General features: G+C 43.0%; 4 long non-coding RNA genes across 5 annotated transcripts; 1 reads left to right on the top strand and 3 right to left on the bottom strand.

Annotated features, from left to right (window-relative positions):
• Positions 1-36,415: 36,415 nt before the first annotated feature.
• LOC111094570 lies at positions 36,416-39,214 on the bottom strand. Its single transcript, XR_005354975.1, has 3 exons — positions 38,782-39,214; positions 37,227-37,353; positions 36,416-36,651 (listed from the first exon to the last, which is right to left on the bottom strand). It is a non-coding gene; the product is annotated as an uncharacterized LOC111094570 (long non-coding RNA).
• A 10,067-nt stretch (positions 39,215-49,281) lies between these two features.
• On the bottom strand, positions 49,282-55,458 carry LOC111091729. Its single transcript, XR_005355404.1, has 3 exons — positions 54,611-55,458; positions 51,155-53,204; positions 49,282-49,479 (listed from the first exon to the last, which is right to left on the bottom strand). It is a non-coding gene; the product is annotated as an uncharacterized LOC111091729 (long non-coding RNA).
• Positions 55,459-66,421: 10,963 nt separating this feature from the next.
• Positions 66,422-83,342, bottom strand: LOC102157161. Of its 2 annotated transcripts, none has more exons than XR_005355401.1 (7): positions 83,208-83,342; positions 78,734-78,796; positions 72,342-72,479; positions 71,873-71,989; positions 70,900-71,170; positions 67,051-67,146; positions 66,422-66,638 (listed from the first exon to the last, which is right to left on the bottom strand). It is a non-coding gene; the product is annotated as an uncharacterized LOC102157161 (long non-coding RNA). The 2 variants fall into 2 exon arrangements; XR_005355402.1 differs by having other exon boundaries at positions 72,379-72,479.
• Positions 83,343-83,363: 21 nt separating this feature from the next.
• On the top strand, positions 83,364-115,653 carry LOC111091728. The gene is made up of 4 exons (XR_005355403.1): positions 83,364-84,006; positions 99,675-99,917; positions 107,445-107,632; positions 114,531-115,653. It is a non-coding gene; the product is annotated as an uncharacterized LOC111091728 (long non-coding RNA).
• The last annotated feature ends 28,526 nt before the right edge of the window (positions 115,654-144,179 follow it).

The raw sequence follows: 144,179 nt of genomic DNA, 5'->3' as shown, positions 1-144,179 counted from the left end.
CCTGATGAGATCACGACCTGAGCTGAAACCAAGAGTCAGATGCTTAACCACATCTCTACCTGGGAGCCCTACTATTTTTAGTTTTAAAAATTATGAATTTGGGATCCCTGGGTGGCACAGCGGTTTGGCGCCTGCCTTTGGCCCAGGGCGCGATCCTGGAGACCTGGGATCGAATCCCACATCGGGCATCCCGGTGCATGGAGCCTGCTTATCCCTCTGCCTGTGTCTCTGCCTCTCTCTCTCTCTCTCTCTCTCTATCATAAATAAATGAAAATTGAAGAAAAAAAATAAAAAAAAAACGTTTAAAATTATGAATTTGAAGAATACGTGAAAGGATTGCTTTACCTCTCAGAAGCTCAAGGCAGATTTTTGGCCTAGAATTTAAGTGCACATAGATTATAATCCATCGGCAGGCGTCTCTGGGCCCTTGGAGTTCTGGTTAGCATTCCTTGACCCATGCTATGATTTCTTGGCTTCAGAGGAGGAGAAATCTGCCTCGTAGGCTATGATGTCATCCCTGTACTGCATAGAGGCTGAGAGGTTGGTTTTCTCAGGGCACTTACTTTCTAGCAGCACATGGAGAAGATAGGGAGATAGGGGGAAGCTTGCAAGATTGCTATCTTCACGTAGCAAACATGCATTGTGTGTTGCCGAAACATAAGTAAGTGAAGAAACAACCTGAATGGGGATCCAGAGTCTGAAATAGCCTGTTTACAAGCGATTTAATAATAATAGCCTGTAAAATAATAATTATTTTATTATTTTTAATAATAAAAGGCTTTTATTATTCAGCACATAACATCTTATTTCTCTCTTATGTTGCTGAGCTTCCCTTCATCCTCTTGGCAAAGAAGGAAGGATGTTCCTTATGTTGTCACCCTTGTAAAGACACATACAAACACACACTTGGAGACAATGCTGTTGTCACAGCCAAATGATAAGGAAATAATCCACGGAGACTTAGAGAGGACACTTTGTGAAGAAATAATTAAAATAAATTATTTTTCAAATAATAATATTAAATCTCTTTCCCTACAACCCACCTCAGATCCTTCAATTTTACATTAACTTGATTAGAATGGAACAGAGGTTGACAGTCCAAGGTTTTGAGAAAAACTAATATGTTTTAAGTGCAATGAGAGTGTTTAGTAATTTCTTAGGATTTCAGAAGCTTTAAATCATCAGGGATTCTTATTCTTGAAAAAGCTATTTATTTAAATGGTTTTCCAAATCATCTGTATGGATACTCAGAGGAAAGTATGTATTTCATTTTCAAGGAAGACATGAAAGACTCAATCCTCATGGCACGTGTGTGTGTGTGTGTGTGTGCGCGCACGCACACACACGGACATGCGTGTGAATGTGTGTGTGTTACAACAAGAACCTTTTGTGAACTTTGAGTATTTAGTTCAGCTTCCACATGAGCAAAGATAGGAAACTTTTCTTTAATTTGTAAAAACTTTCAAATTAATTAACCTGTGAGATGTCGTCAAGAAGATCAAGTGAACCTGGCATTTTGTAGATAATAAGAGGATGAGTGGATTAAACCCTAAGTCTATCAGATTCTCTGAATGATTAATTGAAGATTAAACAGATTTGGGGAAATATTGCTTTTTAGGTTAAAATGTAACATGAGATTGATTTGGCAATATACTTTCATTAGAGCAGAGAATCTGTACATGCTTAATTGTGTTTACACGAGATCAGGTTGCTTCTATTCTCCTTTCAACTCTTCAAGTGTCACAGAAACGCGGCAAGAAACAGAAGTTGCATTTATAAAGCAGATTACAAGGTCGGTAGACCAGGCCAAGAAACAGTCAGTCTTGGCACTGAGGGTAAAGCAAGGGGAAACGGAATATCATTAGCCTCAAATATCCGCCGAGGGCCAGGCATGGCTAAGACCTGATTCTTACTTCTATGCACTGCAAGGGATTCTTCTTTTAGAAAGTGGATTTCAATTAGATGTGGCTAAATAAAATGTTGTTTCCCCATAATAAACTGACTGTTTAAAAGATTTTTCATCACTTTCATAAGAGTAGTTCAATTACACAAATAAGTTTTGCCCTAATAGAGCTAATGGCTTAAAAGGTAATTCTGGATATTTAATTATTGATGAGAATTTAATATTGACCAAACTTCACAGCCCTATTATTGGACACTTAGCTCTCACTTTAAAACAAAAGGTGTGAGTATGTTTGAATTTATATGTAGGTATAATGAGTGCAAATATGTATATGTTTATATATATTTGAGTGCAGATATTTTATATATTAATGTATTTAATATATTTATATATATGTATATATATTTGTGCACATGGATGTGACAGGCTCATGAGTGTTTCCTATAAGTTGCTTTGATGGAATCATTTTATTATTAATCTTTCTATCATGTGTTCTTTTCCTGGGCTCTTAGTAAACTTAGCTAGCAATCTAATTATAATTTATAGTATTGATATCTATAAATATACACTGCTGCAGTCCCACGGTCCCTTATCTCTTATTCCCCAATCTAACATCTTTGACAACTGGAAGGTTTGTCTTAATTCACTGGGACACTCACTGGCTGAACTCAATGAGGCTGTTTATGAATATCTTTCTGTACCCACTGAGTGCCAATATCTGCATATTTCCCTGCAGAGATGTTAATGTGTTTGGTTCCAAGCCTTACATGGTATCTGTTTCAAGTACCATATCATCATTCTAAAACATCCTAAATTCTGAGCTTCTGAAGTCATCTGACTCCCAGGGTTTTATAGAAGGAATTATGTGTATAAACCAGATTCTCCATCAGTACAAATATTCCTGTTCAATAAGAAACAAAACAAATTATTCTCTCTGATTTTAAAAAAGAAAGAAATAACTGTCACACCAGAAAGGACAAATAGACAAATCCACCAAGCGTTTATTTGAACACTTTGACACTCCTCTCTCAGGAATCAAACAGCAGATGAAAAATCAGCAAGTATTAAGAGTATCTGAACAAAAACATCAACCAATTAACGTTTATACAACACTCAGACCCCAAACAATAGAAAGCACATTATTTTTATTTACACACAGAACATTCACCAAATTAGGTCATATTGTGAGCCACCGAAAAATCCATAGCAACTTCTAAATAATTGAAATTATATAAAGTATTTTCTCTGGCAAGAAAAATGAAGAAGTAAAACAGAAGGTATCTGAGAAACCCGCAAATATTTGGAAATTTAAAAATCTAATTCTAAATAGCCTGAGGGTCAAAGAGAAGGATTCAAAGAAAATTTTAAAATACTTTGTGTTAGGTAAAAATGAAAACTCATACACATCACAAACAAGTCTAAGATGTCTGTTTCATCACTCTTACTCAGGTTTGTGACAGAAGTTCAAGGTAGTACAATAAGGCAAGAAACAAGATACGAAGTTTACATAATCTGGTGAAGAAGTAACAAAACTTTTATTTTCAAACAACATAATTGACTCCATAGTACATACCAAAGAATTTACAAACTCTTGTAGATGCAAAAAATAATTTTACAAAGATATAGGATACAAAGCCAATATCCAGAAACCAGTATATGAACAATGAGAAATTAGAAAAATCAAATAAAATTAAAACCACAGTATCATTTACAATAGCACCAACCCCCTGAAGCTTAGATAATAATCCCACAAAGTATACACATCACCCCTATGTTGAGAATTGACTGGGTACATGGATAGATGTCATGTTTATGGATTGGAAGACTCAATATTGTTAAGATATTAATTCTGTCTAGATTGATGTATTGGTTCAAAGCAATACCAATCAAAATTCCAGTGGGATTGTTGAGTAGATGCTGAAAGGCCGATTCTAAAATGCAGACAGAAGAAAATCAAAAGAATAGAACAGTCATAAGAATTTTGAAAAGCAAGAACAAATGTGTAGATCATTAGTACTTTGTTTCGAGATTTACTATTTAAGCCACAGTTATCAAGAGAATGTGATATTATGATATTGACCAAAGCAGAGACACAAAGATCAATGGGTATCTGCGTGTGTTTATATGTTTATTCAATTGATTTACAACAAAGATACATAGGTAATTTAATCAAGGAAGGATAGTGTTTTCAACGAATGGTGTGGGACAATTGACTAACCACCTGCAAAAAAAAAAAAAAAAAAGAGTGAACTTTACAACATACCTTCCACAATATTAAAACAAATCACAAAATACTAAAAACAAAACAAAACCTTTAAATCTTTGAGAAGGAAACACAACAACATTTTTGTGACCTTCGATTTGGCAAAAATCTCTGTGATATAACACAAAAAGCATGACCCATATCTGAAAAACAAGGATAAGTTAATGGAGGAAATGAATGCTAAGAGTTGATTGGAAATAGTGAGTTATTTATTCTTCTAAAAGATATTTATTGAGTGTTTCCTATAGATTAGGCAGCGTTCTAACCATACAGGATTTCACCAACATTAAAAACTTTGGCTCTTGAAAGATAGAGTGAACCACATGAAAATACACACTTCACCATATACACAGAGCTACAAACTGGGAGAGAGCCCTGATAGAATGTGTATCCGAAGAAGGTCTTGGGGAGGAAGAACACGGAGATCTCTGAATATACAACCACAATGGGCGACCCAGTAAAGTAGGGCAAAAAATTCAGACATAAGACCGAAGAAGAGAATTGGGTGGCAAATAAGCGCTGGAAAAGGTGCTTATCTTTGCCAGTCATTAGGGACTCACAAAGAAAGCCACAATGCGATACCACTGTATACCCGGGCAGATGGCCAACAGAATACAACACTCCTGACAATACTGAGTGTGAATGCCCCAAGGAGGTGGCACGATTGGCTCTCTCCCATGCTGCCGTGGGACTGCAGAGGAGCGCGACTGAGATGGAACACGGTTGGGGGACCTGTTGCCAGGGTAGGCATGGATTGACTTATGGGAGTCAGCAAACCCTTCATCATCACCTTTACTGTTGGTCTGAAGAGTGCCTCCTCAGAAGAAGCTTCTCTGGGCACACAACCTCTGTTAGCTCGTATGAGCCATTTCTCTTGTTCTTGGGGGTAGGTGTGTCTGCGTGTGTGGAATTAGTTGGCTTATTGGTTGGTTCGTTGGATTTCTTTGCTCTCAGGATCTAAGGCTGAGTCTTCTACGCCATTCCCATCAAATGAAGCAGGATGTGATCGAAGGAAGACGGGACAAAGCCGGGATGAATGTCACATGGAGGGCGAATCACAGATCATTCGACGTTTTCGCCGTCAACAGGAAGAGTGTTTGGGTTTCATTGCTGCACACTGGTGGCCTGTGCTACTGCTGGCTTTGGAGGCTCAGTGGTCCCAGCCTTCCTGGGGAGCTTAGCAAGTGTTGTGGGTCTTTGCCATTTGCTTTCGTTGGTTCAAGACACAAATGTGCCATTCAGCAAATTATCCCTGGTGCAGCCGCTGGATGACAGCAGGCTAGAAAAAAAATATAAAAATAATGGGTTCCCCTTGGTCCCTAATCAGAAATCCAAGAGGATCCCTCTTAATCAAGAATAATTGGAGCCATACACTGAAACTCATCTGTTGACTCTAGAATGCTTTATCACACAACTGAACTCATATCATCACTCCTCATCACAGATTCTATAAAACCCTGCAAGTCTTTTTCTTACAATCTGTGAATAATTTGGCGATCTGAATCTCGACATATGTAGTCAATTGAACAGTTATCTGGGAAGTTGCACAGCACTGGAAAAAACCCACAATGTCCCAACACGAATACGCTATCCCAGCGCCCGAAAGAATTTCAGCTACAAGAGCTTTTAATTCCTCCAACTGACCTCTCGTTTTTTGTATCAGATGAATGATTCCTCTATGTGGAACATCGATCTATTTTTAAAAAGACAAGAAAATCTGGTAAATGGAGAGCATGTGCTGGATTGCAGCAAGTGTAGGATAGAAAAAGGGATGAGAGGGAGTTTATAGGGTGAGGGAGGTGGGGGAGCCAGACCCTGAGCCCTGCCTGCAGGCCCTCAGGTAACAGCAGGTGTCTGTGATAACCTACGGCGGTCACAGAGAGTTCCTGAAGTCGCACGGAGAACTGATGACACTGCTCATTTTTGAAATGAAAGGGAGTTTTATCTTCATAATCATCAACTGGTCAGCTTAAAGCTTCTATCGTTGGGAAGGAATTGGAAACAAACTGTCAAGGAATCAATTTGCAATCACCTGGAGGAGAGCAAGGTGGTGGAGAACAGTCAGCTGCGCTTTGTGAGGGACGAACGACGCCAATCCCGTTTAATTTCCTTCCGTCGCAGACGACAGGCCTTTGGACAGGAGAGACAGTAAATGTAATCTGTGCTTGAGAAAGGCTTTCCACTGTGTGCACAGGAAACCCGCAGGGCGGGGGGGGCAGGGTGTCTGGCGGTGGCGGGTGATTACGGAGGAGGTCAGAAGGGGGGGGGGGCGGGGAGGGACACAGGCCAGGAAGGGCTGAGCCGGTGTGCACGTCTCTGAAAGATGGCACGAGATGGCCATCAGATGCACCTCTTCGACGTTCCCGAGGACTGGAGTAGACTCCAGGAAGGGGGCTGACATTGACTTAAGCTCACGAAAAAAGTAGCCAAAATATCCTTCCCAGTTTATAAGAAGACACTGCATCATCTACGTAAGTCTATAGTTCCAAGTCGGGATCAACATACATGAAATAAATTAACTTAATAAGATATTATTAAAAGGGTGTGTAACGTCATCCCTACAGTTTTATGTCATAGTACTGGCGTTTTTGGTCGCTTGTTTCAATGTACGTTGAATTAGCATCATTTTTGCAAAACTCTACTGTGAGAGATTTACCTACAGACCTTGCCAATACCTCAATTCGTGATCAGAAAAGGACCTAAAGGGGATCCCTGGGTGACTCAGTGGTTTAGCGCTGCCTTCAGCCCAGGGCGTGATCCTGGAGACCTGGGATCGACCCACGTCGGGCTCCCTGCAGGGAGCAAAGGTGCCTCAGTGGGGCTGAGGCCAAGGAGGGGCCAAGGAAAGGGAGGAGGAGCAGGAGGCCCACACGGGGCCCCCACTCCCTGGGCGGCACGTCCCCCTGAGGGGTGCTCTGTCCCTCCGGGGGTCCCTGGAATCTGCTGTGCAGCTCCACCCAGGGCTGGCCCCAGCCTCAAACAGATATGTAATTTGGAAATACTGAGAGAGCCGCCCACACCCTGGAGATCGTCCTCCTGGGACGAGGCTCTCCTCTTGAGGGGCTCGGGGCTGCAGGTGAGCGAGCACCTGAACCGTGCAGGTGAGGCTCAGCCCCAGAAGGAAGGCAATCTCCTCGGGGCCCAGCGGGCACAGCGGGCACCCAGGGGGCATCCCGAGTTACCCATCGCTCAGCGCAGCCCGACCCACTGACACCAGAGCACCTCCCAGGAAGGAGAATACGGATGAAGCATGAGCATATGGATGAAGCCCAGAACTCGTACTGATTCCTTGTGCTGGATCTCTTCCCATGACTTACATTACAAACGGACAATCAGGAGTGTTGTTTCCTATCTCTGGCGTCAACATGGGGTTGCGGGGGGGGGGGCGTGTGGCGGGATAATTTGCAGCCACCACTTGGAAGTGTTGAGCGCAGCCTCTAACACGGAGCTTGGTGCTGGAGGGCGTTGTGCTCCCCACGCTGACGACCGCCTGAAACAGCATTCCCAGCATCGTGGGGCAGCTTCCCGGGAACGCTTAAGGATCACGGTCTCTTTTGCGTACATTTATATTAGGATAATATGGTTCATGCTACATACAGGAGGTCCTGTAACATTGTTCTTCTGCGACGTGCATCTGGCTGGGCCTTGTAGAAGTCCCGGTTTCTTGGAGACTCACACATTTTGGAAAACAACTTTTCAAGTGAAATGGATGAAGTCTTAATCAAAGACACTCTTGGGACTCTGGGGTGGCTCAGTGGGTTGATCTCGGCCCAGGTCTTGATCTCAGGGAGGTGAGTTCAAGCCCCATGTTGGGCTCCATGGTGGGTGTAGAGTCTACTTAAAGAAATAAATGCATAAACTAAAACAGAGAGGCACTCTGTCCTCCAGCTTTCCAGAAACCCCCTTTTATTTTAACTAGTATCTTGAGTTTGGTGTGTTTTTCAACAAAACATCATAGGAAGCTTTGCATAAGATGATGTTTTCATCTGTATGTTGATTCAAGCATGACTTAGAAAATCCTGAATACTATCCCACTTTTCAGGCCTAAAATGCATTTGTAATGAGTGTGTTGGAAGCTGCAGAGAACAAGTTTGTGAGTAGAGGGTTCAGACGACTCAGCGTAGAGTGCGACGTCCAGACTCCTTTAACTCTTTGGTTTGCGACGGAGTGCCTGTGTGACCTGGGAGGGCCACTAAACCTCATTTCTAGCATGAGATTGAGAATCTCATTATTTATTATCATCCCGCATTGTATTCTTATTATTCATTAAAAGAAATATACCAAATTGGGGCTCCTGGGTAGTGCAGTCCCTTAAGCATCCAACTCTGGTTTCGGCTCAGGCCACGATCTCAGGGTCGCGATATCGAGCCCCGTGTTGGGCTCCATGCTCAGCGGGCAGCCTACTTGAGATTCTCTCTCTCTCTCCTGCTCCTCCTTCCCCTGCAGTGCCTCTCTCTTTCTCTCTTTCAGTCTCTCTGTAAAATAAATAAATAAATCTTAAAAAAAAGCAATCACAAATCTATGTAGAATTGGATGTATTGACCTTGAAGATCTTGTGATTTAGTGAAGCAGACAGAGATACTAAAAATCGAATATTTCAAAAGAGTCGCCAAAGACGATGTCTAGTTGACACTCAAGTGGCTGGAGACCCCATGACCGTCTGAGACTCACTGTAGAGGACGCACTGTGCTTGTGTTTGCTTACTTACCTGTGACTTGTCCTCCCACTGCGTCAGCCACGGCCCCCAGTGTTTGCAGTCACCTCAGAAGGCAGTCCCACCCCTTGTTCTGTGCTAAAGGAGCATGAGACAGAGATGCCACGGGCACCACGGGCTGACTTCGCCACACAGCTCAGAGCTTTGTCAGGGCCAGAGCAAGCCGACTGCACAGCCACCACCCGCTCCGAGCAATGACTTCACTTCGTTCCTAATCAGGATGGTCCCCCCCTTCCGCCGCAACCCCGCCCCGGTCTGAGGGACGAGCACAGCAGAGACATGCCCATGAAGGCAGGAGCGTGTGTGAATCCCAAGAAGCCCGGGCCTGGTGCCATGGTTCATCACTGCCTCCCCTGGAGCCCTTCGCAAATTACTTAGCCTTCTGAGCCTCGGTTCATCTGACTGCACATGGAAGATAATGACGCCTGTCCTGCTGGCTGTCGGGGGGGACACCACACCGGGATTTGACGTGCCGCGCGTGGGCCCATCGAGAGCAGTCAGCGCCATGTCCCTCCAATCATTTGAAAGATGACCCTGCAAGAAAATGCTACTCATGAGGAATAATACTCAGGCATTTGACCAAAATTATATCAAAGGACCTCTCCTGATGCATAAAAAGAGGGGGATTGTGGACATAGAAGACGGCACCGTGGGACCCCGCAGTGAACGCCAGAGAAGCTCTCATGCGGTTTCTAAATCTTTGCAAAAACATTTCAATTTATGTTTGTTTATTTATTTATTTACAGGGCAGGATGTATGTCTATCTCAATCTATGCTTCTGGAAAATGAATAGACCTTTTAAAATTAACATCTGAAACAAACAAAAGTACATGATGAAAAATTGTGAGATTCTGGTAAAGGATCACTCAAACTGAAACACCAGGAAGGGGCATATTTACTCCATGTCGTTTTGTTGATTAAACTGTTCCCATTCTGGAGTAGAGAACTATTTTACCAGGCCCTAAAATCCAACCATCACTTTATGTTCCCCTAGGGCGCACTTTCTATAATATTAACCCGCCGATCAGTACTTAGATTGAAATTTTTGAGATGAGAGATGGCCATTTACCAGACTAGCACCAAATGAACTCAGATTGCAGGCTATAATGCCTTTTAAATGAAATTGCAGTGTAAGCCACAAAATTTGTAGCATTCACGGTTATGAGGAGAAAATAAATTGTTAGCTTGTGCAAAGACTGGCAATTTGACACAATGCAAATATTTTTTGAATGCTTTTAGCCCCTGCCTATAATATTTCTAACCTGTTTCCTTATAGTGGGTGTAAACAGAAAACCTAATGAGGCTGAACAAGAAGCCGCGGACTGATGGGCAATCACGAGCAAGACGCTCACACTTAACGCCAATTAAGGATAATGAACATTTATCCACAGTAGAAAAAGAAAAGCATCTTCTCTGAATGTCAAGAAATCTGACAAGCTCTTTCAAATTGAAAAATCAGGGGCACAAATCATACTGAAAGCCATGGCTCTCAGGTTCTTGGTTCAGCTTTTGGACGATTATCTGTGGAGAGCTTGATTACAATTATTATTTACTCGCGGTTCAAAAGTCCTCCACGTGAGGGGAACATTCTAGGCCTGACACCCGATCTCCTGGGAGAGTGTGTGCACTTTACCCGTTCCCAGAAGGAGGGTAAATTGTAAAACTGAGAAAATGCCATTTGGTTCCAGCATTAACGTTTTTGTTGAGACAGAAGACAAGGTTAAGCAGATTTTAACTGGTGACTTAGCATCTAGAATTAGAGAGAATAGGACATGAAACTGTGATCCTATAAAACACCTCAAACCAGAACGCTTTACCAAAAACTGGATTCTTTGCATGAGGCAATGTCTGCCTCTTTGCCTTTGCAATTCATATTCGCAATAAAAATCAAGTATTTCAATGACATCAAATGATTAAGGATAATGGCCATTGAATTTATACTTACTATGTTTTTACATTTTTTTTAACACACTTAGTTTTTTAGAGCAGCTTTAGGTTCACAAAAAAATTGACTGTAAAGTATAGAGAATTTCTAAATACCCCCTGTTCCCACACAGACACAGCCTCCCCATTATCAACATCCTGTGCCACAGTGAACTACTTGTTACAATGATGAACCTAACATTGACATATGGTCATCATCACCCAAAGTCCGTACTTGACATTAGGTTAGGCTTCTGGTGGTGGATGTTCTATATGTTTGGGCAAATGTATAATGACGTATCCACCATTACAGTGTCACACTGAGTCATTGAATCTCCTAAAAAATCCCCTCTGCTGACCCATTCATCCCCCCTCCTTCCAACCTCTGGCAACCACTGATCATTTCCTGTCTCCATAGTTTTTCCTTCTCCATAATGTCATAGAGTTGCAATCCTACAGTGTGGGATCTTTCAAATTGGCATCTTTCACTGAGTAATACATATTTAAGGTCTTTCTATGTCTCTTCATTGCTTCAGGACTCATTTCGTTTTAGTGCTAAGTCTCTATTGTCTGGATGGACCATAGTTGACCCACTCACCTACTGAAGGACATCCTGATTACTTCCTAGTTTTGGAAATCATGAATGAAATTGCCACACATCTGTGTGCAGGTTTTGTGTGAACCTGTTTTCAACTCCTTTAAGTGAATACCAAGGAGCAAGGTTACAGGATATTATGGTATTGATGGTTAGTTTTCAAGAGACCACAAACTTGTCTTGCAAACTGTCTGGACCAATTTGAATTCCCACCATTGATAACTGAGAGTTTCTACTGCTTTACATCCTATGAGCATTTGGCATTTTCAGCGTTCTGGATGCTGACCTTTCTAATACGTGTGTAGGAGAATCTCATCGTTGATTTAATTTGCTTTTCCTCTGCTTATTTTCCATCTGAGAATCTTCTCTGGTGAGGTGTCTTTTCAGATCAGTTGCCCATTTTTAAATCAGGTTGTTTTCTGGTTGCTGGATTTTAAGAGTTCTTGGTGTGTTTTATCAGATATGTCTTTTCCAAAAATTTTCTCCCCATCTGTGGCTTATTTCCTCATGTTTTGACTGACTCTTTTGCAGAGTAGAAGACTTCAATTTTATCACTTATCTCATAGATCCTGTCTTCGGTGCTGTATCAAAAAAGTCATCCAAACTCAAGGTCATCCAGCCTTTCTCGTACCTCAACCACTAGACATTTTAGATTTACATTTATAACCCATTTTGACTTCATTTTTGTGAAGGGTGTATAGTCTGCATCTAGATTGTTTTGTTTTGTTTTGGTTTTTGCATGTGGATGTCCAGTTGTTCCAGCGCCGTTTAAGGAAAAGACTATTTTTGCTCTCTTGCCTCTGCTCCTTGGTCAGGATTAGTTTACTCTATTTGTGGATCTGCACTGTTCCATTGATCTGTTTGTCTCTTTGTTGACCAATACCACATTGTCTTGATGTTGACAAGGCAACTTAGTTCTGCCTCTTCAGTTGTGTTGGCTACTTTGGTTCATTTGCATGTCCCTCTAAGCTTGAGAGTTAGTTTACTGGTATTCACACAATAACATGCTGAGATTGTGATTGGGGATTGTGTGGAACCTACAAATCAAGGTAGAAGAACTGATCTCTTGACAAAGTTGAGTCTTCCTGCACAGACATGGAATCCCTCTCCATTTATGTAGTTATTTGATTCCATTCACCAGAGGTGTTGTCCTCATACAACTCGTTAAATTCATACCTAAGTATTTCATTTCTGGGGTGCTAATGTAAATGGTATTGTAATTTTTTTTATTTTAAATTCCATTTGTTCATTGCTGTATGTAAAAAAGTGATTGACACTTGTATATGAGACATATGTATATGAATTTTGTGTTCTGCATCCTTGCTATAATATCTCATTACTTCCAGAAAGCTTTTTTTTTTTTTCCTTTTCAGGTCTTACTAACTTTCTGCAAATGTATTCCATCAGCCTGTGACACTCTTTAGAATAACAAAGACATTTAAATTAAGAGAATTATGAAATTTTCACCAAGAGGTGAATGACTGTCCCAAGTTCAAGTTAATGTCATTTCATCAGTGTATCACCATAGGTGTTTTTCTAGTTCCTTTGATGCTAAAAGACCCCGCTATTGAATTCTTTGTATCACCGCCAGCAGTTCTTTATAAGCAGAGTAATCATCCCTGCATTGCATTCAGATGGTCATGCTAACTCAGCATGAGGCACGCTAACATCATGGCATGCCTAGAGATCTCCCCCGTGGTGGGAATGAAGCCAGCTGACACTATCTCCTTTGTCTTCACATTCACATCATGAAATAGTTTTCTCAGGATTCACTTCTCATAACTTGCACCAAAAATAATTTTTTTTGGTTTGAAAACTGAACTTCACCAAAAAATTAGGCTTTAAGCATCCATGATTTGGTCAGATGCATGAGTGTAGGATTTGTGGGGGCGCATGAGGCCCCTCATCCACAACAGCTTGACCTTAGTTTATGTCCTGTGGGAACTATCTAAAAATTGTTAACATGCCGTGAGCAGGGGACTCTGCCTTTTCATCTTGCATTGGGGGTCAGAAATCATGTAACCAGTCCTGCATTAAATCAATTGTTGGTAAAATACGTGGGTTTGTCGGAGGGCTCCTTAAATTTTTTTTTTCAAAAATTCTCAGATTTTTCACGGACTATTTTGCTTAATGTGGGACTTTATTCTGGGTTATTCAGAATTCTAGAAGACATGAAGCAAATATAACCTGTATTCCAAATTCCCTGAAATGCAACTTAGTAATCTTTTTGATTAAAGTAAGAACATACACGCTGCCTTAAATCATCTGTTAATAATATATAAAGATACTAGGGTGAAAGGAAACAGAATAAAAGAGGAAAGTGAGTTTGTAGAAATAAGCGCTGTAAAATCCTACAGGATTGCTACGGCAGGCCTGTAAGAGGTCTGAGACTTCCTCACAGCCAAGGCATGGCTAGAAATGCATCAGTTTTAGATTTCAAAATGCCCTGAGTCCACAAGGTCAGCCCCCAAAAAGTGAAATGCATGGAATCAAAGATGGGTATTCTGTGAAGAAGAAGGCTTTCATCTGTTTTGTCTAGGATGAGGTCCCCCATCTAACAGTAGTTTCTGCTCCCACCTGCATCCAATAAGGACATGTCGAAACAAAGAGTGTCTATGAGACAAGAGGGACACGTTGCTCAGAGGAAGAACAGGGTCACAGCTGTCTCTGGTACTCCACTGTGAGACACAATTCTCTTTTTGTAGTCACACTGTGGATAGAACTTCGTGAAGCAAAAGGCCCACACAATAAATGTAGTGGTTACACTGACGGGATCATTGCATGAAGTCCTGCATTTAAGGTTCATGATGGACTACAGGACCAAAATACAATTCAGTGAAAGGGATTTTATGACCCCAAATGACAACATCTATATTTTTCTAATCTTTGAGGACCCGTGAAAGGCATGGAGTGTCTCCCAAGAAAAGAGCAATTCAATATACCCAAAATGTATAGATCATTTCAGGGGACCATGGTTCTGGCCTAAAGCAGATACCTGAATCTGATTACCTTCTGGTAATCTGTGATCCAAATGAGCAGTCCCTGAGTGAGACAAATAGATTTCAAGTGTTTTAAGAAAGTCCCCATAGATAGCATTTCCCACAACCTAGGCTCTGATAAGTATAGTACAGTGTGGATATGAATATCACATTTTCTAGCAAGATCGCCATGTGTAGGTAACTCAGGCTTTTGATTAAGAGAACTGACACTGACAATTTTAGCACACAGATTTTTTCCTCAACAAAACTGTAAATTATAAATAGTAAAATTCTTTGAAGTATTTTTTGTATTTAATATATATGCATATCATATATATTATATATAATAATATATATTCATATAGTGAATATATGTATTTGTCAGTGTAATGGCTCCAAATTTAGTAGTAATCGGAGTAAAGATACTGGTATCTCGGCAATGAAAAGAAGAAAAAAATCCTACCTGATGATAATGCTATAACCGTTATTTTTCAGAAGAATTTGTATGATTAGCTCAAATCCAGAGGTTGGAACCCAGTCTCCTCAGTGTTGGTCCTACATTTGTATAAAAGTGCTAGGAGGTACCTCCAAATAGATGCAAATACCCTTACAACAGTATTTATTCTAAATGCTGTCATCATCTCTTTTCCTGAAAGAAAAGAGATATAATGCGGAACTGCACTATATCTCATCAAAAGCATCATACATGTAAATATTAAAACAAGTTAGGTTTTTTGACTAAAAAAAGGTGGAACTATTTTAACCAGTAACCTTTGCTTTTTAAAATTAGTATTTTCTAACATGCTAATTTTAATGTAATAACTGAAAATATAACGATTCCTTTGTAAGAGCTCCCAATAAAGAATTATATTTTCTACTTTATACCTAGCGTAAAAAGTTTAAAATGGATTACATTTATAATGTCTTCAATTTCTAAAGTGATATTAAGCCATTTTACCAGGTCAGAAAATTGATTTGGCCCTCTACTTTTCCTCAGCCTCAATCATGAAAAATAGGGATTCTGATATATTCAATTCTCATGCCCTACCAGCATTATTCTGCTTGACTGTGGTGAAAATATCTTATTCTAGCAGAATACTGTGGGTTTTGCCAGTGGGTTCCAATAAGTCAAGGCATTCATGGTGATGGATAAGTAACTCTAAGTGTGGCAATTGGATTTAAGTCCCCCTAAATCCCATGCCCTCGTTCATGTCATCGTTATGTACTGTCAACTTCGTCCAGGAAGGATAAGCAGAGATTCATCTACTAGGTAGTACACATGTTTCCTATTAATGGTATCTATTCAGTAATGACTTGAATGTTTTGGTCTGTTCTTCTTAATACTCAACATGGTCCAGATCACACTGATGACCAATTAAAGTCAACAAAATAGGATTTCAGATGTCAAAGTGACAGTAGACTCCTAATGTCTATTTTTTAGTCTGGATACAAATATATGTTACTTAATAAAGCAATCTTTTTATAAAAAGAATCGTGGATTTGGAGTCAGAATGCATATGTTCAAGACCTCCCTCTGACACTGTCTATTCATCAACAACTGATTTAACCTTCTTGACCTTATTTCTCATTATTAATGGAGGTAATAATTTCAGCCGGGAAGACTTGTTTGTGAGACCCAACTGAGATCATTTTTATCCATACAAAGGAAAGTTATTTTTCTTTCAAGCAGCAAGAATCCCAGAAGAAAAGAAAATATTTCTCACTTCAGATCTCTGTAGACAAAGGGCGCAGGACACCTTTCATTCCAGTTGCAAATAAAGGTCCTCGGTTGACCTGACTTTATGGCAGCTTATTAAATTTACTTATCAATTCTTCTGGTCGTTGTGGGAGTACAGTTGATATGCAATGTCATGTTACTTTCAGGTATAAAATGTAGTGAATTGACAATTCTATACATTGTGCCATGCTCACTTCAGTAAGTGTAATTACCATCTGTCACCTTCCAAAACTCAATCATATTTCTACAAATTGCTATGGATAAATTAAGAAAAAGTATGTAATACCAAATAAATCTGCAGATTCACAGTAACCCCAATCAGCATAGCAGCATGTTTATTGTGAACACTGACAAGCTTATTCTAAAATTTGTGTGGAAATGGGACATGCCATAATTTCCTATGACAATCTTGAAAAAAGAACAACACTGGAAAACCTAAACTGGGTTTTAAGACTTGTTTTAAAGCTATAATGATCAAATCTGTGTGATAAGCATGAGCTTTGACCACGTGACCCAAGTAGTCAATGACAAAACTTTCAGAAACAAACTTGCATGATGTATGACAAAGTCATCATCATAAGGAAATGGACAGAATATAGACTTCAGAAAGAGGCACAGGCTCATATGAGAGGAGAAAAAAAATAAATCCTGAGGAGAATGAATACCTAACACAAAATGTTCAATACCAGATGGATGATATCTCTAAATGAGAACGGTAATACGTTAATGTTTTCAGAATAATAAAAAAGTACATGCTTCGATTGTGTAATAGAGTCTCAACAAGTTAGACTTCGACACAAGATTGCATCTGTTTTCAGATATAAACTTACCTCCTATTTTCTCAAAAATTCAGAAGTAGGAGTAACTCGCCCTGGACAGAGGGATGACTAAGTTGTATTCCACTCCTACCTAATTGTACTGTCCCTGCTCATCCTAAGGAGTTTCCGCCTGGTAAATGTTTTGCTTATATTTAGAACAAGCTGTATGTTCTAGAGAATGGCAGCAGCAGTCAGGGACAACTGCTCAGAATGTGGATCACAGATTCAGCCGTATGTTCCAGAAAACCCAAATCACCAGGATTTTCTCTCTTACGTAGAGAAGTCAGGAAGACTAGCCATGGACGAATGGCAATCCCGTGACGTCCTAAACATCTGCCCGGAGCACCATCTTTGTTATGTCTGGTCTTGGCCCATCGTCCTTGTGAGCCATGACGACTCATAGATCTCCAGGGACTGCATGTGCTTCTCGGCAGCAGGACGCTAGAGCGGCAGGGAAGGGTGGCTCCCTGAACGGGCCAACACATGCTCTGAGGAGACCGTGGTGGGTGAAGAGGCACGTGTCATGGCAGCTGGTGGAGCGTGGCATCTAGAAGCCAGGGGCAAGACCAGGACTAGTTGCTGGCACTGGATTTGGCTCATTTGTGACCCTGGGAAGAGCAGCTTCATGGCCGTGATGTGGGCCAAGCCCTCATGTCAATGGACTCTATAGAAAACAGGAGCAGGGAAACTGGAGATGAGACGTAGAGGGAACTCTTCAGAGGTTTTGCTCTAAGAGAAGAAGTGAGGCTGAGTGCTAGCTGCGGGGAAACTGGAGTCAGGGTTTTCTTGTCTGTCTGTCTGTCTGGCCCATGGGAGGAGAGGAGTGTGTCTATGCACTGATGAGTGGCACCGAGGTCCTGGGTGTGTGTGGGGGGGTCGGGGGGTGGCGCTCAGATCAATGCTCTGCTGAACCATCTTGAATTCTGAATAACTCGTGTATGAACTTGGTTTAGGAAGTGAGGTCCCGTGGATGACGAGTGTGCTTGGGGCTGAGGAGACCGGTGTCCCTGTGCTTGTCTGTGGTGCACCCCAGCTTCCCCATCTGCATTCACACTCGGAGTGTCCCAGGAGCACCAGTGGTGCCTGCAAGCTCCACAAGGCCCACGGGGAGAGCAGGCTGCTGGGTCACTGTAGGAATCGGTAAGGTCGCTGTCAGCCAGGCCCCCAAACACACTTACCTTTAGGACACGCTGGCACTGGGTGAAGGAGAAAGGGGCTGCGTTCTCAAACACAAGCAACCCGGGGGCCATTCCTGTCTTTCTTGCTCCTGCTACTTGCCTCCCTCAGCCAAACACGTAGGCTGCCCATGATGCCAGTGACGGAAATGGAGGGGTGGGGAGTCCTCCTTGCTTGTCTGCCTTCTTTTCTTCTTTTTTTAAGATTTTATTTATTTATCCATGAGAGATACAGATAGGCAGAGACACAGGCAGAGGGAGAAGCAGGCTCCATGCAGGGAGCCCGATGTGAGACTCGATCCCAAGACCCCGGGGTCACGCCCTGAGCCAGAGGTAGACACTCAACCGCTGAGCCACCCAGGCGCCCCTGTTGCCTTCTTCTCTTACTCATCAGTGAGACCAAAGGAGACAGTTGGTACCACACGCCTGCCAGGAAGTGAAGTAAAAACAGTGGGAATCCTTTGTGTGATGTTTCCAACATGCTGCTAAGAATGAAAAACATAATGCACTCACATGCTGTGAAAATACAGATTTTTAACCATTTCGTGTGTAATCTGATAGAAGGTGAAACACTTGGGTCCTGTCCACAGGGGCCAACATCATGAGGAGATTGAAAATCACTTCCAATTTCCTAGCAGAGAGCATTGTAAATGCACTTAAAGAGAGTGCTGGGCGCTCTGACATGCCCCTGGCAGCACCATTGGGACCATGCGACACGTACACATTAATGAAATGATGATCTTGAAACATCTGGCTTGGGGCATGTGGGTGGTTTACTGGGTTAAGTGTCTGCCTTTGGCCCAGGTCATGATCCCGGGGTCCTGGATCGAGTCCCACACAGGGCTCCCTGCTCAGCTGGGAGTCTGCTCCTCCTTCTACCCTCTGCCTCCCGCAACCCCCACCCCCGCTCCTGCAAGCGCTCAATAAATAAATAAAATCTTAAAAAAAAAAAAAAAACACAACTTAATGAAAGTTGAATTGGGAGGGAAAAAGATGGAGCTTTGATTTTTCGGGCATGCTCCACGAGCTCGCTTGCATCAGGTGGAGATTCTCTTTGACGCGGTTTTGGCTTGGAGTTCATCAGGTCCCCTGCATCTCACGCCTGTGACAGCCCGAGCCCACCCGACCAACTCCTGGCCTTGCTGCTGGGCCCGGGAATCGCTTTCCTCCTTTTCCAGGCTGCAGTTACCGCATCTTTGCTCTGCATCACGTCCCTCTGTGACTCACACTATTTGGAAAACAAAATCACAGGCACGCGTCTCTGGACCTTCTGTCGGAGGCACCGGCCGCCGTCGTCAATTTCCCTGTCGCCTTTGAGACACGTTTGCCCCCAAGTGCTTCTCCTGGTGCTGATTTTTAATTGTTGTTATTTTGCGGTGTAAAATATTGATGACACTGGTCAAAAAGATTGACAGTGGCTTGAATTGTTATTAACCAGACTGTCGGCTGCTGCTTACATTTCAATACCGCGAAGAGGAAGCACGAGCCCGGGGGAGCCGCTCTCTCGTTCTCCTCCAAAGAGGCACAGGTTAACCCTTTCGGAAGTTCCTTGGCAGTTTCCCTTTATTTTCCTTTTCTTTTGAGCAATTAGAGTGCCACTTATTGATTTCTACCAGGTGGCATGAAAGGACTCATTATTTATCAGGTCGGAGGCTGGCAAGCGTCCAGCAAGCTCCAAATAACCGAAGAGGAGTCGAGGGTCCTCCAAAGACCAAGGGCAGGAGCACAGTAGACGGGGAGGGAGCGACGTCTAGGCCTTGGGTCTAGTTCGACCTTGGGAAGAGGTGGACAGCAGAGGGCGGAGGAGGGGGGCACAGCAAAGAGGCGGCTCCACCGCCCGCGGACACCCAGGTAGGTCGTGTAGTCCACCCCGGGGAATCATTCGTCCCTCCGCGTCCCCGTGCAGCTGATGGGCTCTGGCTGCAGAGCCTTCTTCGAAGGGTCGTGGCGTCTACGGCTCTTCCAGAAGCTTGGCCCATGTGACATGGACCGTATGGGTCACCCCTGCCTGCCAGTGGTCATCACCATCAGTGCTGCTCCTTCCCACACGACGACGACGGCAGAGCGGCTGCGGAGTGGGAGACTAATCAGCCCCACCACGCCGTTGGCGCCCTTCCTGGACCCAGCCTTGCCCACAGGAAACACCAGAGACTCGGTCGCCCTGGAGGGCTGTGTCTGCAGACGGCTCGCTCCAGGCGGTGGCCACCTGACGGGGTCGTGGAAGCCGCCACTTCTCACCAACGCTGACTTCGGGTGCAGGGACAGCTGTGGGGAGGGGACACGGGCACGGTCGCCCTATAGCTGTGAAAGCGGGGCACCCCAAAGTGGGCCACAGGGCAGATTCCAGACAGAGTCGAGGAAGCAACAAGCAGGTGGGGCCAGAGGACCTCCCATCTCTCCAGGATTCTCCGGATGATCCTGGGGCGGAGGCGGGGGAAGCCCATCCTGACTTTGAGGCCGCACCCCAGTTCTGACCCTTTTCTCAGTAATTAGCAACGTCATGTTCAGAATCCTTGCACCTTCTAGCTCTGGTTTTTAAGGAAAACCAGAACATCACAGAATACAGGGGGTACGCAGTGACGCCCACACCTGCGGGGGTGTCCCCACCACTGACCCAGCCCCCGGGGCCGGCCTCCTGGAGGTTCCGCAGGTGGCCCGCCACCTGTGCACGTGGGCTGATTTTGTGACTCAATTCTATTTATAGGTTTCTTTCTCTGGTTGACGAAAATGCAGCTGGCCCACACCTCTTGCTGTCTTCTCTCTCTTGCACTCCTCACGGCATCACCATATAATTGCTTTCAGTTGTTCATATGTGATCTGTTCATAATGTATAATATATTCTTAAACCTCCACCTCTTATTTCACAAACTTCACACAATGGCTCTCGTTCCCAACTTAGTACGACGAGAGTGCTATCGACGTTTCCCTCCTTCTCACCTTCCCCTCTCCGCTGAATTTTATTTTTTCTTTTACTTTCACAAAATTATTTCCATTTATATTATTTTTATAGTAAAAGAGAGATTTTTCTATGTCTATAGATTAATTTCAAAAGAAAATATCAATAGACAGCGTGTCTATTATTAGCACAGCCTAAGCTCTGGCCGCCAGTCTGGCTTCCAGTGTCGCCCTCTGCATGCCACCCCCGAGAGACGCTTCAAATACCCTTTTCTGTGGCTGCTCAAACCAGCACCAGAGCGCAGTTTGCTCCATCTGTGAACCATAGGTCTTTAGAAAAGTTATTGTTCTTGGGGTTTCCGGTCCATCCTACCATCTATATCTGATCGCCTGTATCTCATAATCACGCACCACTTACCTGCTTCACTTGACCTAATACGTTTTTACTCGATGTGTAAAAGTAAACATCATCAACAACAACAACAACAAAAGTAAATTAGTAATGCTAAACTCATTCTATTGCTATGATTTTATTCTACATTTTCACCTGAACTCCGGTGGCTTCGTCCCCTACCTTGGGTCAGATATGTCACAGGTGGCTGGACTATGACCTTTACTAATGCACAATTTAAGCTTTATTCGACTCTAAAAGCCGCATGCTGTGCACTTAGTATAACCTCATTTTTTTAAAACATCAACTATACTAGATTTTTGGAAAGTCCCCTCATTTATTTTATAACTCCTTCTAGAAGCTTCTGCCTCAGTCCCCAGCTATGTCACAGACCCACCGTGTGTGCACACCCACCTGGCCATGTGTCCCTGCTTGCCTTTGACTTGGGAACGGAGGGCACGTATGTCAACACAAAGCTCAAGTGTCCTGCTGTGTCATGAGCAACAATATCTTTGATCCAGGAGTTTTGTGTCTGCTGTGGTCTGTGTCCCCCAAATTCTTATGTTGAAACCTACCTCTCAATCCGTGGTAGGAGGTGAAGCCTCTCAGAGGTGCTTAGACCATGAGGGGGATCCTCATTCATGGGACTAGTGCCCTTCATGGGACCTTCATGGACCTTCATGGGACCCCAGACACCCCCTTGCCCGTCGGCACATCCCACAGTCCACAGGCCGGAAGTCTGAGGTCAGGGGGCCACTCGGTCAGGGTCCCCTAAGCGCTCTCCAGGTGTGGATGGCCATCCCCCAACACTGAGGACAGAAGGCATCTATTATTTACTAGTCACCCAGACTCTGGGCTGTGGTTGTAGCCACCCGGGCAGACCATGGTAATGCCATGCCATTGTCACTCAAGAAACTCGTGCGAGCCACACGCCAGCTTGCCATCGGGACAGAGTCTCGGCTCCGCATGTCCCTGACTTTATAGCACTTAAATGCTGTCTGCATCTCCCATAGGCAGCACAGCAAACCACGCAGGTGTCAGGCTCCAGCTGGCCATGGACTTTCGCTGTTGTTGTTTTAACTTAATCCTGACTTGATATTCAGGAGACTCTCTTATAAAGAGTTCCATGTTGAAAATACTCACAAAATGCGAGAACACGTTTATAGTGTCTCATGCTATAGCCATTGCTGCTGAGAGTGTGACCAGGCCTCTTTCCCTGATGTTCCTGTTATTTGCTTGCTGATGCTTCAGACACTATTCATGGGCGCCTCCGGCGTCTCTTTTATACCTGGTCTTACAGCCCCATGGGATGGTATGTCCTGGCACGGTATCCACGGCCAGATCGGATCCTTGCAAGCCCCCAGCCCTCGTCCAGGAGCTAAGGTGGCCCATCATGTTGGGACGGCTACCAATGGGTGGCACTGGGGTGGGGCACGTGTTGGCGCTGGGAGGTTCCGGGGGCATTTCCTGGGTGATGCGGGATAAACGCATGACCAGGAGGTTCCAACATTCTCGTGGCCTGGCAGGACCCAGACCCCGTCCTGAACGCATAGGAGGAGCGCCCTAGGGAACTCCCAGCAGGTGGGGACGCAGCACCCGGACACAGCACCAGGCCCGTGCGACCTTGATTGAACTGTCCTTTGCCCTTGCTCATACAGATGTGCTCCTTCCGTAAGCTCAGCGGATGCTGGGCCCGCTTCGGGCAGCTGGCACGGTCGCTTCTGCTGGCCTGTCACCTGCGTGCGGGTCTTCTCGCCATTGTCCTCCTGGCCGGCTGAGCTGTCTACACCCACATCTTCTCCTGGCTCTTCGGTTTTGAAGCATGAGTACAATCTCCACTTTGAAATCTGTGCTTTTTATGAAAGGTCCTTGAATCATACAGCTGGGGACTGTCCCTTCGTCATCGGGTTCGATCGATGCAATTTCCAGAGCCCGAGCTCGGTGCGGAGCTGGAGTTGATCAGGAGCGTGGGCCATGGGGTGTCCTGTCTCTGCTCGAGCCGCTGTTGGCGTAAACAGCAGGCGTATCATCACCCGCCAGGAAGAGTCACCAAGTCATTTACTTAAATGACGGTGACAGTGGTACTTTCCCCATTTCCTGTGTCTCTAGTAATTTCACCTCCGGCACTTCATTCATGACATGTAATCAATACATGCAAATCACTTCGGGGACCTCTTCCATCCTGGATTCATTAATCTACTTGGGCGAGAGACAAGCATACACGAAGGTCTCTTGGTTGAGGTCACGCGGAGGGTGTGTAGTAGAATGTTCCACCAGCAGCCGTCCTTTGGACACTGTCATGGCCCAAACAGTAAGTGGCCCTTATCGGCTTGTGTTTGTAATTCAAACATTTTCCAGTTGGATATATTTTGCACAAATGTGGTATCGTTTTATCATTTGGTAGTTATTATAATTACCATCAATATTATCACTACTGTCCATTTTCTACATAGTAGTTTCTGATTAAAAAAAAGTACACACAAAGCATATTGGTTTCTTTCAGAAGACAAGATGCTTTATTCGCTGTGGAATAAGGGTTGAAAATAATGCAGTAAAATATCACCTGTACAATCATCAATAGGAATTTGGTTTATGGTGGCACAAAAAGAAACCAATGAGATCAGGTGTTCTATTATGATACATCATAAAATATCCCTTAATCCTTAGGCTTTTGCTTAGAGCTGATTTATTCAAGGTCTGAAATAGATACAAATTAGGTTTAATACAATGCAATGCAGGCCAATCAGACTACTATTACATTAAATTGACATAAATCAAATCATTTTTTATGAAATGAGCATGCCACAGTGTTTCTGAGTTCTTATTATTATTCATAGCAGAGAACAACGAGACATTTTATGACTTTTCAGTTATTTTTATTCCTTTGTTGCATAGTCCATCTGCTAGACTATTTTTGAATTGTATGAGTTTATTGGCATTATTAGGAGTTTCATTAATAAGTAAATCTGAAATGAGAATGTTCACAAGTACATCTACAGTGTCTGCATCTGACTTTTCACAGCACACATCGGAGTGATTGGACGCCAATACCTCACACGTGTTGTGAGGCAACCCCGTGCATTGGAGGAATCACTGATACCACATCTCTAACTAAGTGGCATTAATTTAATGGCATATCCAAAGACATAGAGCCCTACCAGTATGGACTAGCTAATGCCTCTCTAGTGAGGGCCTAGTAGGAACTGGCTCGCTTGGATGAATTAATTCTCATCAACACATGCTTGTCTCTGGAGGAACAAGGATGATCTCTATGCACCAATACGGAGAGATGTCCAGTCTATCTTCTTGAGAAAAGCAGAGAACAGTGAACAATGAGCTCTCACATACACCGCTGTGTATCGTGCACATATACAAAAAAGGAAAAATACAAATTAACATATATTTGTATTTGTTTATATCTGGAATGAGAAAAAACTCAATAAGTAGACACATTAAACACTCAAAACCAAATAGGATGGGTGGGGAAAGGGGGATCAGTGAGGCTCAGGAGTGCGTCTCTTTGACAACCTGTTGGCTCCGTGACCAAACACAACACACAGTGACATGCATAGAAGATGCTATTGGTGACCTGCTCCGATATCTTTAAGGAGCTGGTGACCTCAGACCCTCAGCTTGCAGCCCGTGTAGGGTGCTCATTGCCCCACAGCCACATGCTTTCCCAGAAAGTTGCCTTCACCCCAGCCTCGACTGCCTCCCCAGAGATGCCTGGGAAGGTCCCATCAGGTCCATCCTACATCCATGCTGAACTGATAGGCGATGTACCAGGCCACTTGTCTCAGAGGGGACAGTGGTGCTCCATGGGCACCCCAGGGGTCCCTGTGGGCTTAGGCAGAGGCTGACTAACCGTGGTGTGAGTATTTCCTTCCTCTGCTCTCCCCTGCTCCCCTAACCCCTGTGGGTTCCCCTGAGAGCACACTCTCATGTATGACTCACATAAACATCTCCACTGCAGACTTGGCCTCTCAGGACCCTGTCCTCAGCCAAATTCTGTGGAGCTAAAAAAGTCGGAGAGTGCAGTGAAACAGCCTTAACATTGAAGGACCTCTACTGGACTCAAACTATGAAGCCATGCCTGGGGATGGTGGGATGCCATTGTCTCTGGGTCTCCTCCTCACCCATTTTATGGATGATCACCTAACGGGAGTAAAGTATATGTGGGTCGAATCAGGTCACCAATATCTCCTTCTTCACAATGAGTAAAATGATGATTTTGAGTGGATCTTTGTAAGGTCCATGGGTTTTTATTTACCTTCACTATGGTATTCAATTATACTGAAACTAATTTCATTCAGTGCTTACATTGTGGATTTAATGATCATTATCCAGCAATGAGAACTTTACTGAAAAATTTAGGATTTGTTTAATCCTAAAACATTAACTCAAATTAAGCAACTTCGCTGAGTAAATGAAACCATCAGCTCTCAACAGTGATCATCTTGAGGGTATTCGAGGGTGTTCAAGGTCGACAGCTTCATTGCTTACAGTTGTATCAAGGAGATAAAATTGCTCAAAATTTGGGCAGAATTGAAATGTAGTGATTATTAAACCAATAAAAGAGATGGAGAACCAGAAAGAATGTAAGGCACCACCCTCGGATGTGGCTTCAGGGTCAGAAAATGGCCAGCAGTATGCACAAGGGCCGATCACCTCTGCAGGGAGAAACCTAATCTTGCTGCTCAATCTCAGGTCTGCTGAAGCTCGTCCTTTGCACTCGTGTTTTTGAAAAAGAAATAACGTGGCTTCTGATTCTCTTCCATCTCGACACTTCGTGCACACTTTCATTGGTGGGAGAGAACCACAAGCTCAGCTCGCAGAGGCTGCAGGGAAAGTAGCTGCCATTCCTTGAACCCTTGCACCAGAGGGGGCAGCAGAAAAAAGGGGCGCAGGCACCGTGGACAATCGGAGCCATTAGTCCACCCATGGGCTGAGAGCATCTCTCACAGATGGAGAAAAAACAGTGTGGCTCTTGGAAATAGAAATCGCCGGGAGAAATGGAAGACCCACAACCACACCATCTCGGCATTTGAGTGGAGATGTGCGTGCGGTGCCTAACAGACCGGTCTTCAAGTTTAGCAGTTTACTGATATGTGTTCTTGAGTCTGATTTGATTGCATTTAGTAGCGTGGGATTTGTTCTGATGACACTACGACAGCTTTTTAAAAATGTACTTAACATTTTCCCTCTGCATTGAGTGCTTCGCACATTCAAATCAAGCCCTGCGCTGCCTGTTTCCCATGTAAAATGCTTATCGATTTAATTTTCTTTTAGTTCAGATGGTTATGTGATCTGTTATCGTGAAGATGGGGTCCTACATACCAAATACCCTGGAACTGCCAGCTGGATACTGCTACACATGAATGGGGGATAGTTTTAGGGCCATTAGGAAGATTCATGTCTCAAAATATCTCTAAACAGGTGCCACAGTGATGGAAGTCCTCTGAAGGAGGGACGTGTTTGTACTGCTGTCTGCGGCTCGTGACCATGAGCTATCCAAATGTTTCAGTTACAAAATAAATATGTTTTTATCCTTTTTAAAAGATACTTATTTTTTTATTTGAGAGAGAGAGCATGAGCAAGAGGGCAGAGGGAGAGGAGAGACTCTCAAGCAGACCCCCAGGTGAGCACAGAGCCCAGTGCCAGGCTCTGTCTCATGACCATGAGATCACATCCCGAGCTGAAACCAAGAGTCCAGTGCTTAACCCGCTGCCCCCTCCAGGTGCTCTGTCAGTATGGTTTTCTTCTGGCAAGAGAATCCCAAATAAGCAACATGAATAAAATTAAATAAAATATAATAAAATAAATAAAGTATGACCAAATCAATCATGAAAACTGAGATAGGAATACGGTACTCCGGGGATCCCTGGGTGGCACAGCGGTTTGGCGCCTGCCTTTGGCCCAGGGCGCGATCCTGGAGACCCGGGATCGAATCCCACGTCGGGCTCCCTGTGCATGGAGCCTGCTTTTCCCTCTGCCTGTGTCTCTGCCTCTCTCTCTCTCTCTGTATGACTATCATAAATAAATAAAAAAAAAAAAAAAAAAAAAAAAGGAATACGGTACTCCAAAAGAGGTGGGGAGGTTAAAGAAGGTGAGATGTCTACAAAGCAAACTTCGATGGCTATGTGGTTTAGGGTAAGGAGTTGATGGAGCAGAATCAAAAGATTCAAGTCTGAATCCTGTGACTCTGGGTGAATAAACCAACCCCTTTAAATGTGAAATGGGATAAGAGCAACCTTGCATACTCCCCTACTTCCTCGTGGATTAAATGCAGTAGTATCTCTGCAAGTCTTGGTGCGGTGTGTGTTGCCAGCAGAGTCTCTTCCCGGGCCTGCCCCGCGAGCTGGTGCAGGGTTCCTCTCCTGTCAGCCACGGAGCGACTGGGCAGGGGCACAAATGTCTGCTGTCTTTTGGGGGTGTTCCTTTCTGTGAGACCTGGTCAAAGTTCCAGTTGTAGACCTTGCACCCTCCCCGGGGACTTGCACCCTTCCCTGGGACTTTGCATTATTACATCATAAGCCAGAATTTTAAAAAATGTATTAGTATCACAAGAACATAGACACTTCTGGGAAAAACTTTTGTGATTTCCATTCTCTGCGTTTCTTTTATGGTTGTGAGAATCAGCAAGGTGCTGTAATAGAATGCTCAGCATCTAAGAGACACAGTTTCCATGAAAACCAAGGTGTCTCATACCATAATTTTGATCCAGTCCGTGGGAGAAAAAACTCCGCTTCAAACACGACCGTGTTCTCTGTATGATAATTGCTGAATTAACTTTTCCCCAAATAGAATTCCTATGAATAAAGCTGCCCGTGGGACAGATGCAGGATGAGATTAGACTATAAAATTCTCTGGATTGTTGGAGGACATGACAAAATGAGTGTATTTGTTTTACTAAGTAAAGTCGTGTTACCTCAGATAGATGGAGAGCTATAACGTTGAGTGGAATGTGTTGCCTTTAAACAAAGGTGTTCTGTAGAGTTAGCCACGTCGTGGCGTGAAGGACCCAGCCCTCCAGACACCCAGCCCACTGGATGCCCGACCATAATGCCAAGTGTGGGTTTTCCCACAACCACCCTCAGGCTCACTGACCTGCTGGTGAGATTCACAGAACTCAGTGAAAACTCTTATAATTATCTTGTGTTTGTTACAGGGAAAGAACACAGATTAGCCACAGAAAGACACAGAGACAACGGATCTAGAAGGGTCCCAAACGTGAAAGTTGTGTGGTTCTCACAATATATTCCGTCCACATTCTCCTCCCAGCATCCCTGTTGGATATGTGACAACGTGCCGGGAGTATTGACAACCCAGGAGGCTCACCAGTCTTTGAGTCCAGAGCTTGCATCGGGGCTTCATTATGTAGACATGATTGATGGATGGTCCAAGGGGTTGAACTCAGTCTCTGGGGTGATTTATACCCTACGACCCCAAGTCCCAACACTAAATCATATGGGGTCTTTCTGGCACAGCTACCCCCCAACCTTGAGTCTCCTCTTACATCAGACTCATAGAGGGGGTCCGAGGGCCCCTCATAAATAACAAAAACCATTCTGTCATCAGGAAACTCCAGGGGGTTAGAAGCTACCTCCCAGGAGCCAGAGACAAAGACCCTATCTTTCTGGGTAAGGCCAAATTCCCCATCACAGTTATTTAAAAGTATGGAATCTCGGAAGTATAGTAGAGATTTAAGAAGTAATTACATTGAAGTGAATTATTGTCTGCTACGAGACACGTGGATTACATCTCATCTTTAACGTGACTAGTGCAGGTTGACCAGAGGTTCATCTAAATACTATTTCGTCCCCTTGTATTGGTTTGAATGTTGACATGGTCTCTGCATGACCTTGGTTTATCAAAGGAAAAAGGAGAATTTCACTGTGGAGAAGGTCACAAGGGCCAGATAGAAGGTCACAAGTACCAGGAGAGATGCCTGTCCTGTTGGTACAAGACAAGGTGGAGGGTGAGTTCTCCTGGGGAAGCATCTCCACGAGGACTCTGGAACGGATGGAGAAACAGAGGATGGACTCAGATGAAGGGTCGGATTTCCCATTTTTCCCGGACATACTCACGAATGGAGTGGCTCAGGCCCTGAGCTTTCCACAGCCCTTTGGTAAACGTTGGATTCACACGGAGCCTCTAGCCACTCACTTTGCTCCGCTCCACATGTGCCAAAGGTATCCTCCTCATCACTGAACACCCTTGCTATTCATCTCTTTACCGTCCAATTCAGGATACACATAAAAGTACTGTTGATTTAAATCTTATAAAACCATGTAAAAATCCCCCAAATGTATCAGTCTATTTTGCCAGCAATTCCTATGAGGAAATCCATGTTGTATTTCTATTTTCCACCCCACCCTATTCTAATTCTAAATGTAGGCTTTAATTTTTTTTTTATTTATTTATGATAGTCACAGAGAGAGAGAGAGAGAGAGAGGCAGAGACACAGGCAGAGGGAGAAGCAGGCTCCATGCACCGGGAGCCCGACGTGGGATTCGATCCCGGGTCTCCAGGATCGCGCCCTGGGCCAAAGGCAGGCGCTAAACCGCTGCGCCAGCCAGGGATCCCCTAAATGTAGGCTTTAATGATCCAGTGTAAAGTATGAAATTTGGGATCTTCCAACCTCAGATTATCTCCTGGATTTTTCATAATTTTCATTGATTTTTTTCCATTAAAAATGAATATCCTGTGTCATAATTGCCATATTTTGATTTCCTTCAAAAAATATATGCCACAAAACTGAGGGATCTGATTAGTTGGTTTACAATTAATCCAGGTTTTTTAAAAAATGTTTATTGACCCATCCACTCAGAGGGGAATGTCGAAAGCCTATACTGTTATGCATCTTACAGATTCTGGTGAGGAGGTACTCAGGGTCAACTATGTGGATACTTGTGTTCTAAATATGTGATTAGGGCTAAAACCAATCATTGGTACGTCTTCTCAATGTACTTCTACATATTTCACATATATTAAAGGCTGGTGGGTAGGCACCTAAGAGTCACAAGGCTGTTAGTAAGATTTTAAATTGCTGCACACATCTCTAAATACTTTATCAGCACAGCTGGCCATGAAAAAGTATCACATTTCCTTTCACTTAATCCATGGCAATATCCATTATAGGCTTGTTTCAATGAAGGACTGTGCTTGGCTGTGAGAAGCAGAATCAATTAAGCAAATCTGGCTCTGTTTTAAAATTTTAACGTCAAGAAATCTGCAAGTAGATTGTTGTTTATATCATTTTATCAACTCACGCCTGAAACCTCTTGTATTACCTTTCGCCTCGTTCTGAAAATGGCCTCTAGAGCGCTGGCCCTCGCAGCTGAGCCAGAGAAGGGAAGATGCACGATGTAAAAGGCAGGGCAACCTTTATGTCCAGGAAGCAACCCTTTTCTCAGCAATTCTAGCAAGTTCTACGTATGTCTCTTTATCTAGAGGTGGGTTAAATGATGAACAGTAACTTCAAGAGAATCTAGGGAATATAAATGTTTAGCTAGCCACCTTGCTGCCAGGGATGAAATTGGGATCTTGTAAGGCAGGAGAAGAAGGAGGATATTCAGGAGGCAGCTGAGGGGATCCTCCGCAGACATAGCACAGGACCGTAGCTGGGACTGTGGGTTGTACTTTGGCCTGTCAGGGGAATCTCTGGTCTGAAAGAAGAGAAAATGGGACCTGGTCTGTTTTCTTTGGCAAGGCCTTGTTTTATTCCACCCTCTCATCTTTGCCTTTAAAAACATCTATTCATTTGACAAGGAAAAATTAATATGCCATCGCCTTCAATAAATTTTTCCTTAACCCCAGCTGTAAAAAATAATTTATTTTTATGTACCTCTGTAACGGTTTACATTTTTATTAGGACAATTATTTGTATACTAGACTACTGAACACTTACTTTTCCCCAGACAATATTCTGGACTCTGGAAAGCATACCAAGATGAATGAGATGTTTGAACAAATAACTAAGTGACTCAGTCCCGAAAAATCAAGGATGCTCCATAAGAGGGGTGTGTGTGTGTTATGACTACCTCTGGAATAGGAGAGAAGCTTGCAGTGGCTGGGAAATGGCCATGACAAAGGTGGTAGGGTACGAGGACGTGGCTATAGCAGAGTGCATACATGTGCATCATCCTGAAGCTGGTACAGACACTGGAGGTTGACAATCAGGAGGAAGGCAAGATGAGATTTGTGTTCTTAAATTCTTGCAGATAATTAGAAGAGGGCAAGGATTTCAACACAGATCAGCTGGGAAGTCCTAGCAATGTCCTCAGCAGGAATGATGAACACGTTCACTAAAATTGTGATAGATACACTCACGAGAAGATGCATTCAAGAAGGACAAGGAGTCACTTGCATTGCCTTGCATTGGTGTTGTCTGCCTGCAAGTCTGTCTTCTTCACAAGATAATAAGGGGCCAGCGGCAGAAGAAGGGTTTATTTTTTTTACTCTGTAACATATACACAAAATATGCTTGGTATTTGGTTGAGTTTACTCTGAATTCTTTTCTTTTACGTGACATGAATAACTTCCATCAGAACCACAGGTAAACAAATCTACTTCATCAGGTTCTAAACTGTGATGCACTTCAGACTGTAAGTCGACGACTTGAGGGTGGTCAGGGACTCAGATGCAACTCACATCATATCAAAACCGTCTAAATTGAATGTAACAGCAGAGTGGCCTGGCTTTATTCCACTTCTTTGTCCAGATGGTTTGTTCGTATGCAGGTACAGATAGGAAATGAAAAGCGATTATCCTGCTAGACTGGTCTCTCTATGCCAAAGAGAATTATTTCCAAATTTGTTTGAGATTCATAAAGAACATAACCATCCAAAGGAGAAAACCATTGAAAAGATTGTACATGTGACTTGGCTGAAAACAACCCTAGACCAATATCAAAAAGAAAAAAACAGGGATCCCTGGGTGGCTCCATGGTTTAGCCCCTGCCTTCGGCCCAGGGTGTGATCCTGGGGATCTGGGATCGAGTCCCACATTGGGCTCCCTGCATGGAGCCTGCTTCTCCCTCTGCCTATGTCTCTGCCTCTCTCTGTGTGTCTTTCATGAATAAATAAATAAAATCTTGAAAAGAAAAGAGAAAAGAAAAGAAAAAAGAAGAAAAGAAAAAAAAAGAAAAGAAAAGAAAGATAAGAAAAGAAAGAAAAGAAAGAAAAGAAAAGAAAAGAAAGAAAGAAAGAAAAGAAAAGAAAGAAAAGAAAAGAAAAAAAGAAAAGAAAAAAGAAAAGAAAAGAAAAGAGAAAAGAAAAGAAAAGAAAAGAAAAGAAAAAAGAAAAGAAAAGAAAGAAAAAAAAGAAAAGAAAGAAAGAAAAGAAAAGAAAAGAAAAGAAAAGAAAAGAAAAGAAAAGAAAAGAAAAGAAAAGAAAAGAAAAAACCTGGGGCATCTGAGTGGCTCAGTCAGTTGGGCATCCAACTCTTAGTTTCAGCTCAGTTCATGATCTTAGGGTCGTGAGATAGAGCCCTGAAACAGACTCTGTGCTCAACATCTATCTGCTTTTCTTCCTCTCCCTCACCTTTTGTTCTTTGCCCCACTCTCACTCATGCTCTCTCTCTTTCCCAAATAAATTAATAAATCATTAAAAGTATAAATAAAGGGGAAAAAAAAACCCTCACTCCCCTTTGGATTCTTTCTATAAATGACTCCTGCAAATCAACAATCCAAATGTCCAAATGGCTCTCAGCCTTGGGATGCCCTTCCATAAACTGTCATGTATATATATATATATTTTTTTTTCTATTTATATATCTGGCTCAGAATAAAATAGTTTCTGACGAGATCGGGTGCGTTCAGGGTGGTATGGCCGTAGACTCAGAATAAAATAGTTTCTGTTAAACTAAAACAAAAAAATTAAATGTGCACTGGTAGTCACTGTTGAAAGAAATAGAAAAAGAAGAGAGAAAGCTTTTGTCCTAGCCAAGGCCTGGAATCCCATTAATATCGAATATGTCATGGGGAAATGTTTGGTTCCATATACCACTAACCAACTCATGCTACAAGGTTAATATGTTTGTTTAACTTAGTGTTTTCAGGCTCATTAGACAGTGTTTAGACATTATATATTATAATTATTAATCATATCTCAATGGAAGGAAGAACTATATTCTACCAAATATCCCCAAATTAGTATTCATTTTAGTCCCTATTAATTTTGCAAATGGAAAAATGTACTATAAAGGATTGTGTATTTGATGTTATTCATCTAAATCCACATCTATATAAGGTTTTTAAAATCATTTTTCCAAGTAGCTTAAAGATAAAAAGCACTTATATTTATTTAATTATCAAGTTCTAGCTAGAAATTACAATAAGAACTGGATACAGTGTGAAAGTATTGATTTTGTGCTTTCTTTTATCCGGTAACCATAGAATATCATAAAAATTCAATGCAGCCTTATTTTTTCAGCTTGAATTTAAAGATTCACAGACTTTAAAGAATATTCATCATCTGTCTTCTTGAGCATTTATGTTCCAATCTATAGCAGTATAATCTCCTTAGGAGTTTGGACTCATAATTTTCTCTTAGAACTTTCACTGAAGCGGGCTTGCTTTATCATCAAGCTTGAATCTTAAACAGTTTCTCTTTCAAATAGTAACCATGGGTTATTAATTTAAATGTTCCCTTTGTGGTTCCATCAATGAAGCCTTATAGGTATGATTTTTAATTATATCATTAGGTTGTTAATGCTTTTATTTGAGAAATACAATAAAATAAAATAACCCAAGCTTCACCTCTTAGATTTAATGTAAAACGTCAGTGGGGAAGGTAATGTTTTCATCACTCAAATTTATTTTTATTTTAAATCAAACTTGTAAAGGAAAAATGTAAGTATATTTAAGGCATAATCTTTTAGTAAAAGAATATGTTTAGATATTAGAGTGATAGGTTGGTGTCTTCAAATCATTTCATAAATGATTCCCTGGGTAATCATTTTCATAAATCATTTTCTTTTTCTAAATTATACTTTTCTTTCCTTTATGTTGGAATAATACCCAAATATGCATCTTTTGAATGAGACCTACATAAAAATCCATGTATACATCATATGTATTTTTATATGTAAACCCAGCATTGTAAAGTGTGCATAGGTGATAATAAAAATTAGCACTCTCATATATAAAGTCTAGAGAAGATAGACATAATTTATTTGCAATATAAATACAACTAGATTAATTTTGGTTATATATTCCATAGAAAGAAATAGCCTTGTCAAAGTTTTGACTCATAATACATCTCACATTTAATTTTTTATTCTAAAGGAAATAGCACTACCTATCTCAGGTTACATTTTCTGCATTTTATTATATGCTACATAATCATTTTAAGTTAGAATTACATCCACAATGTTCGACCATCAGAAATGCACGAATGGGAGTCTACCGGCTAAGATGAGGCAGCGGTGGCTGGATTTACCCTTTTGCCTGAAATGAGTAATAAACAAATAGACAAAATGTACGAAGCAAGAGGATTCAAGTTTTTGGCCATCAGGCAGTGAAGGAACAGTGGACCCTGAAAGATGGGAAGGAAAGAGGTGAGCCCATGCTCGTCCAGACTTAGTGCTGAGAGAGCGTTTACAGATGGGGTGCAGTGAGGGGATTCAGGAGTCAGGGGGAGGCGAGCTGATGGGGTCCACACAGCCTAGTGCTGGAGAAGAGAACGTGCGCACTGAGCTGTGATTTGCAGTCTCCTCTCTGCGTCCTCACCCAGGGACAGATCCGTGTGGGCGAGGCAGCAGACACACGGCGAGAGAACCGCTCAAATGGGTTTTCGAGGAACAATAGGCTGCAAATCACATTCTACCAGCAAGACTGGAAAATCTTCTATTTCAAGGAGAATTGAGGAGAGTTGTGTTAGGCGGTAGGGAAAATTAGCCCTAGACTTACCACTGCCCTGGTCTCACCTGCCAAAACTTATAAGCAGAACCCGATGGGGTCAGTTTCTAAATCATTGCACTGCATCCTAGACCAAGACTGTAGGAGATTTTGTAGGAACACAAGCATATCTAACACTCCACAGGTAAAATTCACAGTGTCCCACAAGCAATTAAAATTTACCAGGCATGTGCCAAGGCAGGGCCATATAACCCACAATAAAAAGAATGATCAAAAAATAAATAAATAAATAAATAAATAAATAAATAAATAAATAAATAAATAAATAAAATAAAATAAAATAAAAAAAATAAAAAGAATGATCAATCACTGGAAAGCCACCCAGAAATGGCATCGATCATAGAATTGGCAACTAAAGACGTTGACATTGTTTCCATAACTGTATTTAACATGTGCAGACACCCAGAGAAAGACTGAGCGTGTGGAGACACGGAAACTCTACAACAACCCAGAGCAATCTCTACAGATGCAAACTAACATCTAAGGTAAAAAGATACTGGATGATTAGTCAGTACAGAAGGGGTTGAGGGACTTAAAGACTTGGTAACAGGAACCATGGGGTCAGGGGCTCCTCCACGAACCCCAAGCGATGTCTCTATCCCTGTGGGGTCGTTCACTCATGTCGCGGAAAGTGGGGCCCCCACCCCAGAACAGAGGCTGAGTCGGGTTTTGTCTTGGTGTGGTGGTGCCCCACACAGGGCCTGGGAGATGGGCCTCACAGGTAAGCTTCGAAGGGAAGAATGAGTATCAATTCATGGGTGAACCAATGAAAAAACACAAATGAACAAATGGCTATTTTGAAGAAAATGCTAAATGTATTCCATAGTTACTGTTTTAGACTCGCTTGTCAAACACATCCCATCCCTCACTCTGACTCCATGTGCCCCACTGTCTGGGGTTCACACCACCGCCTCCTGGCCCATTCTCCCCCGTGACGGGTCACGTAGGTCATAGTCCTGTTCTGCTGGAGGGTTTTCCATTCAACTGCCAAATGGGCAAGACGAATCCATACCTTAACGTCCAATTCCATCAATGCTGAAGCAAGCTCCCCGAGAAAGAGACTTGAGAGAACATTTTGTGTATACTCTTCCTGGTGTATAATTTTATTTTTGCCAGAATGAAAACATGTCTTTCTTTAAAAAGAAAAAATCCCTTTATGGAAATAACTGTGGCTAATCACTAGGTCTCCCCATAAGCTTGGGAGCTTCACTTCATGTTCTTCATACATATTCCCCCCAAGTGTATTTGAGTCCATTCATCATCGACGTGCTGTTATTGTTTAAGACTCAGGTGACTGTTTATGTAAATTATTTGTACATCTGATGTTTCCAGCGGCTCTGGAGACATAAAGCAACATTTAAAATATTACCATTAAATATATCTTAAAAGATGGCATTCAAATAGGTCTTTGTCAGAGCGAGCGTTGATGTCATTTTGTCTGGAAGCGTGGGGGTCTCTTGGGGTCTCTCTGTCTGTGAAACTGTTGGGGTAGAGCCACACGGCCCCCATGCTCTGACACTGCATTCAGAATGCAGACTGCCTTCCAAACACCCATCTCCTCGGTCTCAACTTCCTGTAAACCTACTGCAACACTGAGAGTCATCAACCTTCCCCTCACACACGTGATCATGAACGACACAATTCACGTCCAGTGTGACTATTAAAGGTCATTTCTCCCTCAAATATCTAAAGAAATCAAGGTCATTAAGTTATGCCAATTTTTACAAAGCATTTTAAGTCTTACTGAAATTTATTACTCTCAATGCCTAGAGACACCTCTCTTGGTCTCTGTTTTCTATTCTTATTTCTAGCTCTTTCTATCACCACATGCCACCACACAATTTATCCTTCCAGAACGTTATGATCTCCTTCAGCAAGTCACCCAAGAAAAAAAAAGATGTTCTGTTCTTACCTATATTTCTCTCTAGAGGTCAGGAAGTGGATACAGCACCAGCCCTGGGTATCTGATGATATAATATTGAGGACAGAGCCTAGAACACAGTGACAGCAGTTCAAACACACACAGCAGGCCGTCCCTCCTAAGAGATGGAAATGGAACGGAGAGCCTGGTCAAAAGATCTTTATGGAATCAGTGTCCCAGCGCAAGAGAGGAACAGTTCAATTCCATCTCCATCCACTGAACAGGGGAAAGAAAAAGTCTATGTTTAATAATAGCTTTGAGTGGTTATAAAATAAGGTCTTCGTATTCTATCTCTGTAGACGTCCCCAATGTAAAACAACGTATATGTCAACTAGGTTATGAGTTAGCGAACTCTCTGAGGTGCCAACATATGCAAAGGTTTCTTCATTTTTTTTCCTTAATTAGACTTAATCTTTTTTAAAAGTAATTTTAGGAAAAAAAAAAAAAGTAATTTTAGGTCCATAGTAAAATTGAGCAGAAAGTATACAGATTTGTCATTTGCCCCCCACTCCTACACAGGTGAAGTCTCCTCCTCATCAATATCCTCCCACCCTCAGAGTGGCTCTTTTAAAAAAACTATTTTTAGCATAACTCTTTTACAATACAAAGGTCAAAGGAATAACCCAGTGTGGAAAACAATGATTAACAAGATGAAACCATAGGAAAATTTTGAAGCTAAATGAGGAAATGATCCACCAGGCTTAAGAACCAGCTTACAGAAAAAAAAAAAATTAAAAAAAACTTTAATATCTAAAATAGGAAGCTGACACAAGAGAGACAATTGATTTAAATTAATAAAATGAATTAAAATGACAAATAATGAGCTAGCCTGGATATTATTTTTAAAAGATTTATAAAACTACCAAGTAGAATTTCTTTTTTTTTTCCAAGTAGAATTTCTAGCAAGAAAAGCATAATCATTGAGATAGAGGAGTTAAGTAGCAGATTTATCAGTTGAGGGGAAAATTAATTAACTATCTCAATATAAAAGGAACAACTATGAAACTGCTAGAAAAACACATAGGGGAAAAATTACATGGCATTGGGTTTGGTTATGTGTTTTTATTTTTTTAATTTTAATTTTTTTTTCATTTGTTTCTATGGAAGTTCGATTTGCCAACATATAGTATAACACCCAGTGCTCATCCCATCAAGTGCCTTCCCCATTGCCCGTCACCCATGGTTATGTGTTTTTAGATACAACATTGAAAGCATAATCTATGTCAGTAAAAACTGATCAGATGGACTATTCCTAAAATTGAAAAAGGCTGCTTCATGAAAGACAGTGTCAAGAGACTAAAAAGAGAAGCATTGATTGGGAAAATATTTGCAAAACACATATGCATCTGCTAAACTACTTGTTTACAAATATATCAAAAAAATGTTAAATCACCAGTAAGAAAATAACTCAATGAAAAAATGGACAAGAGATCTGATCAGATGCCTCAGTAGAGAAGACACGCTAATTCAAATAAGCATATGAAAACACGTTCAACATCATTTGTCCTTAGAGAACTGAAGATCACAAGGAGATATTCCAACACACCTGTCAGAGTGGCTATAATTCCCACGCTGACGTCACCGGAAGCTGGGAGACTGGGACAGCAGAAGTCCCATGTGTTGGAGCGAGGACTGCAGAATGCCCAGTCCCTTTGCAGGACAGTTTCACAAATTTCTTACAAGGCTAAATAGAGTCTTATCATATGATGTGGTAAATTGAGTTCCCAGGTATTTACCCAACTGATGAAGACTTCTGTTCACACATAAACTTATTATCAGCAGCTTCATTCATTAGCTCCACAAACTGGAAGCAATCGAGACATTCTAAAATAGGTGAACGAGTAAAGAAATTGTAATACATCTATACGACGGATATCATTCAACAATAAAAATAAATGAAGTATCAAGCCATAACAAGACACAAATGACTCTTCTCTTACTAAGTGAAAGAAGCCAGTCTGATAAGACGACCTACCTTATGATTTCAATTATGACATTTTGGAAAAGAAAGACTATGGATATTATAAAAAGATTTTTTAAAAGATTTCAGGGGCACCTGGGTGGCTTAGTTGGTTAAGCATCTGCCTTCATCTCAGGTTATGACCCCAGGGTCCTGGGTTCGAGCCCCACGTCTGGCTCCCTGTTCAGTGGGGAGTCTGCTTCTCCTTCTCCCTTTGCTCCTACCCCTGCTCTTGCTCTCTGTCTCTCTCTCAAATAAATAAATAAAATCTTAAAAAAAAAAAAAAGATTTAAATAGGAAAAAAGCTTGCCAGGGGCTTGGAGGAAGGGGGAGGAACAGTTGGACAGGCAAAGCAGAGTGGACTTTTTAAGGCAATAAAGCAATTCTGATTAATACTGTAGTGATCGATACATGACATTTTGCACGTTTCAAAATCCGTAGACCACCAGCACAAAGAATGAACCATAATGTCTCCTACTTAAAAGAAATATTTAGGGCAGCCCGGGTGGCTCAGCGGTTTAGCGCCGCCTTCAGCCCAGGGCCTGAACCTGGAGACCCAGGATCGAGTCCCACATCAGGCTCCCTGCATGGAGCCTGCTTCTCCCTCTGCCTGTGTCTCTGCCTCTCTCTCTCTCTCTCTGTGTGTCTCTCAGGAATAAATAAATAAAATCTTTAAAAAAATAAAAAATAATAAAAGAAATATTTAGGAGATTGGCAGTATCCCAGAATGAAATGTGGAATGTGGAAAAAATAACCTGAGTGATAATTAATATAAAACACTTTTCCTTAAGAGGAACTGGGGAAATTTTGCTGCCCCAAGGAACTTTGGAGTGGACACCATAAGGCCTTAAATGAAAGAACATGCACGTAAATACTGTATTCTCATTGCTAAGGATGTTTCCCTTGGGAGGGAGGGTGTTAACCCCTGTGACATCCCTGTGCTTGTATACTGGAAATGAAAAATCACGTGCCTAGATGGTGGATGGTAGGAGCCATGTTTCTCACTGTTGGAGAAGGAGGGAATAGATAAGCAAGGGCGATGGGTAGAATGATCCAGGCGGTGATGGGTTCCTGGTGGAGGCATCACTGTGAACTCATTTATAGCTTAATGTAGACACAGAGGCTCGCATACAGAGATACGTGTAGGTGTGTGCATAAACACAGCGTCGTATGCACATATGAATTGCCTTGCTCTGTCAACGGAGAGAGCCCCAAACTGCAACAGGCCAGCAGCAACAAGCCTTCCCAGCACTCACAAAGGACTGGAGAAAAAGAATAATGATCACAAACATAGGGTGTGTCAAAGCGACTCAAGAGCCAACTGGAAGAGCTGGCGAAAACTGAAACAATTTGAGAAAGAAAATAAATCTTGTTCGATTACAACTCATAGCATGCAATAAATATCCATGAATCCGTACTAATATAAATTAGCTAAACAGGTATATAGGGATAAATAGACCTTAGCCAGGTAGTTTGTGTCAGGTGTCTCTACTGTAAAGTTACTGTCTTTTCCCCTTTGCTGTACTTCATTCACCTTGAGGGTGGAATTTCTGCATAAATCATTAGAAATTATTCTGAATGGAATGTTTGTCATCAACCGTGACATATCATGATGATCATGCATTCTCTGATAGGACTTGATGAGGACGGTGTTTACACCTTTTTTTCTTTTTAATTTAAATTTTAGTTAGTTAGCATACAGTGCAATCTTGGTTTCTGGAGTAGAATTCAGGATTTCTGTGGTCCTGCTCCCCAAAACTCGTAACCCCATTTTAATCATAAGTGAACATCCCAAAAGTCACAACTGAGGAACATTCTACGGAATACCAGGCCTCTTCGAAATCGTCAAGGTCATTAGAAGCAAGGAAATCAAAAAAAAAAAAAAAAAAAAAAAAAAAGAAGAAGAAGCAAGGAAACCTTAAGACACTGTCCCAACCAAGAGGGGCTTATGGAGACGTGAAGAACAGATGTAAGGTGACATCCTAGATAGGACCCCACAATAGAAAAAAAGGAGTCCAGGTAAAAACTAAGGAAGTTTGGGTAGATAATAGGATTTAGTTAATCATGATATATTGATATTGGCCCATTCATTGTAACGTACTGTATGAATATAAGATGTTATTAGTAGAAGAAATCAAGTGGGTAATATATGAGAATGCTCTGTATTATTTTTGCATTTTTTCTGTAAAGTTAAAAATCTAGTTTAAAATGGTTATTCCAATACATTTTGAAATTAAAAAAAAAACCTTACATAATAAAATAAAGATTATAATATATTGGATTTCCTTCCTAATAACTTAGAGTATCAAAATATATAGTTTGATTCAGTTGTAAAGCATTTCTCTCTCTTATTAAATAATTTACACCATCTGCTATGTTCCAAAAGTGCTTATTTAAGAATGTAAACTATATCTTACTATATCTAAACATTGCAATTGCCCCAAAGTTTGAGAAGTGTAACACATCTATGAATAACTTGCTCCTTAATTGGCTGATTAGCATTTTTTGCACTTAATGTTTATTTTACATGTGATCATATAGTAACTCTACCCACAGAGAAACGAATCCTGCAGATGGGTTCCAGAATGCCACAATCAGAAAAGCGTTAGAGTTGGGAGCTGGAAGTTTATATTTTGGGTCTGCCCTTTACCATTACATCATCCTCGGATAAAAACCTTAAGATGTTTGTGTTTTAGTTTCCCCTTCTGTAAATCGTAATGTTTACACAAATTGACTTGACATTTATTTGAGGCAAACACAACAGTTGCGTATTCAGATGTTAAATATTACCATCTCATTTGAGAGAGAAGCCTCCTCTGTGTTTGCGCACTCACCCTTGGAGCTTCCTCGATATTGGTCAGAGCAGCAGGTAAAGTCCAGGACTGGAAAAGCCCGGGTGCTGGATTATTCCACGTCAAAGCAGAGAGAGAGAAAGAGAGAAAAGCACGTGTCCCCCGGAGGGACACGGATGGAGCAGGAAGGATCGTGGACGGCAACAGCAGGAGAAGGAAAAGCGGGGGCACCTGCCCTCCTGGACCCGTGTGGACAGGACGGACCTGTCCCAGCAGCTTTGCTGTTAAATGAAGATCCGCTCATAGACCTAAGATTTTTCATCTGAGAACACCGTGATCTAGTACTCGCCCTAAGTGGCTGCTTTTTTTTTTCTCCCCTTGCGTCACAGGAGACTGGAGACCCTCGTAAACCCAAGAACCACCGAGGAACAGGCCGTGGGCTGCAGCCCCACGCACGTGCCCTCCAGCAGGGCCGAGCCCCCCAGATCTCTAGGTGCCAGCGGCGCAGAGGAGGTCGTGCACGCTTCCGGGGGGCTGGCCCTGCTAAGTGGCATTACAAGCCATGATTCGGGGGACCGTCCGCCCGGGTACGGCCCGTCACATGCCCCGGGCACAAGGCGGTGAGTGCCTGATGCTCTCCTCAGTTCTGGCTTCATTGCACAAACAGGACGGGGGCACCAGGCGCGGCACACAGTGTCTTGATTGCAACGGTGTGGGTTCCGGGAAGAGCCGTTCCACATGGATGCACGAGCATATCCCCCACGGGTGCCCCGACCACGCTGCACACCGGGGTCCCCAACCAGGGCCTGCTCTGGCTCAGCCAGCGACCTCGCCTGTGCGGCGGGGCCCCGCCAACCCAGCAGCCTCGGGGACCGCGGGCCCGCTCCGAGAGAAAGCACCCCTGCCGGCCGTTCTTGCACGTGGGAAAAAGCAAAAGAAACCTTTTCATTTCCTTTTTTCTTTTTTTTTTTTTAATCCTCTAGCGGCCTTGTGCTAACATCTCCAAGGGAAATGGGAGGTCGGGGAGCACTGTCCCAGCTCGGGGGGCCCTTCCCACGGAGGCCAGGGTGCTCCCGCCCGTGGCCCAGCTCCAGCCCTGGCCTGGCCCACGTCGGACGGCCTGGCACCGAGCTGCGGGCCCATTTACTTCTTGATCGTCTCAAAAGAGCGTGTCGCCGACTACGGGGCTCTCCCGGTGCTGTGTGTCGCTGTCTTGCTGTCTTGATAGGTACCAACTTAATTCTTATTTTGTTTTGTTTTTTTGTTTTTTTGGCCTTATCGCAGTGTCGTCTGCTCCGAGGAACGTTGCTAACTGGAAGGCGAATTCAGCCAAAGGGCCCGCAGTGTCCCCGTGAGGTCCCGATGTCCAGCACGGCGTCTCACAACCAGCAAAGGCCCCGGGGCCCGTGTCACCGATGGTGAGTGGAGGAGCTGTGACCAAGTGGAGCCTTCCCGGGGTTTTCTGACGACGGCTCGTCAACTTACCGGCGATGACAGTACTCGAACCTGTGCCCGCCTCCAGCACGCTTCGTGAAGGGCTGAGGCCGGAGCGTGACCCCTCCGAGAGCCTTCCACCCACGCAGGGCCGTCCCCAGCCTCGTCGTCGTCGTCTGGACAGACACGCGCCGGAGCCAAAGTCAGCGCCCGGCTCGGTCCCCGCGGCAGGACAGAGCGGGGAATAGGAATAGGAATGTGCTGTGACACCTGTTCTGACGACAGGCAGTGAGAGCCCGCAGCCCCGAACCATTGCACCGGTGACCTTCCAGGGGAAGAAAGCCAGCCTCGCGGCCGCTGGCCACAACAGCCAGGACACCAAGCCTCGGGGGTCGTGGGCGCGCCGCTCCTTCGCTCTGGGCCACCGACGTGTTCACACGCCCTTGGGATCAGTGGAGCAGTCATACTTGTAATAGCACGTGGCAATCCTGGGCTATGCAGGCGGCGGCTGTAGGGAGCTGCAGACTTAAGCCGAAGGTTATTATTCCCGGAGAGAAGTTAGGGAAAGAGAAATATGAGGATGCCCCGAAGACTCAGAGCTGATGGGACCCCAATCACCGCCGCTTGATGGAGGGGGAAACAGAGACTTCCTGTCTGTTCTCAGTCATTCTGGGAGAGACAGTGGCACCGATGGGCGGGAGGCCCGCAATCCGTGGTCAGTCCCCCCCACCACCCGCCCCGTCTCCTTGGGCATGCACTTGCCCCGAGTGACGAGTTCCACGTCACTGTCTCCCGCCTTCCCTCTCAGAATGTGTGTGGGTAAACAGGGAGGACGCAAAGCTGTAAACAGGTGCCTTACGATTCCAGTTGTTTCACCAGAAATACAGCGTTGATTTTCTTAGTCGATGTAATTTCAACACTGGCAGCCCAAGGAAGAGGGATCTCTAAAAATTACTAAAATAGTACTTAGTTCAAATAAAACGTACCCCAAATGCCCCAGTGCACATGCTCTTAAAATCAATTTTATAGATTTCCATAGAGTGCAATACATGCTCTTAAGGGTATAATATGATATGATTTAGTAAATACATATGTTTGCTATGCATCTACTTAAATTTGTAGCTTTACTTTATTAATGTTGCATGTGGGCACATGCTATGGGCTGAATTGTGTCCCTCAAAATTTGTATGTGGAAGTCCTAACCCCAGGGCCCCAGAATGAGACCCTATTTGGAGACAGGGCCTTTGAAGAGGTGACTAAGGTAACACGAGGTCACTGGGATGGACCCCAATCCAATCTGACTGGAGTCCAGATAAGAAGAGGAGATGAGGACACAGACACATGCAGAGGGACGGCCATGTGAGGACATGGGGAGGGGATGGAGGTCTCGGGTACACCTGCCCTGCCCACCTGGACTGCGGGCTCCCAGTGAACGTCTGTTGTTGAAGGCGCCAGGGCTGTAGGGCCGTGCCACTGTCATAGCTGCCCCAGGGAACAAATACAAGTGGTGTGGCCAAGTACTACTGGGCACCCAGCCATCTCAGCCTTACTCTTAGTATTTTTTTTTTCTGTAATTTATCCCCATCAATCATTTTTTTAATCCATTAAGCATTAATAAGCATGTTCCATTGACATTCCTACTACAGAAAAGTCAGATTTACTTCACACAGCCCCCCCCCACTCATATTTCCATCATTCAAATCCAGGACAACACAACAGCAGCTCAACTCTCTCACTCTAACTGAGTTAGTCCAGTTTACTGGACTCGGCCTGGCATTTCGTGGTGATTGCATTTCCTTCCTTTTCTGTGATTATAAACCTTTTGTTTTTCCTGGAGTTGATAAAATTTTCTTCCTTTTTTTTTTCCCCCTCTCTGCACATTTCCAGCATTTCTTCTAGCCTCTCCACTGGGAGAGGTGGTAAGAAATCACTGGGAGTGCTGGTAAACATGCAGCCAAACCCAGAAGGCATCTGCCTGCTAAAATGTTGCATCCTGCTCCTGGGCTCCAAGGCCCTCTCTGCCCGGCCTGGTTCATCTCTGGGCTTGCCACTTAGACGTCCTTTGAGATTTTTCCTGTGGGGGGCCCTGTTTCCAGGACTCTGTCTTCCTCCTCCTCCAAGCTCACCCCGGTGATTTTGGAGCCATGGTTCTTAGTACATGAGAAAGGGTCCACGGGAGATAGATTTTCTGAGAACTCCCGCCTTAAAATACCCTTATTCTACCCACACACCTGATTGATGTTTTGGCTGGGTTGAAATTCTGAATTGGAAAACTGTTCCTTTGTACATTTTGAAGGCATCACTGTGTTATCTTCCAGCTTCCAGGACCATCGTGAGAAGTCTGATGCTGTTCTGATTTTTAGTATTTGAGCAATCGTATTCTACTTCGTTGGAAGGTTTTCAAGTATTCTCCTAATTTCAGATTAGGTGCCTCAGTGTGCTCTTTATTTATTCATCCTAATAGATTCTTGAGTGTGCAGCTTCGGTTTGGAAATGAAGTATTTTAGTGTTAAGAAATGTTCTCTGATGTCAATAATAATAGGAAACTGGTGCACACTCTTTCTTGGATCTGTCTTTCTGGAATTCCCATAAATTGGATATCGGGCTCCCTGCCTTTCTTAACAATTTCCTTCTTATTAGCCATTGTTTTGTTAGTTCTTAATACTTATGAGAAATGTCTTTATTTACTTTTTTTCGATTCTCCCATAGGTATATTCAACAGTAGAGTTGACTTTCCAAGGAGCTCTTCGTTTTCTTATTGGAGAGCTTCTTTTATAAAATTTCTCTTTTGTTGTGTAGATTCAATTTCCTCTCTCCCTTCTCTAGGGATTTTTGATGTGCTTTCTGAAAAGTTTCCTGTCATATTGGCTTTCTACATTTTATATATTTTGAGGCTCTATCATTAGCTGCAAAGACAATCTGAACTGTTATGTCAACCTTTTATCATAACGTGTCTGGTAATACTTCTTTACTTAAATTCCGGTTAGTGTGATATTATTATGGGTACGTCAGCTGGTCTTGTACCGGCGCATGCGTATTCCGACTTCTTTCTGTCCTTTTCTCTCAACTATCCTGTGGGCTTAGATTCTTCTTTTCTTTTTTTTTTTTGTAAGATATTTATTTATTCATTCATTCATTCATTCATTCATTCGAGACACAGAGGGAGAGGCAGAGACACAGGCATTGGGAAAAGCAGGCTCCATGCAGGGAGCCAATGTGGGACTCAACCCCAGGACCCTAGGGTCATGCCCTGAGCCGAAGGCAGATGCTCAACCACTGAGCCACCCAGGTGTCCTGTGCTTAGATTCATGTTTTCCACGTAGAACATCTAGCTGTTTGTCAGACACCCTGACAATCATTATCTTATTAATCATTATCTATTAAACGCTGACATAACACCTGCACAAGAAAGTATCCAAATCACTCACCATTCTGGCTCAGTGGTCTTCAGAGTCATGACCTCCTGCAGCCCGTAGTCTCTTTCCTGGCCTCGGTCTCTTCCAGCAGGGCCTCCCTTCCTGAGCTCCTGCTGACAGCTAAGGCCCCCCAGGAGTACAGCCAGCCAGCGGTGAGCTGTCCTGTGGGAGAAAACACCAGGCGCCACCTCCTGGGGCACTCCGTGTCTCCCGCTGTGCTCTTTCTGTGTCCTGCAGGGCCACGTTCACAGCTCAGAGGTGTGTATTCATGCTGACCTCTACCCTCTGACTGGGTCCTGTGAGATCAGTGACTGAGTCCTGTGGGGATCTGTGTCCCATTTTTCCATTTAGTGGCTTCAGTTTCATGACTCCGTTTCCTCAAACATCTCACCCATTTCATCCCACCGACACCCTCCCCCATCAGACTGGTAGCCTCCAATTCACCAAGGATTCCTCTGACTTAGGAGTAGGAGTGGCTCAGGATAGGCTCCCAATCTCGATTAAAAGAGAATCATCATATTTTAGTTGGAATATTCCATTTATTTACATTCAGTGAATTTGTTCAGCATTTTGATTTACAGTGACCACTTCAGTCCATTTGTTCTATTCCTTCCACTTTTTCTATGTTCCCTTTGCTCTTCTTTCCTCTCCTTCTCCGGGATTAATAATTTTCTTTACTATCCCATTTTTCTGCTTTATTACTCGGTTATATGGACACCCCTGTATGTCCATTCTTGTTTGTTTGTTTGTTTTGTTTTGTATATATTTTTTGTATGTCCATTCTTTTGATGATGACACCAGACATCCCAACATGAATCCCTGACCTACTAAAGGAGGGTATGATTTGGAACTGTTAGCACAGCTCAGGCATTACAAAAAGTCTCTGAACAGGACTCATGTTTTCATTTGTGAAAATTTCACAATAATAATATCATGTTCACAGTGTAAATATACCGTGGACAAAGGGTAAGTCTCCTTTCCTGGGTCCCCCTTTGCAGATCACTCACTTCCACTGGGGCTCAGAACTCAGGAAGCTTGATTGTCTTGATTGTCATTCTGCTTCTTCCACGGCATTGTTTTATGTATAGTCTTGCTGTTGTGATTTAAATAAGGCTGTGCCTTCTAGTGGATTTTTGCACTCACATAAATCTAGTTATTTAATGACAGACTCCACATACCAGTACAGCAATAAAGTATAGAGTAAACACACATTTTTGGGATAAACAAATTGTTTTCTGAATTGCTTTGCATCTGGGAGACATGGCCTCACATACCCGTTACATGCAAAGGAACAGGTATTACATGGGAAGGCCCCAACTCCTTCCCTGCATCCAGCCATTGTTGGCTCCTTAAAGATTTTCTTGCTTTGGTGAACATATTAAAAAAAATAATAACTTAAATTCAAATTAACAATTATTTAAGCTTTAGATATTGCATACTATTTATTTAGATTTATTGCAACAATCTTTTCTTGGAAGAAACCGTTGGGAAAGCCAAAATCAAGAGACAACATATCTTGTGCCGTTTCTGCAACTATTCTAATTTCAGATAATTAACTTCTGTATTATTAAATATCATTCTTCAAAGTAGCCAGTTTTATTCCTTTTGATCTTAGAAAATAGAGATCGTTGGGCAGTTGGCCCAAAACCTCATTTTGAAGAGAGAAAAAAAAAAATCTGAGTCCAAAGAGAAGCAGTGATTTGCCAATCATATGGAAATAGCTACTTTCATGGTTTGGAATGGACTTCTTTTCTCCTGTTCTGTTTCATAGTGAGCCCAAGTCAGAAATATTACACAGACTACATTGATCCCACTTCTTTCACAAACAAAAAAAGCTGATCTTTGGGATCCATGAAGATGAATTCATTTTGCTCGTATGCAAAAGATGGCATTCACACCCATGGCAAACTCTAAGTTTGCTATCAGGAACGTTTTGTTACAGAAAATGATATATCATTTTTATTTTCCTCCTGTTTCTCTGGCTGGACCTGCTTTTATTTCAAGTTATGGCCACCATTGATTTCCTTTTTTTTTCAAGATAAGAAAATTATTTTATTAAATATAAAATTTTAGACTAACACGGCATTCAAATTTCCTTATACTGTATTATATCTCAACTGTAAAACATATCCAATCCCTGGTAGCCTAAAAGTTAATAGGATACTAGCCAGATTGAGAGCTGGTTGTCCCTATCTGTATTAAGACTTGTTATCTTGGGAATCCCTGGGTGGCTCAGTGGTTTAGCCCTGTCTTTGGCCCAGGGTGAGATCCTGGAGTCCCGGGATCGAGTCCCATGTCAGGCTCCCTGCATGGAGCCTGCTTCTCCCTCTGCCTGTGTCTCAGCCTCTCTCATTCTGTGTCTCTCATGAATAAATAAATAAAATCTTAAAAAAAAAAAAAGACTGGTTTTCTAGATCTAAGCATTTATTAAATTTCCCAAGCTTTCATTCATTTGTAATGAAAATCCTTTGGGAATGCAGTAGACAAATCAATGCCCCTGGCTCAACTTAGCCATTTTTTGGGAAAGGATATGCTTTCTTTCTTCTTTCTTTCCATTTCTCCTTTTTTTCTCTGATCAGCACGATTTCTATACATTTCCTGAATTTCATGATGCTCAGATTGGCTATCCAGTAGAGAAGTCTCTGCAAAAATATATTTATTTAACAAAAACAGACTGTGTTAACAAGTAGCAATGTGAGCTGTGTAGGCATGTAAAACAAAGAGAGAGAGAGAGAGAAATAAAAAGACAAGTTACAATTGCTCCCGAACTCTGACTTCTGGAATTTTAAAATAAAAAAAAAATTCATTATTTCCTCAAATAAAGTCTAATTAAGTATACTTGAAGTTTAAAAATGCTTATCTTGGTTTACCAAAATTTAACACAAGAATGGTACACATATAGATAAACACTACTTGGTAGGTTCAGGGAAAAAGAGAGCAAATCAAAAGAGAAAAAAGAAAGAAAAGCTTAATTTCTTCAGCTCATAGCAGTAGTTCAGACTCCTAGACTACTCATTTTCTCTTGGGTATCAGGGACTTCATGATTCTATTTTTAAATGAACATAGAATGCAAATTTTACTGGTAATATATAATTTTTTTTCTGAACGGGATTTATGAAATGCCAAATTTAATTGATTATAAGTGCATTAGGTGGTAAAGGAATCTTAACCCTTAAAAGCCTGCAATTATTATTGTATAAGTAGTGTCCTTCATAATTTCATAATACTTCATATATAATGATATAATGTATCATTATATAGAAACGACAGTTTATATAAGCCATACACCTAAATAAACATGTTTTATAACATTTTCTAAGAATAACTTTAAGTGATTTAATCTGATGTATATTTCATCTTTTGGAGATTCATTGACTAAACCATATTTGGTGATTTTTTCAGGTTACTTGCTCATACTTGAAACTCATATTCCCAGGAATATCTGTTTACAAAATAAAACTGTAATTCTAATTAAAACCAAAACAAGTGTGTCACTCATCCCAGAGTAGTATACTCTAGACGAAGAAGAAGAAGAAGAAGAAGAAGAAGAAGAAGAAGAAGAAGAAGAAGAAGAAAGAAGAAGAAGAAGAAGAAGAAGAAGAAGAAGAAGAAGAAGAAAGAAGAAGAAGAAGAAGAAGAAGAAGAAGAAGAAGAAGAAGAAGAAGAAAAAGAGACATAGTCATCCAGTCCAAAACTTGACAAATTGAAATAGAAAGTTCTGAATATGGGCTGTTACAAATGGGCTTTTAAGGTAATTGTAGAAGGAATAGAATGGTAACAATTCAGTAGTGATTCATATTCATGAAATATCTCATCGTATGTTTTCTCATTTGATTCAAACAACCGCAAAGGAGACATTTTTTCTGGCTATTATTATTACTTTATAATAGGTAAGTTGAGATCTAAGGGAAAAAGGCTCAGGACCAACATTCTTATCATAACAGCCCTAAGACTAGAATTTATTATTTCTTTTCAACTTTTTTCCCCCATAAAGCTCCTTTTGTTCTCTCCGATGACTTTATTCTCTTAGCCAGGGTCACGGTGAGACTTCGTAATATGGACGGGTCTTCAGAACCAGTAACAGAAACCATTAGCTTGAAATCTTTGAATGCTGCTTAAGACTAAATGCTCGTAATTCCAGGGGACTGAATAATCTTAGCATTAGATTCGCAAAACCCTTCAGAATTAAGTATCAGGGAATTACTGAAATGCAATGGCTCATAAATAGCCCAACTATTATGGTTACAAGAATGCCCCCAAACAATAGCAAGACCCTGAAAATCAGAGCCAGTCTTCCAGTTTCAAATCAGAACGTACATGCCAGTTGTTGTCGGAGAGAAAATCTATTCATGGGACCAGCATCGCCATGGAATAGCTTTTTGAAGAAGGAGGCTAAGGGTCTGGTTTTGATCATGTCATCCATGTTTTTTCCTTCATTATTAGTATTCTTCTTTGCTAAACTTCAATGTAAATCTAAACTTAATCCATATTCAACAAATTAGAAATGGCAACTCTTTCAAAGGCAGCGAAAAGTATCTCTTGAGATGACCTCTCTTCAGTTATTTCTAGACTAGAAAAGAAGCCCTGGGAGTACGCCTGGCTATGGAGTCTGGGACGGCATCGTTTTGACCAGGCAGACATGAAATCAGTATAGCTGTCTATTAATGATTAGTCTTCAGTAAGTGATATCAACACTTGGAAGGCAACAGAAATTTGATCAAGCAGAGAGACTGTCTGCTTATAAAGTAACTGAGTGGTTTATTGACCGAGAAGCATCTCATATACAAATATTTGTAAGGATCCGTCTAATTAAACTTGAAAACAGTCCTTAAATATGCAGCAAGTTCCGTTGAAACTTTCGAGGACTCTTTGACTGCTAGGAAGCCACTTCTTCAATTTTAACCGAACATAAATTATGTTCTTACTATGTGCCAGACACCGTGTTGGATGCTATAATCAAAACAAAGTGACAATCCAAAAATCTCCCCAATAAGAGCTAATTGATTAGTTGCAGAGACAGCCAAAGTAGCAACAAAAATAAAGCATATGCTGTTATTATGGTGACAGGAACCACATGCTATGAACACACATAGATGATGCATCTAAGTTAATTTGAATTTTACAAAAAGGTTTCCTGGAAGAGGTGACCCCCAAGTCACCTGTGATATCAACAGGCAAAAAGGAACTATTTAAGCCAGCACACGGAATGCCAGACATAGGGGTGACACGTACCCTATACAGGTGCATCAGGTCAGACTGACTCACGGTGCATTCAGGGTTCTCAGTGGGCAAGATCTATTCAGCCTCTGTGCCCCTGCCTACCATATTATTATTATTTCTTACTATAGGTGGATTTTGCTTTTCAGCATTTTTCACAAGACAAGTTGATGTTATTGGACCTTGTAATGCCCAATTATTTGCTCTAAGGCTCAGATGGAAGCTAACTAGCTGTGTCTGGTTTTATTCCGTCTTCCAACATCAATACTCATGAAAAGTCCAAGGAAAGCAAAACTAAAAGAGCACTAAAAGCCTCCCGTTAGGAATGGTGGAGAGTGTTTCTCACGTCCCTGAAGTCCACCGTAATGGGCACACACAGCTCTGATGCAGGAGGCATGTGGAAAAGGAAGTCACCTCTCTTCCATGCCTATTTCCCATGTGGAAACACTGGACTTTCATCAACTGGAAGCGAGCTCTCCGTTTCGTGGGGCTTTTTTTCTAGGGCTGGTTGTGTCTTGCATTACCCACCCATACATTATACTGTATTCAGCAATGTCTACTTTGGTGCCAAGTCACTGATTAGAACTGTGAGCTCAACTGGTGTTGATTCACACACTGGCCCCCGCACCTGGGAGCGGGGGGTGCAAGGACAGCAGGGAGACACAGAAGGAGGCGGCAGCTGGTCCAGATTGGTTGGTGGCAAGGATGATAAGCCAGGGAACTCACACAGGAGGTTGTCTGGGCGGCCGCAAGACGTCTGGGTGGCCGCAAGACAAGTAGATCTCCGCACCCACCATCAGAATCTCAAAAGTTTGTATAAGGGCTGTAACTGGGCTCAGTCATGCTTTCAGTCCATATGGCCACGGCAACACTTTACTTTCTCAAGACTGTGGCCTTGCAACAGCTCCCACTGCAGCCTCAACAGCTCCCACTGTGGCAATGGTGGGCGATGCACATATTCCAAGAATGGGGAGGGGGTGAGGAGCCCCTCATGGGGTCACCTGGAAGTCACATCCTCTTGGTGACCTTGTCCGTGAACTGGGGAGTCTGGCCATTCTGTTTTTACAGATGGAGAAACAATAATAGGGGCTTCTAACTGCAGACCCGTGAGAACAGGACCCTTTGGTTTAGGACAGTGATGTCTTGAGGCCTGTTTGGAACCAAGGAAGAAGTACAGATGGTTTCAGCACAGGAAAGTATAGTTCGTCCTCCTCTTAGAAATATGGCCAGACCATTGGAAAAAAAGGATGTCTTTTTTTTTTTTTTTTTTTTTTAAAAAGGATGTCTTTATCCCACTGATCTTAGAGGAAAGGTGCCAGACTTACTAATGGCTAGGGATGTCTTTGGCACATGGAGGGAGGACAAGTCTATCAGAAATTATTCTCAAGCACTGAGAACCAAGCTGAATCAACATACACTGTTTATGAAGAAAAAGATAAGAAAACCAAAGGTGCAAAGGCAGAATGAAAATTGATACTAGAAGTAGTGATGCTAGAATGTCAATGGTGCTGGAAATTGAAAGTCTTGTGGTGATGTAGGCAGATTTACTGTCAAGATAATAAAGCTAAAACTCCACCATCCCTCAATTGCAAGGCCGGCTCCTGTGAGTGGGGAAGTCATTGGGAATTAAAACCGCAGTGGTAATCAAAGAAATGCAAATTAAGAAAACTGAGAGTTCATCTCTTATTAATCAGATTTGCAAGGAAGAATGTGTGACATCCTGAGAGTTAGCACAAATGACCAGGGAAAAGGGGCTCTTAACAGTCGCTGGCAGTAACGTGCCTCGGTAAAACCACTTCAGAGAGCGGTTCTGCAACAATATTAAAATTGGCCGCTATAGTGAATCTACTTCAACGCTTCTAGAAAATTCTAGCCCTGTCAATAACATTTTTATATGGGCCTAATAGAATCGTGTAAAAATGGCACTTCAGTGTTTGTTTCTAATAGGAATGATTGGAAATCAGATTCTTACCCTTCAGCGGAGAAATAGAAGAAATGGTGATATTTTTATATCAACATGTTAAGTTAGAATTAGCAGACTGAATCTATCCATCTCTCTATACAGGGATAGATTTCACATACGAAAAGAAAAAAAAGAGATTTCACATACGGAATAGTGAGGGAAAAGGCAAGGTCACAGAAAGGTGCTGTGGCGGGATGCCATTCTCCCAAGGCGTGTGTCTACAAACATGCGCCCCAAGTGTCTGTCGCAGCGGCCAACACATGCAGTCCAAGCACAGAGGCGTGTTGGTGATGCTGCGTCCTGAGGTCAGCGTGCGGGTTGTCCCCGGGGAGGGACACAGAGGGCTGGGCTTTATCTGGAAGAGGTTTGTGTCACTCTCCTCAATTAGGCCAGATACGTAGGGACTAGAGTAGGGTATGCACATCCATGTACTCATCGGTACGGGCTGTACACACATGAGCGACTTTCCATTTCAAGGTTTCCTAATGAATTTAGAGACATTGGACTCCAGGTGTGCGTGATACTTTCACGTATGACCTTTCCGTGACTTCGGTAGATGGCATTGCAGGGCCGCTCATTGGAATGTGAAGTACCTGTGGAAATGAGATCGGCTTCTTAGAGCTACTTTGGGGCAGATTTTGACTGATCTAGAAATACTTTTCTGCCTTCCTTTTTCAAGCTCATCATTGGTGAGCAAGCTCTGTGATGTCATCCAGTACACGAGACTTCCTTCAGATGGAGATCGGCCAATGTGGGAAGGCCTACAAGCAGGCTCGAGGGCTGGCTTGCCAGCCTCACCCAGTTCCAGCTCCATGGGCCTGGTTCCCTTCACCCCAAGAGAACATGAGTTCCTGTCTTGAGTCTGTGTGGAACCTGACTTGCTTCAATATTCTCCCAATTGTGACACAAATTTTGGAACACGGTAGGGCTAGCCATTCACTATGGGCCTATGATTCACTGCCATGGTCAGAGGACAAGCTTTCCCAGGGAGCGTGATGGATAGATTCCCGGAGAAACACGGTCTTTGATAGAGAATCCCACTTGCTCGATGGCGTTTTCATGATCTCCCTGCCCTGGCCAGTTTGACTTAGGTACGTGCCCTTGATATCAACTTAGAGATTTCTGTCACTGAAGACTTTTCTTTAGGATTCACGGCTAGAAGAATGCTTCACCATCTAGCATGAACCATCCGCTCGCGATGGATTTGGGCTGGAACACTTCCCATTCTGCGGATCCTACAGGTCAGACGAATGAAACTAAAACAGTGCACAGTTTGAAATTATTCCCTACATATGGCCTGTTCTCCTGTTTCTAATACCAAGTGACAAAGTGGCCTGAAATAATTTACACACATCTTTTTCATTCTAAACACTGCCTATCATAATGATGTGGTTTGAAGTGGTGTTGGGGTCCGGAGCCAATGGCGCATAAAGAATCTTTGAGACATTTTTGGTGCAAAAAAAAAAAAAAAGATAATTTTATTGAAGCACTGGGATGGGACCCTTGGGCAGAAAGAGCTGCATTGTAAGTGTGAAGGGTGACTGATTAAATACTTGGGAATTGGGGGAGGTCAGGACAAAGGGAGGTTTTCAAAAGGACTTTCATATGCTAAGGAGGACTCCCTGGATCCTGGAGGCCTGGCCATTGTCAAGCTAAGGTTGTATTTCCCTCTAGCGAGGCATCCAAAGTGTTGGGAGCTTCCAGGAGGAACATCAGACGCTTCCCGTGTCAAGTATTTGTCAAGGGGGCTGTAGGTTACAAGAAATTTAGTTTTATTTACATTCGCTCTGCCTTTGTTTCCCAATATCTCTACTGAGGGGGGAGGGTGATGGTAGGGCTCCAGGAAATTGAGTCCATGGGTATCTGGAAGTTAGATTATTGGTAAGTAAGCTGTCTGCTTGTAAATCAGGAAGATGTTTGTAAGCTGATGGAGACTCTGGTCCCTCAGGAAGTGATCTCTTCTCAGTTAACCATTTTTTTTTTCCGCTTCCCTTTGTTTTAGGTTAGCCAGGACTGCCTGAGGAATGTCACCCGTACCCCCAACCCCCACGATGGGGCAAGTGGGCGAGGGTTGCAAGGGGTCAGCTTGTGCTTTGCCCTCCCTGTGCCTTCTGCTCCCTCATCAGTAATACCTAGTCCATAAGGTTGACAGACCATCTCTGGAAAGTTTGGTGGAAGTTAGCAACCCTGCCTCCCTCCTTTCCTCGAGGAAATGGAGAGAGGAGACAAGCGGCCCGGGGTGACCTCAGGCATTCCAGGGAGAAGATCCCAAGGAGAACCAATTCCCAGAGGCCAGTGAGGGAAGCTTTGATGAAGGAAGTGAATCCTCAACTCTGCAAAGTGTTATTGATAAGAGCTGGGAGGAGGCGGGGAGGGGAGATCGGACCCTGAGGTTCCTAGACATGTAGGTCAACCGAGGCTTTGGGAAGGCTCCTGTTTTCCGACTGGGGCACCAGCCTGATCCGAATGGTTCCCGAAGAATCAGAGGGAGCTCCTGGGAAAGGGGGTCTGGGGAGCAGGGCCACGCCGCCGCGACAAAGAGGCGGAGGCCTGGAGAGCAGCTTTAACATCATTGTCCTCTTTGCTTTTCTTTTTCTTTCTCTGTTTGCTAAAAAGTATTTTAAACAACAACAACAAAAAATTGCGATTCTAGATTTTTTTTTTGAGGGGAAGATAGATATAACGCAGAAGCATTCAAGCTTCAGAAATGTGATCAGTGCAAGATTGAAAGTGAGGCTCAAAGACAGTAGCACATGCATGTAACCTAGCCATAATATAAATTTGCGATTATTCAGTATTCAACTCCAGGGAAATACCTAATATCAGAGGTTTAAATGTGCTTGAACTATCCGAAATACAATGATACACAAGTGCACATAAGCTATTTCCTTCTTCTTTCCAATGTAAGCATTCTGATTTAAAATAAAATTGAAAGAAATCACACGAAATATAAGATTGCTTTTCACGGTCTTTAGAAAATGGCCCATTTTTAAAGCTTTTCTCCGCTAATGCGCATTAATTAAATCTCTCTGGGAGCCTAGAGGAGAGCCAGAGCGGGAACTGGTGGGTAAATGGATCTCGCTGCAGATATACAAACAGATCTGGATGCATTTTCTTGAATATGTACAAGGCCCAGAAAGCAAGGGCCTCTGACCTCAAACCAGAGTAAAACGGTGACGCACGGCCTCGCTCCAGGGCTGGAGACAGCCCGGCTCCCCGGGGACATACGTTTGTGGTGCCGGGAACAGGGGCGGGGAGAGCAGGATGGGGCTCCTCTGACTTGTGGGGCCGGTGCTCAGGCCGTGCTCGTTAAATTGAACCGTGACTCAGGAATGAAAACTAGTGATACGGGGCCTCGGGGGGGCTCAGCAGCTGAGCATCTGTCTTCGGCCCAGGGCATGACCCCGGGGTCTAGAGATCGAGTCCCAAATCGGGCTCCTGCATGTAGCCTGCTTCTCCCTCTGCCTGGGTCTCTCTCCCTCTCTCCCTCCCTCCCTCTCTGTGTGTCTCTCATGAATAAATAAAATCTTAAAAAAAAAAAAAAGTGATCCCGTCCACAGTTGGCACAACCACAGCAGGAAAAAGAAAAACTGGAGCCGGAACCAAGGACGTCAGGGCGAGGGGAGGTTTGCAGCATCAGACGAGAGACCAGTTTCCACCAAGACCCACGCGTCCGTCCACCCTCGTCCTACAAACGGATGTGGGGCTGAGCTCGTGCTATTCTTGGGGAAAAGCATGTTTTCAAACCATCGCAGGGGGCGGGCGTAAGCTTGCTCTGGGCGCCGCATCTCCGAGGTGCACGCACCGCCCTTCCCTCGGCTGCTCGGGTCCCTCAGGGCGGGGGCGCATCTACCTTGAAGCCGAGTTTAGCTACACAGGAACAGGCTTCAGGCCGCCTGGGAGGCTCAGTGGGCTGAGTGTCTCCCTTAGGCTCAGGTTGTGATCTCGGGGTCCTGGGATCGAGTCCCTCGTCGGGCTCCCTGCTCGGCGGGGAGTCTGCTTCTCCCTCGCTGCCTGTGCTCGCTCACTCTCGCTCACTCTCTCTCAAATAAATAAGTAAAATATTTTAAAAGAGAGAACACACTTCTGCTGGCATAGACTGAGTCCTACCATTCTTCTCAGCCTCCCCGAGTCCCTCAAACCAGAGCCTGGACGATCCTCCATCACTATGATGCAAGCCTCGTGCCTCCTGAAGACCCCAATTGCTCCAGCAGGTCCTCTGCCCACAGGGTGCGGCTGGCTTCTGGAACACGGGTTCCGAGGCAGAGGAGCACGGGAAAGGGGGGTACCTGCTGAGCAGGGGGGAATGGGGGGCGAGTCCATGTGGACAGCAGCCTCCGCCCATCCAGGGGCCTCTGGAGATGCGGTGACAGCTGAGTCTGGAGCTCCCGAGCTGGGGGACAGGCGGGCCTGGAGCTCCCGAGCTGGGGGACAGGTGAGCCTGGAGCTCCCGAGCTGGGGGACAGGCGGGCCTGGAGCTCCCGAGCTGGGGGACAGGCGGGCCTGGAGCTCCCGAGCTGGGGGACAGGTGAGCCTGGAGCTCCCGAGCTGGGGACAGGTGAATCTGGAGCTCCTGAGCTGGGGATAGACAAGCCTGGGGGGGAGCCGGCAATGTTCCTTCTCATACCCCCCCACCCAAGGCAGAGCTTAACCTGTCCTCAGGCAGTGGGTTCCATGCCCGAAAACTGGGGTGCACTTGGGAAACTGTGCGGACTATGCCTTTCCTCGCAGGGATGCAACCCCCCCCACAGAGATGGCATGGTTGGTTGCGTGGCCCCAGGGCCACTGCATGATGACAACCCTCACACCTCTTGGAGGGTCCAGGGGCCCTGCCGCCCTTCCAGCCTCACTGGTCCTTGTTTATTTACGGGATTTGGCTCCCGACAGTGCCATCAGCCACTCCCGCTGCTCCCCATTGCTGCTGTGAGCCTGGCCTGGGGCCCCTTCCTTGGGGTCCCCGCGCCCCCCACCCCGGGCCTGCGGGGTGTTCTCTCCCAGTGGATGCTCCTGGCCAGGCCCGTCCGCCCGCCCTGTGTCCCCTCTCCACAGCAACAGTGCTAGGGGCCGGGCCTTCGGCTTCCTCCAGCCCGCACCCTCCCACGCCCTGGGGGTGCTCTGGGTCCTTGGGTGGGGGGTAAGCCCTCCGCGGGGGCGGAGCTGTCCCCTCATACAAACCCTCACTTGCCCCTCGGAGCTCTGTGCTTGGGCCTCTTCTGGGGGCTACTGGTGTCGCGAGGCAAGTGTCTGCAGGGGAACCTTGGTGGGGCCCAGGGAGGCAGCTGTGGAGACGGATCTAGTGTCCCTTTGGATCTAGTATCTGCAGGGGGGCCTCGGCGGGGCCCTGGGAGTCCGCTGCCGAGTTGGGGGCGTCAGGCCCCTCCACACAGGCTGTCCTGGGGTCCGGGCCAGGGCCGGGGCCAGGGCCTTGGTCCCCAGGGGAGGGATCCCGGAGTGAGTGTGCAGCCTCCCCGAGGGGGCTGGGTCTCGCCTCTCTTCCCCTCCCAGCACCCCCCCACCCCCCGCATCACTCCCACCTGCAGGTAATAAAAAGCCCATCATCCCCGAACGAGTCTGGGCAGCGCTTCCCCAAGTCCACCCGAGTGCATGGTCGCTGCCACTAATTAACCACCTCACTGCTCTCCGCTGATTTCCTAGGGGTGCTCGCCTCCCTTAATCTCCTCTCTTTATTAAATGATTCAAGAGCCCTTAATTGCCATCCGTCTTCATTATGGCGCTAAAATCCCGTCCTCAAAATGGCTTCGCGGCCTCTCTCTACACCCGCGCGGCCCCAGAACCATCCCCGTCTTTCCCCGTCGCCTTTGAAAGAGGCCGGACGTCTTGTCTTAGAGACAAGCAGACAAGCAGGACTTGGCTGAAATCATGGGTATTTATTTTCCTAACAAGGGGGCACAGGGGCACCTGGGCGGCTCAGTGGTTAAGCATCTGCCTTCGGCCCAGGCCGTGACCCCGGGGTCCCGGGATCGAGTCCCGCGTCGGGCTCCCAGCACGGAGCCTGCTTCTCCCTCTGCCTGTGTCTCTGCCTCTCTCTCTCTCTCTCTGTGTCTCACAAATAAATAAATAATAAAATCTTTTGTTAAAAAAGTGGGGGCATGGAGCCAGGGGGTTGACTGTGCAGGTGGGCCCCCCTGCAGCCCATTCGGAGGTGTTCCTGCCCCCCAGGGCGCTTGTGGGGTGCCTGTCCCCAGGGCCCTGAGCACCTGCTGGCGTCATACTCAGGCACCCACGGAGCCCCTCTGGACACAAGACGCTCCCGGCGACGCAATGTCACTGGGCACGTGTGACGCTGATGCCTCCCTTCCCTCTGGTCAAAGGCCAGGGTTATGAGAAGCCTCGCGAGGACCGAGGACGGGGTTCAGAAGCAAGCCTCCCAGTCACCGTGGGAACCCCTTGTGACACATCCCACCGTGCGGGGGGGGGGGGGGATGTGGGAAGAGAGGACGTTTACACCACGAAGGCCCCGGCTACCCTCTGGCCCCAGGATCATTAAGCGTCTCCCCTCTGCAGAAATAAATCCCTGGGTTGTGTTCCTTCCCCCTGTTTTTCTTGCTGAAAATACCACGCGTCTGGGTAGATGCTCGACGAGCTCTCCCCGGGTCCCCGGCGCAAGCTCCTGACAGGTGTTTGATGGGGGCGTTCTCTCCGGTGAAAGGGCCTGTGTAAGCCACCTTCTCCTGGGGGGCTATTAGTCTCCGATCCCAGGGACGTGGGGTCGGGGTGGGGGGAGAGGAGACGCCGGCGAGCACCGACACTAGAGCCATTTATCAGCTGCTGCTGTGTGTGGAATAAAGGATCCTCTTTCCAGATAGTCTATTATCTGCGGCCTGCTGGCTTCACGCTGTCATATGTTTTTTTCAGTAGTCAATAAATTGCTGAAGGCCACATTTGGAGAGTAAGTACTGTTGTACATCTAACTTTATATATTGTTCTTTTATTTACAGCTGCATTTGTTCATTTTCTAGAAGAATCTAGCATAGACCAGGACGTACTTTTTTTTTTTTTTTTTTACCTACAAGATCATTTCATTGATGAGATTTTACCAAATTTATTTTTATAGCAGATAAACCGACAGCGCACATATATTTTGAAAATCTCGCCCCTGCCTCGAAGTAGTTCACCGAGTACGCACGCATTTTCATTTGGCAAAGGGTCTCTTACTTATTGCCTCCGCTTCGTCTCATCTCTGTTTTAATCCGTGCATTTCTTCCGTCGGCGTGTGCGCCATATGGGACCCTATAAACCATGCATTAATTGGTGTTAAAAGCACTGCTTTCTTTTAACACCAAACCTTTGCCTGGATAACTGGGAATTAGTTCCTAAGCTCTTTTTTATAAAATCAGGTCGGGAAAATAGGGTTGGGAATCATTCAAAAGTGTTTATAGGTGAGGAATTTTCAACAACCTTTGTTCGGCCCAGCCAGGCATTCACCCACTAATTTATTAGGGACGAGATCAATAGCCTGAACTAGATTGCTGTGCTTAACTTGAATCGAATTTATGCCATGTTTACAGCTGTTTTCTCTGATAGCATCCTTGGAGGGGATGAGCTGTTAATCTAATGTGTTTTTGCCACCATTTTGCATGTGCTGATTGCTTCAATGACTTCCCGGAGATTCTTTATATTAAGCCCAAACTCATAGCCAGAAATCAATCACAACAGTGCTTTATTTCTCTCCAAGGAATATAGAAAATTTATCAGAAACAAAATAGTGCCTCCGAACCGTGGTTTGCCGTGGGCAATGAATGTCCACCAGGCTGAAGCCAGAGGCTTCGGGCAGGGCTGTGGACACGGCCTTAGTGCTCAGGGCCGTGGATGCCACCTTAGTGCTCAGGGCCACAGACACCCTTAGTGCTCAGGGTACTGCAGACGCTACCTTAGTGCTCAGGGTGCTGTGGATGCCGCCTTAGTGCTCAGGGCCACGGACATGGCCTTAGTGCTCAGGGCCGTGGACACCGCCTTAGGGCTCAGGGTGCCACAGACATGGCCTTAGTGCTCAGGGTGCCTTGGATGCCACCTTAGTGCTCAAGGCCGTGGATGCCACCTTAGTGTTCAGGGCAGGGACATGGCCTTAGTGCTCAGGGCTGTGGATGCCACCTTAGTGCTCAGGGCCACGGACACCTTTGGTGCTCAGGGCTGCGGGATGGATTGCCACCAACGTAGTTACCCACAACCACATGCGTTGGTGTCCCCTGGTTTCCCTGGGTCAGGCGTCCTGACACGGCCTAACTGGTCCTCCGCGAGACCCTCACCAAGGTGTCAGTCAGGACGAGCTTCTCATCTTCGCTCACCTGGAGACGGCCCCTTCCAAGTGTACTCAGACGCGTCCTTGGCACTCTGGGCTCAGGGCGGCTTGCTTCCTCAAGGCCGCAGGGGTGAGGCCGTGAGCAGCATGGGGAGGCCCACGCGGAAGAGCGTCGTCATGGCAGGGACATCCCATCACCTTTGTCATACCCTGTGGGCTGAGGGCAAGCTGCGTGTTGCTCCGGGCCCAGGGAGGCGAGATTCCATGGGCTCGTGGACACCAGGAGGTGGGGAGGCGGGCGCCACATGGAAGTCGGCCTGCCACAGCCCGCCCTGCGCCGAGGTCGTCCACGGCCCTCCTAGGAGGTGTACTGGCCCTCCTTGGACGTCGATCCCATCATTGCAGCCATGAGGAATGGCTCAGCGTGAAAACCAGCGCGAAAACCAGGTCTCCACCCTGACGTGGCTGCCAGGTGTCACCTGTACAGCTCCTGAGGCATCATCTTCCCTCTGGTGCGGGTGACCCTGGGGACAGCTTATCTTCCCATCCCGCCATCCTGCAATGGGGGAACAGGCATGAGGGCAGCCATACACGTGTCAGTTCAAAATAGGGGCCAAATGGGAAGTGCCCGGAGTCCTCTGCCCAAAGCGGCGCCGGAACCCAGCCATGCCCATGTTGGGTGCTTCCAGTAGATCTCAGGAAGGGGTCTCTCGGCTCCCTGCTCCCAGCCAGGCGTCTACACCTACATCTGCCTCCTGTTCATACTCCCCTGGCACTGTGACCGCGAGAACCAAACTATCAACAGATAAAGATTTTTAATAAGAAAGAGAATAAAATCAGAATAAACTGCTTGCAGGATTCAACTTCTGAGGTCACTGATTAGCATCGATGTTGAAGAAGTCATGCTCTGCAATCCTGACAAATAATCCGAGGCAAATCATAAATACCCCAGTCTTTCTAGAAATTTTCTATACATTGAAATAGTCCTCCGACTATCACTTTCTCTGCAACTTTAGACAATTTCAAATCATCTTCCCCAGCACGTTAGGAGCCAAACACTGATAAACAGTAAAATGGATGCTCAGCTGGCTCCTTTAATAAAATATCTTTAGGTTTGCAACTTTGAAAAAAGGTATGCCTTTATTTATAAAATGATGTGGAGAAGAAAGGAATTATTAATTTTTTTATCCCAAAGCATCTGGGAAACTGTTTTAGAAGAGGAGGGATCATCTTTTTTCCTAATAACAGAGCTGGAGGACAGACATGTCCTCAAAAGGAAAGTGGATGCTGTTATCAAAAGAAGGTGAACACGGACCAATGCAGTGTGGACCTGGCAAGGTCTCAGGGCCACCAGGCTCCTGGATCTTGAAAAGACACGTGGGAAGGTTGCCTTGACACAGAGACTGCGGAGCAGGGCTTTCCCCAGCGGAGCCAGATCCCCACTAATAGGCAAGAGGGAGAGGGAGAGGGAGAAGCCAGCGTAACGACCAAGTTCCCAGAGCATTTTTATGGGGGTTTCGGGGAGCTGGGTCAGGACTGCATTCACCTTCTTTAAAAAACCCTGTTATTCTTAACGCTTAGACTTTCTGTATAGATTTAAGCAGCAACTTGTCAAGTGTCACACAGATGATGACACAGACGCACACAAACTGGACTGAGCAGAATTAGGATTAGAATTGTATGAAGTCTACACGTTAGAAGTCTAGAGTTTGGGAAAAATGACAAGTTTAGGAAATTATAATCTTGTACCCAGCAGGTAGTATACACCTACTTAGATTTAGGCTTCAGTGTTGTTTAGCAAAATGTCATGATTTGCAACGTACAGTCTGCCACAGGGTTCAAATTTATTCCGGAAAATGTTATATTTTTGTAGAGCCGGCTGTTGCAAGTAGGAGCTTTATTAAAGTCACCCAGTTTAATTGTTACTGCTATCGCAAACAGGTTTAAGAAACTGGTTTCTAATGTTCAAGCAACATGAGTTCAACAAAAATGAGTGTTTTTATTGCATCTGAGAGTTTGAAAGACCTTCCTACAGTGGCCACAATTTCCGCATTAATACAACCGTCATCTACGTGGTGACAGCTTTCCTGTAAAATAGAACATGTCTTTCCACATTGTCAAAGGTCACCGCTCACCCTTTTAACTTATTTTACTCTTGCCTGTCCCGGTAACCTTTCCGTCAGGCTGCGGTGAAATCGTTCACAACACAGAGGGGAAAATAAGCTCCCGAACCCAGGAGCGACTCTGTGAGATACCTTGCGGCTTTTAAAGAATTATTTACTTAAAGCATTTCCATAAAATCCATTTACTGCCATTTAAGAGATGAGGTGAGTACAAAACCTAAGAATAAGTTATCCCCTCTTGCCAAGAAGAAGGTGTTTTGTCTTGGCTTTGTGTTGCTTTCAGAGATGCTCTGCGGCCGTGAGGCTCGTTGTATTTCAGCGGCCTTGTGCCATTAATCTACTGGCATCTTCTCACACCCTCCCATCAGCTCCAGAGACGAAGTGTTCCCAGCGTGGCAGGGAATTTAAGAAGTCCAAGTTTCGGAGCGAGCCTTTCGGGCCGGGCCAGCAATGCAGGTTGAAGCACACGAGGGAGGCGGAGGCAGGGGAGGCCGCGCCGGTCAGCACCCAGTCAATAGTCTTTACGACCCAGCAGAGGAATGAAAATCCACACTCTTATTCCTCCCAGCACTGCTACCCGGCAAATGCTGAAAGTTTTTAATATTATTTATGTTTTTTGGAAAGGCATAAAACAGTAGTAGGAAGCGGGGGGGGGGGTGGTCGATAGGTTCCTTGCTTGAGTAATACCGATTGACATTTGGTTATTATTTTCAATGTATAAGATACTTCCATCTTTGAGGTTTTATATGTGTGTTTTATAGAAACTTCATTTAATAGATATTAAAAAATGGTAGGCCAAGAATCATGGAACTGATCCGAGGTCAGGTGACCCAGCTGGCAAGTGACAAAACCCGGAAGGATGCAGTCATCTTCCAGTTTCCTTACTTTTTGACACTAAATGTGATTTCTCAGATTTAATAGCAGCTTGGATTTCCGCTGCGATCCTCTGCATAAGTGATGTGGAAACTGAATGCGCGTCCGTTTGGAAAGCACATGCTCGCCACTTTGTACAAACAGTTGCGTCCCCTCCCAAGATGGAGTAAAGCACATGCTGTAAGGTCTGACGTCCGCTTCAGTCTTCCTTCCTGGTGGTATCATGCAAATCTTTTACGTAAAGACCACTTCCAGGGTGCAGTTATTTATGCATTTGAAATGCCATTGTAGCACAGAGAAGATGGGGTTTGCCAAAGATACTGATACGATCTAGAGGATTAATCCGATGTCCAAGGCAGTTTCTGTTGCATTTTCAGATTGCCGGAGGCCCACGCTGCCTTTCCAAAGCCTGTTTCTCTCCCGTGTGTATAGTAGCGGAGATCAGGAACAGGGTGCCAGGTAATTTAGAGAGTTAGCAAACCGTGAATTTTCAGCTCGAGCTACTCTAGGCAGTTGGCTCTATCCTCATGAAGCTTGAACCCATCCTACTAAAACAAACGTTTTAGGTTGTCAAATCCAAAGAAAAAATCTATTTTTAAAAATTTCCAACTGTTCCCAAGGGCTGGTAGGTTTCACCTTTTGTGTTTATGCAAGAATTTAGGGTCTTCCCCATGTGCTGTCCTGTCCCAGACAAAGGCACTCAAGGGGAAAAGGTGGCACAGCATAAACACAGCAGAGATCTGGAGGTGTCCTGGCTGAGAGAAAGAGAGACAGGGACCGGTGTCTGCACCTCAGTGCCTGTGCCTTTGTCGGGTAAAAAGTGTTTGCAAAAGCAAAGTTGAGGATGCCATTGTATATCACAAATAATAATAATGGTGATAATAGTAATACTGTCTTCTCACCCAAGCCAACCTGTTTTATTATAGTTCATTAAACAGAACAAAATTGTGTACCTCTTCTGTAAATAAAGAACCATGATTTCATTGTCAATAAATTTATTAGAAAAATTCTGAGGACTTTTTTTTTTAAGTTTTTTTATTTATTTATTTGAGAGAGAATGAGAGAGAGAGAGAGAGAGAAGAGAGAGAGAGGCAGAGACACAGGCAGAGGGAGAAGCAGGCTCCATGCAGGGAACTCGATGTGGGACTTGATCCCAGGTCTCCAGGATCATGGCCCAGGCTGAAGGCAACACTAAACCGCTGAGCCACCTGGGCTGCCCAGGACTTTCTTTTTTCATTAAAAAAGATGAACTGTAGAATTTCCTTCCTTTTTTGCAGGTGAAATGTTCAGAAACTCACAGGTGAACAATATTCTTATCAAAGGTAAAAAGGCAGCTACAGGACATGAAGAATCATGTCACACTGTCTGTAATTAATTGAAGATCACTTATTTCAGATTTCAAGGCACATTAGTAGTATGGTCTATTTTTAGCTTATAATTTTTTTTCTCAAATCACATCAGATTTACAGAAAGTTCTAAGAATAGTACCATGAACTCCCAGACACCTTATTCACTAATAATAATAGTGGAAATTGGAGCTACAATGATCACAGAATGAGCATTTTCATTGTTGTAGGCTCTTACATTAACATGATTTAACTCAGACCTTCATGATCATTCCTTTTCACAAATGGCTAGCTGGGCATCACTGAGGGCTGGGGACCATTATTCTGTGAGTTTCAGCTAATTCTTTAACCATGTTTTTTTTTTTTTTTTTCTCATTTCTCTTTTTTTTTTAATTCAACAAAGAGAAAGATGGCATAGGACTGCTACTTACGTAAAGGCTGAGACATTTCTGTGTGTGTTGGCTTTCTGTCTTTCATTTTATGAGGGAGTGAAAATTTTCTCAATATTCCAAAGAATTTGCTAAATACTAAAAGAAAAAAGAACACCTTTAGAGGAAATAAATTACAAAGTGGTCACCTCTATGAGATATAATTAATGAGCAAAGTTAGTCTAATATTAGCATGGCCCAAAAAAGGAGGTGCTCATTATATTTTGCCCTTAAAGCATATGGTGGAGATAAAATTGAATCTACGAAGTGACCAATTAAAACTAGAGAAAGCAGAAAGAAGGGGGAAAAAGAAACAGAAGAGAAGCAATAAGTTAAAAAACAGTTATTAATATGACAGGTACTAACCTAACTGCATTAGTAAAACTTTAAATGTGATTGTTCTATACACACAAAATTTTTTAAAAGGGGGGATTGGCAAAATGGAGAAGAGAAAAAACTGAAAACGAAACAAAGCAAACACAAAAACCTCAACTGTATGTTTTCTATAAGAAACTCACTTTAAATGTAAAGATTCATAAAGGATAAAACAAAAGAGACAAACTTCCAGTTTCAGCTCTGACATGTAAACAGATCAGAAGTTGTCACTGTGGACTCCTAACAATCATAACAGAAATGTTGAAAAAGCTAACAACTGACTTTTCATGAACTTCAGAAAATTTGCAGGGCAAACCACCACTCTGAAATCTGGAGGGAAGCCAATCCAGGACATCACCTGTACCTGAAGTCCCTGAAGCCATAAACTGGTGGAAACATCAGAGTGACCTCTTTGGCCAATTCTGCAGGTGGAATGGGCCCTAGCGAGACAGGAACAGCTCCAGGGCCTGCAGACACCGTGGGGTTTTGCCTCCAGGAACTGCAGCGGGTTTCTACTCTAAGAACCCTCATGGCCCCACAGGGGTGGGGATGGGGGGAAGCAACCATTTTTAAGTAACTCCAGAGTTTTTCCTATGGTGAGTCCTTTTCAGCAGAAGAAAAGGCTGTTTGGAAGTCTTCTTCATCCCAGGGAGTGGAAACTCAGCCACCTGCAGTCCCCCCTGGGATGCCTGTCGCACCAAAGGAAAATCTAAAAGCTGATAAACACATCCCAGCAACACAGGACCACTAAAAAAATGAAATTTAATCATAGGATTATAGAAAAACTCCCCTCCACGCAAACGGAATTTAAATTAGCTGTTATAAGAAGTCACACTCTAATGGAAAAAGTAGATACCACACAACAATATATAACATAGGCAAAGAGGTGAGAAGTAAGGAAACAAATCAAAAGAGAATGCTAGAAATTAAAAAAGAAAGAACAGATTACAACAGAAATCAAGAGTGCTTTTAATGAGCTTGCCAATAGGTTGGGTACTTAATTAGGAGGAAACCAGTGTGTTGGAAGATAGTTGAACAGAAACTACTCAAAGTGAAATACAAGGAGGAAGAAAAGAGAGAGAACATTGAAGAAATTTGGAGTAATTTCAAAAAGTAGAATACATTCATATCTGGACAAGTAGAAATAGAGAAGAGAGAGAGCGCAGAGATATTGGCAGCAGTAATGGAAAAGAATATTTGAGGAATGCCTGGGTGGCTCAGTGGTTGAGCATCTGCCTTCAGCTCAGGGCGTGATCCCGGGGTCCTTGGATCGAGTCCTGCATTGGGCTCCCAGTAGGGAGCCTGCTTCTCCCTCTGCCTGTGTCTCTGCTTCTCTCTGTGTCTCTCATGAATAATACATAAAATCTTTAAAAAAAAGTATATTTGAAAATTATTAACTAATAATAATTTTCACTAAACCAAAGATCCAGGAAGCCCAGGAAACACTAAGCAAGGAGGTATCAAAACCAAAACAAGATCACTGGGTCACCTCATGCTCAAAACTCTGAAAAATATAGAAAATCAAAGACAGGCAATGGAATGCTATTCAGCCTTAAAAAAGGACATTTTGTCCTGTAAGAGAGCATGGAGAGACATTGAGAGCATTATGTTGAGTGAGAAACTTTGGTACAAAAAGACAAGGACTGAATGATTGCATGTGGACATGGTATTTACAGTGGTTGAATTCACAAAGTCAAAGATGGAATGGTGTTTACGGAGGTGGGGGAATTTTTTTTTTAAGATTTTATTTATTTATTCATGAGAGACACACAGAGAGAAGCAGAGACACAGGCAAAGGGAGAAGGAAGCTCCCTGTGGGGAGCTCGATGTGGGACTCGATCCTAGGACCCCGGGGTCACAACCTGAGCCGAGGGCAGATGCTCAACCACTGAGCCCACCAGGTACTCCACGGTGGGGAAATTGCTAATCAACAGGCATAAAGTTTCAGTTAAAACAAAAAGAGGTTTTAACAAGACCTAAATAGAGGTAGACCTAAATAGGTCTTCTATGCTTCACCATAGAAGACATGCAGATGGCAAACAGCCTTACAAGAAGACATTCTCTGTCATGTATTATTAGGCAATTGCACATTAAACCAACAAGATAATAACAGCACTTATTAGAGTGACTAAAATCCAAACCCTGACAACACTAAGTGCTGACAGGGATGGGGAGCAACAGGGACTATCGCTCACTGCCGGTGGGAACGCCGAATGGTGCAGCCACTTTGGAAGACTATCTGGTGGTTTCCTACAAAACTAAACATAGTCACTGCATAATTCTTTAGCACTTCTTGGTATTTATCCGATGGTTCTGAAAAGGTACGTCCACACCAATAAGCCGCTCATAAGCACTTTTTTCATGAACGCTGAAAACTGGAAATAACCAAGATGTCTTTTGATAGGTGATTGGATAAGCAAATTGGGACGTATCTATACATCAGGATATTATTCAGTGATAGAAAATAAATGAGCCCTGAAGGCACAGAGAGAGAGGGCCCTGAAATGCATATTGCTGAGTGAACGAGGCCTGTCTGGGAAAGCTATATGGTGTACGGTACCAAATACATGAAAAAAATACAAACATGGCAAAATGGTCAGTGCTGCCAGCTGTGTGATGGAACGGGAAGGTGAAGGTGAAGCAAGGGGATTTGGGGCACAATCAAACAATAGTGTGTAACAATGCAGCGGTAGATGCATGGCATTTTGCATTTATCAAACTCATAGAACTTCACAGCACAGAAAGGGAGTCTTAACATATGCAAATTAAGAAAAATCTTTTAGGAGGTTGGGGAACTCCAGGAATGAATACCAACTACGACAAAATAACATAATTGTAATACAGATGCGTGAATCAACCTCACTGAGGGATGACGGTGAGTGGTGCTGGCACAGGTCACCTTGGATGAGCGGAGTCTTTAGTAAGAAAATAAAAGGAAATGCATAGCACAACTGCCCGACCGCACTCTGATGAGTGCACCGTGGTGTGCCAGGGATCAAGAAAGGACAACTTCTAAAAACAAAGAAAACCTGAACAAACTCTGGGCTTCTGTTAATCATAAAATAATATAATAGAGAAGATGAGCCTGGTGTTTCTTGTGGTGGCAGAAAGTGAGAAAGTGAAAAACAAAAGCAACCCAAAGTAAAGAAAACACTGTCGGCAAAATCTCGAGAGACCACAGGAGCCGACTGGTCCCAGGGGCTGAAGCTGAAAGGACAAGATGCACAAAGTGGATGATGTAGCACCGGGTTAGATCGCAAAACACACAATAGACACCCATGTGCCCATATCGATAGGAATAAGTCATGGAATAAAGACACGGCACAGGCCACACAGATGCCCTGATCGGCTGCAGGTGGCCCGCTCTCCAGGAGGTGGGATGTGGCTCCCCCTTCTGGGGCGCAGACTGCCCTCCCACGGGCCCAGGGCCTGAAAGGGCTGGAAAGGCCCGACCGCAGGGGAGCTACCAGCCCTGACCTGGCCAGGGGAGACCCGGTGAGCCCATGGACCGTGAGGGCGGTGTCGGCCAGAGATGCTATGTGAGGAACATGGCAGTTGGCTTTGGTTCCCTTGGTCCGAAGCACCCAACCTCGGTCTCAGGAGGAGGAAACGTGCGACGGATCCCAGCAGGGGTGTGTTCTGTATTGCATCTTAGTTCTTCTCGGTGTTTGCAAGGTCGCAGCCAACGGGAGCCTCAGGAGACGTGGCAACTGAATGTCGTGTAGGCATCCTGGGTGGGCTCCTGGAACTGAAAGAGGATGTGAGGTAAGCACCAGGGAACTCGGAACAGAATATGGGCCCCAGTTGGTAGTATAACGTTCAATGTTGTCGCTTTATTGGCGACAGGTGTGCTATGCTCCTGTAAGGTGTTACTAACATCCTACACCTGGAAAATGGGGATGCGTTACAGGGTGATTCGTGCTATCATTGCAATTTTTCTGTACAACTAAAGCAATTCTAAAAGGAAAAGTTTATTTAAAATCTACTATTTCAGGGGGCGCCTGGGTTGGTTAAGCATCTGCCTTCGGCTCAGGTCATGATCCTGGGGCATCGGGTTCCCTGCTTCATGGGAGGTCTGCTTCTCCCCCTCCCTCTGCTATTCCCTTTGCTTGTGTGCTCTCTCTCTCTCTCTCCCTCTATATCAAATAAATAAATAAAATCTTTTAAAATATCTACATTTTCAAAAAAAAATAGGGCAGTGGATGGCAAATAAAAAAATTAAAAGTGAATAATTTAATAACTTTTCAAAGCAGTGCCAAGTTCCACACAAAAGCCCAGAAAAGGAGAGCCTGTGTACACGCAGGTCAATGCTATTGCGAGATAAAGAGGATTAGTCCCTTTGCTGAGCCTCCAAGGCCTAATTGGAGAAAGAACTATCATGCCGCTGCCTCCCTGACGCCAACGTTTCGCTTCTGATGAGCAGAAACCCCGGGACGACAAACTCACGTACCTCTGGCCACCAGCGTAAATGGGATGATGTTGCAGACATTTCTCCATCTCTCAACTAATTCGGTTAACTGGTCGTAATGCAATCAGAAATCAGTTGATTGAGACAGACAGTGGAGTTCTTGCCGGGGTTGTGGGAAGACGCGGAGGGAAACGCAGGTGGATTTAAGGTGGAGTGGCCTCCCGGTCAGTTCCAGGGAAGCTGGATTCCCACTTCCTCCCGTCCTGTTCCTGATCCGTCTCTTCCACCTGTAGGCTTACCTGCCCGGCTCCCAGCCCCCCTCGCCCTCGCAGCCGTCCTGGCCCCGCAGGCACCTGCTCCTATTAAACCACACTTGCCATGTCAGGTTGAAGCCCACACCCCTCGAAGCCTCTCTCACGCCAACCTCCCATCCCAGAAGCTCACCCAAATAGCCCTCGCTGGACCCGATCTGCCCTCTGCCTGGCGAGTACTTACTGTGTTACCTACTCACCATTTCGGTGCTTTGTTTAATTTTATTTTCTAATTACCCCAACTCCATCTCTCATTTCATTGCAGTCGCTTAGATTTACTAGATTCCTGCACAGCGCCGTGCGCGTACGTGACATTCAACTCGCTCCATCGACGGGGACTGACAAAAAGAAGGCCGACGTTTTCAGATTACATCGTTTCGTCCTCTGATGTGCAAAACCTGGTCAAAGTTCTAGAAACTCCTGACTCAACCTCAAATTTATGAAACTGGCCTCTCACCAGGTCATCCTCAGTAAGTTTGGTGGAGACTTTTGCGGGCTGAGGTCACTAGTCAGAAGTAATTAAGTCCAGAAACCTGGATACCGTTTGTTGGCCCAGTGGCTGCACGCTGTTGGCGTCAAGGGCTAAGTGTGGGGGGGCCCAGGCACCCACCCCCGACTCATCGCAGCGGCCTTGCCCCTCCTGACAGCCCCAACCGTGCCCCACCGCAGGCCCCTTCCTGGAAGCGACCCCACTGCATGGACGCAGGATGTTCTGAGCCGTAGGTGACAAATACTTGACATTATGCCCCCTTGTTAGACTAACTTCCTCTCTTAATGACTACGCTTATTTATTTTTCTTCACATCCTGCTTGCTCATTACTCATTTTCAATTATGAGTCAGATTTCTTCTGGAGTTTAATTACTCTTCTGGTTGAAGATGATAAATTAATTTGCTTATTAACTCTGTAACACCTTTTAAGTTCAGTGAATTAGGTGCCATTTACTATTTTATTTTCTGTGGTGGAGGGCCGGTGTTTGACATGGATTACAGCAAGCAGCAAGACAGAGGAATGTTGTAGATAAAAACTGCAGAAAGTTGCCTGGGTGGCTTCAGTCCCCAATAAAGATATTCCGGCCTGGTGTTGGCAGAGGCTGGGCTAATTCCGACGTACCTCTCCCAAGCCACTGAATTATTACAATGAGGCCGTATCTTTTCTGATTATTTTCCAGATTATTAGCTATTTCCTTGGGGAAAATATGTTGTGTATGTAAAACAGTTATGGATAAAGCCCAAGTTTCATAACGTGCCAGACGTGGCATAAGTTTGGTCATGTGATGTAGCTCGTGCCTCCTCCCTTGCAGCTATTTCTGTCCTCCAAGCCATGCCAGTTCTCACTCTACGTATTTAAATGATCTCAGGGAAGATGGCAATGTGAATGGCCGGCATTCTTTAAGATTCAGGCTTTTTTCAAGAGCAGTTTTAGTATTGTAGAAAAATTGGCTCAAAGTATAGACAATAGTCATATTACCCTTCATACAGTTTCTCCCAGTACTATCATCTTTCATTGGTGTGACTCCTTTGTTCCATTTGCTGAACCAATACTGGCCCATTATTATAAAAGTAAACAGTTGACAAGGCGCCTGGGTGGCTGGCTCGGTCAGTTAAGCATCTGTCTTCGGCTCAGGTCATGATCCTGGGGTCCTGGGATCAAGTCCTGCATTGGGATCCCTGCTCAGTGGGAGAGTCTGCTTCTCTCTCTGCCTCCACCCCTCCCCCTACTCATATGCACTTTCTCTCTCTCTCTCTGAAATAAGGAAATAAATAAATAAATAAATAAATAAATAAATAAATAATAAATAAATAAACAAAAGCTTTAAAAAGAAATGTAAATAGTTGACCAAGAAGCACAAACAATGCAATGGAGAAAAGATGGTCTTTTCCACAAATGGGGCAACTTTCCACATAGAACAACTGTGTGTCACCATGCAAAAAAAAAAAAAAAAAAGGAATGTAGACACACCACACCACAATTAACTCAAAAAGGTTCACAAAACTGAGTGCAAAACACGAAAGCATAACATTCATTAGGGATAGCATAGGAGGAAATCTAGAGAATGTTGGGTAAAATGGTGCCTTTTTTAGATACAACACCAAAGACACAATAGACGAAAGGATTATTAAAGTGAACTTTACTAAAATTAAAAACTTCTCTCAAGAGACATTAAGAGAAGCAAAAGACAAACTACTGACTGAGAGAAAATCTTTAGAAGAATATAACTGACAATGAACTCTTACTCAAAATATACAAGGAGTTCTTAAAACCAAATAATAAGAGAACAAATAAGCCAGTTAAATTACAGGCAAAAGGTCTCAACAGAAACCTCACCAAAGAAGATGGACAAATAGAAAATAAAGATCATCCACAATCTACGTCATAAGGGAAATGCCATCTAAAACGACAACGAGCTCGCGCTACCCTACTATTAGAATGCCCCAAATCCAGAACACTAACAACATCAAATGCTGACCATGATGTGGGGTAACAGAGACTTTATTCATTGCTGATGGGAATGCAAAATGGTGCACCCACTTTGGAGGACAGTTGTCAATTTTTCACAACAGTCTTAAGTAGAGTTTTCTTATGGAACTCTAGCAATCATGATATAAACCAGCAATCATGCTCCTTAACCCACACCCAAGGAAGTTGAAAACTTATGTTCACACAAAAACCCACACATGGATGTCTGTAGAAGCTTGACTCATAATCACCAAAACTTCGGGGTGTCTGGATGGCTCAGTCGGGTAAGTGTCCAACTCTTGATTTAAGCTCAGCTCTTGGTCTCCGAGTCGTGAGTTCAAATCTCACATTGGGGTACATGCTGAGCCATATAGCCTACTTAAAAAAAATAAAATTAATAATCTCCAAAAATTAGAAGAGCCAAGATGTCCTTCAGGGAGTGATGGATAAATAAGCTGTGGTCCACTCAGACAATGGAATATTATTAAGAGCTAAAAAGAAATGAGCTTATTATAAAGCCATGGAGAAACGTGGGGAAAATTTAAATGCATGTCACTAAGTGAAACAGATCAATCTGATAATGATTTTAATATGAGTTCAGATGAAAGTTATTTAAGGTATATTATATCATCATCTATGACAGTATATGATGTTATTTGCATGTGTTTGAGATTATATATAACACATGAGTATTTTTCTCCTCCATTTTATTACATAATCCCCCCCCTCCCATTTGTACTGGTCATTTGAGAAGAAATGATGGACTTTCAGCATGAAAGCTTTGGAAGGTTTTGTTCAGACAGGTCTAAGAAGAAAATACTCATTTTCGGGAGCCCTTAGTAAATCCAAACAGAGTTTTTAAAATTTTGTTTTAGGGGATTACATTGTAGGTGATAATTTGATAATATCTAGGGATAGATGATCATTATACACACACAGAAGAACTGAGTATGTCCAGCTGGCTTCAGATGTGTCTTTGCAGTCATCACTGGGGTTTGGCAATTACTTGTAAGACAGAACATTGTTGTGTGGTCCTTATTTCACCTCGTTAATGTTTACTTATTTGTTCTTTCCTCCTTTTTTCCTACCTTCCTTCCTTTGTTTATTTTTGGAGTCAATTAATATTTATTTGCTATCTTTGGGTTGGAACCATGGGGAGTCTTCAGCTTGCATAAATAGCTTTCTAGGCACATAAATCTCACTTGATAAAAAGCTGGATATGGTGGTTACTAAAGCACCGTCCAGTCTCCGTACCCATAATATTAAGCCAACATGGGAATATCAATGTGCTTATTAATTTCTTTCTGTGTTTCTGGCTCCGTGCTAAGCAGTTAAGGTTGGAGGGGTGAAAAGGGTAAATACTTATTTCGGGTAACCTTATAATGCAAACATATTGGAAACGTGCCTGGTATGGATAACATGATTTTTTCCAGGTGGAAGCTGTTCAGGGATGGCCCCAGCAAGCGTTTCATAGGTATGGATTGAGTTTTTAGGAAATTATGAAATCTTACCTGTGACATCTTCCTTCATTCTAGAACACCTTAATCTTGAGTACTTTAATAAGGATTTTAATAACCCATTTTATATGTCTCTTCCTTCTACCTCCATCTTTGGGGTGTATACATAGTGTAGAAATCCATTATAATTGCAATTAGTGATTTCTTTTCCAATATGCTTATGTACCCACTGGGAGTACTTGAAAATGCTTATATTATTGAATTATTTTCCTGGAATATTATTTCTTTAAATTTTATTGACACATCCCAAAGTCTCAGAGTCTACCGATACTTTATACTTCACACCGATAGTACTTAGGTAAAATTATAAACCTCAAAGGTGTGATTTGAGGAATCTATGAAATCCGCATTGAAACCACAGACTAGCACTGATGAATGCACTTTAGAAAAAAACACTTACTTCCTCTACCTACATCTTGGGATTCCAGCAAATTACCGTCTGTAATGAACTGCAGGTACTTTTTGATGAGCACAGGGATGAGCATTTGGCTGTTTATCATTTTTCCTCTACCAATGTGACATCTCTGCTGATTACTTATATTATGGCTAATTTGCAGCTTATCATCAGTCCTGGTTTCTTAATAAACGTCTCATTAAGTGACGGGAGCTGTCACTTTGCCTCCGTGTTCCCACTTCCCAGTATAACTTGCAAACATTTTGGAAAAAAAAAAAAAAGAAGACTGCTGGACGTCACACGTGCCATTTGCAATCATGTTCTAATGCTTCAGAGGGGGCATGTTAAGTAAATGCCCTTCACAACTCATTACTGCAGACTGGACAAGCATAATTAGTCACCATATTGTTGCTTTGTTTTCACAGTTCGGACTTTGAGTATGTGACTGAACTGGGCAAATCAAGAGTGTGAGCGGACAAGTCTAAACTGGAGGAATGGTCTAGCTGAACCTGGTGATGCTCATGATTTATATGCTGGATGAACACCCTAAGTCCAGCAAAGGATAGACATGCGCACAACGTGTGACCACGGAGGTCAACTCTCAAACAGAGCTGGAGAACTTCCAGGGAGAACCACTTCGGGGTCTTTACGAATAAGGAGCAAGAAGAAAGAACTGCGTCCTCTGTATGGAAGAAAAGGATTGGTTGGTAAGGCTCTTCCTCTTGGTCATCAACGGGCACGGGAAAGCTGGCATTCATTTGCAGAATTGGGTTTTTGCTGACTTTGCGGCAAAGTTGTGACGTCATCACCAATCTATGTAATAACTTCTATGACAGGCTTTCTTTTTTTTTTTTTTTAATTTATGATAGTCACACACAGAGAGAGAGAGAGAGGCAGAGACACAGGCAGAGGGAGAAGCAGGCTCCATGCACCGGGAGCCCAACGTGGGATTCGATCCCGGGTCTCCAGGATCGCGCCCTGGGCCAAAGGCAGGCACCAAACCGCTGCGCCACCCAGGGATCCCTATGATAGGCTTTCTGGGAAGCAAGTGAAATACAGTAATAAGAACGATTTTAATGCATTTTAACGTTTTCCTTCAGAACTACAAAAGCTCAGTGGGTCAGAGCTGGGTCGTCGTCCTCATATGGAAAAGAGAGGAGAAGCCGCTTTGGTCCCTGTGTTAAAGGGGGCAGAGACACCTCTTTTCCATGAGCAATCAGGTTGGAAATAGCCATTTGGCTACATTTTTTGGGGAGATGTTCTTTGACCTGCAGATGATATTTAACACGTGATTCAGTTGTTTTGAAGGTAGCTTATCCCACAGGGAGCGCCCTCTCTCTAAAGTCTTTTTATTTGAGCATAAAATACATAAGGGCAAATGAACATATTGTAAGTAGGTAACTTGATAGATACTCATAAGAGGAACATGCCAGCATCACCACACCCCAGACAGAGGGACTGAGCATGCCAGTGTTCTAGAAGAAAGCATCGTGTTTCCATACAATTACCAGCTCTGCCAAAAATTGCCAGCCTCCCAATTTCTAACCTCGTACATTATTATGTTTGCTTCAACCATTTTATGAATGGAAGCGTACAGCATTCCATTTTTAATGTTTAACTTTTTTCAGTATTTTTTTAGATTGATATGAGATTTTGAGATTACATTATTTTTTTATTTATTTTTTGTTGTTGTTGTTCTCAATACTGTCCTGTACTCCACTCTGGTGTGAATATAGCACGGCTCATTTATCCATTCTACCAATGGTCACTTAGGTAGTCTCTAGTTTTGGGCTGTTGTGTGTAGCCAGGTCATAAGCGTTCCTACGCACGTCTTTGGTTGGCTGGGATATCGGGCATGTAAATGAAGCTCTATTAGTGACCATCCTTTTCAGACTGGTTAATCCAAATCGCACTCCCTCCAGCACTGCACTGGGGTTCCCCGTGCCCCCCACTCTCCTTAGCACTTCATTCTACTTTACCCTTTCCTGTGTGTGTACAGAGCTACCTGATCATGGTTATAATTTACATTTCTCTGGTGATTGATGTTGACTACCTTTTCATATATTTATAGGCCACTTTAATATTCTTTTTATGAACTGTATATTCAAGTGATTATCCATTTTTTCCATTGGCTTGTCTTTATGTATTCTGCATATAAGGCATTTGTTAAATTGTATAACCTTTTCACGATGACGAAAATATGCAAATACTTTGGCACTTACCTCGGGTTTTCATTGATGATTGCCCACAGCCTGGTCATTTCAGGCACTTAAGACTCTGTCTTTCTATATAGAGAACACGAGACCAATTAAGGGAGCTCAGAGTTTTAAAATTTAGACATTTCCATTGTCTTGGACAAAGTATTATACCCAGGTTTCTCCCAAACTATTAAGAATAGAATTAATATACATGGTATGTACATGTAAACCATTCTGTTTAAATCATTTTGAGTGTGTATACGATTTAAAGCTTTATATTAATATTTTGATATTACTAATCTACAGTTTCAAGATTTCAACCACATTATTTAAAATTCAAATTTTCTATACGGTTATCATATCTCATTGCTTTTTAAAAAAATATAAAGACATCTTGCAAAACTCTTACTTAGCATTGTTTGGAATTACTAATACCCTGTGATTTGATTAGAGACACTAGGATCGAATATTAATTTCTTTTAAATTTTTACTTTTCTTGAAAAATATGTCTTTTTATGACAATATTTGATATCCAGTGGTATAAAATTAATACACTTTAAAAAAATAATGGCCGTATTCCATCTTGTAACAGTATAAATCAACAGTCACAAAAATAACATGACTTTGTGTGATGGCTTACTATATTTCATGTAAAACAAAAACAGTGATTTCAGGAAGCATAAAGAGGAATTAGAGAGGTGGATTACAGCATCCTACACTGTTGGGTCATTTACTTCTTACCATAAGTTTTACCCTAACTGTCTCAGACAGACTATGTTATTTATTATGGATATTAGGAAACTTATAATCAGAGAAGTGATAGAGCTACTGCTGATGGATAATGCTTCTGGCTGGACTGTGTCCTCCCAAAATTTAGGGGTTGAAGTTCCAACTCCCAGTGCAATTATATTGAGAGAGAGAGTTCTTTAGAAGGTAATTAGAGTTAAGTGCATTCAGAGGGTGGGGAGGACTCTGTAATCCTCCCAGTGATCTGGGAGGACTGATGGGCTTTGAAGAAGAGGAAAAGACACCTGAGACCTCTCTCCACCTGTGTGAAGACACAGTGAGAAGGTGGCATCTGTAAACCGGGAGGAGAACCCCCCGCCCCGGAACCCAGCCATGCTGGCCCCTGGTCTCAGACTCCCAGGTTCCTGAGCTGTGAGGGAATCAACGTCTCTGGTTCAAGCTCCTGTTCTGCAGGAGTTAATTACGGCAGCTGAAGCTAAGCCATACAGGTAAGAATCTTTGTGTCCGGCCCCAAATCTCTTTGAAGTACATTTATTCCTTGTCTGAAATTGCATGGAATCTACAGATCAATTTTAAAATATCTAACATACATTAATTTTCTATTTTTTCTGTCCCTAAGCATTGATCTACTTTTCCAATGAGTACTTTCCAACAACTTTTGATAATAACGAGTATATTTATCTGTGTCTTCTGCATATTTGTGTTTTTAGACTCTTTGTATTTCTGTTGCTATAGTAAATGGTAAATGTTACGGTATCTTAATTTTTGTTTATCAATGTTATTAGAGAAGTTTTATGAATTTTGAATATTGAACTTCTATGTAAGAATGATACAATTATTTCTGGAAATAAATCCATAACGTCTTTGGGTTTTTTGTCAATAAAATTGTATCTTCCTTTTCCAATCTTTGTGTATTTTGAGTCTCACTTTAACTGGAGTAGATAACATTTCAACAAATAAAGAGTAAACTGGGTGCAGGTGAACCACCTCGTCATACTCGGAGGGTTTGGCTGCATGGAGAAGCGTGAGCCACCCTGAGGAGAGGGACCAAACTTCCACTGACCACCGATTCTTCAAGGTCGTTTCCATTCTTCTGTCACCAACTTGACAAACGTCTTGGACAGCATTTTGAGACAGTGTAAGAATGCGTACGGCCCTTAAATGCTCTGGGAGAGGACTGCGTTTAACACACATCCAAGTGAGTTTCTGTTACTCTATCACGGGAGCATTCATCCTCAGGGAGCGTGCCCTTCTGTGAGGATGACGGCTCACTTTCACAAAATGGTAGAGGGCTGAGGGCGGACAGGCTCTTAAGACAGATAAGCAGAAACATTGCAAAGTTTTTCCCACAGTTCCCCCAAGTTCCTTAAGCTTTGCTGGGTGAGTATCTGACCATACTCAGGTGGATTTTATTTTTTTTAATTTTATTTATTCATTCATGACAGACACGGATAGAGAAAGAGGCAGAGACACAGGCAGAGGGAGAAGCAGGCTCCATGCAGGGAGCCTGACGTAGGACTCGATCCCGGATCTCCAGGATCACGCCCTGGGCTGAAGGTGGTGCTAAACCGCTGAGCCACCTGGGCTGCCCTCAGGTGGGTTTTTTTTTTTTTTTCTTTTTATTTGTTTGTTGTTGTTGTTGGGTTTTTCTTTGTTATTATAATGTATTTACCTTTTTTCATCTCTGCTAAAGTGTGTTACTTTAAGAAATATAATACAAGACAGTTTTAGTGTCTCAGAATCTACTATGTATAAGTTTTCAGGCCATATATATTTTTGCAGAACCATCATAGTTTTAGAAAGAATAATGTGCATTGACAGTATTTCAGGTAAAGCATGGAATAGTAGCATCATGTGACCAAACACCTATTACGCCGGCAATGACATACATGAATATTACTGAAAGTAAGATTAAAGAAAAAGAGACTATAAATAGTCTTATGTCAGGTCAGGTTTAGTTTTGTCTCGAAAAATGTTTGGACTCCAACTTACAAAAAGTGAAAACCTTTAGAAGTATTTAGAATTTGGAAATGCAGAAAAAGTGGTTATTAACATCAGTGAATTTTTACATTTGTAGACCAGAGGATAACACTTCAGAAAGGTCTACTTCACCTTTTAAATTTCAGCTAAGGGCTTTCCAGCAGAAAATAACAGCTAGTTTTCTATCCATTACCCCAGCATACCGCTGCGGTCAAGCACCGAAGCAAATCTGAGATGTGGGATCTGTGACATGCGTTGGAAGCTGGTACGTTGTAATCTGAGAAGTCCCAGGCATTTTTCCTCGGAAAGTGTGAATTCAGCATTAATCACACTGGAATTGAAATTTGCAGAGCTAATTGCCCCAGGTCACACAGCCCAGTAAACAGGAGAGCCGTAAAATGCCTAGTTTATTCTCTGCTAGGGCACATACCTGTTTCCTACCACTGGACATTATATGAGCATAGGGTGCCACTGGCAGATAATCCTTCCTGGCATGTTAAGGGAAAAAAAAATCCCAAGTACCAGTTGATCAGAGAATACACTCTGCTGTTTCCAGGCAGTCAAAAACTCAGAAAAAAAACAGAGATCTAAACCCTTAAGGTTAGACCCCTCTTTTCTTCACTCTGCATGTTCTTAGCTGTCTGACACCAATTGGTATTTAAATTTGTATTTGGGCGTTCACCAATATTCCACGGGCAATTATCAACTAGCATCGAAGCTCCATGAGGACTCAGATGTACTTTATATCTTTTACTCTATTCTCAAGACTGTCTAGCAGAGTCGTGTGAAAAATATGTCTGCATAGATTTGACTACCAGATGCCCCTGGATTCTGATGACTGAATGACCATCTTTGGGATTCAGAGAAAAGAAAAATCACTTCTGCTGTTAGACTACCAGCATACGGTCTCCACCCATTTAAAATAATTCCCAAGTCTGGAAATTTAAATGCTCCCACCCTTTTCTAGATTTGCTCCTTCTTGCTGAGTAAGAAGGCTCATCAGAGCCCTCAGATGTGATTTTTTCTCATTGATGCTCTCCTCCATCCTACCTGAGAAGGAACTGGTAGGCGCCGTGGGCCGGGCTCACAGCGTGCTCACCGTGGACCTGCTGTTTCTGGGCCGGTGCAGGACAAAGCAGCAGCAGCCTGAGCAAGAAAGGGGCCGAGCACAACAGCGGGCTGGCCGGGAGCTGAGAACTAGAATAAATTACAGGTGGGCGCCTCCAAGCTTCCCCCGCAATTAACCGTGTGTGCACACCCTTGTCCGCGTGTTCAAAATCCGAGCTCTTTTACAGGTCAACGCCAGAAATGCTGCAGTTAAGATCACTTGAAATCATATATTGAACTCTGTTTTTTTAAAGGGATGGTGTTGGAAGAGAAACAGTTCTGAGTTGAAATATGTCCCTAAAAAAAAGAGTCCTGACCCTCCGCACCTTAGAACCTGACCTTCCTTGGAAACGGGGTCTCTACAGAGATACCAAGTTAAAATGGGATCATGAGAGTGATCCTAATCCTATACACGGGGCATCCTGATAAAGACAGGAATGTGGACACGGAGGCAGAGACAAAGGGCAAGCAGTGTCTGAAGATGGGCTGCCTGACGGGAGCATCTCCAAGGTGAGGAAGACTAAGGATCACAACCACCAGCAGATGCCAGGAGACAGGTCTGGACCGGCCTCGGCTGGAGAGACCAACCCCAATGATGCCTTGACCTTGAGAGTCTAGCTTCCAAATGTGTGTGAGACAGTACAGTCCCATCCTTTCAACTCACCTTCTCTGTGGGACTTTGTGGCAGCAGCCCTAGCACGTTTCCCAGGGAGGGTCCCCGGGATGACTTCTCCACCCTGGGGTCTTTTCCTCTTCCCCTCTATTACCTCACAGTCCAAAAGGGCAGTCGGCTTCTAGCCTAAGGACCTGGATTCTGGAATCTTCATCATCAGAACCCAGCCGTGTGACCAGGAGACGCCAGCACCTTCTATGGGGTCCAGGGAGTAGCTGACCGCCAAGGACCAGCCAGTCTTCTGCCAACGTGAGGACTCTCTCCATCTCTAGTCTCTAACAGATCTTGCTGTAAAGAAGAACTAGGGCTGTGTGATGGGAAAATCACCAACCAGGTGTTGGGGCATGAGACCTACGGCCTGTCCCACAGACACACAGACAGGGGCTTAGCGTCACCCCTTCTCTGGGAAATGTAGATCCCAACGCGGAGAGATGTCACCGCCCACCTGCTGGGGGGATCAGCACCAAAACTACAAGGAAAGACGAGTGTTGGTGAGGCTGTGGAGATGGGACCTCGGTATGCAAGCGAAATGGCGCAGCAGCTCTGGAAACCAGTGGGGATGTTCCTCAAAAAGTTCAAACTAGAGCTACCCTATGATCCATCGATCCTGCCTCAGCATCTGGACCCAGAGGAATTGAAATCAGGACCTCGATGAGATATGTGCACTGCCCTGTTCACTGCAGCATCCCTCCCCGCAGCCGCAATGTGGAGAGATGAGCCGTCCACGCGCGCCGTGGCTATAGCAGAAAAGACCCGCTGCCATTTGCGACAACACGGCTGGGCCTCAAGGGTATGCACCGGGGGACATAAGTCAGATGGAGAAAGATGAAGCCTGTCTCACTGACATGCGGAATCTAAAAAAGCTGAATTCTTGGTCACGGAGTACAGGGGTGGCTGCTGGGGATTGGGGGCTGGGGAGATGGGGGATGTTGGTCACGGGGTACACACTTCTAGTTGTAAGGCGAGTGCGCTCGGGGGAGGTCAGGTGCAGCACGCTGACAATAGCTACCTGGGCCACACTGCACACGTGACGTCCACCAGGAGATAGACCCCAAGGACTGTCCGCACACGCACCCCAACAGTAGCCCTGTGGGGCCATGAACACATCATGTCACGTGTGTATCAAGCAGCTCCTCATATCCCGAGAGGAAAAGCAATTTCTCTCTGTCAGTTAAACCTCAATAAGCCGAGAAGCCCAGGGGGCCACCACCCTGCCAGCAGGCGGGCCTCCAGAAGCATGTCTCAGGCCTGTCCACACTGCAGTTGCCAGTTTCCTGGGGGCTTGAGCTGCTTCCTCCGCTCCTACAGACGCTCCCAGAGAGGCTGGCACATCCCCGAGGGCGGCCTCTGGACAGGGCCCTACCTGGCCCAGCTGGCCTGCCTGACACCTGCCGCTCGTATTCAGACTCCGTTAGGATGCCGGGAGGGTTGCGTGGAGCCCTGAAAGCAGAAGGCTTTCTTTGAGGACACGAATGAGCCCCCAAAAGCAGATTTCCCAACCCCACAAGTACTCAGACCAACGGGCAAGCTCATTTTGTGCACTAGACGGCCTCCAGAGGCCCTTGGCTGCCCCCCCTCGTCCCCTTCGCGGTGCCTCTGACCACTAGCTGCAAGGCACGAGGAAGCCTCTCGCAGTCTCAGGATGATGAGCTCACCGAGGATGGGAGGAAGGGATGAGTTCGGGATGCTGCAAGTTGCTAACCCGGGTGGCTGCACGCACTTTAGAAGGAGGAGGCAGGGGGATCCCTGGGTGGCTCAGTGGTTTGACGCCTACCTTTGGTCCAGGACGTGGCCTGGAGTCCCGGGATCGAGTCCCATGTTGGGCTCCCGGCACGGAGCCTGCTTCTCCCTCCTCCTGTGTCTCTGCCTCTCTCTCTCTCTCTCTCTGTGTCTATCATAAATAAATAAATAAATAAATAAATAAATAAATAAATAAATAAATAAATCTTTAAGAAAAAAAATATATATAAACTTAAAAAAAAAAGAAAAAGAAGGAGCAAGCAGGCCCCACACCTCCGGGGGCCCGCTCTCACCTGGACAGGACTGCAGATGCACAGGGCAGCAGCAGCTCATGCATCCGATGTCACAAGCTCCCGAAATAAATGCAAGCTTACACTAAACTCCTTACAGTCTCCACAATGCGGGAGTCCTAAACTAGAACACATGAGTTACATGAGATAATAGATAATCATTATTACCCTGTAATCATGAGATAATAATGAAAAAAAAAATAATGATTTCCAGCATCCAACTGTTCTATGCGAAAGAAAAATTGCAGATTTCCCATTGTCCTGAAATGTTCTACGAGGATGTTTTTACGGATTGAATTTTCGTTGTACAGTATCATCGAGATTCTGTTACATGTCAGTGTTGTTGATTTGAAACACAAGTGGATTTTGATATCATTTATTCCGGGCTGCACACTGTGTAATTATTCAAATGCTTCATTTTCATTTGGACTTTCCTATATTTGTTTTAAATGCTATTACTTGCTTCAGTGCTTTTTCATTTTGGTGAACACACTGATAAATATTTCTATCAATTGCAGATGTGGTTTTTGCATAAGTAACTAAAATGCTGGTACCGTGGTTTAATACAATATTAGACACCACAGGCCCCTCAGCAGCAATTAGAAAGTGTGCTGCTTTTTTTGTAATCATAAAGGCCTCACGGAATGGTGTAAAGTGTGCTTATAATTAGTCATTTTAATGCTTCACATCTTTCTAAAAAGCCTTCGGCACAAAGCCACGGCTGATCCTAGGTAAAATGGCAAAGTAAGACGCATTTGCTTTCCCTATTTTCACCCCTGCATCCCTGCTTAGCACTGATTTTCCAAGCACGGGCTGGATGCCCTGACGGGACATGCCTCGTAGACATGTGTCACTCTTCACACCACCAGCACCACCTCCACTCTAACCGGAATACACAACATGTCCCCTTCCGTTGATTTGTCGATAGCTGGCTGCTTTGTTTGCTTCCGTTTTGGGTCGACAAAATACTGTTAAGAGGATGTCGCGCACACTCGACACGAACTAGGTCGCGCAGGTCAGGGTGGCGCGTCGTAGCAAATCAGTATTAGTCTCTAGAATCTCAATTGCTTGCTTAACTGCCCCGTTATCCTTGTAACTTCACTACAAATATAGTTAGTTCACCAACACCGTTGATTGTGTTCTCACCAGTGGCAAAAAAGAAGGAAGTATTTTTTTCTTATGTTCAATAAAACTGAATTTTTCCAACAAGAAGAGGGAGAATATTCTCCTGGTTTTCCTGAACAGGATCAGAGTGACCCAAGGGAAGACTCTGCAAGTTGCCAAGCAAAATTGGCTGCTCACTAGAGCTGGTGGCTCGTTTGTTGGACACAGAACTTATGAGGAGGCCAATGTGCTGCTTGAAACCTCATCACCCCCGTGTGCTGCTTGCTGAACAGAATCAGTTACTGCTACCACACTAAATCAGAACCAAAAAAAGACAAAAGAACATTAGCTTTTTTTTTACTCTCATTGATGCTAGGGATTTATAGACTCAAAATTGAACATTAAAATACATATATTTATGTATACTTTGCTAGCATTAAAACTTATGGAATAGCAAGCTGGCATCAGTTATTTCTCATTGTCAATGTTTCAATAATTACCACATTTAGATAATGACTACTGGCTGAAGCTCCTGTAATGGAAAGGTCACGAAAATTGACAACAGTTAAATACATTCAGGATTTACATCTGATGAGAATAAAATGTAAATTGAAATGCAGAAAAGTCTACCAAGGTTTAGTGCTTACTCTGTGTCCTGCTCGGTGGGGGTCCACACATTATCGTGTGCAATTCTCAACAGGAATCATGACATTAGCTTTTTCATTTCAACTGAGGAATATGAAGCACAAAAGTATCAATGACCTTGCCCAAGGTTAGTGCAGAGCAGTTGAGGATTTGAACCTGGAAATTCTGGCTCTAGAGATTATGATCTGAGCATTGTAAATACGGTCCTGGAGCTAAAATAGTCAGATATTTTAACCTGAGGAATACTGGGTGGGGGGGGAATATATATGAATATATATATATATTCATTCATCTTAAAAAAAGAAAACATTTAACATAAATAAAGGAAGGTACATAAATCAAGGAATACAACTAGATGAACTGTTATAGGGTGAAAACACCATGCAGGTCAATTAATAGCGTACCAGACACCGACAATTTCCTCTCCTGATCACCACACCAACTTGTTTCCAAAATTCATTGATTTGGGCTGTTTTAAAATCACACCAGCTGTGTTTTCTGTTCATTCTTTCCTTCACTCAACATCAACACGTCCATGTTTCATTCTTCCACGTTCATACGGCATCATACACTCCTTTTCAGTTCAACATAATATTCCATAGTTTCCCCTTGTTTATTCTGAATGGGAAGGATTTTAGGTTGTTTTACGGACACCGCTACTAAAGATGATGTTGTTCTGAATGAATACATGTATTTTAGTACCTGCGTATATAAACATACATCCTGTGGGAAACACCTAGAAACAGCAATAGAACACGAAAGTTCATCTTCCACAGACAATGATGAACTGCTTTCCAGAGTGATCTTACATGTGCACTCTCAGTAGCAGGCCACTATGGTTCCAGTTGTTTCTCCCAGCCAGTGACTGGCAATTTTTTTTCTCTTGGTGCCATCATTAGATGCAGAAGAATTCTTAATTTCTATGTAATCGGTACTTTTCATCTTCTCCCTTAAGGCTGAATTTTTTGCATTGTATTCAACGAATATTTCTTTCCAACTAGGTCATGAATCCATTCTCCTTTGCTGTTGTTGCCTGTAGGCCATATCTGGCCACGCCCGTCCTAAAGGATGCTGCTTTCTCCCTGCAAAGGTGTAGGTGAGCAGTTGCCATGGAGATCTTATGGATGGCACAGCCATATTTATTCACTATCTTGACATTTACAGGCAAAGTGTCATGTTTACCTTTCTCAGTTTTCTCAACAATTCATTTGGAATTAGTTGGGAGTATGAGGTAAGGTGGTGGTGAAGATTCTTTTCACCCCTCCTTTCTCTGTATGGTATCTATCTGATTAGCCAAGCACAAATTACTGAAAAGAACCCCCTTTCCCTACTGTTTTGGGTCTAGACATTGTTTTAGATCAAATGTTAGTGTTTTATTTGTTTGCTTGTTTGGTTAGCTGCTTAGTTATATTTGGTCTTACACCTTCCATTCCGTTGGTCTAGCTGGTTATCCTCACGCTAACAATCACATCATTTTCACGAATGTGGCTTTGAAATGTCTTGATACCTGGCAACTTAAGTTCTTCACCATATTTTTCTTAAAATTTTTCTTTGATATATTTGCCCTTTACATTTCCAAATGTATGTTTCAGTATGTCCATCAATTACCACACTGGGGGAAAAAAAAGAAAACAACTGTCTTGGGTATTGATTGAGTTTTCATTAAATCTATACATAATTTTGTTAGATGCTGTTTTACAACTTTAAGCCTTTCAAAATATGCACATAGGATATTAGTTTTTTTTATTTAAAGTACGTCTTCATTTGTCTTAACAATTTTAGTTTCAGTAGATTCTTACATATCTTTTATTAGATTTACTCATAAGCCCTGTTGAGCTTTGGGTGCCATTGTAAATGGCAGTTTTTTTTTTTTTCTTTCCAAAGATTGTTGTTTGATTGTTTCATGCTGGCATTTATAAAATAAAACTCCTTTAAAATATATATATATATATAATCTATATTCCATATTATTGGTAAATTTGTGTAATTCTAATTGCTTCTTTGGAGGCACACTTGGATTTCCTCCAAAAATAAACATGACATCTATGATTAATGTTGGTTTTCTTTAATCCTTTATAATCTATATTTGTTTGCTATCTTCTCCGTGCCTTGTTACACAGACTAAGACCTCTAGAACAATGATTTCTTGAATTGGTGAATCAATTCAATCCATCTTTGTCCTGTTTCTAATCTCAGAGGGAATTTGTTGAATTTGTTGGTCTCTCACTGTTAACTATTATGGTAGCTGCTATATATATATATATATATATACACACACACAACAAATGTTAAATGTGATTTTTATCACAAATTAGTGTTTCATTTTCTTTTTTTCTTTTTTTTTTGCATTATTTGGGTGAAAATTTGAGTTTGTTTCTTCTGTAAATAGAGTAATTGCATTGGGTTTAATTTGCTGTGCTCTTTACAGCTTCTTGAGGTCAATGCTGACATACCTGTTTACAAGCCCGTCTTTTTTAATAGATGTACTTATATTTTCTCTAAAGCTCAAATTGAGAGGCATCAATGTCATATATATATATATATATATATATATATATATATATATTTTTTTTTTTTTTTTTAACCTTCATTTAGTTCAAAATAGATTCTGATTCACTCTGGTACACAATGACTTATACTTTGACCCGTAAGTTATCCAGAAAAGTACTTCTTAATCTTCAAGTACATGTGGAATCTAAAATGTTTTTTGGGGCCCCTGGGTAGCTCAGTGGGTTAGGCATCCAACTAGATTTCGGCTCAGATCATGATTGCAGGATTGTGAGATTAAGGCCCACGTCCAGCTCTGCATTCATCAGGGAGTCTGTTTAAGATTCTGTCTCTCTCTCTGCCCCTCGTGCCCCCTCTAAAAATGTTTTTATTACCACTATACAGTTTAATTTTACTGCATGTAGAAACTATCATCTGTATGAGGTGAGTCATTCTATAATTGTTGAGACTCACTATGTGCCCCAGTCTATGGGGCACAGTAAATATCAGTAAATATCTCTTGTGTCTTTGAGAAAAATGCATACTTGGGGGTTGATAGGTGCAGTGTTTTTCATGCTCAGTGAGATAAAGCTAGTTCATCATGTAGTTCAGACATTTAACATCCATTCTGAATTTTGTCTCTTTGCACTATTAGCCCTTTATATACCACTAGGTACCACTTGTAGATTAGTCTGTTGCAGACGAATTTTAATGGCAATAGTAAAGCTATTTTTAAAGAGGCAAAAGTTTTATTTGGGAGATTATAATTTTGCCTTAAAATATTCTCCTCTTTCTCATACTGTGTCTTTTCTTAGGGAAGTTGACTTTGATATTTGTATAATTAAATATTTTTATTTTTTGGAGAGTGGTGGCAAGATATAACTTTTTTCATACTAGTAATTTCAACTTTTTGTTTCAGTAGATAATGGTATGTCTCTCATAGGCAGCTGTGTTTTGTTCTATACCCAACTTTCAGTCTCTGCCTTAATTTTAACAGTTATTCTAGTTACCTCTTCTATTCAATTATTCAATTTCCTTTGTCTTTTTTAATTGAATTATCCTAATGTTTTCTAATTTAATTTTCTACTCTTCTAGCTTGTGAATTATCTGGTCTTTTAGAAACGTGACTAACCCTAAATTAGTGTGAAGGTTAGCAAAACTGATCTGTGAAATTTTGTAAGTATTTATTTAGATTTTCTATATAGTTTCAGTCTCACAAGGCATTTTTTTTTTTACTATTTCATACAATCAGTGTTTGTTTAGATTTGCCTATTTATTGACTCTTTCTACTGATAATTTTCACCTTCTTTCTGTGCTAGATTATTTTCTTCCTATTTGAAGATTATTCTCAAATGTCTGTGTGTCTGCTCATAAACCAGTATCTTAGTTTTTGCTTGCCCCAAAATATCTTTATTTTGCATTCATTTTGAAGAAGGTATTTTTCTTATGATAGAATTATATGTTGGCATAATTTTTGTCAACATGTTGAAAATGCCATCCCATTGTCTTCTGGCTTTTATTGCTACTGTTGAGATGTCAGATGTCATTACAATATTCTTTGGAAGTTAATGACTTTTTTGGTCTGGATATTTGTAAGACTTTTTCTGTGTTTGGTTTACAGCACTTTTTTATGAGGATAAACCTGGATGGTTTCCTTTTTATTCCCCTATTTCGAGTTTGTAGAGGTTTTCAAATCTGTGGCTTGGAGTCTTGAATCAGTTTTATGGAGACTATGGCTTTTACAAACGAGTTGGATTAAATATCCTATTTCATTTTCTTAGTTTCTGACTTCTCTCTCTGTGCTTCAGGCGTAAAGTGTTTGTCAGCTCTAGCTCCAGCTGTCTTTAATAGTCTATTAAATTCACTCATCATTGTAATTACCGTTATCGTGTCCTTAAACTCTGGGTTTTTTTAGTATTCTTTCATGTCACTTTCAGTTCTCTGCAGAAATCATCCATAAAAAATTATTATTTTTATTTTAATTTATTTTCAGTTGTGGTATAACATGTATACTGTAAAAGTTACAAGTTGAACACCTTTGAATGGATGGTTCAGTGGCGTTAAGAACATTCACACTGCTTCCCAACTACTACCAGCATCTACCTGCAGAGTTTGTCATCATCCCAAAACTAACCCCACATCCACTAAACAGCAACTCCCCAGTGCCACCTCCCAGCACCCCAGCCTCTTGTACCCACCAGCTATTTTCTATTTGTATGGCTTTGACTGCCCTAAATGCAGATAGATAAGTGAAACCGGATAGTTCTTGTTCTTTTGTGACTGGCTTATTTTACTCAGCAAATTCTTTAGGATTCATCTGTGTTGTAGCTTATATCAAAATTTCCTTCATTTTCAGGACTAAATAATATTCCATCGTGTGGACAGACCACATTTTGTTTATCCATTCATCCACTGGGATCACTTCCACCTTCTGACTATTGGGAATAATGCTGCTAAGAACAAGGGTGTGCGAATATCTCTTCATGCCCCACTTTCAATTCTCTGGCTATGTAACTAGAAGCATAATTGCTGGATCATATGCTAATTCTACTTTTAGTATTTTGAAGAACAGCATATACTATTTTCCATAGTGGCTGCACCAGTTTTACCTTCCTACCAGCAATGCTGGGTTCCAATTTCTCTACATCCTCATCAACACTTGTTTGTTTTTGTTTTGTTCATTTGTGTGCTCTTTGATAGCATCCATGCTAATAGGTGTGCCGGGGTATCTCATTGTGGTTTTTGTGTCCACCTCCCTAGTGATGCTAAACATCTATTTATGTACTTATTGACCATTTATATATCTTCCTTAGAGCAATGTCTAGGGGGTCTTTTCCTGATTTTTAAGTTGGGTCATTTGTTCTTTAGTCTTGAGTTCTATTTTTAAGCATATTAATCTTAATCATTTTAAAATTCACTTTTGATAATACCATTACATTGACCTCCTATTGGTCTTACTGTATAGATTATTGCCTGAATGTTTGTTTCCTCCCAGATTTTATGTCTTGTGAAGCCCCTGTCTTAATGTGACTGTAATTGGACAGAGGGCCTTAATTAATCTAGGGTAGATAAAGCCAAGAGAGTGGGGCCCCTTAACCCATAGGATTTGTGTCCTTTTAGGACACCAAAGACACTAAAAAGCTCATACCCTCTCTCTCTCTCTCTCCCTCCCCACCATGTGAGGGCACAGTTAGAAGGTGCCCAACTATAAGCCAAGAAGTGGGCTCTTACCCAGCAACTAATCAGCTAAAAACTTGATCTAGCATATCCATCCTCCAGAACTGGGAGAAATGAATTTCCATTGGTTAAGCCATTGGCCTGTGGCATTGTGTAGTGGCAGCCAGCGCTGACTAAGACACAGCTAACAATGGTTTACCTTTATTCTTCCTCAAATCTAACATAGAGCATTGCTACATGTCTACTTCTTTGTGATTGCATATCAGATATTGTTTATGAATAAATATAGATGTAATTTGAAATGGTGAGTGAGATTATTTTCCCCCAGAAATTATGTGTTTACTTTTCTTTCCTTAAGGCAATTATGCTCTGGACTCTAAGTGTCCTGTAGCGTCTTGTTTCAAATAGATGTGCAGATGTTGCAATGCCATATTTCAGTGTCTATGGGACTTGCCTATTCTGCTCACATGGTGTGTGCCCTGTTGGGTGTGCAACCCAACTCCTAGCACATTTACCAGGTCCTCTACTCTTGGAAATTCTGAACTCTAACGTCCCACCTAAAAGCTGTTGTAACAAGTCTGATTTCATTTCTGATATTTGACTGTTGACTCCTACAGCCCCTCCACTCCTGTTCACTTCTGTTCTACATCTGTGCAAGCTAATACTCTAGTGTCCCCACTTCTGACACTGGCCAGAATTTTAAAGCACACATGACCCAGGCCATGAGCACAAGAGACTTCACCCCATCCCTCCCCCAAACCACAGTATGATGTAATGAGCCCCTGGCGAGGGAGCCTTCCCAAACAACCTCACTACGTGGGTAATAAACCTTCTCTGAGTGTGTGTGCCTCATACGTCTCAACACACAACCAGATTTTGGGAAGAAAGTCCATTCTGCAGAATAATCTCAATCTTTTAGATTTTCAGCCTTTTAGATTTTCATTCTACACTTCTATAACTGGCCAATTCCTGATAGGAAAATAACGCCAAATACACCTCTGACCTTATTGTGTCTTTTGGATCTTTAGTCCTGTGGCCATTTGGTTTGTTCACAAATTGTGCTCTTAAAAAAAATCCAGTTTATGGAATTGTACATAGCAGATCAGTCCAACAAACGTGCCTGACTTTTCTGGAAATTTAGCTCCACAAAGCCACAGATTATTATTTTTTGAACATTCTTAAATTCAGGGACAATATTCACTGTATTCCTATGGTGTCACAATCAGAAAGAATAATAAAGTTTGCAAATATGATCCATGCTTGAATTCAAGGAAGTATGGCAGACTGCATTGTTCACAATTATTTACTTCATTTCCTTGTGGGTGATTATACATCCCTGCCCTGTTGAGTTTAGAAGCAGCATGGCTTGTGCTCTGGGTAATGAAATGTTGATAGAAGTAATGTGTGTCATTTTCAAGGAAAAGCTTTATGAGCCAATTTGAGATTCACCATGTTTCTCTTTCCTCTTTGCTGTAAGACTGGCGGCCGTTACTTATGGGGGCCGCTCCCTCAGAGAGGGTCACAAAATGAGGTTGTTATGAGCAGAGTCATAACTGACTCACAAGCACATTAGTGTGAAGAATAAAACACATGGTTTTGTGAGCCACTGAGATTTTGAAGTCACTTCTCATACTGTGCTTTTCCCGAGTAATACAATAATGGCAGTAATACTTGAAAATAAAAGAAACATCTCAGGACATGTTTAAAAATCATAAAATGCTGGTTCACTGTAAGGTAACATTCCCACCTTGGGTGAAGCCACCTTGCCACCTCACTGGTGCTGAGTTTGGATGTGATGCTACAGCAGACTCCCTCGATCGCCTGCATAGTTTGGCTCTTGCTCTCTGGTGACCAGCCACAGAGAAGAACGTGTCCTCTGAGCCCCAGCCCCATCCTCCTGGGACCCTCCCAGAAACTAAGGAACTGGAATCAAATGCATAATTTGGAGACAAGGCCAGCAGACGTGGGGCCTGCAGCTTCCAGCCGAGCCCGACCTACAGCAGCCAAACATCAGTTGACTCACAGGTCTGTAAACACAAATAGGTCCTCGTGATTGTAAGCCACGTAGCAGAGGCCTTGGAGTCCCTCCCTCATGTGCAACAGTTCACCGTGGAGCTCGCTCATAGGCCGGGTTTGGTCTTCGCGCCCACACACAGGGTGAATCACCCTTCCCCGGGACACCAAAACGAGATAGATTTTTATATAATTTACACATGCATGTGCACACACACACACATAAACAGACCAGTCTGTCGGTGATAGTTAAACCACCCGATTGAATAAAATCACAACAGGAGAAAATATTATCTACAGGAAAAACAGCCAACACTGCTGAGGGCAGGGATGCTGATGAACCCACAGAGGCTCAATAGGGACGTTAGCAGAGAACAAACGATCCACAGAGTCTAGTGGCACAGACCCTGCAAAGGGCGAGCGTTCAAGGAGTGTGTGCAGCAATGCTCAGTCAAGTGTAAATGTCTGTGAAGTGAGAAGTGGGGGTTGTATATTATAAAACAACGTGAATAATAATGAAGAATCATTTTGGGGATGGTGCAATGTGATGGGTGAAAACAGAAGCCCAATTTCAGTGATTTTTGCAGCAAAGTAAGAAGGTAGACTGTGGAAATGGCCTGCTGTTCAAAGAACCGTCTATAGGAGTATAAACCGTGATGATGCAACCCAGTTTTCACCCCCAGGAAGCTTACTGTCTGATGCAGCATTACCCACAGAAACACAAAGTGAGGTGCATTGACAAAGTTTTCTAGTGATCACATCAAGAAGTGAAAAAAAAAAAGGCGGAATTTTAACAGTATCTTTCATATACCAATATACATGTATACGGAAATGGATCCAAGATGCAATTAATATAAAATAATATACAGTGTTTTTTGTTTTCATCCGAAGTCAAAACTCCGGTGCGTGTATCTCCACTTCCATCTGCCTCAGTTCAGACCAGCCGCATTCCCAGGGCCCGCAGCTCCGTGTGCAGAGTGTCTCAGGCCACGCGGACGTGTGATGGATTCCCAATGCAGGTGACTGTACACTCACCGAGAAACCAAGTCAGACTATTCACAGATTCTGTTACAATGGGGAGAAAAATCTTTATCAATTTGCTTATGGGCTGAATGACAGGATTCATCTCGAAATCCTCTCAGGAGTGAGTTGACTGTTTGGATGGCAGATAATGGCTAATTGACTGTCGTGTTTCAGGAAGAAGATACTGTAATTTATTACCTCTGCAAGAATGATGTCTGAGTTATCCGGGAAAACATAATATCAGTGGCAGATTGTGCATTTTATTTCAGAATAGATGGAAATTGTCATTGATAGACGCCAGAGCTTTAAAGCACTGCACAAATGCCGTGTTTTTCATATTTAATAAATGAGCGTCAAGTCACTGTTCTCTGAATTATTCAGCATGGCTCATGGAGGCTTCCTCTAATCTAAATTTTTGTGAATGTATTGTAAAACTAATTTTCAAAGCCCCACAGATAAGGCGTTGACATATATCCGAGCATTTGCAAAGTAAATCTATGGAAGTACATCACATTGAATGATTACCCGCAAATTTAGGTGGCAGCGGCTTTAATGTTGCCCCAAATCCGACAAATACTGTATAAGCAACAAAATAAAGGGTTCTAAGTAAAGCAACATGAGATGAGGGGTGGATGTCAGAAACGCAATCAGGTTGAGAGCCAAGTGAGGCAGGCGGGGTGTGGGGAGCCCACGGGTAAAGTCCTCCTTCCTGTTGGAAAGTACTCCTCGGGCTGCTCTGCGAGGCCTCCGGAGAAACTCGGCCCCCCAAATGTTCCTCTGGGGTTCTCGATGGTGAAACCTTGGAAACCGTAGGAGATATTCATCTGGGATTGTCAGATTTTTCAAGTAAAAATAGAAGGGCACACAGGGAACATGCTCACACTTTAAAAACCTATTCATTGTCTAGCTCAAAAATGAAGGTGACCAGATGTCTTATATTTTACCCGGCAAAGGGCGCTTGCCTGTCAGTGTCCCTATACTCACGACATTCCTCTGGCTCTACTGGGGCCGAGCCACATCTTCTATGTTTGCGGCAGCAAATCAGGCCAACATGTGCCAGCTCAGGTCTGTCTCAGCTTCTGGATCAATGCCCTGGGCGGCATAAGCGTGCCACCCCTGCCTGCCATCCCCTGGCTCCCCGAAGGACCCTGCCAGAGAGACTGGTCAGAGCCTAGGTTCTATTTGAGAAGGTTCAGCCTGACGCTGGCTAGCCTGAAGCCTTAGCACCCTGCTCTGCTCACTCCGGTGGGACGTGCTCTGCCGACTAGAGCCTGGCCTTTGCCGTCGGTCTGCGTGGTCCCCACCGGGTCCTTCCAGGCCCTGCCGCCGTGGCTTGGGAGCCCCATGCTCGCTTCGCTCCCTATGCCCACACTCCAGGGGCCAGCAAGGCTATCCTTTCCTCTAGCAGGACAGCCATGAGCTAAGTTTTAACAGGATCATGGGAATTTTTAGAGGATTTCACTCCACCTACAAATTCACCACCTTGCTGCAAAGTCCTGTGTTACCCTGTCTCACAGTCGGCTCCTCGGAGAAGAGGCTTTGAGGGGCCACCGCCGCGCCACTCACCGCTCCATCTCTTTCCCTGGAGGACGTGCCCAGCAGCGGGGGATCAAGTCTCTCTACCATGTGGTCTGGTGATATTTCCTCATTTCCTTTACATATTTTAATGCAATCAGTACAGTTCACATCTGCCGAGCAATCAAATTACCAAGTCAACATAATCCAATGAAATGCTGAAGAGCCAAATAATCAAATTCAGGTTAATATTAATTGCTATACTTTCTGCACCTGGATTCAGAGAAGAAGAGGAGACGGGAGAAGGAGAAATAGAAAGAGGAAATAGAGATCCTCTAAACACTAAATAATCACCATCACGTTCTCTGAGGTTGTTCAAAGTTTCTTGTTTTCATGCTTGCAATGAATTCTTTAATCTGGAAAAAAATAAGTATTTCTCTGTTGTTTGGTACTGAGTCCATAATTACGGGCATAGGTTAGTGTAGGCACAATGTATACAAAATCAATAGGGATGAAAGGAGTAGGTGACTAGGAGGAAGGAAATATAATTGGGTGATATTAGTATAACAGTTTCAGCATTTCTGAGCTCTTATAGCATAGAATTATTTCTCAGCTCCCTATTTATTTAATTCCTATAGTGTAAAATAATTCTGTGGCTATAAATGGATGGATCTTATGTCAAGAACGACTTTACTATAAATATGCCATACTTCTCACAAAAATGGTATCTTCTTTGCGAGGAAAGAATCTCTTCCAAGTAGAATAGGAAGTGTTAAAAAAATAAAAAATAAAATAAAATAAGGAAGTGTTAGAAATTCTTTGTTTTAAAGACTTATTTATTTATTTATTTATTTATTTATTTATTTATTTATTTTCGATGGGAGGGAGGGGGAGAGAGAGAGAGCGAGCACACAAGCAGGGGAGCGACAGAGGCAGAAGGAGAGGAAGAAGGAAACTCCCCACTGAGCAGGGAGCCCAATGTGGGGGCTCGATCCCAGGACCTTGGGATAATGACCTGAGCCAAAGGCAGATGTTGAACCAACTGAACCACCCAGGCGCCCCAGAAAATGTTAGGAATTCTTGCTTTAATCCCCATTGTTCTCTTTCATATTATTTAACTTTATGTGTTATGTCAATTTTGAATTTCGCTTTCTTCATTCAAAAAATATGGGGGGGTTCCTAATATTGATCGTGTCTTATTTACTATTATTAAATCTGATCATACATGTGAAGTGTTAGGAAACCATGATACGACCATGTGCAAGTGGGTTGCCAGTGTGATGCAGTTAATTTTAGAAAGTGACGGTGAGAAAATCTGAATAAAACATGGACTTCAGTAAGTAATGATGTATTAATACCAGCTCACGAATTATGACAAATATACAATTTAAGATGTTAGTAACAGGGACATCAGGCGTGGCGTATGGCATTCCTCTGTAGTATCATCCCAACTTTTCTGCAAATAACACATATTTCTTTTTTTTTTTAGCACATATTTCAAAATGAAAAGGTTAATTAAAAAATTAAAAACAAAAAGTTAAAAAAACAGGGGGAAAGCAGAGGAAATGAGGACACATAGTTTCACCGCGGCATGGTATTTGGGTCAAGGAATGAATCAAGACCATATTCGTAAGTTTAATTACGAGTGGAGCCTAAGATGATCCACTCGGGGATGAACATGTACACGCCTCCCAAGGCAGCATGCGTCACACCCATCATTTTCACAGAACGAGAGGGCTCTGCTTGTATCCTAGTACCTGCACGGCCACCACACCAGCCCAAACACGACAAGAGGAATGGCTTTGTACTTCCAGGCCGTGTTGTGGTGGCATCTGAAATCCCAAGGACTGACATGACACCTCATTGAGCTGCTATGAATTGTGCATCGTGACCTTGGGAAATATGTTGGCGGCAGCACTTCCGTCTCGCTGACACACCTCTCCCCAGACACAGTCCTCAGGCAACAGTCTGGTGAGATAGGCGGGCGGCTGGACTGGAAATGAAAACGTCTTCCCTAAAAGAGAACTTTGTGTGGCCTGTTAATTTATAGCTTCCTCCGGAGTCTTACTTCTTTTCCAGACAGACAGACAAGTAGAGCAGCTTCAGAGTCTAGAATGAGACAAATTTCATATTCAGGCTAGCATCTTTTTGGTCTTAGAAAAATTTTATCAGTGGATTGTGAAATAGTCATCTCTGCTTTACATCTAAATCATGCCAAAGGAAGGGTAGGGCTCAGAACCTCCTGAATTGTGTTTTGCATTAATCAGGCTCACCTTGGGAACCAAAATTCAGCACTTTTTTTTTTTTTTTAAATCGAAGCAATGAATGATCGGAGCCATCCCTTTGCGCGTATAAAGAGGTCCACATCATTGGAGAGACCATGGCTAGACCTGGAAAAACAGCTTTGCATTGTTTGGGCAAAGCAATGCCAAATCATTCTCTCCCTCCTCTCCTCCTTCTGCAGGTACTGCCCGAAGCCCTCCCGCTCTCCTGTCACCCACGTCACTTTGCATAACTGCTCCCTGTGTCACCTGCGAATGGTCTCACCTTCTCCCCCTCACGGCAGAGCTCTTGAGGGGGCACAAAAGCCGCAGATGTCCAAGGTCAGCCTTCTGAGCGAGATGGAACTGCCCTCTCACATGCCATTGTCACCTGGAAGCCCTGATTGGCCTTGTCACCGCAGGGAGGCCAGAGCCACGCCGTTGGGGTACGCTGACTCACCCATCCTGGGAGACGTGCACTGCTCCTTGGCACGTACCTGCCCGTTTCAGTGCAACCGTCCTCCCCACGGGACACGCAGGGCCCCAGCTCAGAGCCGAGTGGCAAGTCAGTGGTGTTTGCTCATAATGACTCTCATTATGAGATGCTCATTTGATGCCATAAACTGTTTCTTTTTTAAATTTCGTATTACATCAGACAGACCCAGGCGCAGCAGCACAAGTAGAATGAAGCCCTATGTGCATGTCATCCCGCGCCCACGTTCCCCAACCTCGTCTGTAGGTGGGATCTCACGCCTCTCATTCTCCCGCCTGCCTTCCTCTCTGTCCTTTTCTCCCCCGATTGCTGGAGTACTTAAGATAAAATTTTGGCAACATGTCATTTAGCCTCCAGATACTTCATCCCATGTTTCTAATTAGAAAGGAGACGTGTACATGTCAGGTTGTAGGACAACCCTATAATCATACTGAAGAGGATTTTTAAAAAAAGAATCTGTCAGGTCATATAATAACTTGTCCATATTCAAATGTTTTAATTGTCTTAAATATATATAGGGTTGTTTTTTTTAATTCTTGTTTTCAGTGAATCGGGATCTGAGTGGGTTCTGAATATTGAGTTTGTCCTCCACGTTCTCCCCCGTACAGTGTTCTGTGTGTCCTCCTTGTTGGTATGTGGAACTCACACCAGACCCAAGAACAGCGTCAAGCCTGCGTTCACCTCTTCCCCCACTCAGGCCCGGGGTCGGGGGGGTGGTGGTGCTTGATGAAGGGTGAACAGTGCAATATAGGAGGAGCTACTTTGACCCTCCTGTAGCCTGTGGCTTCCAATACTGGGTTTTAATTTTTCCCATTACAAAAGCAATTGATCCTGAGGGTCCTTAACTCTACTAAGCCCAAGTGAGAGGTGAGCGAAGAGAAGAGAGAGAAGCCTTGTGCTGGAAGACAGAAGAGGTGAGAAAGGAACCAGAATCTATGAAATATTTTTTGCCTTCATAGTTTTAGGGAGAAATAAAATCAGTTTTTTTGTGAGAAATGAAATTTTTTTGTCATAGGGGAAAACTGAAAATGATGGTAAGGCACTTTCCTGGGGTAGACAGTGCTTTGCGTTAGCTAACAACGTGGGAAATCAGGAGAGAAATAGTTTCAGCTCTTAGACCTGTCAATTTGAAATGTGACTTACCTTCTTTAAACCCCACTGTCCTATATAAGATGGGAGCAGGTGTACTTGCCCTCAGAGGAATTTGGTACCTTGACGTGACTTTGCTCTTGCAAACAGCTGGTCAGATCATAAAGCTTAACTAGTAATCCTGTGGCCCTGGTCGCCGTGGTTTATGCACTCCAGTCATAAAGGTTGGTTTTTGAAACTTTGAACCACCAGAAATGGGGAGGTCAAGTCTTTGGGGACGGGGGTCTTGTGTTCCCACCCATGCTAGCATGTTCGGCGTTTCCTCATGCTGGGAGGGTCATGATGAACACATGTGGATCTCTTCCGGTGTAGTCGTCTTAGAAACGCCTGCCTTGGTTCCTCCCTTTGGCTCCAGAGTGTGATGAGGACTTGCTCTTGGAGCCAGGGTTCTGAAATTCTCTGCGGCAGGGCTTTGTGTAGGCTACGTTTAAGGTAGGCCGGAGGGCCCTAGGTTCTGACATGAGTGCTGTCAAGTCCTTTGGAGCAGGGCAATGGTGGGCTAGGCTTGGAAGTAGCGGGGCTCGGGTGGGCTGGCTGCTGTGTTGAGTAACACCACACCAGGTGGATTATAGTTGATGGTGTGCCCTGAAGGCGCCTGAATAGAAGCTTTTTCATCTGTCCTTTCTCACCACCCCGTCTTCCCGGAAGATCCCTTGTCTTGGTCTTGCCTCTCTGGTCTCCATCTGTCCAAGACCTGACTCCAGAGTGGGCTTCATCCCTAGACTACTGTCTACACTCCATGGAGCTTGTTGTCGAGTGGATCTGTGGGCTAACAGAATGGGGCGGGGAGCCCAACTCGAGCTTGCAGAGGTCTATGGATTCAGCGCAACCCCAATCAAATCTCAGAGAACTATTTGATAGATACATACAAATGTAATAGTCATCACAATTTAAAAATAATCACAACAATTATTATTATAATCCAATCTTAGAAAGATTTCATCTCATACCACTTATGGCTTTTGTGTTTACACAAATAATTGACATCCATCTTGAAAACACTTAAAATATAAATGCTTTTTTGGGGGGGAGCATGTCAGACTTTTAAAAATGTATCTGGTTCACACTATCCATATATACACTTCACAAACTAACTGGAAGGCTCTTGTCCTTAGCTCTGCGCTCTCCAGGCCTTCCCCCAGACATTCCTCCTCTATTGCTTTTCCTTGACAAAACATTCTCTCTCCCTTCAGAAAAGAAAGCCCCTGAGTGTGAGCTTACAGAGGGACCACCAGCTTTCAACTTGGCTAACAAACATCCAAATTCCACATTCTTGTCTGAAATTAATGGTCATATGATATACGAAGACCATAATAAACAGAAACATCTGTGTTTAATTATTACAGAGTCAATAAAAATAATTATTAATGTCTTAAGTTATAACATTTATGGCTCTCAAATATATGTGTTTTATGTATTGTAATATTAAATGGGATGATACTTTTATCATCTCAGTACCTGGAGATGGTTTAAGTTCAGCTTTATGAGGTTGCATTCAATGATATATCACTGATACAACAATCTCTGGACTTTAAGTGCCTCAGACTTACAAATGTCACATACCTGAAATGATGTGAAAATATGACGTAATGTCGTATACAGAGCTTTGTTGCAGTAAAACCTACAGGTGGGTGTTTACACATCATATCACTAATGTGGCTCAGAGCACACATTCATTCATAAATTTGGTTGGAGATGGCTTATTCTCTGTGTGTGTCCCAATATCAGATGACACCAGATATGAAATACTAAAGGACAAGCAGAGTAGATGTTTAATTACCGTCCTCTATGATAATGTTCGGTCTATGTGCCCGAACAACCTTAAAATCTCGAGAAAGGTATTTAGACCTAACGTCAGCCATTTTCAAAATTTTCTGAGTATGGTTCATCTTTTACCGTGTGTCCTGGTGTATTTTAACTTTCTATCTGCTCTTTAATCATAGCTAATTAGGAGACTTGACTTCCTTGTCCTACTGGACTTAGGCCAACCTCGTAACTACAATGGGCATAAGTGTTCCATTAATTACCGCTGCTGGTTCATCGGTAACTCCTCCCATCGCATTTTTCCTGAACGTGTTTCATGTTGCAGTGGTTCACTTTATTCCCAGAGCAGCAGATTTAATGGTGTGTCTAGGTACCTCTCTCTCAAAATGTGAGAGGAGGAAGCCTGCCGCCTTGATGTGCTAAGTCCTCTCAATGGAGAAAGGTAAGCAGGAGAGATCTCACAATAAAGCACCTTGTCTCATTGAAAGCCGATTTCACGCGAGCGCCTTTATCTCACACATCCCTCCACGATGCATTTGGAACAATGGAATGATTTATTTATTAGAGGACATTGTGGCACCTCAGTTATTTTGCAAAGAATCGGTTATCTTCATTCCAACATTTATTGACAGAAAGAGGAAGAGGGCGAGATCTACTCCGGTTTGATTTTCTTAAATTACAATCAATGAGATTTGGGCTTTGATAAATGATTCCTTCCCTGAACAAAGAAAATTCAATATATCTAATATTAATCTCATCTTTATGTCTTCCAATGAAGCTTTTCACCAAATTTTCCTTATTTCTATCATCATACTGCTGGTTATCAGGTTTCAACTCTGAGGTAACCCATGACTTCACGCTCTTTGATGCCCCAAATCCAGTCATGAACTCTTTGCTATCAATGCTTTCTCTGCAGTGTGAGGCACATCTACCTTTTCTTTCTACCTTCACTGCCTGTCTCAAAATCAAGGTAATCACCCACCTGTAACTATGCTTTTGCCTTTACCTGCATGTAAAACTGTCTTTTCTACAACCCAAAGGACAGTTGCATTAAACATCCACTCACTGAATATCTTCCAGAGAAATCTGTTGATTAGAATTGTAATGTCAGGCAGCCCCGGTGGCTCAGCGGTTTAGCGTCACCTTTGGTCCAGGGCATGATCCTGGAGACCCGGGATCGAGTCCCACGTCGGGCTCCCTGCATGGAGCCTGCTTCTCCCTCTGCCAGTGTCTCTGCCTCTCTCTCTCTCTGTGTCTCTCATGAATAAATAAATAAAATCTTAAAAAAAAAAAAAGAATTGTAATGTCTATCTAAGTAATTTAAAAATAGGTAATAAGTGATTGTTCAAAATAACAGTGACTCTCACACCACAGCGGTGGTTGGCATGGACTCAGTGTTATCCATTGGTTTTCTAGCCACAAAGATATCTTTTTTAAAAAGATTTTATTTATTTATTCATGAGACGCACACACACATACACACACACAGAGGCAAAGACACAGGCAGAGAGAGAAGCAGGCTCCATGCAGGGAGCCCAATGTGGGACTCGATCCCAGGACTCCAGGATCTCGCCCTGGGCTGAAGGCAGGTGCTAAACAGCAGAGCCACCCAGGGATCACCAACCACAAAGATATCTTAAGTTTTTCTAAAATAATCCCTTAGTGCCATTATATCACCATCTAAGTTTGGATTATCACTAAGTTTGGATAATTTGTGTTACCTAGGATCCAGTTTACCTGCCAAAATGATCAGAGCACGACATCTGAAATGCCTTCACCACTTATTAGATAGAACCCGTGAGAAGAATTTGGAAAAGGAATCTGTAATTCAAGTTAACTAACTTTCTAAATGCAAAAAAAACACAGCTGATGAAAATGCCTGAGAGCACAATCACACTTCTTTGTACATAGTAGGTGACAAATGGTGCTGTGTAAAGTATACCAGAACTAAAGGACGTCCCATGCCAACTGGCTCCACAGAAAACAGAGCCAGAGAAAGAAAATACCATCGACTCCCCAGCTCGCTTGCTCTATCCACACTCTTTACAGAAGCAGCTCATAATTGTTCTCGACGCTCAACCCACCGGGTACCCCAGACAAAGGCCCCACGGTCTCCAGTTGAACTCCATGGTGCACCCCGCCCCCAGCGCCTGCTAGCCCCACCGCCTCTCTTTTGTCCCAGGCTCAAGGGTATTTGGAGTTCCCAAACAGGACATTTCTTGGCACCTGAGACTAAACATACCAGTCTCCAGGGCCGCCCCCTTTTTGTGCTGGAGACATAAAACCCCCAGAGTCAGAATCACTTCATAAGAGGATTCACACTCCTGGTAGTGTGCACACAACAATGACACATGATTCCACTCATTCAGAAGAAAGAGAATAAAAGATTTGTGGGCCCTGCCGCTGCCCCCTCCCATTCAGCAGTGCCCCTCCTTCTGCGCCAAGACCAACCCCCCCCCCCCGAGGGCATTGCTTTACATAAAATCTTTTGCCAGAATAACCCATGGATGCTTCTTGCTCACTCTTACGAGCTGTGCTTGGAAACCACTGCCTTTAGGAGCCCTGGCTCCTAGCCCTCTCAGGGCTATCACAGCTTCCCTGTCTCCAATCTTTCAGTTTATTTACTACTTCTTTTTTTTAAGATTTATTTATTTATTTATTTATTTATTTATTTATTTATTATAGACATAGAGAGAGAGAGAGAGGCAGAGACACAGGCAGAGGGAGAAGCAGGTTCCATGCAGGGAGCCCGACGTGGAACTCAATTCCGGGACTCCAGCATTGCACCCTGGACCAAAGGCAGGTGCTAAACTGCTGAGCCACTCAGGGATCCCCAGCTTATTACTACTTCTCTTCGTCCTTGGCATATCATCTAAATGTCTCTTCCTCGGGGAGATCCTTTCTCACTCTCCTGAAACAAGCTGGGGTTGCTTCCGCCCTGTAACTTGAGTTTACTGCACCAGGACGGTGTGCAATTGTACCTGGTGGTGTTATGTGCTTAATCCCTGCTTCCTGGGCCGACATTCGTGCTCTGTGAGTTCAGGCCCGTTGCCTGTTTTGCTCACTATTACATCCTTTGTGATTAGCAACACATGGAACATGTTCAGTAAATAGTTGCTGAATGCATAGAGGACTAAGGTTGCAGGGAGGCACGGAGAGGAGAAAGGTCGCGTGGGGACAAATGCATGTTCCCAGTGCTATTCAGGGTGACGGGGCCTGGGTTCTGTGCCAGAAGAGGCTCAAAGGCCGAGCGTGGACAATGAGGGTCGAGACCTGTTGGAGAACGAGACAACATGCTGGGAATGCACATGGCGCTTCAACTGGTGTGATGCCCTATGCCGTTCTGAGTACTCCTTCGATGTCATAAGGACAGTGACAGGTGCTGACAGGGAGAGAGAGAGACAGAGAGAGACAGAGAGAGAGGAAAGTGCATGAAACCATGTAGGCAGGAAGGGCCAAACTGCAACAGCAGAGCATTATTCGTGCTCTCAACAAAATCCATGTAGTGCCTGGTATGGGCCAGATAAAAATCCAGGGCTTCAGTAAGGAGAGAATGAGATAGAAGTGTCAGTTGGAGGCGTTGTATTTTTAGCAGAATGGCCAGGAGTGACGCACTGAGAAGTGTCATTTTAACAGACATGAAGCACGAGAAGAAGCAAAGCATGCGAAAATCAGAGCGAGAGAGGTCAGGCATCGGGAGCCGCGGGGGTGAAGGCCCTGGGGCAGTAGTATGCCTGGTGTATTCGAAGACCAGCAAAGGGGAAGGGGGTGAGTGTGTGTGTGAGGCAGGCCGTGGTCGATGTGGCCAGAATTATAAGGCTTCGAGACCATTTTACACACTGACTTCTTTCCTGAGTGGCGTGGGAAGCCACTGCAGGCTGTCGAGCAGGGACCTAACCTGGCCAACGTGCTCTACGTGGCTAGTCAGTCACCGGCTGTGAGGGGAGCAGACCATAGAGTAGAGGATGCGGAAGTGGGAAGAACTGGGATTGCGGCTGAGGAGGTGCTGGTGGCTCCATGCAAGGTGGTGCAGGTAGAGGTGCTGTGAAACTGTGGGGTTCTGGATACAGTTTAAAGATAGAGGATTTGCTGGAAGATTGCACATGAGCATAGGGAAAGGATGAATAACACGTGTAGGTTCTGGCCCCAACAATTAAGCGCAGAACACCACTCGCACTGGAACCAGGAGAGGCGCTTGTTTGATGGGGAGCAGGAGCTTATGCAGACAGGAGCCCAAAGGACCTATGTGATACGTGGTATGTACTGAATGGTTGTGGCTCCTCCAAATTCCCGTGTTGACACTTGACCCCCAAGGTCATGGTGTCAGGATGAGGGCCCTTTGGAAGGTGATGAGGTCCTCCAGTGTCCCTGTGAAAGAGACCCCAGAGAGCCCCTCACCCCTTCCCCCAGGCAAGGGCCCAGCAAAAAGAGGCCGTCCACGCTGCGGGAGATGCCTCGGGAGATGCACCAGCCTCAGCAACTGCACGGGACACGTCACGTGGGCAGAGGGAGTTAGATGTCTGGAAACGGAGAGTACTCTCTTCATTTATTTATTTATTTTTAATAGGGCACAGAAACAGCTTGATCAACTGAGAGTGACAATGGGAAAGACCTACTGAAAGTTTCTAGGAAAAGGAAGAGCCATGGAAGCCTCTGCTAGAACAGAGGTCGGCACAGGTCTCATCCAAAGAGCCAGACGGCACATATTTTAGTTCTGCAGGATCTTCGTGGCAGGGAAGCAGCGACTGACAGCAGGTAGATCGGGGAGGGGGGGCGGTGCCACTGGGGGGGTGGCCCTGCGACCCTGATATGGGGGGGACGGCAGACTCCTGTTGGGCTGTCGGAGAGCCCAGGACTCCAGCACGGCCCTACGGCGAGGGTGCAGGGGCTTCTCCAGGTCAGGGAAACCCGACCAGGCAGGGGAGCGGCCCTCGGTCGTTGCTCCCCCAGCTGCTCGGAACAGGGGTGAGTCCTGGTCTTGCAGAGACAGTACCCCCAGCCCAGCCTGCCTCCGCCACGCTGTCCCCCACTCCGGCTATAGGGTCGGGTGTGAAACCATCTCAAGAGTCTACGATGTAATATAGGTGGGGAAATACTCTCCAGAACCCCCCCGAGGGACTTTGGGGTCAGGCCTCTGCGGGTCGGCATAATGCCCGTGGGCTGGAGCGGGCTCTGCCGACACAGGCCTCCACGCCCCACAGCCCGGTCCACCTGGTAAGGAGCCCGCCAGCCTGCAGGTGGAGAGGGACCAGCCACATGGACACAAAGCCAAGTACCCAAGTTGACAGTCAAGGAGTCCTTTCGATGTATTTTTTATAAAGCCACGCCGATCACTTGTGCACTTTGAGGCTTCGTGAGGTCTCTGTGTCCTTCTCTCTGCAGAATAACCGGTTACGTTAATCCCAAGCTTCCTACGGACAGAAGGGACTCGGATCACCTGAGTTCTTCTGTCTAAACCGCATTCAAAGCCAGTGAATTAAACTCCATGATAACTTTGCATCCATCCTGGCCCCTGGCGGTGTGGGATTCAGGGGGGCAGCATGGCCCGGGGTCCCCAATGGAAACGCAGACCCCAGGTCCCGTGCTGCCTCCCGGCAGAGGTCAGGCTCTGGCGGCCACCGGCCCCGGGGCACCTGCCGGCCCCTGTAGGCCTCCTCCGGGTTTCTGAGATGGAAAAGGACAATTACTATGAAAATGTTGTAATCATTTGGTTTCATTTCATAATTTTTGTAGGAGTCATTACAGTCCCTTGAATTGCTTGGTCATGCTGGCTAATAATTTCAGTTCTGGCCTCTAAATGTCATTCAGAAGATCTGCTAAGAAAATCAAAACGAAGAATATTAAATTATGAGGACTTGTTCCATTCGTTGCTTCTCTCCCGACCCTAAGAGCTTTATTTTTAGATGAATAATTGCATCCTTTGTACTGAGAACAAATTAATAACCGCTTGCATTTAACAATTCCAATTTCACCATCGAAAAGGCTCATGTACCCAGTCAGAATGGAATATCGCAGTGACAATTAGTTAAAATTTAGCTTGCCTTGTGGAAAAAAAAAAAATCTGTATTCCAAGGGCAGCTGCTGTTAAATGGGGACATTTAGGTTACTAGGCAAATATTAAATTAGATGAGTTTGCAGGCAGCCATAAACATGCTATTTCAGAGCCTTACAAGAAGATAATAGAAGTAATAACAAATAGGCTTGGAAATCACATTTTAATTAGTCAGACAAACTGTTTTACACAGAAGCCCTGACACAGCACCGGCGATGGGGCCAGGAAGCTAGTTAAACATATAGATACGAGCCAGTCTATTTGGAAATAAAAATGTACCACTTAATAAGCAGTTTTACTCAAAATAATGACTTCTGTAAATCATTATAACTAGAGTATTATTGAATTGAGAATATACCCTATTTGACTTTATTATTATTCAATGTTATCTTTGGATACCATAACAAAATTTCATTTATTAGATGCGTTTTTCAAATAATATGAAATTTTATTAATATTATGAAATTATTTTAGTATTAATTTCATAATAGGAGTTAATTCGGTGATAGAGCCTTCTGGAGTGCTTCATTCTACTCCTGGCACCCAGTTCCTGCTGATTTTCTGTCCCCGGGCAGATTCCAGAACCAGTCACCGGCCAGCAAGTCAGTGGACACCAGATCACTTGAGAAAATGGGAGAGCTCGTCTGGTGATGCACCAGTCACGCGGCTCGGAGGCCCTCCAGTGTCCCCAAAGCCCTGGTCTATAGGCTCCCCTTCCCTGGCACCACCCTGATGCCTGGGGCTTCAGAGATGACAAGTGTATGCCCCCAAAACCTGCTCTAAGCTAGCAGAGGGAGATGGGAAAATGAGAGAGGAGTCCAGAAAAGCCCAAGTTACGTAAGTAGAGTTGCCAGTGAAATTTCAAGTAGCATAGGCCGAGCAGGGAGGCTGACGCCGCATCCCAGGAGGGATCCGCTGCAGAGAGGAAAGCTATATGTGTGGACAGTTCCCAGCCAGGGTACAGGAGAGACTTGCTGACACCCAAGTGCAGAACATGTAGGACCTAATGGTTGAAGAAATTTCTGTTTGGCAATATTGAAATCTCAATATTGAGTGAGTGGCATCACTGGAAGGGAGAATTTTCTGTCTCCTAAACCATCCCATAGACCAGGCTAACTCCTCTCCCCATCAGCGTGCTCACTGGACTACGGTGCTGTCTGTCTGAATGTCACCTGCCACACAAACTGTCTTGACTTTCAGGTTGGAAAAGCCTTATGGAGAAAAATATGCCTTATCGATGCAAGAAATGTGCTTTAGGTGTATTCTGATGCGGCTCCTGTAGGATACCCCCAGCAACCCCTCTCTTTTTGTTCAAATCCACAATGTTTCTTTTAGAAAACACAACATGGCCACATAGGCTTATTCCAGGAATGCGTGGCTGATGGAACATGAGCACGCGTGTGCGACCACTTATCACTCTCACTAATGAAAGGACTGAAACACCTTTTCATCTCAATGTATGCAGAAACACATATTCCATTCAATTCAATATCCAAAGTCTTAGAAGTCTATTTTGGAACAAGTAAGAGAATGAATTCCTTTTACCTTTATAAGACAGATGCCCCCAAAATGAAAATCTCAGCGAAAATCATTTTCAAAGGTGAGATGATAAAATTGGGGTGTTTAAATGCCAGAAATATGACAAAAACACCAGCTATTACCACTTCGTTCACGTTACACTAGATTTGCTTGTAGTGCCCTAGAAAAAGATATATCGTGGTTGAGCTACTGAACTGAACAGTGTAGTTACTGAACACTGTAAAGGTATTATCCCTACATTGTTGTGTAATTCAACAAAATACCACATTCCTCACAACTGACTTGATTTTAGTATTCCTGAGAATATTGATCATTAGATTCATAAGTTTATATGGAGAAGGAGTAGCCCAGATGTCATGAAACTCTGTTGTCCTGGAAAAGGAGTTTCACATTTAGCAGACAGGGCACTGTGGATGCCGGGAAATGAAGGACAGTTCAGTTCAAGAATAATAGTTCTTCTATTTGGGAAAAATTAGTCAAAAATTATAATTCCAATATATTAAAAACCTAAATGTAAATGGCGGATTTTAGAAACTACTGCAGATGAAGATAAATAGGCCCGTGTTGTTAAGAATTTGCAGTCATGGGGGTGCCTGGGTGGCTCATCGGTTAGGCGTCTGCCTTCAGCTCAGGTCATGATCTCAGGGTCCTGGGATCAAGTCCCGAGTAGGGTTCTCTGCTCAACAGGGGGTCTGCTTCTCCCTCTCCCTCTGCTCCTTTGCTGGTGTGCTCTCTCTTTCTCTCTCTCTCTGTCAAATAAGTAAATAAATAAATCTTTAAAAAAATAAGTAATTTGGAGTCATGGCTTCAGTAGGGTAAAAAGGTTACATGCCTTAACAAAAATCCCAAATCTCAATGGTTTAATCCATCACTTACTCTCTCCTTCCTCACATAACATCTACCACTGCTCCAAAGAACTCCCCAAACACAGATATCCTCAGAGAGGCCACATGACCATTCAAGTTAACATATTGAGTACAATTTATGTATTTTCAATGTTTTTTATTCATTCTTTTGGCATTTAGGATATGTGTGTATATATTAATATACATTAATATTTACATTAATATATATAGATAGATACAGATACAGATATAGATATAGATATAGACATAGATATAGATATAGACATATATATATATAGATAGATATAGACATACACACACAGACAATGCAAATAACCCTTAGGGACAATATGAATATATACATATATTCATTTATCAATCCAATTTCATGAAGATTTACCTCTATTTTCTTCTAAGACTTCTATAGTTTTCACTCTTACCTTTAGCTCTTTGATTTATTTTAACTTTTGTCCATGATGTGAGTCAGGATCTAACCTCCTTATTTTGTGTGTGGAGATCCAGTTTTATCACCACTATTTGTTGAAAAGACTCCCCTTTTCTCCAGCAAGTGGTCCTGGCACTTTTCAGAAATTATTTGACCCAACATACAAGGGTTTATCCTGGGCACCGTACATGTTTTCACAACTCACAGCTTTTGGCCCTGGGTGAGGTCCAAGTTAGAAAAACACGAGGAAAGCATCTGTCCGAAGTCCTTTGGGAGACCAGATGAGTTAGAACAGACATGGTTTGCAAATAAGGTCTGCTCTGCTTTCTTGGGGATGGGGCCAGGCCCCACACAAATGACATGGACACTGAACCTCAGAACCTCCACTGAGCTGGGAGGAAGTGAGAGGGGCCCAGATTCAAATCACCAAGATGCTTTCTGCCATTTTTAACTTGACTTTGTCTTTTTTAAAAAAAACTTGTATTTATTTAGACACAGAGAGAGAGGTGGAGACACAGGCAGAGGGAGAAGCAGGCTCCCTGCAGGGAGCCCAATGCGGAACTCGATCACAGGACCCCAGAGTCACGCCCTGAGCCAAAGGCTCAACCACTGAGCCACTCAGATGCCCCTTGACTTTGTCTTGATTCGGAGTTTGTAACACTCTGTTTTCCAGGGTCTGACAACCTTGGTTCTGGAAGTTTCTGCTTGTCTTTTAATGTTTCTTTTGGGGAAGGGCACTTGAAGTTCCCTCTTCTGATGTTTTGTTAATGTCACTTCTTCAGAATGCTTTATATATTTTCTTTTATTTTTTAAAAAGATTATTTATTTATTTATTTATTTATTTATTTATTTATTTATTTAGTTGAGAGAGAGAGACAGAGACAGAGACAGAGGGAGAAGCAGGCTCCATGCAGGGAGCCTGATGTGGGACTCGATCCCGGGTCTCCAGGGTCACACCCTGGGCTGAAGGCAGCACTAAACCGCTAAGCCACCCAGGCTGCCCTGCTTTATATATTTTTAAAAAATACACTGAAGCACAACTGGAAGGATAGATGTCATAGAAGAAGGAAGACGTGAGCAGGACACGAGGGACTTTCCTACCCCACGAACATACAGTGAACTGTTGAAGCAGCCCTTAGGGATGAGTCTACAAGCTGAATGGAAAAAAAAAAAGCAAACAGCCACAAGAATATGCAGGGTAGTATATGCCAAAGGTGACATCTCCAATTACCATGGAAAGGAGGAGGTGATTCAACAGTTGTGGGGTAATAGGTGAACCATCTGAAGAGAACCCCACAGACTATGATTTAGGCACAAATTAAATTACTGCTTTCAGCTCTTACCACTTAGTAAAGGTGGTTATATAATATCAAGTTCTGCAGAAGAAATTTCTGATACATTCCCTAAAGAAAACAACAAAAGAAACCACACACAATAAATTATTCAACTATCAAAAGATGAGTGACAACCTGGAATATCTATTTCTGGTGTCTTTTAGAAAAATACTTACCTTAGCATTAGAAGGTAAGTATTTACTTAGCATTTACTCAATATTGTAAGTAAATAGATACTAAGTAAAATTCTCAATATTTTACTCAAGAATAATATTTAGCATTTAATAATGATATAATAAGTATGAAGTTCCATATTGAAACGATAATTTTTAAATATTATCTAGAATCATTTATCAATAGTGTGGTAAACCACTTAAAACATTTTTAACTACTTCTGAAGCTAAACCTTCAAATGTCTTCTGAACATTTCTTCTCAAGAATTTACATTGTTTGATTTTTTAAAAAATTTGTAGAAGTATTTATTTATTTATTTATTTATTTATTTATTTATTATTTGATAGAAAGCAGAGGGAGGGGCGGAGGGAGAGGGAGAAGCAGACTACACGCTACGCACAGAGCCCGATGTGGGGTTCCAACCATGACCCTAAGGTCATGACCTGAGCCAAATCAAGAGTCAGATGCTCAACCACTTGAGATATGCAGGTGCCCCAAGATGTTACGCTGTTTTAAACCAATGCAGACCTTTTTTTTTTTTTTTTTTTGGACACTTAGTATATTCCTAATTTTTGCTGATCATGAAAGGACTGTGATAAATATCTCACATATGCAACTTTGCACCCATGCCTGATAATCCCTTTGGCAAAAATTTCTTATCGTTTATCTCATTGGATTTTGAACTTCTCACTCCCTTGATTTACATAGCATTTGTGTGTATGTGTGTTCTCATACATGTTTTATTAAAAATAACTGTGCTTAGTTTTCTTATCCTTTATTAAAGTCTTTGTCTTCTAAAAGAGAAATGATATTTATTCTTTGCTTTAGTAATAGAAAAGATTCTTCTCTGAGTGCATTGGTTTATTTTCTTCTTTCTGTATTCTTAATTTAAATGTCTAATCAACTCTCTCAAGGTCTTCTTTTTTAATTTAATTAATTAACTTTATTTTTAAAAATATTTATTTATTTGAGAGAGAGACAGAGAGACAGAGACCGCAGGAGTGGGGAAGAGAGGGAGAAGCAGACTACTCGCTGAGCAGGAAGCCCAATGTGGGGCTCGATCCCAGAACCCTTAGATCATGACCTGAGCAGAAGGGAGACGCCTTGCCCACTGAGCCACCCAGGTGCCCGTGTGAGGGTGTTCGCTTATCCATTCCTGTGCTCTACATGAAGATTGTAGCACGCTCTAACATGTTACGAAGACGTAACATGTATTTCTCTTTGGTGTCTTATTTCTCTTATCCTGTTTTCCTTTATTTTTCAGGTTTTCTGCAGACTGTTTTATGACAGTCTAACAAGTCAGGAAGAAATGACTCCACAGATAAAATGTTTTACGAAGTAAGGATTTACAAAATAAAGGGAAGGAAAAATGAACGGTTGGCAGGTGGAAGACATGGGGAGATGAGACTTGTGGTTTCCAACCCAAGAGCAGATTGTGCAGAGAAGCAGGATCTTGGTCACCAACGAGCATGAGCTCAGGCAGGCACAGTTTTCCAGCCCAAGCAGATAAATGGAATCATTAACAAACAGAAATCACTACCTTCTCTTTACTTGCACATTTTTCTGCTGTTTGAATAGGCAGAAAATTTATTCGGGCCACGTGTGGCCGGAGGAGGTTTTCTGGAGGACGTGGCAGGTGGTGGTGAGCAATGGCTTCCCCAGGCGCCGCGTTAGCGGCTGATGCATTTCTTAGAGCAGAATTTTAGACACAAACCTTCTCTCTCTCTCCTGCCGGCATTGAACACATCTTAGTGTCATGGGTGGGAAAGGCTCCTGCCATCCCGTACGTCTCCTGCTGTTCCCTTTGCCTGGCCGATGCCATCCCACCACTGCAGGCCCCTCTTCTGCTAATTCTATTCATCCTTAAGGTCTCAGGCTAAACACGGCTGAAATCTGGGGACGTTTCCTGACCTCAGAGGACACCAGGCCATTGCTAGATGCTGTCTTTGTCCTGCGTGTCTCTAGAGCACTTGCACACTTGAAGCTCTTAATTGCTCAATGGTTCTCTTTGTTGCTTGAAGTAAAGCTTCCAGGAGCTTAAGAACCTCACATCTTCACCGTGTGCATGTAAACACCTAAAGTCTTAGAGGCCTTCTCCGGCCACGCAGGCCAGCTGGCTTGTCCTCCAACATGCAGCCACACTCCTGCCTTGGACCTTCCTCCCAAAGATTTGCTCTATGTGAAAAGCTCTTCTCTCATGTACCTGCTTAGCCCACATCTTCACTTGCATCAAGACTTTGTGCAAATGTAACACACAGAGTTGCTGATTCACTGTGCTGCATGCCTGAAAGGAATCTGAGGTTGTCTATCAGCTGTAATGCAGTAAACAAAACAAAACAAAATAATAGAACAGAAGAATCAAGGGGTGGGAGGTGGAGGAAATGGGTGAACCCTTTAAAAAATAAATTGAATAAAATCTTGAAATATATGTATGGAAATTTGTGCTCTTATTCTCTGCAGAAAGAGTCTCTATGACTTAATATATTTTCTTTTCCTTTCTCAAGATTTTATTTATTTATTCATGAGAGACACAGAGAGAGAGGCAGAGACACAGGCAGAGGGAGAAGCAGGCTCCCTGCAGGGAGCCCGATGTAGGACTCGATCCCAGGACCTTGGGATCATGACCTGAAGGCAGAAGCTCAACCGCTGAGCCCCCCAGGTGCCCAAACTTAATACATTTTCTTAACTCATGATAATTTGAATTACTGCTTGTGTTAACTGTCTTGCAACCTCATTGGAATGTTTATTAGGAGTTTTGTTCGGGTGAGAAATGTGATTATCCTTGAATCGATACAACTGCCATTTATATATTTATAATGTTAAAAATTATTTTTGGAATATTAACATACAATGTCTGATTAGTAAAACTCTTATCCTTTTGGTTATACCAAATCACTTCTTTGTTTGGCTTGAGGATTTCCACCTGAAATCCTTTACTACTAGCAAATTAAACAAAATATCATTAGATTTGATAAAATGAAAATTCAACATCTATGTGAATTTTATGAAAATTGGCCCTTGGATGAAGTCTTTGCCCAACGGGGCTGCATATTGAATGAGAAAAAATTAAAAAGCAAAAAACTCAAAAAATTCAATTGCATATTATTCTCAACTTACAGGTGTGAGTGCTTCCTAGCTTCCTGGGGGCACTTTCATTGCTTCCGTGATTTCCACTTTCATTATTCCGGGCCATGTATCCATCTTGTTAAAAAGTAACGTTATCCTGAGCTAGATCACAGAGCTGCCCTAGTCTCAGGTCAGGTCTCAGAGAACATCTAGTCCAATCCTCTTTGCAGATGAGGGGTCTAAGTGTCAGAGCACAAGACAGACTTGGCCAAGTCCATGCCACTCACTGACCCAGACCCAGAGGTAGAACCAAGTGTCTGGGCCATGCTTCTGTTCAGCAGCTGATGTTCAGAGGTGCTGGAAATGATAGGACCAAAACTCACACCTTTGAGTGATGTAAAACATACTGTCCAGGGGCTTAATAGCACAAAAAATAAAAAGTAGATGCATCTGATATAGATAATAATAAACACTGCTAGTTTCTGAAATTAGCATGTAGAAAATTTTTAGCTGCTCAAAATATACAGAAGCTGATAAAATTCAAAATGGAACCAGGTGCGCCTCAAATACCCACTTGTACCCAAACCCAGGCATGTGTCTCACTAAGCTGGCTGATGGTTTTGAAGGAACAATGGGAATGATGAAATAAATCGATGCCACATGATCAGTAGTTGTTATTCTTATCTTATAAGCTTTTTTTTTTTTTTTTTTTTTTTGGTAAGTTGAGTATGAACCAAATTAAATTGTCCCCAAAATATGAGCCAAAGGATTACCTTTCTTGCTGTTCCTGTGAAGCACTAAATCCTGGGCAAAGGAAAGCCAGGAAGCCATTCCAATCAATACATTTTTTAATGCTACCATTAATGAATGTTACCTCATTAGTGATCTAAAATTTAAGCAATCATGCTAAGATTTCTCTACCATAAGGGAGAGTGAGAGATTGGGTGGAAGGCAGTAAATTTGATAGGGATATAAAGCTACATTCCTTAGAATAAACAAGAACTTGATAAATATTCATTGACGCTCCTCCTATTCAAGATAGCAATTCATAACAATTGCAAAGAATAAAATAAAAAGAGTAATTAGAGATGATTAGAATTCTCAAAATCATGCACTCAGATGAAATGAAATATTTCTTCAGAAATCTTCAAATGACAATTTTCTGAATTAATTTTAAGTTTGCATAACTCAGAATGATCTGAACCTATCCTACTGATTACTCATGCTGAGAGAATATAATTATGATGATTCTAATATTGTTCAAAATAATTACTGCGGTTCAGCAAGTTCAACATAAACTTGCACTAATATGAGACTATTTGGAGATAATGTAAAGATAATCATGAACAAAATCTGGAAGGAATATTCAAGTCTTAGACCTGATAACCAGGCTGAAATCCTAGATAATGCTTCTGAAATAAACTTGGCATTGTTTTTTGTTTGTGTGATTTTATCATCTTTCCTTGAAATGGGTGCCTGCTTTAACTTTAAATTATGTTTTTCTTTTTTAATATATTTTAAAGATTTTATTGAATTATTTTTTATATAAGTTTATCTTTATTGGTGTTCAATTTGCCAACATATAGAATAACACTCAGTGCTCATCCCATCAAGTGCCCCCCTCAGTGCCCATTACCCAGTCACCCCCACCCCCCTCCCACCTCCCCTTCCACCACCCCTAGTTCGTTTCCCAGAGTTAAGAGTCTCTCATGTTCTGTCTCCCTTTCTGATATTTCCCACTCATTATTTATTAAATTAAAATCAAAATAAAGATGGCCATGCACCTTACCATTATACCAATTCCTCAATGGACTTGAAAAGCATGATATGTTTTGAAGGCAAAGGAAATCCATATGAAAACTATCCATAACTCTAACTTAAAATTTGAGACTCTCCATATGCCACTGATTCTTCCTTAAGATTGATTACCAAACGTTTCAGGTTGAAAATAATGTCAAAAGTAGAGAAAAACAAATCAACCCATAATTTAAAATTGTATTTGTTCATTCATTCTTCATTCACTTATTCATCATTTATTGAGCTCATCACTTGTTGAGCTCCTATTACATCCATGCTCTGACATTTGTGCAGGAACCTCCCCGATGGCCATGTTTCCCAGATTTAACTAATCATAACATTCACTTGGAATTAATGGCAACAATCTTTACAAAGTAGCTTTTGTCCTCTTGCACATTGTCCCAAATTTTAAGATGCAGTTCCAGCCCCAACGTCATATTCATACTCAAGGCAGTAGGAAGAAGGAATGAGACTGGTGTCTAAACCAGACAAGCAAAAGCATGGCCCCAGTCCTTAGAGTTCTTGGCTATTGTGTTTTGTTGGCCAGAATGTGGCCCAAGGGCTACTCTCTGCTGCAAATGAATCAGGAAAATGTGCATTTTGTCCAGACTTCTTGCTTTCCTAAACAAAATTAAGGCTTAGTTATCAATAAAGAGGGAAAGAATGTGCACTGAGTAGACAACTACAGTGTCTGCTAAGTAATCCATGAGTGAGGTTCAGAGTTGTAGGAAAATAATAGGCTTGAATAAAATCAGCCTGTAAGTACTGTTTCTTCTTACTGGTTATTGAGACCAAGTGTGACACTGCCCTTCTCCCTCCTGCATACCTTCAGAATCTGTCGGCTGAATTATCTCTTTCTTCTTCAAGAATGCCCTTCATTCTTCTTTCTAATCGAGACGTGTCTGTTTCAACAAAGCTATCTGAATGAATGTCCACAATAACATTTCTAAAAAGGAATCTCAAAACCATAATTATAATTATTCAGTGTTTATTCACAGAAGTGTTGATGTAATCTGCACACCCAACAATGTGCGTTGGCTCGATAACTTGGAGAACACTCATCCAAATGAACAATATGTAGCAGTTAACGTGGAGATCTGAGCAATAAACCATGATGAATTAGAAAGATAACTCATGGCAGTGTTCATTAACAGAATGAACAGGTCTTTGTTTTATTTTACTTTTATGATTTACTTATTTATTTTAGAGAGGGAGAGTGAGAGGGACAGAGGGGGAGGGAGAGAGAATCTCAAGCCAACTGCCCTCTGAGCGCAGAGCCCGATTTGGGGTTCAATCTCAAGACCCTGAGATCACAACTTGAGCAGAAACCAAGAGCTGGACGCTTAACCAACTGCACCACCTGAGCGACCCGACACTGGCAAGTCTTTAATAAAATGTTCAATGTCATCAGCTTTATATAGATGTGGTTATATATAAAAATTAGGTGTGTTTATTGATCTCTGTTAATGTGTTTTTCAGGGTGATGGTATTGGAGACTAATTTTACTTTCTTCTTTGGCTTGTTCACTATTTTATTATTTATTTATTTATTTATTTATTTATTTATTTATTTATTTATTTATTTTAGGGAGATCACGCATGGATGAACCTGGGATGGAGGGAGGGGCAGAGGGAGAGAATCTTAAGCAGATTCCCCAATCAGTGCAGAGTCCATTGCTGGTCTCCATTTTAGGATACTGAGATCATGACCTGAGCTGAAACCAAGAGTTGGACACATAACCAACTGAGCCATCCAGGTGCCCAATTATTCACTATTTTAATTAAGTCAAATCTAGTATGAATTTTTTGGTAAACTTTGGGGAAGGAGGCAGTATGAGACTCTTGGGAAACAGGGTTGCGCGTCAAGGTTTTAGTGTATCAAAAGTGTTGAAATGGAAGAGGAGACAGTGAAGTCTAAGGAACATGTGAGGGTTTTCCTATATCCAGTCCAGTTTGACGCAAGTTTCTTCAGCTTTTTCCCTTAGGTGGACAATGTGTTATTATTACTTAAAGTTCTATTTGTTATTTTTGCTCTTACAAATTCATTTCCTAAATTAAATACACATATGCTACTTAGGAGCCCTGGGTTGCCCATAATTTTTATTTATTTATTTATTTATTTATTTATTTATTTATTTATTTATTTATTTATTTTTATTCATTCATGAGAGACACAGAGAGAGGCGCAGAAACACAGGCAGAGGGAGAAGAAGGTTCCACTAAGGGAGCCTGACATGGGACTCGATCCCGGGTCTCCAGGATCACACCCCGGGCTGCAGGCGGTGCTAAACCGCTGTGCCACAGGGGTTGCCCCCATAATTTTTATTAATATTCCACTCCCACTGCAATTCTAAGACATGAGAATTTCTACCAACATCCTATGTTACACAGGTTCACAGTCATAGGGAACAGAGCACAGCTAGTTCAGTAAGACAGAAATTGTGGAAAAACCTCAGTTTGATAATTTGATCATCTGAGAATTTGGGAGAGGATCAAAAGCCAGCCTGTGAGACTACCCAAGAGCACCACAGTCGGCCACACAGAGAGCTCCTTGAACAGCACACCACAGGTACAGGGATCAAAGACACACAGGATGATAGCCAGAGGCTCCAGCGCTGCCACCCCGCACTGAACTCTGGCTCCAAAAGCATCACTTAGTGTTGGAAGATGCAGATGCTGTGTGTGCCCTGCTCCTGAGAATGTCATATCTGGTTCTGCACCTCAAGGCACAGATCCTGGATCACAGGCCTGTGCTCTAGCGTCAAGGGACACAGGGCATGTAGTTATTCCAGAAGAGCAGGACTCAATGCAACCCCCAAACACACAGAGGGGCTTCAGATATGCTGGGTGCCCTCAAGCAACACTTGTGTCCAATACACATTCCCCACCAGAGTGGTTTCAATATAATGTCCCAATCCCTTATCTTCCATCTAAATAATGACACACAAGAGTTGTGTCCCTTGAGCTCTTACTTACAATAATGGAAAAGGAGATGGGATAATTCCACAACCTCAAGCCTGTTTATTTTATTTTTTAAGTCTGTTTAAACTAAAACCAACCAACCAAAGAACCAACAAACAAAACAGATGCATAACAAGCAATGAAATACAAGCTTGATGAAGTTACAGCTTTATAGCCTCTTGATTACGCGTCTTTAAAAAACAAACTGGTCTTTTGATATTTTCCATCTTTTCTTCTTATTCAATCTCTTCTCTTTAACTGATACATAGCTTCCAGGAAAGTAGCTTATACTGAAGATATTTGATGAATTACTACTGAATACCATGTATATCAGGGAATTATATTTAGAATATTAGCATCCTTTTCTCTTCTGCATTTCTGTGTCACATTCATGATATTCCCATGGTTGTCTCTCCGTCATGGGCCTGGAGAAGGTGGACAGCAGTATTTCAGATAACACACTAAAAATATATGAATAATAACTTCTGAAACTCAAAATTGTATTTTTTTAGCAAGAAATGTAGGCTTAATGCCAGAATTTGTTATGGAAGGCAGGATTTTCTGAATTCAGTTAGTATGCCAAAAGTCAAGGTAAGAGGGTCTAAATCACAGATTTTCTCAAATGAGGTGGAGAAATGCTATTTCTGTTCGTCACCACCCCACCATGGGGTTTGGCCCTAAGTGTGAAGTTGCTTAGACTTTACAAAAGGGTTCCATCTGCTCCTTTGGGTTGTAAGGGTAAAGGATGAAGAAGGGACAGAGGGGGATGCAGTTAGATCATACCCAAGGGCCTCATTCGCCGCCCCAATCTCATTCACTGATGGGAGGTATCTCTGAAAACATCCCTTTGTGCAGGGAGCAAAAGGAGACCTCAGGGGCTAGTAGAACATTCTCCCCAGGCTGCCTGCAGCACACCGCACACCCCTCGCAGAAACCCTGCCTCTGGTCACTCCCCAAATGGCAGGTGCACAATGCAGGGTCACTAGGAAGGACAGAAAGAGATGGAGGTCCAGATGACCATGTATGCCCTGATCCATCCCATCGGTGCTTCAGTGCTGAAGATGGACGTGTATGAAGTAACTTGAGACTAACCGGGGTCGCTGACCCCTTTCCAAATAGGGGTCCAGGATCCCCAGCTGGCTAACTCTCCAGCACTTCACATTCCATCGTGTCACGTGTAGGCAGGGGAGGTTCCTGAGAACAGCTGTCCATGGCTTCCCTCCTCCATAGGGTGAAAAGGACTCAGAGATGAGCACGAGCACCTAGGGCAGGTAGCCGGTGTGTTAGCTAGGTATCCTGCCAGACGAGATTGCTGGATTCAGGTTGAAATGGCTTTGCAGCCAGGATTTCCAAGGCAGATGGAAGAAGCCAAAGTGAACTTGGAGCTGCAGGTGTGTTTCTGGAAACATGGAACAGCCATTCAGAGGAACATGGTCCCCGAGCAACCCCAAACAGCGTGGACAATACCCTCCCTGAGGGCCAGGGGATGGCAGGGACCCCACCCAGGTGGTGGGGGTCTACACAAAGCATCACACCAGGGCCAGTAAAGACCGACAGAGCAGCATTTCCTGTAAGAAGGTTAGACCAGTGCGACATCTAGGAGGTAAATATTTTACCCCAAAGCACAGTTTGAAATATTAGATCAGATTCACATCACTCTGTTGGAGTTGATTACGTGACCCCATACCCCAAGCCGTTCAGGACAGGATTCCCAGGGAAGAGCAGAGTGTTTATTTCTGCAGAGAAATAAATGCAGCCCCTTAATTTTGGTGGTTCAGTTCATGGCTTTACTGCAAATATGAAAGAAGGGGTCCCAGAGTCATTAACGAGGGTCCACTCTGGTGGAGATGGTGTCACCCTACGTATCCGAGTAGTTCTAGAAGAGTGCTAGTGAGGTTTGATTTAGAAAAAAACATTTTACAGAAAAACGATGAAGGTTAGACAACAACACAGAACTACAGAGAAACAATATTTCCAAATAGTAATGAGCCAAAGAAAATACCACTTATACCATCAAGATCGCTTTAACGAAGCTGGGAAATAGTAGAGCCCCCAACTTTAAACAACAGCAAAAGGTCCTGATCCGAAAGCTCAGGTGACAGCGACAGAAGATGTAGGAAAAGGGGATGGTAGGAACGCGATGAGCGAGTGAGCACTGGCCACGGCGAGCCTCTCAGTGCCTGCTGAGCCCTGGACCAGCCCGGCCTCAGCGGGAGGAGCCAATGATGCTGGGGCAGGGCACGGGCTGGGGGCAGCACCTGAGCAGGCCCAGCCCTTGGGACCCGGCACGGCTCCTGTGCGGGGAGAAATCACGAGAAATGCCCAAGTGTGTATTCAGAGCTCACACCGTAGCCCGTGCGGCATAACAGTGAGGAGGAAGGTGTAAGTCGGTCTCTTAAAAGTTTCATGTGGATGATGCAAAACACCTAGAATTGGCGCTCTGGGCATACCTAGACTGTCCTTATCACTCTCACTAACCATCCCATTCTTTGCGGAAGGTTTTAAAAAGGGTAATCCATCTTCCAAACCACTCAGAATGGATGCAATTGATTTTTGATAGATGGATGATAGTAGATAGATAAATAGATAGATGATAGGTGATAGATGATAGATAGATGATAGATAGATAGATAGATAGATAGATAGATAGATAGATAGAGATAGGAGATGCATATCTGTGTGTGTGTATATATATAGTTACTTACATACTTGAGATAAACCTACAACTTGAGATGAGATGATGATATTTAGCACAAATTGTTCTATTTACTGCCTTTACGTAAAATTAAAGGGGACAACTTGATGTTGGTTACCTGCATACACTTTTGTTTTAAAACTTTACTCATCTGTTGATCTGTAAGTATAGGAATGACTGATCTCAACCACCTAATGACAGACACTGTCAAACGGCTTTCAATCTCCACCTTAGGGGTCTTAACCACTAAATATACTAGGTACATATGTCATTTATAGAAACGTAATATTTATATTTAATATATACAGTTTCTTTTTTTTAAGATTTTATTTATTTATCCATGAGAAACACGGAGAGAGAGGCAGAGACACAGGCAGAGGGAGAAGGGAGCCCGATGCGGGACTCCATCCCGGGACCCCAGGGTCACGCCCCTGGCCAAAGGCGGATGTTCCACCACTGAGCCACCCAGGGGCCCCAATATATATATATTTTTTCTTGTAGTTTGTAATCTTATCTCTTGAAGGAAGCTAAGAAGACAAATCCCAATAATGAATGCATTGCTGTTACTTTGCTTTTTCTCTGTTCCTGGGCACACATACCGGGAGCTTTCCCATAAATTTTCCTACATTAGCACCCAGCAAGCAAATGCATCTTCAAGGAGCCCTAGTACAGCATCTGGACATTTGACCCTTTTAATAGCCTCATGTATTGAATGAAAGGGAGATATATTTTTTGATGTAAAAGCAACACTAGTTAATATCATTTATATATAAATTAAACATTAATTTTATCATTATGTAAAGAAGTTCCCAGAAATTTAAGTTAGCTGTGTATTGCTTGAAATATTTATTTAACAATTAGACTCATTTTCATGCAGGGATTTTGCCAAATAAAGCATCGGTGCAGGTACTCCATTCTTTCTGCTGTTTTTCGTTATGTAGAAATTGCTTATGTGGTACAGACCTGTTACCTTAAAAATCCCGGAATTCACATTCAGAGTTCATCAAACGCTCACTGTACGATTTCTGACCCAGTGAGAGGAGGCTAAGTAGATAGGTATCGAAAACGATCTGGAAAGGAACTCAGCATTTTTATAGAATAAGCTTTTTAAATGCTAGTACTTTTCCTTCTGTAAATCCTTAAAAGCTACCATGGAGTTCTTCCTCTCAACTCCTCTCGGTAATCCTGGAGACAACTTATTTTTCAATATTTGAAGTCATTTCTGTAAGTGGTATAAAAGCTTGATGTATATTTTTATTTTTAGGCTTTCCTGTACTCGGATATTTATATTTTCAAAAATGGTAAGAAATGCATCTCCTCCTGAGATAAAATATGACTCCTACCTGAAGTACATAATGCCAGTGGAAATTAAGCATTTCTATTCCACATTTAGAGAAGAGTGGGCAGGTCCCTTCTCAGCTACAGTAAGTGTTATCTGAATTTCCCTGTATTCCACTCAAATGAAAATGATCATTTTCTACCAGAAATAAATAAATAAATAAACAAGGATGTGGACGAATCTTACAAGCAGTTCTAGCAAGTTCTCTTCTTGGTCTGCCAGTTTCCCTGGTCTCTGAGAGGCTCTGCAGGGCAGGGGTATAAGGACCCACCTCAGGCAATGCACTATGTCCCTGGGCCCAGGTCGTCCCCCGAGGGCTTGACACCACCTGCTGTAGGACTCAAGGCCTGTCAAGGTGCCTGGCCAGGTAACAGCGACTTTATTTCCCCCTTCTGAGTATTCGGACTTCAGAGGGAGGACTGTATGGCCTGGTAGTGCCATTCAGAGTTGGAAGCTGTAATTCCATCTCGCAATACTCCCTAGGGTATGTTGCTTTGAACCCTGTTTCCACGGGACCCTAAGGAGGACCCTAGGGTTTTCTTGAACAAAGAAAATCACCCAAGACACCAGCATGACAAAAGCTCTGGGAAAGTTTCCCTCTCCTCCCACCAACCTTTGAACCCTTGATGCAGACTTTTAAAAATGCATTTGATCCCTGAACTCCTTTCTTGACAACCCTTGATGAATATACTTCCGATATCCATTCTCATTCCCTGGGCATCCCGGCTATTGAGGGGGTCAGTGGGGGAAGAAGCCCAGGCTCCTGTGCCCCTCCCACCACCTCACTCCCCACCACCAGCCTGGGGCCTGCACTCAGGACCCCACCCAGAGTCTTCCAAAGCTTCCCAGGGGAATATTCCATGGAACCTCACTCTTCTGTTCCTCAAAGTCAGGATGTCCATAAAACTCATTTCCCAGCCCAGGACACGTTTTAGAGGGAAGGGGAGTGGGGTGATGTTCATGACATTAGAGCAGGGAAAATGGTCCCATTCAAGACAACCTACAAGTGTGGTCACCTCATTGAAGGTAGTTCAAGACATCAATATATTTATTTTCAAGGCATAGCATCTAAATATTCCTAACCACATCAGTCCCTAAATTAAAATATATATATATATATATATATATATATATATATATATATATATATATGCATTCTCTGAGAATAAAATCAGAAATACCAAAAAACCCTAAAGCTATTCCAGTTGACGGATCAGCCCACATTTTCATTAGAAACGTGAATACTGTGCATGACACCATGAATAAGGAATAAGGCTTTGTTCAGCAGAGGTATAACATTGGGGTTTAGTAATCTGTCCCTTATTGTGTGTCTAAATTGGAATGCCTGGATAATAATTTAGCCTAAGCCACCAGGAAGAGATGGTGACTTATATAAATCATACACCACTGAGTATATAGCTCACTAAACAAATACCAACAGAAAGAATAATGTTTGCCTAATGGTGGTGAAATGTCAGACAAAACGTAGACTCAGCAAAGCAATCACCATCAGCCTCCACAGGATAATTCCATAAAACACCACATTCAAGGGCATGGGCATCTCCACTGTCTTCCGTCTCCCGAGGGGAAGGAGGTGTTTGTCCTCCGTTGGAAGGAAGCAGTTCTGTTGTTCTATTTCTAGATTAGGGTTTGGTGGGGAAGAGTGAAAAAGATGGACTCAAAGAAAGAGGATGAGGATGGAAGGAAGGAATAGAACCATGGAGGGGAAGGAAAAAGACAGATTTTTGTTTAATTGAAACTGATTTCTTTTGGTTGGAGATCATCACTACCCACTAGGATAAAGAAATCACTTTCTGCCCCGCTCACTGCTCTTTGCACAGCGTGTACTCTGGTATCGAGGGAAGAAGGAAGAAAAGGAGGAAGCAACGTTCAAAGATTGAAATGCATTAGACCACATGTGGTGTCTCAAATACTCACCAGCGATACTACCGTAGTATTTTCTGAGTATAGTTTCATTCAGTTCAGTTCTTATTACTACATTAAAAAAAAACAGATTAAAAGATGGGAAGTCTACTATCTGTTTTCTGTTACTGTCAACTATACCCTGGATTTGTTGAAGACCAATATGAAGGCAGGTGTTCTTCTTCGTAGTCATCATCTCTGTTTTGAATGGCATTTCTTGCAACAATACTGCTAGGTTCCATCAGTAGTTCATGTACACTGAGAATCTGAAAATTTATTAGAATTGCTTATAGCTATTATGCGAGGCATAATTATTTTTTTGTCATTTGGGCCACTTAATTTTTGTCGTCTGCTTGTAGGTACAGTGGGAGATATTTTCTGAGCAGTGACCTTGAGATTTCAACAAGGAGATATAATGTCTAACTATGACTGTCATATGAATCTGAGTTTGAATATCTTATGGGTGAATAACGAAAATATTTTTTAAAGTAAACTGAAATATTTATTGAGTATGACATTGTGCCTGTTGTAGGTAAGAATAAAGTGAAAGAGTGTTCCCTTTCCTCAAGGATCTTGGAGTCCATATACGCCAGATGTGGAAAGCTGTGAAACAACATAAAACATTTCAATAAATATGCAGAATGATTAAATGGTAAATGATAGTGGGGCATACACGTTCTGAGTCTGTAGCTTGGAGCTAGGAGGACAGAGTTAATCTAGAAATTACCTCTGGATATTATGGAAAGCCTACTATCTATCAAAAATATAACTGAGGTAAGAAAACAGGTTTGGAATATACAAACAGACTTTTAAGTGTCCAATGGTTTCACAGTTTGTAGTTTGACAGAGGACTATTTGGTCCCCGTGAGAATTCTACTTTTCATTGGAAATTAGTTTCTCATTCTGTTTTTTTCACCCAGCTTCTTACTCAGGAAACTGATCAGAAAATGGTACCATGAGTATCCCTGTCTATAAGGACAGGTGCATTTAACATCTTAGTTAATAATTTGGTTTCCTGAGGTTATATTTTGGTCTTATGGGGTTGGTGGATGTGAGTTCATAAAGAAGAAAATAACTTTTGATGCGCTTGGAAGATGCATTCTGGGTTTGTGAAGCTAAAGGCCAGATCCAGATAATGGTAAATTAAAGAATGCGTAGAGTTAGAATGCTTTTGGCGATTCACTTGGGAGGCAATGTCTGAAGTGTGGTGACCAGACTTCCTAACTTCCAGAGTTACTTTGTAGACAACTCCGCCTGCCCGCATCTGCTTCCCAACCGTGGGTCGTGCTCAAACTTCTGAGAAAGCAAAACCTAGCACTACTCCCTTGTCATCTTTTTTTTTTTTTTTTCAAAATTTAAAACTTTTATTCTTTGTAAAACATGCTTAAGAGAATGAAAGATAAGCACATACTGGAAGAACATATTCACAAATCATGTATCTGATAAAAAGATTAATATCCAGAATATATAAGAATTCTCAAAACTTAACAGTAAGGAAACAATCTAGTAAATACATAGGCAAAGATTTGAACAGACATTTTTCAAAAGAAGTCATATGGATAGAAATGTAGCACATTTATCCAGCCCTCGTCATCTTATTAAATAATTACTTCACTCCCCTAAAAGGACCCTGTTTTTTTTCAGAATTTCTCACTTTACCCTGAAAATGGAGAATCAGTTAATTGACGGGGTTGAAACTCTTTGTCATCAGATTATTTTATTATTTTATTAAAATCGTAAGGAGTCCACCTTCAGTCCACCAAACTGATGATGTTTGGCCTAACTCTTGAAGATGGCAGCTAAGGAAAAGTTTATTTGTTTTGTTTGTTCATTTTCCTTTAGCAAATATTTCCAAAGAAAGACACCTGTGCTTGAGCTAGAGAAGCAAGTATGAGCACTTGTAAGTCAGCATTCTCTAAATTATGTGTGTATGTTACATGGCTTTTGTATATATTCTACATTTCATTAAAATATTTTTTTTAACAAAAGCAGCTGATTTGTTTTTCTTGAACACAGCACTATTTTTCAAGCCATGCGTGCAAACATTACCACAGTCCCAGTAGGGAAGTGCTATTTGTAGTACCTGCAGTGCCTGGGGCTTCAAAGCACTAGATTGATATATTTATTAAACTCAGTAACAGACATCTTTTGATGTAAGATGAAAGATGTTAGCTTGCATCATGATAAATGTGCAATTCTCAAAATATTTGTAAACAAGAAAATGTCAGGGCTCCTACATGGCAGTAGAGGTGAAAGAATCCACACTATATTTGGGATCGGCGTTGTGGGTGGCCATCCAGTCACTGATCTTGCTCCAGGGTCACTAAAGGAAAAGTGGTCATTGCGGTCAGCATAATGCCCTGCATGGGGGGCACATGTGGTAGCAGTGTGGCTAAAAATGGGATCTCTGGAACTAGGCTACAGGCTACAGAGCTCTGCTCCAGGATCCCATAACCACCGAGAGTCCTCATTTATTGAACTGTGGAATGGTGATAATGATGAGATTCTGCTTCTAAAGTCATTAACCTAGAGCCTGGCACGGAATAAGGACCCAGTAAATGCTAATTAGGCCATTAGGAATTGTTTGTTGAAACACGACTGGCTCTACAGTATATTTTATGGAGAGCAGCTGAGTCATATTAAACACAAATGGTGATTTTAGAAGCAAATTCCTATGCAAAATGCCACTCCACTGTACAAGGTTAAAACACACAAATTGTCAGAATATTACATTGACTATCAGATACTGTTTGGAACACCCAAGGGCATGGAAGGGCAGAGAGGGGGAAAGTGGCATAAGCTTGCACTGAGAAACATTTGGGCTGGACTTAAGGACGGGTAGGATTTGGATTAGCAGAAGAGAGACTCTCCGGGAGAAAGCAGAATGATTGATGAAAGGTACAGTTTTTCTGCCATCAGATATGTGGCTCTGGAGAGGTACAAACTGGAAAGGGCTAGTCCAAATCAAGTGTTGGAGGGATTCATTCCAGTCCTGCGAGCAAGGGGAAGGGCAGGAACATCCCCACGGCCCAGCGGGTTTCCTCTCTCAGAGCTCCCAAAGCTTGGAATATTTCATAGATCAGATGGCAGTTTATGTCAAGAGTGGAGTAACACCTGCTGGCTTGTATTCCCTCGAGACTGAGAGCCCAAGTTCGTGGTCCTCAGTTTAAACTTCTAGCATCATCTCTGAAAGTAAATTTGTGATAAGATTCTTCGTAATATCGTAACTTCACTAGAATTCAGCGAGGTCACTTCTAGCAGCAAACGGAAGTTAGGCATAGGGACAGGAGTCAGAGACACAAGGACATCATTGCATAAAATGACCCAGAAACCAGCTGGAACCCCAAATCTCTTATGTGGTAGCTCCACTGGGTTCAAATTCCAGGCCTCTAGCCTGTAAAAATCTAGTGACGGACTTATTATTTGTTTTCCCAGAATTTCTACAGAGTAATGCTTGCATGGTTACAGACCCCAGAATATTAGAGTCCTCTTGAAATTTCACTTGCTTGCTTAATCTTTCAGTTGAGCATTATTTTCTAGTGTGTGGAGCATCTCTGTGAGAGGAGGCCATGAAGCTGAAAGAGCAAGTGGTACAAGTAGATTTTAGCACCGAGAGGTGCAGCAAAGAAGAGCTCATCAACTCTAGTGCATCGTAATAACTAATCATTCAAATGTTTTCAAGAATGAAGTCGACTGTATGTTCGGCATTTTCTAGGTGCTACAGGGTGGAGGAGTCATTTTTAATGTGTACCTTGGACTTTGTTTAGAACACAAAGACTCTCCCATGACCAGCTTAGGTAAGGCTTACGTGGACATGCGTGCTTCCTGACTTTCTGAATGCAGCACTTTCCTTCTTTTATGCTTGCAAACATTTTCCTTATATTGCTCTGGAATATAACTATTGTTATAGTTGTGTCTGTTCCTTTTGTTATCGTTTTAGGTTTAACCACGGAGAAAGAGATTTTAAGGACTTACACCTTTCTACAAGTGCACAACTGGCTGTGACTAATTTAATTAAGCTAAATCAAAACTGAATTTCACTTTTATGGAGAAGTGAGGGTAAGTCAATGGAGTCTTCCCTGAGTGTGATGTATAGACGTTGTAGGAAATCTAATTTAGGTTCACTGTCAACCCGATCACAGGCAGAGCTGTTGGCGAACCACCATCCTTCCAGGGCACATCCCATGTCTCACTGGAGCAGGCTGTAGGGACTCAGATTGAACAGCACTGAAACATGTAATCATACGATCACACCATCATAAACCTGAACATTATGTTACCTTGAGCTTCAGGAAAAAAGACCTACGCATTGTTGTAATACTTACCATATAACTTTAAAAACAAACATTCAGGAATCCCTGTAGCGAAAATGATACAGCAATTTTCACTGTTTAAAATTTACTGCAATCTAAAAATAAAATATCTTGAAATCTCCTCTTATTTCTCTCTCCCCAAAACATGGTTTGTTATAGCTATTTGTTGAACAGAATGCCTAGCATTGTCAACCTTATCCAGATGAATATCTCAGCTAGTAATTTTGACTCTTCAAAGTAATCAAAACCTGGAATGCCAAACAGGTAAGGTTCCCATAACAGTCATTAGGGCTGTAAGGTGGTGTGCTAGAGTGTTTGAACACCACAGTAATAGCACCCTCTTACTTATTGTGCTCTTCAATGGTCACCTAGGCTTTCCTGATTGCAGTCCTTCCCACCCACTCTTACCTAATTTGTCTTTCACTCTTACCTCTAAAGATCAGATTATGCTTCTCTCCTACACATTCACTCTCTCCTGGGATTCTCCAGAAGTGAAAGAGTAAGTGATTGGCATGTGTGAACCTCTACAGCCTCATTTCCTTCCAGCATGCTTACTCTCTAGCATGCAATTCATCTCTAAATTTACATGTCCTTTCTTATCATCATGTCCCTGTGCTTACAATGAAAATTCTCCTGGTGTTTTCAAGACTTGTTGGGTTTTAAGATGTCCCTCAAGATCCTGCTAAACTGCAACTTCCACTGGGCAACCATATCTGGCATCTCTTGATACATGGTTGGCTCTTCCTCTGAGTGCCTACAGTTTTGGGCAGTGTGGAGGTGAGAACATGCTGCATGTAATCATCTATTTACATGTATGTTTTTCTCCCAAGATGGTAACATCTTTAATGTTAGAAACAATAGTATATTGATTGATTTGTGTTTATCCTGAAGATTAGGGCTGCTCAGAAGATGGCAAGGGGACAAATCAATTTATTTCTGTAAACTTTGTATACCACAGAAGACTGAAATAATTAGCCCGAAGATTGTATGTGGTAGTATGGATCAATTCTTCATGGAATGAAATATGAAAATTAGGCTGCAAAGCACTGGGTTGAACACAGGTTTCTCCCCATTCTCTAGGGAGTTGGAGGAGGTTATCGGCCTCAAAACTCCTTCTTTAGATCATCCGATAGCTTACAAATGAGCATTTCCTAAACTTTTGTTGGGATATTCTCCAAACTAAACTTTGGACACAAATTATTTGAAGATCCTTAGAATTAAAAAAAAGACAACAGCAAAACTTCTTCTTATAGGACTTTTGTTTTTCCATAACTCTGACCATAAGTCTGAAATAAAGAGGGAAAACTTTTACATGTGGCCTTGATTATGTTGAGGTACATTCCTTCTGAAAGCTTTTCTTCAAAATCAGGAATAAGAAAAGGAGGCCGTTCTTCATTCTTTTTTTTTTTTTTTTTAAATTCAACATAATACCAGAAGTTCTGGCCAAAGAAATTAGGCAAGGAAAAAAATAAGGAAATCCAAATTGTAAAGGAAGCAATAATAAGATATCTGCTTGCAGATAACATGCTCTTACATATATAAAACACTAAAGACTCTGTGAAAAAAAACCTGTTAGAATTAAAAAGAAATTCAGTTAAGTTGCAGGGAACCAAATCAATATATAAAACCATGTTGTGTTTCTATACACTAAGAATGAACTATCCAAAAAGAAAATTAAGAAAACAATTCCATTAACTATAGGATCAATAAGAATAAAGTACTTAGGAATACACTTAACAAAGGAAATGAAAGATTTGTACATTGAAAACTATAATAAGTTGATGAAAGAAACTAAAGAAGCTACAAATTAATGGAAAGATATCTTACGTCCATGGACTAGAAAATTTAATATTGTTAAAATGTCCATACATTCAAATTGATCTACAGATTCCATGTTACTCCATCAAAATTCCAAAGATATTTTTTGTAGAAATAGAAAAAAAATCCTAACTTATATGGAAAAACAAAACAAAACAAACCTATAGCACCTAACCTATAGCATCTGAGTAATCATGAGAGAGGACCACCCTGAAGGAAGGCATTACATTTCCTGATTTCAAAGTGTATTACAAAATATAGTAATTAAAACAGTGTGATACAGACATATGAATCAATGAAACAGAATAGAGATCCAAAAATAAACCCACATTTACAGATAACTGATCATTGACAAAGGCATCAATGGGAAAGGGCAGAAGGAGGATTCAACAAATGGTGTTGGCAAAACTGGACACTCACAAAACAAAAGGATGAAATTGGACTTCTATCTAACGCTATAGAGAGAAATCAACTCATAATGTATTAAAGATCTGAAGGTAAGAAAAGCACAGAAAACATAAGAAAACATAGACCAGTGAGACTATATTAAACCATATTAAACTAAAATCTTCTATGCAGCAAAGAAAACAACCAATAGAGTGAAAAGGCAATCAATATAATGAAAGAGCATATTTGCAAACCATATATCTGAGAAGGAATTAATTTCCAAAACATGTAAGCAATCCCTACAACTCAATACCAAAAAAGACAAATCTATTAAAAAATGTGCAAAGGACTTGAATAGTCATTTATCCAAAGAAGACACATAAGTTGCCAATAAGTAGAAAAAAAAGAGCTCAATATCACTCACCATCAGGGAAATGCAAATGCAAACCACAGTGAGATATCACCTCACACCTGCTAGACTGGCTGTATTAAAAACACAAGGGGTAAGTGTCAGCAAGAACGTGGAGAAATTGGAACCCTTCTGCACTGTTGGTGGAATGTAAATTTGTGCAGTCGCTATGGAAAACAGTGTGGAGAATCCTCAAAGCATTAAAAATAGAACTACCATGTGATCAGGGCACCTGGGTGGCTCAGTCAGTTAAGTGTCTATCTTCAGGTCGAGTCATGATCCCAGGGTCTTGGGATGGAGCCCCACATCGGGGTCCCTGCTCCATGGGGAGCCGGCTTCTCCCTCTGCCCTCTGCTTGCCTCTCCCCCTGCTTATGCTTTTTTTTTTTCTCTCTCTCTGTCAGATAAATAAATAAAATATTTTTTAAAAGAATTACCACGTGATCTAGCAATCTTATTTCTGGGTACAGACCCCCCAAATTTAAATCAGAATCTTAAAAGAGATATCTGCGCTCCCATGTTTATTGCAACATTATTTAATTTTTTTTATTTATATGATAGTCACACAGAGAGAGAGAGAGAGAGAGGCAGAGACATAGGCAGAGGGAGAAGCAGGCTCCGTGCACCGGGAGCCTGACCTGGGATTCGATCCCGGGTCTCCAGGATCGCGCCACGGGCCAAAGGCAGGTGCTAAACCGCTGCGCCACCCAGGGATCCCTTATTGCAACATTATTAAGAATAGCCAAAGTATGGAAACAACTCGTATGTCCATCAACAGATGAATGAATAGAGCAAAGGTGGTATATACAGACCACAGAAAATAATCTAGTCTTAAAAAAAGGAAGAAACTCTATCATTTGCAACAAAATGAATGAACCTTGACAACATTATGCTGAGGGAAATAATGCAGTTGCAGAAGGACAAATATTACATGACTCCATTTCCATGAAGAATCTAATAGAGTCAAACTCATAGAAGCAGAGAGAAGAGTGGTGGTTACCAGGGGCTGGAGGAGAGGGATAAAAGAAGTTATTGTCTAGGGACATCTGGGTTGAGTGTCTGCCTTCGGCCCAGGGTGTGATCCCAGGGTCTTGAGATAAAATCTTTAAAAAATATATTTTATTTATTTATTCATTAGAGACAGAGAGAGAGAGAGAGAGAGAGGCAGAGACACAGGCAGAGGGAGACGCAGACTCCCTGCAGGGAGCCTGATGCTGGACTCGATCCCGGGATTCTAGGATCATGCCCTGGGCCAAAGGCGGGGCTAAACCGCTGAGCCACCTGGGAACCCAAATAAAATCTTTGAAAAAAAAAAAAGACATTGTTTAATGAAAATAAAGTTATACTTACACAAGATGAGTGAGCTGTAGATTTCTGCTGTTCGACATAGGGCCTATAGCAACAGCATGGGCGTGTGCACTTAAAAACTTGTTAAGAGTTTTAACCCAGCGGATCTCAGGCTGGGTTCAGAGCAAAGAGACTCGGGAAATCTTTGGCTGGTGATGGATATGCTTTTCCCTCTTTGTGGTGATGGTGTCCCGGGTGTATGTTTGCCCCTCATCAACATGGATACATTAAACATGTACGACTTTTCTGAGGGATGAATGGACGTGTTGGATCACTAGATGGTACCCTTGAAACTAATAAAGAAATATGCACAACTCTTGGTATATCTCCATCCATGTGGGGAAAAAAAGAAAACGTCAAAGAAAAATCAAGAAGGAAAGAGAATGTAATGAGTCTGTGACTAAACCAGGGCAAAGAGAATAAAAGAGGATTCGGTCTTCCACAAAAAGGGATGGCACAGCGGGAGAAGTGGGGCTGGCAGGGGCAGAGTCAGGTCTACACCTCCGGCAGCCCCGGACCGGCCTCTGTGTCTACATGAGCAGCAGAGACGCCAGGGTCGCTGGAGTTGTGCAAGAGGAGCCCAAGACTGGACAGGTACGTGGCTTCACAGCGGGAGCTCAGAGCAATGCCTGGAGCACGCCTGACCTGAAGGCAAATCCCAGGGGTGAGCAGGGTGAGAGGGGTGCATGCACGCTGGGCAGTGACTTCTGTGGCCTCCTGGTCTGTGGCCCAGAGCGGGGCAGGAAGCTGTGTCCGGAGGCCACTGCGGAACACGATTTCTTGTCCACAGCGCATTCAGCAGTCAAGGCAACGGTCGCTCTGGATCCCAGATGAGCCCCCAGATGTTGTGCCCGAGATTACATATCCGAGAAACCACCGAGGAGCCGACACCGATGCAAACACACAAGGATTTATTTACAAGCTCAAGCTTGGGTCCAAGTGTACCCGACACAGCAGAGCAGGGACTTGGACCCCGAGGTGGGTTTTAGCTGAGTTTTAAGGGCTGGTCTAGGGGGACCTCCAGAAGGGGGGGGGTTTCTCAAGTTCTGTTTACATCCTGATATGGGGCTTTCAAGGGCATTGGGCTCTGTTCTCATCCTAATATGGGGCTTCCTGCCACTGGCTGGGGCTCTGTTCTCATTCTAATAGGGGCTTCCAGCCCTTAGCTTGGGCTCTGTTTTTATTCTAATATGGGGCTTTCTAGGATGTTAAGCGGTAAGCTGTTTCTTTTCCTGTAACTGAAGTAAGGTAAAGTTCAGCTCTTATTCACTGGGGCCTGGGATGGCTGCACTTGTGCTAATGCTGAACCTAAAGTGGAATGGCCTTAATTTTCTCGGCCTCCCCATTTCCCCCTCTCAGAGGAACCTAAGGAAGGACCCAATCATGGGTCCAGGTTGCTCTCAGAGTGAGCCAAGGAGGAATGATTAAGGCAGCACATACCCGCCCCCCACCCTTTGTTGTAAGAAGACTAAGTCTAATCCCCTTCTATTTTGAAGGACAACCTCAGACTAGGGAGTCCTGGAGGTGGGAAGTAAGTGAGAATGTGCAGTCTTAGCTTTAGGGGATTGTCCTTGTCCGGTTGGCTTTTTCATTCTGGAACAAAGTTCTTGAGGACGGCGTGTGGGTCAGCGGGCCGGACGTGGGTGTAGTGGACCCAGGGAGTAATCCCGTGGACCTTGAGAGGGGAGGGAGTGGTCAGGATCACGATGTAAGGCAAGGGTCGCTCTGGATCCACACTCGCGCGGTAGGAGGTCAGTGGGCGAATCTGAAGTGTGGAGCGGCCGTGGCCTGTCGGCCAGAGGACGGCAGGACCCGGAGCACCGCCAGTCGGTAGTCGGTCTTCAGCGTTCACCAGCCCGTCTGCAGGGCTCACTTCTGGCCGGGCCGCTGCGCAGTGCACACGATGACCTTGAGAATGACAGTCTCTCCGCAGAACCCCAGGTGACCTGTTTTAAAGAGATGGAAACCTTCCTAATGGGCTGCCCTTTAAACCCCAGAATATCCGCAAAGTCCTTTGCTTTAGAGCGAGTCTCATTTAAGCAATTGTTTCTCATTAACACCCATTTCTTCTTAGTATAAATATGGATGAGGAAGGAGACGTTTCTGGGTTCCAGCTCTATGTCACGGGGCGGGACAAGCGAACAGGGACGCTGAAGAGAAGGATGCTCGCGGTTTATCTCAAGAGGAGCAGCCCCCCCCCCCAACTTATCACAGGCCTCGGAGAGCCCGTCGGGGGCCTTCGCTGCAAACCAGCTCACAGCCACTCCCAGAGGGGCTTGCCCAGTGAGCAGTGAAATGACGGCAGGCTTGAGCAGCGGGGGCTGAAATCCTGGCCTCACAGACACTTGAAAACATGAACAGGAAAAAAAAAATCCCAAGAAATTAAAGAAAAGCAAGGAAATAGGTTTTGAGAATTTTGCAGTACATGGTCAATACTCAAGCAATTCTTTCTTTCTTTCTTTCTTTCTTTCTTTCTTTCTTTCTTTCTTTCTTTCTTTCTTTCTTTCTTTCTTCTTTCTTTCTTTCTTCTTTCTTTCTTTCTTTCTTTCTTTCTTTCTTTCTTTCTTTCTTTCTTTCTTTCTTTCTTTCTTTCTTCTTTTCTTTCTTTCTTTTTCTTTCTCATCATCTAGCCTAATTACTAGAACAAGTAGAAGGAGGGGAAATTGGTTGAATGGAAATCTAAACAAATGCAAGGTTTTCAAAAACCTCACTGAAGCAGCAGTAATGGATCAGCTGACTCGACTTCAGGGAGGGGCTATTTGACAAAACCCCTGCGGTTTTTCTGCAATCACAGGCGTGGGGCTGGGGTTGGGGCAAGTGGCTGGGTGACCAATCTTCACCTCCAGGGGCAATATCTACTACACCCACGCTCTGCCTGGGTCTACTGACAACCAAGGCAAGCCTTCCCAGGTGCACAATGGTGTGCCTCCCCGGGGCCCCAGCTGGGAACACATTCTCAACAATGTCGTTCTCTCGTAGCCAGGCTCCTTGCACATAAACAAGCAAAAAAAAAAAAAAAAATCAAGTGCAAAATCCAACTGGCAAAGCAGAGCTATCCGACCATGGTGGAAAGATATTGGAGCCAAACGGACCCCGTCTGGCTGGTATTTAGAAAGAGGGTGCTGACTTTGCCTGAAATTTAGGCCGATTCTCTAGTGGCGAAACTTACCCAGGGAAAATTGAGATATTAGTGAAATCTTAGGTCTGAAGCACAGAAATGCACTCATGTTGACAAATCGCGTTGGAGGCTGATGACTTATTCGGGAGCAGTTGGGAGGGGCTGCAGACCTCCGCATCAGCTCCTACCTCCCCGCGATCCCGCACGCTCCACGGTGTCCCAAACGTGCCGGGAGCTGTTCCAAGTGGGGAGAGGTACCAGTGTTACTTAATACCAGCCAAGCCCTGGGAGGGAGGACCCCTTACTTCAAACTACTTACAAATGAAACAAGGGAGACTCAGTTAAAAACTTTCTCAAGGTCATCCTGCAGTAACCAATGTAACCCGGCTTCAAGCTTAGCTGTTTCCAGATGCCAGTCTTTTAACAGTTATGAAGTATTGCTTGACTAGAAACTGCATTTCACACCTTCGGACTTGGTGTCCTGTCATGTGACTAAAATAGTATGTCTCCTGCCCCGACAGAGGTTACTAGGGCTTAAGGACATGTACATCGATCTGTCATCTATCTATCATCTACCTATCTACCCACCTTAGTTATCTATCTATCCATCCATCCATCCTATCTACCTACCTACCTATCCATCCACCTTATTTATCTATCCATCCTATCTATCTATCCATCCATCTACCTCCCTACCCACCTGTCACCTGTCTCCAAAAATAAAACTGCAGATAAATGCATATCTACGTCTCTATATAGAGATTGTAACCTCAACAGAGGGATGGGTCTAGATCCAGCTCCAGTTAGACATCGGCTGTCTGAAGCATGCCACCCGCTGGGAGCACACTGCAATGGTCCACTGAGCAGATTCTGGACCCAGGTGGGTGGATTTAGGTCCTATTCCAACCACTTACTGCCTAAGTGAATTTGGATGACTTAAATCATCCCTGTGCTGTCTCCTCCTCTCTAGAATGGGAATAATTACACTGAGCTAGAGAACTGTAGGAAGTTAAATGATTTAGTTTTTTAAAGATTTTATTTATTTATTCATGAGAGACACACACAGAGAGAGGCAGAGACACAGGCAGAGGGAGAAGCAGGCTCCCTCCAGGGAGCCTGATGGGGGACTCGATCCCTAGACCCCGGGATCACGACATGGGCCGAAGGCAGATGCTCACCCACTGAGCCACTCAGGTGTCCCTAAATGATTTCATGTACATAGAGACTTTCCCAGATTTCCTGGCTGATCTTGCTGCACTCATGTGACCAGTCATGGAAGGACTGGGCCCATAGGGGGGAGGCTGCCAGGCTTTGAAGGAGGGATTCAATTTGGACCATTCGGAGAGAAGAGATGGACATTTGGGCAAAGGAGGATAATACGAGAACCTGTGGAGAAATAACTGAGCATCAGATGACAATGGGACAGAGACAACTCTGCCTGACAACGAGTGGGGAGTCGTGTATAGGCTGGAGGATCGCTGGCGTAGCTTGGGTTACACTTCTCCCTGAATCTGATTCCAAAAATTCTCTTAATTTTAGTTGGAAACCAATAAATCAATCTGTGGACACGGAGCCCTCCCAGCTAATTTGTGTTTTAATTATAGCTTTCTGGAAACACAAAGACCCTCTCCACTGCAGTGATTTTGATGGTAGGTATTAATTCCTCGTTGGGAGGATTTCTAAACAGCCCCACACTTTTGTGTCTCCGTGGATTCATGTCATATCAGCATCTGCCAACAGTTTGGGTGCATGTGGCTGAGTTGATAGATGGAAAGTCGACTCAGAAACCCATGATTTCCTCCTTTTAATTCATCTGTATTCTCTCAAAACAGTGGGGATGAGGAAATGGCAAACTTGTCAATTCCCTGGAAATCAAGAGGCCAGCCTGATTCCACATCGTTCATGATCACTTCAGGAAAAGAGCAAAGAAAGCCACTTACTGTGTGACTACAATCCAGCCAGGTGTGCCGTCGCTACTACGAATTGTTAATTTTACTACAGGTGTCTGCGAGAGGGAGGATAATGCTGTAACCTTAAAATCACTCTCTTTTCCCGCAGAGTCATTTGTTCTTTGTGTCGTTGCAGCCCTGCTACACTATGACGGGACAAGGCACTACCCGTGTGCCAGGAGTTTGCCATCCGCACCTCCGCTCAGCAGGTGACTTGTGCACCCCCGAGCATCCCCGTCCCAGCTCTGTAATGGAAGGAGATGCCATGTGGTTCTCCATCCCAGGAGCACTGCCATCGGACTCCTCCCACTGTGCAACGAGCTCTCTGCACAGAAGACGTTGTTTAAAAGCAATGAGTTGGGAGTCTGCTTCTACCCTATGGATACGAACAACCTGGACAACACGGGGGATTCTGAGAAAACCTCCCTTTTATTACAACATAATCCAACTGCCGATTTGTCGATTTCTTAAGAAAGTCATTGCTTTAAATTGTGATTTTTTTTTTTAATCTTGAGACAGGGTTGAACGTGTAGGTTGGTGGTGAATGGCATTGTTCTATTTGTTATCGTGATTATTATTTAAAGTGGAATTCTACGGGATTTCATTTAAGTAATGAAATGAGAACTGCCTTCTACAACATTCATTTGGGAAATATTTACTAATTACCTATGGATTTGATAGGTAATTATGTTCTTAGTGTCTTCAGTAGGACCTAAGCAGGGGTTATTCTCCTAATTCTCTTGAGTGTGAAGAAGCAAAAATTTACTTGATTGCTCAATATTTAGCACATATGGGTAATAACCATCTCTCATGCCAGGATATGGGGCAACCAAGCATCCATTCTCAAATTATGCTTTTTCTCTGCATGTAAATTTGTTGAGACAGAGAGAAATGAATGCACTGAGGGTTGAATGCAAATTTCCCGTTTGGCTGTTGACTTTATTTCTTTGGGTAGATTTAAAGTCTCTGTCCGTGTGCCCTGAGTTTCACTGTTAGGAGTCAGTCTCTGTGCTTTACCACCCCTGTGTTTTCTGACACATCTCTGGGCCATGGCATCTGTCCCCGGGGCCCCTTGTCTCTTGCTCGTCATTTGAGCTGCTGAAGCGTCTCATTGGCTCAAGAACAACATGCCCCCTAAGAGATTTGACCTAGATCAGACCTGGCAAAAATGTGATTCAAGTCTGGCATGTCAAGCTTCGACCCCTCAACTCGTTCAAAATGCAAAATTGCAAAATTTCTGTGGTGTCAGAGAGAGATCCAACTGGACGAACACAGATGTATGACGTTTATCACCTTCTAAGAAACTAAGTCAGTTCAACGCACCTGCAGAAAATATGTACTGTCTTATAATCTGTTAGGTGCCCTACATTAAAAGGTCACTAAAATTGTCGCACAATGTGTTTTATGTAAATATTTGTGTATATGTGGTTTCTTTTTTTTAAGATTTTATTTTTAAGTGATCCCTGCACCCAACATGGGGCTTGAATTTACAAGCCTGAGATCAAGAGTCACATGTTCTACTGATAGAGCCACCCGGGCGCCCCGTATGTGTTTTTCCTATTCATTATGTTGTACCCCTGTCCTCGAGTATACTCTGATAAAATTACTTTCTTGTTTCTTTCTCCATCACATCCATCCTAAATGACTTTGCTCTGTAATCACAAGATGTGCTTATGTTTTTTCCATCCTCATACTTTCTCCTCCCAGCTCTCCTTAACTAAAGCTCAGTCAACTTACAGATGTAAATAAAAAACACTGGACACAGCTTAGGGCTCCTTATTTGAATGAAGAGTTACATCAGTATTCATTCTGTCTTTCCCTCTCCACACAGACACACACATTTAAGCCCAGAGACCACCTGCACCCACTATCATAGAGCTCTTACATGAAGGGATTTAGCATAAAAGGAGAAGAATTATTTCATCCCTGAGGCTGACATTAGCGATGCTGTGTTGAGGAATCATACCCAGAGAGGAGGATCATTTCCCACTGGATTGAAAAAATGCATAATAGCTATTTATTATTTTAGATATCCATCCAAGACAGAGGATTTGAATGTAGGATGGCAGGAAGTATGATTTTATTTGGTTTTGGTTTAGACACTCTCTTTCTTTTCAGGAATAATAATAATATATAATGATAGTAGTAATGACGTATTGATGATGATGACGATAATGAAGATAAAATCTTTATGAGAATCACAGTATTTTACAGCCAAAAAAAAAAAAAGTTGATCTAAAATTTAAATACCCTAATATGAGTTGGGTTGAGTGAGAAAATTGAGGAAATAGCCCACGGTCATTCAGCTGTAAAAATTAAGAAGATAATTTTAAGTTTCCTTCTTCAGATTTGTGTCATGCATCATTATTTTCTTATAGCTTTCCCCCAGATTTGGTCATTCCATACTAAGGTGATCCCTGACTTCAGAGACATTATGTACATGAGTGATATCATTTGAAAGAACAACCAGTTCATCAACGATATGATAATGATAAGGATATGAACAGAATATACTGTTTTAGGAATTGATCATCTGGCACTTTGAGGTGATATCTTGTGCCTCCTACTAATTATATCTCCCCCAAGTATGTAATAAATAGGCTAATGCTTACTGCTATATACTGCGAGTTACCTGGATATAGAGTCTGTATGATCCATTTTACTACATAGAATACTTTGTAGACCTTATCTTGTTGCTTGATTTATTTTTTTAAAGATTTCTTTATATATTAGAGAGGAGAGAGAGAGAGAGAGAGAGAGAGAGAAAGATTCCCAAGCAGACTCTCCACTGAGCTTGGAGCTGGACATGGGGCTTGATCTCATGACCCAAGATTATGACTAAGCTGCAATCAAGTTAGATGATTATCCAATGGGGCCACCTTGGTGCCCGTATCTTCTTAATTTTAAGCAAAGATGTAGTTTATTTGCCCCATTTTCTTCTGCACTAACTATTCAGGGAGCATAACCCACCTACTTGGAAAAGAGCTTTTGCCACAAGATATTAAAAACAAGACAGAGAAAAAAATTAAAAATAAAATAAAAACAAGACAGAAGAATCACAGCAAATGAGTAATCCCATGAGAATTCGTATCAGTTTGCTCCGTCAAAACCTACACAGGACAAACAAATAGCACTGTCAATATTAGTAGCCTGAAGTACGGCTTTTGCAATTTTAATACAGCGACTGACAATTCATGACATAAACAAAATATATTTCAGATCCAAACTATTAAACAATAGACCATTTAATACATAGGTGTTGTATGTTAAATTCTCAAATTCTTTAAATGTTTTGTTTCATACTTAATATGAAAAATGAGTTGAATGCTATGGGAGAGACAATGAGAAATATTTGCAGCAAATATGTTTGTTACCAAAACATGAAGTACACGAGCTGAGGCGGAACAGAATACTAGGTGGTCACCTGAGAGAGAGGAAAAGACCAGATGGCCAACGCACACACGATTGATCACAGGTTGGGGTCATCCCCAGCCCTGAAGTCATGACAGGAACAGGACAACATGTCATCCTCAGTGAAACGGCATTTGCCCGTATAGTGATATCCCCAAGAAGAGTAAGGGATTCTTATTTATTTGGATTAAATCAGAGCATTCACATGAGAAAAATTAAGAATGTGTGGTCCATTCAACCTCCTGGTGTCCTGTGTACCCCGACATTCTTCCCCAGTGGCCGCTTTTGGGTATCTGTCCTTAGGTGTAGGCATGGCTCACACACTTCTGAACCTTATTCTCATCAGAACAATATAGTACAGATCTGTGCACATCTTCACGGG

The sequence above is a fragment of the Canis lupus genome, chromosome 2 (genome assembly GCF_011100685.1).
Source record: "Canis lupus familiaris isolate Mischka breed German Shepherd chromosome 2, alternate assembly UU_Cfam_GSD_1.0, whole genome shotgun sequence".
In the NCBI taxonomy this organism is placed as follows: domain Eukaryota; kingdom Metazoa; phylum Chordata; class Mammalia; order Carnivora; family Canidae; genus Canis; species Canis lupus.
Note: the sequence above shows the minus strand (reverse complement) of the source record. Positions and strands in the feature narration are given on the sequence as shown.